This window comes from Osmerus mordax, chromosome 28, assembly GCF_038355195.1.
Source record: "Osmerus mordax isolate fOsmMor3 chromosome 28, fOsmMor3.pri, whole genome shotgun sequence".
Taxonomy (NCBI): Eukaryota; Metazoa; Chordata; class Actinopteri; order Osmeriformes; family Osmeridae; genus Osmerus; species Osmerus mordax.
In genome coordinates this window covers 6,722,513-6,865,422 of record NC_090077.1, presented here as the reverse complement: position 1 = coordinate 6,865,422, position 142,910 = coordinate 6,722,513, and the positions used below count along the sequence as shown (strand labels likewise).

Here is a 142,910-nt window from a genome sequence, read left to right as displayed (position 1 = left end):
ACACAGTTGTGTGTGTGCCGGTGTGTGGGAACTTTATGAGGTCATACCGCTGGGTGTCAGGGTCATACAGCTGTGCTGTGACACCCCGGCGTCATGGTGATGGATGTCCCAACCATACCCTTCCCTCAGTCTCAGCCGGACCCTGTCCCTGGTTGACATGAGCCAACACAGCACTGCATTAAACCATCATGAAAGATTCAGCAGGTCCATTAAGTGTTTGCGCATTGGCTCTTAATTTGAGCATCCGTCTCCCTATTAGAATAACAAATAGCATGATGAATTATGGAAACTGTGGCCCCCTCAATGGTGGGGTTTTTGTTCGATGGGCTTTTGTTCCTTCCCCCAAATCACCCCCTCGAGATCAAGGCTTTTAGTGGCAGGCTCTGAGCTGGCCTTGGGCTCTCACTGGTGAGTATGTATTATGCTTCTTCGTGGTGTTAACATGGGCAATTACATTGTGTGATTACCCACTGCACTGGAACACGGTGCTCCTTCTGTACGGTTGGCATCAACGCTGCTAAAACTTTCCATTTAAGAAGTGCATCGTGCCTCCCTTTTTATGCTATTCATAGATTAGTGTTCTATGCGGAACATGCCATATGCTTTGGTTTTCCTGGAAGTCTCACAAAGTCAAAGTGGTGTTAGGATGGATTGAGTAACTGAGTTACATTACTGAGAACAAGCATTGACAAAAGTTGTCCAGTAGATGGCAGTGAGTTCTAAACATAAAACAGTCCATTCAATCCATGCCTCCAGCATCCCCCTCCATAACACTGTAATTGGAAAGAGTCATACCTAAGCACTATCTAGGGGCCCATTGCAATTACCAATACCAGTTGATTTTATACATTATCAGCTTAATAGTTGCATACAAAGAAACCTCAACACACGGAAGGCTTTATTCAATTATTGTCTAGATCAACATGCCTTCTTCTGCTTCACAGCATCAGCTGTAACCCAATGTGGGATCATAATTATGTCATTTTGTGTTTTGCAGAAGTGGCCCTCTGTGATGTAGCTAGGACTGGGTTAGGTCAGCACAGCTACCTAACGTTTTCACAGCACAAGCCCAGGCAGGTTTGCTGGGTTGAATAATTAAGATAATTCCAAGCAGTAGCTCCCTCAGATTTGCTGAACACAAAGGAGACTGGAGCCATGAGCAGCACCCATTGTGTATGTGTTATAGTTAGGTAAGAACACAGCTTGATTCTCAAGCCTTGTTATTAGGCTTACCCAGCAACGTGATTAAGACAAACTGTGCAGATGAACTGTAATGACTTGCTGGGCTTCTGGGTAAGACTACGGAGATCTATCTTCCACCAGACAGCCTACACTCACTGAACCAATACAAGAGTTATGTCAATGATTTAACTGTGTGTGTGTATGTGTGTGTGTGCGTGTGTGTGTGTGTGAATGTGTTACATGCGTGTGAAAGAGAACATTGGAGCATTGCAATGTAGAACCTTTATATGAGAGGCCGTATAGGCCTTAATTGGGTGTGCTCAAGCCTTCGGCGAGAGCACAACCTTTGTTCTCTCACATATATATTATTGGGTGTGCTTTGCCTTCGGCAAGGGCACAACCTTTGTTCTCTCACATATATATTATTATTTTTATTATTATTCTTTTTATTCTTTTTGCCCCCCTAAAACTCAGTCAATATTTGGCCTACATAGACAACGTAGGTGTCAAAAGTTTCGTCTTGGTAGTGATTGAGTTGCTTCTATTGGAATTTACGTTCCGTTGCATGGTTTGGGCGTAGGTTAAGTTTTTGTGGCGAAAAGTGAAGCTAACGGTGGCTAATTTGCTAGCCACAGTCACTGACGTTACTAACGTCACTACGTCACTAACGTCACGAAAACACGCGTGACTACCTTTGCCAGAACATTCGTTTCGCATCTGTTAACTTGGGGGATAGCTAGGCTAACTATAGCTTTACTGCAAGGCAGCTGCAGAAACGCCACAAGCAAAGAGGCCAGGGTGATACATATTTACTCATTTTACTTTGTGATATGACACACAATTGTGATGTGTAATGTACAATATAAGCTGATATTATTAAGGAAGTACATCTACTTTCGGAAACAGTAGTCTACTATTTCACTGAAGTATTAGCATCATGACATTAGCCTGTGTTGCCCGGGCAACACATACTACAGTGGTCTATGATGTATCTGTTTTCAATCGTTAAAATAAACATTCCTCACATATACATTTTCGTTGTAGGATTTATTCTGACATTAGTAAACGATTTGTTGGTGAAATTACCATTACCTGTGGTTTCAAACCAGTGTAGCTCACTGCAACGCTGTAGCTTACGCGAGACACAATACAAAAACATCTACAGTAGCTACAGTACACAGCTGTTTAGGAAGTCAAACGGCGACAGAAAATGTTCGGCACTCCCCTTACTTAAATCAAAAGTCTATCTAAGTAATAACCTGAACTTCATTGCCACAGCCTAAACGTTGTCAATCTGTTCATGAAAATAATTAATTTCAGCCTAAACCGTACAACGGAACGTTAAATCCAATTCAACCAACGCAATCGCTACCAAGACGAACACAGCAGTAGTCTAGTACTGTACCGTAGTAGTACAATTTACCGGGGCAGCTTCTCCACACAGGGCTATATCGCATTTTGCGTTGTTACTGACAATGATCGCTACCAGTGAGCTTTTTATGAATGAGCAATTTTCCACTAAATAAATGTCAAGCTTATTTACGTTTTGGGGGGCATATTTTCAGTTAGCAGATGGTACCGTTTGAATCGCGATTCCATCTTCTACTGCCGGGTAACGTCGTAGAATAATCTTCAAAGGGGTTGTTTATTCATGAATGAATGCAATATGAGTAGGCTAAATGCCTGAAAATATCATGAAAAGAGAAAAACTTAAAATGACGTTTAAATCATAGAGATTAGGTCAATTTTTACACCGGTCTGCAATAATGTCACGAAAACACGCGTGACTACCTTTGGCAGAACATTCGTTTCGCATCTGTTAACTTGGGGGATAGCTAGGCTAACTATAGCTTTACTGCAAGGCAGCTGCAGAAACGCCACAAGAAAAGAGGCCAGGGTGATAACTATTTACTCATTTTACTTTGTGATATGACACACAATTGTGATGTGTAATGTACAATATAAGCTGATATTATTAAGGAAGTACATCTACTTTCGGAAACGGTAGTCTACTATTTCACTGAAGTATTAGCATCATGACATTAGCCTGTGTTGCCCGGGCAACACATACTACAGTGGTCTATGATGTATCTGTTTTCAATCGTTAAAATAAACATTCCTCACATATACATTTTCGTTATATGATTTATTCTGACATTAGTAAACGATTTGTTGGTGAAATTACCATTACCTGTGGTTTCAAACCAGTGTAGCTCACTGCAACGCTGTAGCCTACCCGAGACACTAGTGTGAGTAGCTAACAAAAACTCCTCAGCTGTTCAAGTCAAACGGTGACAGAACATGTTCGGCACTCCCCTTACTCAAAAGTCTTTCAATAGTTGAAACAATCTGACTACTAACCTGAACTTCATTGCCACAGCCTAAACTTTGTCAATCTGTTCATGAAAATAATTAATTTCAGCCTAAACCGTACAACGGAACGTTAAATCCAATTCAACCAACGCAATCGCTACCAAGACGAACACAGCAGTAGTCTAGTACTGTACCGTAGTAGTACAATTTACCGGGGCAGCTTCTCCACACAGGGCTATATCGCATTTTGCGTTGTTACTGACAATGATCGCTACCAGTGAGCTTTTTATGAATGAGCGATTTTCCACTAAATAAATGTCAAGCTTATTTACTTTTTTGGGGGCATATTTTCAGTTAGCAGATGGTACTGTTTGAATCGCGATTCTATCTTCTGCCGGTAAAGTCGTAGAATAATCTTCAAAGGGGGTTCTTTATTAATGAATGAATGCAATATGAGTAGGCTAAATGCCTGAAAATATCACGAGAAGGGACAACTTAAAAGGACGTTTAAGTCATAGAGATTAGGTCAATTTTTACACCGGTCTGCCAAATGTATTCGTTTTGATTCAGCCTGTCAGCTGCCTCTTGCAGGGGAAATGAGAAGACATCATATTTCATTCTACACTTCACTCGTATTTTGAGTTGTAAATGAGCAGCAAAAAAAAGATGCTTTTAAATCTATGTAATCTTTATAAATAATAAGTAGGCCCGATGCATTTTTATATAAAACATACAGACCCCTGTGCAACCGACGCAAGCAAGCACACCCTACAATTTCCCCAGAAATTGTATCCTCTCTAGTTGGGTGTGCTCAAGCCTTCGGCGAGAGCACAACCTTTGTTCTCTCACATATATATTATTATTATTATTATTTTTTTTTTTTTTTTTTTTTTGCCCCCCTAAAACTCAGTAAATACTTGGCCTACATAGACAACGTAGGTGTCAAAAGTTTCGTCTTGGTAGCGATTGAGTTGCTTCTATTGGAATTTACGTTCCGTTGCATGGTTTAAGCTTAAATTAAGTTTTTGTGGCGAAAAGTGAAGCTAACGGTGGCTAATTTGCTAGCCACAGTCACTGACGTTACTAACGTCACTGCGTCACTAACGTCACGAAAACACGCGTGACTACCTTTGCCAGAACATTCGTTTAGCATCTGTTAACTTGGGGGATAGCTAGGCTAACTATAGCTTTACTGCAAGGCAGCTGCAGAAACGCCACAAGAAAAGAGGCCAGGGTGATAAATATTTACTCATTTTACTTTGTGATATGACACACAATTGTGATGTGTAATGTACAATATAAGCTGATATTATTAAGGAAGTACATCTACTTTCGGAAACAGTAGTCTACTATTTCACTGAAGTATTTGCATCATGACATTAGCCTGTGTTTCCCGGGCAACACATACTACAGTGGTCTATGATGTAGCGTTATCTGTTTTCAATCGTTAAAATAAACATTCCTCACATATACATTTTCGTTGTAGGATTTATTCTGACATTAGAAAACGATTTGTTGGTGAAATTACCATTACCTGTGGTTTCAAACCAGTGTAGCTCACTGCAACGCTGTAGCTTACGCGAGACACACTACAAAAACATCTAGCTACAGTACACAGCTGTTTAGGAAGTCAAACGGCGACATTAATTTGCCCGGGCAACACATACTACAGTGGTCTATGATGTATCTGTTTTCAATCGTTAAAATAAACATTCCTCACATATACATTTTCGTTGTAGGATTTATTCTGACATTAGTAAACGATTTGTTGGTGAAATTACCATTACCTGTGGTTTCAAACCAGTGTAGCTCACTGCAACGCTGTAGCCTACTGTACCCGAGACACTAGTGTGAGTAGCTAACAACAACTCCTCAGCTGTTTAAGTCAAACGGCAACAGAACATGTTCGGCACTCCCCTTACTCAAAAGTCTTTCAGTAGGGAAACTATCTGACTACTAACCTGAACTTCATTGCCACAGCCTAAACTTTGTCAATCTGTTCATGAAAATAATTAATTTCGGCCTAAACCGTACAACGGAACGTTTAATCGAATTCAACCAACGCAATCGCTATCAATACGAACACAGCAGTAGTCTAGTACTGTACTGTAGTAGTAGAATTTACCGGGGCAGCTTCTCCACACAGGGCTATATCGCATTTTGAGTTGTTACTGACAATGATCGCTACCAGTGAGCTTTTTATGAATGAGCTATTTTCCACTAAATAAATGTCAAGCTTATTTATTTTTGGGGGCATATTTTCAGTTAGCAGATGGTACTGTTTGAATCGCGATTCTATCTTCTGCCGGTAAAGTCGTAGAATAATCTTCAAAGGGGGTTCTTTGTTAATGAATGAATGCAATATGAGTAGTCTAAATGCCTGAAAATATCACGAGAAGGGACAACTTAAAAGGACGTTTAAGTCATAGAGATTAGGTCCATTTGTACACCGGTCTGCCAAATGTATTCGTTTTGATTCAGCCTGTCAGCTGCCTCTTGCAGGGGAAATGAGAAGACATCATATTTCATTCTACACTTCACTCGTATTTTGAGTTGTAAATGAGCAGCAAAAAAAAGATGCTTTTAAATCTATGTAATCTTTATAAATAATAAGTAGGCCCGATGCATTTTTATATAAAATATACAGACCCCTGTGCAACCGACGCAAGCAAGCACCCCCTACAATTTCCCCAGAAATTGTATCCTCTCTAGTTGGGTGTGCTTTGCCTTCGGCAAGGGCACAACCTTTGTTCTCTCACATATATATTATTATTATTTTTATTATTCTTTTTGCCCCCCCTAAAACTCAGTCAATATTTGGCCTACATAGACAACGTAGGTGTCAAAAGTTTCGTCTTGGTAGCGATTGAGTTGCTTCTATTGGAATTTACGTTCCGTTGCATGGTTTAAGTGGAAATTAAGTGTTTGTGGCGAAAAGTGAAGCTAACGGTGGCTAATTTGCTAGCCACAGTCAATGACGCTACTTACGTCACTAACGTCACGAAAACACGCGTGACTACCTTTGCCAGAACATTCGTTTCACATCTGTTAACTTGGGGGATAGCTAGGCTAACTATAGCTTTACTGCAAGGCAGCTGCAGAAACGCCACAAGAAAAGAGGCCAGGGTGATAACTATTTACTCATTTTACTTTGTGATATGACACACAATTGTGATGTGTAATGTACAATATAAGCTGATATTATTAAGGAAGTACATCTACTTTCGGAAACGGTAGTCTACTATTTCACTGAAGTATTAGCATCATGACATTAGCCTGTGTTGCCCGGGCAACACATACTACAGTGGTCTATGATGTATCTGTTTTCAATCGTTAAAATAAACATTCCTCACATATACATTTTCGTTATATGATTTATTCTGACATTAGTAAACGATTTGTTGGTGAAATTACCATTACCTGTGGTTTCAAACCAGTGTAGCTCACTGCAACGCTGTAGCCTACCCGAGACACTAGTGTGAGTAGCTAACAAAAACTCCTCAGCTGTTCAAGTCAAACGGTGACAGAACATGTTCGGCACTCCCCTTACTCAAAAGTCTTTCAATAGTTGAAACAATCTGACTACTAACCTGAACTTCATTGCCACAGCCTAAACTTTGTCAATCTGTTCATGAAAATAATTAATTTCAGCCTTAACCGTACAACGGAACGTTAAATCGAATTCAACCAACGCAATCGCTACCAAGACCAACACAGCAGTAGTCTAGTACTGTACTGTAGTAGTATAATTTACCGGGGCAGCTTCTCCACACAGGGCTATATCGCATTTTGCGTTGTTACTGACAATGATCGCTACCAGTGAGCTTTTTATGAATGAGCGATTTTCTACTAAATAAATGTCAAGCTTATTTACGTTTTTGGGGGCATATTTTCAGTTAGCAGATGGTACTGTTTGAATCGCGATTCTATCTTCTGCCGGTAACGTCGTAGAATAATCTTCAAAGGGGGTTCTTTATTAATGAATGAATGCAATATGAGTAGGCTAAATGCCTGAAAATATCACGAGAAGGGACAACTTAAAAGGACGTTTAAGTCATAGAGATTAGGTCAATTTTTACACCGGTCTGCCAAATGTATTCGTTTTGATTCAGCCTGTTAGCTGCCTCTTGCAGGGGAAATGAGAAGACATCATATTTCATTCGACACTTCACTCGTATTTTGAGTTGTAAATGAGCAGCAAAAAAAAGATGCTTTTAAATCTATGTAATCTTTATAAATAATAAGTAGGCCCGATGCATTTTTATATAAAATATACAGACCCCTGTGCAACCGACGCAAGCAAGCACACCCTACAATTCCCCCAGAAATTGTACCCTCTCTAGTTATTATTATTTTTTTTTTTTTTTTTTTTTGCACCCCTAAAACTCAGTAAATACTTGGCCTACATAGACAACGTAGGTGTCAAAAGTTTCGTCTTGGTAGCGATTGAGTTGCTTCTATTGGAATTTACGTTCCGTTGCATGGTTTAAGCTTAAATTAAGTTTTTGTGGCGAAAAGTGAAGCTAACGGTGGCTAATTTGCTAGCCACAGTCACTGACGTTACTAACGTCACTGCGTCACTAACGTCACGAAAACACGCGTGACTACCTTTGCCAGAACATTCGTTTAGCATCTGTTAACTTGGGGGATAGCTAGGCTAACTATAGCTTTACTGCAAGGCAGCTGCAGTAACGCCACAAGAAAAGAGGCCAGGGTGATAACTATTTACTCATTTTACTTTGTGATATGACACACAATTGTGATGTGTAATGTACAATATAAGCTGATATTATTAAGGAAGTACATCTACTTTCGGAAACAGTAGTCTACTATTTCACTGAAGTATTAGCATCATGACATTAGCCTGTGTTTCCCGGGCAACACATACTACAGTGGTCTATGATGTAGCGTTATCTGTTTTCAATCGTTAAAATAAACATTCCTCACATATACATTTTCGTTGTAGGATTTATTCTGACATTAGAAACCGATTTGTTGGTGAAATTACCATTACCTGTGGTTTCAAACCAGTGTAGCTCACTGCAACGCTGTAGCTTACGCGAGACACACTACAAAAACATCTAGCTACAGTACACAGCTGTTTAGGAAGTCAAACGGCGACTGAAAATGTTCGGCACTCCCCTTACTTAAATCAAAAGTCTATCTAACTACTAACCTGAACTTCATTGCCACAGCCTAAACGTTGTCAATCTGTTCATGAAAATAATTAATTTCAGCCTAAACCGTACAACGGAACGTTAAATCCAATTCAACCAACGCAATCGCTACCAAGACGAACACAGCAGTAGCCTAGTACTGTACCGTAGTAGTACAATTTACCGGGGCAGCTTCTCAACACAGGGCTATATCGCATTTTGCGTTGTTACTGACAATGATCGCTACCAGTGAGCTTTTTATGAATGAGCAATTTTCCACTAAATAAATGTCAAGCTTATTTACGTTTTGGGGGGCATATTTTCAGTTAGCAGATGGTACCGTTTGAATTGCGATTCCATCTTCTACTGCCGGGTAACGTCGTAGAATAATCTTCAAAGGGGTTGTTTATTCATGAATGAATGCAATATGAGTAGGCTAAATGCCTGAAAATATCATGAGAAGAGAAAAACTTAAAATGACGTTTAAATCATAGAGATTAGGTCAATTTTTACACCGGTCTGCAATAATGTCACGAAAACACGCGTGACTACCTTTGGCAGAACATTCGTTTCGCATCTGTTAACTTGGGGGATAGCTAGGCTAACTATAGCTTTACTGCAAGGCAGCTGCAGAAACGCCACAAACAAAGAGGCCAGGGTGATAAATATTTACTCATTTTACTTTGTGATATGACACACAATTGTGATGTGTAATGTAAAATATAAGCTGATATTATTAAGGAAGTACATCTACTTTCGGAAACAGTAGTCTACTATTTCACTGACATATTAGCATCATGACATTAGCCTGTGTTGCCCGGGCAACACATACTACAGTGGTCTATGATGTATCTGTTTTCAATCGTTAAAATAAACATTCCTCACATATACATTTTCGTTGTAGGATTTATTCTGACATTAGTAAACGATTTGTTTGTGAAATTACCATTACCTGTGGTTTCAAACCAGTGTAGCTCACTGCAACGCTGTAGCCTACTGTACCCGAGACACTAGTGTGAGTAGCTAACAAAAACTCCTCAGCTGTTTAAGTGAAACGGCAACAGAACATGTTCGGCACTCCCCTTACTCAAAAGTCTTTCAGTAGGGAAACTATCTGACTACTAACCTGAACTTCATTGCCACAGCCTAAACTTTGTCAATCTGTTCATTAAAATAATTAATTTCAGCCTAAACCGTACAACGGAACGTTTAATCGAATTCAACCAACACAATCGCTATCAAGACGAACACAGCAGTAGTCTAGTACTGTACTGTAGTAGTAGAATTTACCGGGGCAGCTTCTCCACACAGGGCTATATCGCATTTTGAGTTGTTACTGACAATGATCGCTACCAGTGAGCTTTTTATGAATGAGCTATTTTCCACTAAATAAATGTCAAGTTTATTTACGTTTTTGGGGGCATATTTTCAGTTAGCAGATGGTACTGTTTGAATCGCGATTCTATCTTCTGCCGGTAAAGTCGTAGAATAATCTTCAAAGGGGGTTCTTTATTAATGAATGAATGCAATATGAGTAGGCTAAATGCCTGAAAATATCACGAGAAGGGACAACTTAAAAGGACGTTTAAGTCATAGAGATTAGGTCCATTTGTACACCGGTCTCCCAAATGTATTCGTTTTGATTCAGCCTGTCAGCTGCCTCTTGCAGGGGAAATGAGAAGACATCATATTTCATTCTACACTTCACTCGTATTTTGAGTTGTAAATGAGCAGCAAAAAAAAGATGCTTTTAAATCTATGTAATCTTTATAAATAATAAGTAGGCCCGATGCATTTTTATATAAAATATACAGACCCCTGTGCAACCGACGCAAGCAAGCACACCCTACAATTTCCCCAGAAATTGTATCCTCTCTAGTTCATACTTGATCTCACATACACGCCATGACCTCACATATACACCATTAAACTCTCACATATATACCATTATACTCTCACATATATACCATTATACTCTCACGTATATACCATTATACTCTCACATATACACCATTATACTCTCACATACACGCCATGACCTCACATATATACCATTATACTCTCACATATACACCATTATACTCTCACATATACACTATTATACTCTCACATATACACTATTATACTCTCACATATACACTATTATACTCTCACATATACACCATTATACTCTCACATATACACTATTATACTCTCACATATACACCATTATACTCTTGCACATAAACTGGCATACTCTCTTACACACACAAAAATACCGTCTTATATGCACCATCATACTAAAGTATGACAATATATGTAAGAGACAAATAGTATGTGTGAAACAGAATGTTACTATATGTAAGAGAATAACAGGATGTGTAAGAGAGAATACTTATCTATGTAAGAGAGAATACTTGTCTATGTGAGAGAGAATACTTGTCTATGTGAGAGAGAATATTTGTCTATGTGAGAGAGAATACTTGTCTATGTGAGGGAGAATACTTGTATATGTGAGAGAGTATACTTGTCTATGTGAGAGAGTTTGATTGAAACGGAAGGCAGTTTGATTGAAAAGGAAGTAGTAATTCTCAGTTTCTGATTGGCTTACACATGAAGAAGAAGGATTTGGGGTAGATGTAGCTAACACGCACCTTCCCTATCAAGACGAGACTGAGTGACATGAAAAGATGGCAGAGAGTGGGCGGCTTAATGAAGACGACTCATTAATAACATTTTTAATACTCTAAATGCTGCGGCGTTATTGTAGGGAGGACAGACCCGTTCCTAAAATACGTTTTTAAAGTTATTCCTGGGGAAATTATGGAATTAAATTACATATTAACTATACAAAAATACTTGTGCACAATAATATTTGCTAAATGTAGACGTTTTTAAAGGTTTTGAATTTTACCTCGAAGCTTTTTGTGAAAATGAGGCTAGTTTCACGACAGCGACTTTAGATGTAGACTAACATGTTGATTAGCCAGTATGATTGATATATGTATACAGTCACATTAACAAACCTCTTCTTTGTAAACTATTTCGTCTTAAATACGATGGTAACACATCACATTAACAATTCCAAAACGCACCACACGCCAAACAATTTTTTTTGTCAAGCGTCTCTAAGCTCAGATTCCGAGTCGGATCCATGAAGCTATTTTGTTGCAGTGAATTGGTGCGGGCACTCATCGGGCATAGGTGCCTACACTCAAATAGGATCTTAAAAGTCCCAACTGGAAAATGTTGTGACCAGATTGACATCAAGTTCAGGTTGTGGCATTAAAGTTTAGGTTAGTAGCCAAGGGTGTAAAGACCACTCGGCTACTTAAAGACGTCAACGGTTAAAATAGGCTTTAATTTAAATGACAGCTAGTTTGTTTCATCAATTGAAAAACTGATCTAGGACTTTTGACTCAAGTAGTGGGGGTCGGTAAAGCTTCCTAAACAACTATGGAATTCTACATTTGAGTTTTTTAGTGGATTTGCTTGAATCGTTGTCAGAAATGTTGGAATCAAAGACGACAGCCATCCACAGTGGCTATTTCTAACGCTAACGATGAAATGCGCCGGCTCTTCAGACCTGGATCAGGTGCATCACGGAGCGGCAGCAGCACTCTGTCAGGAGTTAGTCTTAACCGAAATACTGCGGAGTTTGATATTGGGATTGCGCCATCACTTGGCTGGCATTAAGACTAGCTCCTGACAGAGGGCTGCTGCCGCTCCTTGATGCACCTGATCCAGGTCTGAAGAGCCGGCGCATTTCATTGTCAACGTTAGCGTTAGAAACAGCCCCCGTGTATGGCTGTCGTCTTTGATACAACATTTCTGACAATGATGCCGCAGGATTTGGAGTATGCAAAATGTTATTAATGAATCCATCTTGTCATGTCACTCAGTCTCGTCTTGATAGGGAAGGTGGGCGTTAGCTACATCTACCCCAAATCCTTCTTCATGTGTAAGCCAATCAGGAACTGAGAATTCAGTACTACTTCCTTTTCAATCAAACTGCCTTCCGTTTCAATCAAACTCTCTCACATAGACAAGTATACTCTCTCACATAGACAAGTATTCTCTCTCACATAGACAAGTATTCTCTCTCACATAGACAAGTATACTCTCTCACATAGACAAGTATTCTCTCTCACATAGACAAGTATACTCTCTCACATAGACAAGTATTCTCTCTCACATAGACAAGTATACTCTCTCACATAGACAAGTATTCTCTCTCACATAGACAAGTATACTCTCTCACATAGACAAGTATTCTCTCTCACATAGACAAGTATACTCTCTCACATAGACAAGTATTCTCTCTCACATAGACAAGTATTCTCTCTCACATAGACAAGTATTCTCTCTCACATAGACAAGTATTCTCTCTCACATAGACAAGTATTGTCTCTCACATAGACAAGTATTCTCTCTTACATTGACAAGTATTCTCTCTTACACAGACAAGTATTCTCTCTTACACATCCTGTTATTCTCGTACATATACTAACATTCTGTTTCACACATACTATTTGTCTCTTACATATATTGTCATACTTAAGTAAGATGGTGCATATAAGAGGGTATTTTTGTGTGTGTAAGAGAGTATGCCAGTTTAAGTGCAAGAGTATAATGGTGTATATGTGAGAGTATAATGGTGTATATGTGAGACCAAGTAGTTTATGTGCAAGAGTATAATGGTATATATGTGAGAGTATAATGGTGTATATTTGAGACCAAGTAGTTTATGTGCAAGAGTATAATGGTATATATGTGAGAGTATAATGGTACATATGTGAGAGTATAATGGTATATATGTGAGAGTATAATGGTATATATGTGAGGTTATGGTGTTGTATGTGAGACCAAGTAGTTTATGTGCAAGAGTATAATGGTATATATGTGAGAGTATAATGGTATATATGTGAGAGTATAATGGTATATATGTGAGGTCATGGTGTGTATGTGAGATCAAGTATGAATTATGGCCTATACGGCCTCTCATACCTTTACCTGATGCTTTACACATTTATTTTTCATTCCGCAAACCATTGCTGATCATCGGTCTTTCCTTTAGTTGCAGGTGTCAATAAGTTTAATGTTGTGTGTAGAGTGTAAAATGGTTCACGTTGATTTCATCCCTGGCTGCATATGCGGTGTTCAGGCTGACCTTCAGTTGTGCTCCCCCACCCCCTCCACACACACACACACCATCCATTCCCCTGTGCCTAGCCAAGGTACTGGATACTGGGTTCCAGTATGGACTAGGCTTGGCTGCTCCACATGCCAGCACATGAAACCAAGTGATTGATGAAAAAGATTGCAAATGTCAATCCCCAGGCATGGAAACGCCTGACCAGCCTCAAGACAAAGGTTCAGTCTTCATGGCCTCAATTCACATTTAGAGCTCCCTATGGACTTGAATGACCTGTGTGGTTCAGACCAGAAAGATGATAGTGAAATAGTGCGTCAAAGTGTTATGGAAGCTTCCACCATTAAAGATCAATATAACAAGGGTACCAGGAGTGGTTGGTATTTTAGGTTCAAGGTACATGCCAGTGTGTGCTGGAAACAAGACATTTCAGTTATCTCAGTCGATGAGTGTGTGAGTGTCTGTGAGTGAATACTGTGTATGTGTGGTGTAATACTGAAATAGGACAAGCAGGGACACGGCTGAGGGAGATTGGTTGAGTCAAGGTGACCTGACATCTGGACCAAGAATCAATCCTTGAGGATAGCTGATATGGGGATGAACAGAAATATCTGTCCCAGTTAAAAGCCATCTATTCATTTACCCTCCATGTGATGTGATTTTGAACGTATTTACATTAAAAACGAGTCCTTCCAAGTCTAGGAGTCCACCTTCACGCAATCAACGTAAATGGATAGTTTCCAAATAGGTTAACAACCTAAAACAACGTTTTCAGAGAACTGGGAATCACTAGGGAATGTTTTATTGAGCCCCTCAGCAGGTCAGTCATTCAATTAATGGCAACTGGGCCCCCAGACAACCACTGCCATTCATTTGTCTCCCACAGACAACCCCCTGGAGGGGGGAGAGGGGATGAATGCAGTGTCTGTCTGAGATGGAGCTATGGTGATGGTTGCAGGCAGATCCATAAAAATCTTCAGAGTGCAGGGAGGCAGATTCCGGCCTGGTGCATCCCAGCATGCCCCAGCCTAGACCCTGTGGTGCTGGAGGTCAAGCTGTGTGTGTGGGGGTGGAGGGGTGGGCTGAGGGGGGTTGAGGGGTTGGATGGTCTCCACCCCCCTCCCCAGCCTCGTCCTTGCCCGGCCCATCTCGCTTTATGTAGGTGTAAATGAGGTTGTACATTATCGTTGTTTTCGGTAATTGAAGTGGACTGCTGACAGGGGATTTACTGCGGTGCCAATAGCGAGCATTTGGAGATAGATCAGAGCTGGCGTGGCTCCGGAAGCTTGTGCTGGCGTCGCTGACAGAGCCGTTTGTTATCGGATGACCAGTGGCGAAATCCATTCAGACTCAAGCAGAGGGAGTTGGATGTAAAACGTGAGCAAACAGTGATAAACAACCACCAGGGAAGTATTTTGGGTCACTGCATAGGGGACGTGTGTGTGCGTGTGTGAGAGAGAGAGAGAGAGAGAGAGAGAGAGAGAGAGAGAGAGAGAGAGAGAGAGAGAGAGAGAGAGATCAAGTGTGAAGGGGGGAAGAGAGACAAAGAGAAAGACAAGGGAAAAGGGAGTAAAGTTGAGACAGATGGAGAATAAAGACGTTGTACATATTCACAAAGTCTACTTCGCTCAGCTTGACATCATTGTGATGGTCATTATTCTCTTATCAACATCATCTCCATCTGCATGGGGAGGATGAATTGTTATTGTTTTGGTGCAAGGTGATGTGTTCCAGCTCATTGAAGAGAGCATCGTTGCTCTAGGAAGGAGGGAGGAGATGGTAATGGCAGTAATTACTGCTCTGGTTTAAGGAAAGTGTGTCAGGTCCCATTCAGGTAAGGTCGGGAAAAGGACACAGAAGTGGATCAGAAGTCAGAAACCAAAATACTAAGTGTACAGAGCACACACACTCCTCTATTTTCAGTGAAGGGGAATATCAAATGAACCTTTTAGATTTGAGAAAGGGTTAGGACAGGATGTAAAACAGCTGGAGATCATGTTTGAGTCAAAGCCAAAGCACAATAATCATGGGCCAATTTTTTTACGCTCCACGGCTCATTCGACAATGATCCACAGCAATTATCGCAAATGTGAAATTGCTTTCAATTAACCCTCACCCTAACTCTAAATCTGTTTTTAAATTAGACCAGATACAGTTTTCATTCTTGTCATCATTATTTGATATTTGTACATATTACAGTTAATCCATACTGAGTTCAATCCAAACTTTATCACAACCAATGGAGTGGACACAGAGCCTTAACTGGTGGACTGAAGGGTTAACACAGACAAACAGAAGTAAACACCGTCACAGTAAATAAAGATGGGGTGCCAGGGTGTTGAAAATTGATGACATCGAAGATTCAGCCAGATGAAAAAAAAGAGTAATACGAAACCAGGGCTATGAAAGTGTAATGAGAGTATGGAGGGGTGGTGGGAGTTGAGGGAAGAGGGAAAGAGAACAATGCATGGATGATAGATGCTGGTCGGGCAGAACAGAGGCGTATGTTCTTAGAGAGAGCAAGGTAGGGGAGGGGGTTGGGAGGGTGAAGACCGAGAAGGAGGGAAATTAATGGCAGTAAAGTTTGAAATAATGTGTGTGTGTGTTTTTGTGCAGTGGTGTAATGTAGGTCAGACAGTTCTTCTTTGCCTTAGTGGATTTTAATCATTATTGAATAATGAATATACAGTAAACAGCGAATCTTAGCCCCGTTGTTATGCTGAACATAATTTTTTTCCAGACAGCAGCCTTGAGACTTTGTAATGTCTCATTGTGAAGCGTGTCACTGGCAGCACTGGTATACGTTCTTGTACTCATCTGTTAGCCAGACAAATGTGCAAATACGAGTTCTTCTGAAACTTCTCAATCATTTCCTTTTTGATTTCCAATGGGCATAAACAGTTGCTATTTGATTGGGATGTTCCACAGCCATAAAACACGAGTTTGAAGTTTCTGGGCTACTCAGCTTCACCAGATCACTAGTTAATTATTGCTTGTTGTATGTTACTTGCCATTCTGTGCATGACTTAGGGTCTTATTAGACTAAGGTATAATTTGTACTTGGCATGTTTCATTGATGCATTGCTGTATATAATTTGTGTATAACTGTAATTTGTGTAAAACAGATTTTGATAACCCGGGCGTGGGAGGAGTTCGGCGAGGCCATGGAGAATGACTTCCGAACGGCTTCGAAAAGGTTCTGGACCACCATCCGGCGACTCAGGAGGGGGAAGCAGTGCACTGTCAACGCTGTCTATGGTGGGGATGGTGCGCTGCTGACCTCGATGGGGGACGTCCTGGATCGGTGGAAGGAATACTTTGAAGACCTCCTTAATCCCACCAACACGCGTTGGTGGGACAACAGGCAGAGTCTGGGGACATTGGGGGGGCCTTCTATCTCTGGGGCTGAGGTCGCCGAGGTGGTTGAAAAGCTCCGTGGTGGCAAGGCCCCTGGGGTGGATGAGGTCCGCCCGGAGTTCCTTAAGGCTCTGGATGTTGTAGGGCTGTCTTGGTTGACACGACTCTGCAACATTGCGTGGACATTGGGGACAGTGCCTCTGGACTGGCAGACCGGGGTGGTGGTTCCCCTCTTTAAAAAGGGGGACCGGAGGGTGTGCTCCAACTTTAGGGGGATCACACTCCTCAGCCTCCCTGGGAAAGTCTATTCAGGGGTGCTGGAGAGGAGGGTCCGTCAGATTGTCGAACCTCGGATTCAGGAGGAGCAATGTGGTTTTCGTCCTGGCCGTGGAACTGTGGACCAGCTCTATACCCTCGGCAGGGTTCTGGAGGGTGCATGGGAGTTCGCCCAACCACAAACACATGTTTTGTGGATTTGGAAAAGTTCGACCGTGTTCCTCGGGGGCTCATGTGGGGGGTGCTCCGGGAGTACGGGGTACCGGACTCCCTGATCGGGGATGTTCGGTCCCTGTACGACCGGTGCCAGAGTTTGGTCCGCATTTCCGGTAGTAAGTCGAACTTGTTCCCGGTGAGGGTTGGACTCCGCCAGGGCTGCCCTTTGTCACCGATTCTGTTCATAACTTATATGGACAGAATTTCTAGGCGCAGCCAGGGCGTTGAGGGGGTCCGGTTTGGTGACCTCAGGATCGGGTCGCTGCTTTTTGCGGATGATGTGGTCCTGTTGGCTTCATCGGGCCGTGACCTCCAGCTCTCACTGGAGCGCTTCGCAACCGAATGCGGAGCGGCTGGGATGGGAATCAGGACCTCAAAATCTGAGGCCATGGTTATTGACCGGAAAAAGGTGGAGTGCAATCTCCGGGTCGGGGAGGAGATCTTGTCCCAAGCGGAGGAGTTCAAGTATCTCGGGGTCTTGTTCACGAGTGAGGGAAGGATGGAGCGCGAGATCGACAGGCGGATCGGTGCGGCGTCCGCAGTGATGCGGGCTCTGCATCGGTCCGTTGTGGTGAAGAAGGAGCTGAGTCGAAAGGCGAAGCTCTCTATTTACCAGTCGATCTACGTTCCTACCCTCACCTATGGTCACTAACTGTGGGTAGTGACCGAAAGAACGAGATCGCGATTACAAGCGGCCGAAATGAGTTTTCTCCGCAGGGTGTCCGGGCTCTCCCTTAGAGATAGGGTGAGAAGCTCGGTCATCCGGGAGGGGCTCAGAGTAGAACCGCTGCTCCTCCGCGTCGAGAAGGGCCAGTTGAGGTGGCTCGGGCATCTGATAAGGATGCCTCCTGGATGCCTCCCTGGTGAGGTGTTCTGGGCACGTCCCACTGGGAAGAGGCCCCGGGGAAGACCCAGGACACGCTGGAGGGACTATGTCTCTCGGCTGGCCTGGGAACGCCTCGGGGTCCCCCAGGAAGAGCTGGTGGAAGTGGCCGGGGAGAGGAAAGTCTGGGCCTCCCTGCTTAGGTTGCCTGAACTTTTCAACTTTGTGATTCTCAAGGAGATCATTGTAACTTTTAATCCTTGTGTTATCTTCGGGTCATTCTGACCCATCAGTCATTGTGACCCACCGTCGTATTGCGACAACTTTACTGGGTGTACTGGGTGTGTACTGGGTGGGTGTACAGGATTGATGCTTGTTGGGTGTACTGGGTGTGTGTGCAGTGAGTCCGGTGTAAAAGGGTTGCTCTGTTACTCTGCAGCTCAATCTTGCACAGTTCTGCACCGTAATCAGAAGAGACAGCCAACACCAGCAGACTGGCGCTCAAGCGGCAATGAAAATAAACCTGAGAGCTGAGAGAAATGACATGGTGTTCTAGCACGCACACACGCACACACACAATCATACACTGCCCAGACCACCTCTGTCATATCCTGTGCAGGCAGCTGTTGTAGGAACAACAAAGAAGGAGAGGGGCGGGTGGAGAAGATGGGGCCAGGGAAGAAGGGGTTGAGAACAGAAATACAGAGACAACAGGAAAGACAGAGGGAACAAGAAGAGAAAGATGGAGCCGGGTACAAAGATACGAGGGCAGGGGGAGAGAGAGAAGCTGGTAAAGAGAGAGACACACATGAGGAGAAGCCCCATGGCGAGCCACTCAGCGCTCACCAAGTTGCTCAGGGTTGGAGTTACAGACGAAGACAGGAGGAAAACAAACAGCACTCACTCAACTCAGCCAGGTGGCATTTCAGCCCAAATAATCCTTACATAACACAACCCTTTGACCTTTTTGTTCAGGCACTCAGGAACAAGTGACTCATGTGTTTGACAAATCCACTTGCCCATTGTATTCTGTGACTCATCCAGTCTGGCTGCGAGTCTGGGGATACATTTTTTGAACCTGACAGGCATGAAATACACGTGGAATACCAAATTCACAACTGCAATTTACACAGCTCCGTGGATTGTGAACAACGAATGCTGTTTGCAAATGTGGCCACTTGACATTTAGCTTGATTTGTTCATTAAAGTGAGGGTTAGATGTGTGTAGAGGCATCCTCCCTCTGCTGTCTCTCCACACTCCCCGGCCTCTCCGTGTGAGCGCCTCGCTCCCCAGCTGGTGGTGGGGAAGCCGACGCGAGGTTACCCACCTCACACAGCTCTGCCTTCGCCAGCCACCTCAGCACGCCTTCCTCTCCTCCTCTCATCCCACTGAGCTTGTTCTCTCGTCTCTCTCTCTCTCTCTCTATTCACTGTCTTTCACGTTCCATCTCTGCTTGCTCTCTCCTCCCAAGGCAATTAAAAACACTTTGAGGAAGTGGATGCAATGTGTAAACGAAGGTGTGAAACAGTGAATGAGCTCAGCTAGAACAACCAGGGGTTGAAGAGGTTTCGCTTCCATGGACTACACACTACAGATGAATGGACAACTCATTCTAGATGACAAAAACAGTTCTGTCATTTAATTATTAGAGTTATAAGGATACAAATAAATACATTGTATACAATACCCGGCTCCAACCACAAACCCTCGAAGCTCTAGATTTAAATGTAGTCAGTCGACAGCCTAGAGCCGAACCTAGCCCTAAAATAAATGTAACTATTCTTTGTTTCAGTAGTATCCAATGTGTTGCATCAGCCATGGGCAGATGTCAAGGACACGCTAAGGTAGGAGAGAGCATCCAGCAGAGTTTACTTGACATTGTGAGAAAAGAAACCACAAGTCAACGCAACTCAAAGTTAAAACGTTACATTCAGCACAAAGGGATGCAGGAAGGTGTGTTGGCTCCGCTGTCTGTCCCCTCTCCTCCGACTTACCATATCCCCTGTTTTCCTCTCCTCCCTTGGACCTGTTGGTAGGGTGACCAGAAGAATGACCCTGAAAAGGAGGACACTTGGGTCCAAAAAGGAGGACAAAGGTTCAAAAAGGAGGACAATCCCAAAAAGTTGTTGCCCGGGAGGGATTGGGCCATTAGTATGAAATTAAGAAAATAACATTAATCATTTTAGTAAGTCAACAGTCTAAACTGCAGTCTGAACTCCTGTAAGAGTGGTGATGTTTCACAGCATGTAATAATTTGGTCAGCTCAGCAGCGGTTGTTGTGTTCGTAGCAAAAAATGATGTTAAAGATCCTGTAAAGTGGAATTGAAAATTAGTTTTAAGTTCCTCACACCACAGAAGAATGTGTTGTTAACTACCCATCCAAATTCGAATGAAAAAACCCCACCGACAAGTATGTTTAATTAGGCTTTGAAATTGTGAGAAAATCAGAAGTCTTCTCTGCTTGAGAATGGGGGGGCGTGTCACCTGAAAGAGCTGAATCTCCGCCCCCTCGAATTTAATGAATTTAGCAACAACAGCAACACTAGCTAAATCAATTGCAGATATCAGAACAGACCTACATGCAGTGTCTGAGTGTTTTATGTATTAATTACTTACCAGCTGAGTAACAGAATGCAACCGTCTGTGATCTGACATAGATAGGTCAGTGATCGGTCATTTTTTGGCTCCGCTATATCAATGCAACAGAGCTTACAGAAGGCATGATATTGATCTTTGCTCCACTTAGTAGCAGTGGAGTTCTGAACTCCAGGTAGGTTTGAAAGGGATCTTTCGTTTTGGCATCTGAAAGCCTACTAAACATTGCAACTGAAGCCAACGCGAGTGGTAATTTGCGACAGTGGGCAGGAAGGGTCAAAAAGGAGGACAAAAGGGTGAAAAGGAGGACACGCAACAGCGGTCCAGACAAAGGGCTGGAAAACCGGACTGTCTACGAAATATGGACGTCTGGTCACCCTACCTGTTGGTCCGGAAACTGACATTACTGTATTTTTCGGAAATAAAGCCGCGGTCTATACCCCGATTTTACATTTTTCTTGTGGTGGTGAGGGTTATATTTCGAAGCGGCTTTTAGAACGGTTTTATAACAAAACAGGCTTCAAAATGTACTAATGAGAAGGCTAACAAGTAACACTAGCATGGTAGTAGCATTGCTACGAGTATTATGCTAGCTAACTGTTTCGGTATGCTAGCGTTCTGTTTTGGTATACCAAAACAGGGTTGCATCAGAGAAGATGTTGTAGGTTATCAACACTGCATAAACACTATGGGTAATCAGCATTAGGCATAATTCCTCACAGCAATTAATGCCTAATAGGGCCATGCCAGTCAGACAGAGGGTTCGTACTGAACAGAGTACCTCTCAGTACAGGCTGGTATTAGTCCAGTCCTATTGCTCTGAGTCAGTCTCCTCTCTCAGGTCACAGTTACATTAGCCTGTCTACTGTGCCACCATGGAGTTATTAGCATGCTAATGTCTGTAGAGGTGGGCAAGAGTAGGGCTCCCATCTCCTGGGTAATCAAGATGGATGCCCAGATGAGCATGGAAATAGAACTTGTTAGTGGGCAGCCCGTTGAGCTTGTGAGTGTGTATTCAAATGTGTGCATGTGTCACATCACATGAGCTCTATTTGGTAACATGTTTTAAAATTGTGTTTATAGATATATATAATCCAGTCACTGTTGATCGTGCTGTCACTCCAATCAGGAGAGGAGAGCAGACTGATGCAGTGTTACTGATGGAGGAGAGAGCATCACAGTGTGAGGCTGAAGGAAAGCTGGTGCCAGCAATGCAGCCAACGAAAAGCTCTCCGGTTTGCCTGTGCGCTGTTGGCACCTTAGGACCACACCCACCCTCCCACCTTAGGCTTACCCCCAGCCCCGCCCTGCACACTCCCCCTGGCCCATCAGGACCCCACCCTCCCACCAGCCATGCCCCAATCCCTCCCCCAGTCCCTCTCCGCACCTCCATCTTTCACTCCCTCCGTCCCTCTCTCTAGCCCGACCCCCTCCCAGTCCAGACTGCTACACAGTGTCTGTTGATTGATCCCACTGTATGTTGACGCATGTCTGGGGTTCATCCCAATTAACCTTCTCATGTCAGGTGAAGGAGGGGCAGGCTGGGGGAGGGGAACGGAGGGGAGGGGGATGGTGGGTCTGCTGACAAGTCCAACAGCCCTTCCTCAGCATGTCGGGAGGGTGACCTTCTGACGAAGCCCAAGAAAGACGGCCGAACTGACGCACTAGCCCTGAAGAAAGGTCAATTCAGCCAACATGATTCTGTACTGATCTTGTTTGGGTGAAAGGCTACAGAGGAGCATTAACATTGTACAACATGTGGGATTGGAGGGAAGCATGCATTTTGAAGAACTGCTTTCACAAGCCCTGATGTGAGCCTGTGTGATGGATGCAGAGGAATGCCAGGGTAGTGGATGAGTCTCAGTTTTAACCTTCAGATGCACTTTATTCAAATCAATGACAAGAACCTTGGCAAAGCATCAATGCCAGTGCATACTTTTTAATGTACCTATTCCTGTGAAGATTACTTCCCAAGGAAACAGCTGAACAAGCAGTAAACATGTAAAGAATTTCTAAATGCTGTGAATAACATCTGTAATTTGTAACTACACATATGAGTTGGTATATCTGGTGATGGGTACTATCAGTACAGTAATAAAACTATTCAAACTGTTATGACGGTAGTTTATCCAACCATGCACAGTGCATTTTTTTTTATTTAACAGAGGCTTTTATCCAAAGCAACATACAGGGTGTGCTGTCCCAAAAACAGGCCCTGTACTGTACGCATTGGCAGGAACGATATAGTGAGCACAGGACTATAATGTACAGGAATAACACCTTGTCACAGCGAGCCACTCCTGAGCCCAACTGCAGTGGTTCTCAAACTTTGGGGTAAAACTAACCCACAGGGGAGGGGTGCGGGAGATAAAGAAAGAGTTAAATTGCTAGAGAATGCAGTGTGGGTTATAATAGGAAAGGGGTCGGGGGGCTGACATGCTTTTCCATTTTCAAAGTGGTGCCTGACTTTATGAAGCACTGATGCGACGGTAGCTGTGCATGGATCAGAAAAAAAGTTAACAACAACAAAAAAGTCTAAATAAAACACGAGAGAAGAATTCTGAGGCTATAGGTTCAAGAATGATAGCTGGGTCTTAACAGGAAACTTGAAGTCTCCTCTGGCCTTGGAAAAGGGCTGTCCGGTGTGACGTGAGGGGTCATGATGACCCCAGTAAAGTGGGAGAGAGGTTCTGCGGTGCCCTTGGTGGCAGGCAAGCTGTGCAGGCAGCAGCGGGGTTGCGGAGTGCACGATCTGTCTCTCAAAGGTGTGTCAGCCTGTCAGATGGGGTTGGGTCCCAGATTGATCACCTAGGCTCAAGTACTTTCATACCAACGTGTAAATGTCTGGACGGACCCACCTCGTAAAGGTTCCCGTAAAATATCTCCTGCCCACCACTCTGAGAAATGTCATGGCTGATGGGAATACTGCAGCATCCTCATGCTAATGATGTTTCTTTGACTCAATATTTGTTTTATCAAAAAAATCTCTGTGGACCTTTACATCATGTCCCCAAAAAGCCACAACACCAATTAAACACACAAGCTCTGAGGGATTTGTCACGTAGATCAACCCAGTGGCCTTTGGGGAATGTTAACTTTGGGGCCAAAGACAGGGGAAAGAGTGGCCCAGATTCACTGGTCACGTGTAATAGCCTTCTCTCTGTCTTTGTCTCTCTCCCTCCCAAACCTCCTTCCCTCCTCCCCCCTCTCTTTTTCTTTCCCTTTCTTTGCTAATGAAACATTCAGCAACCAGTCCTACAGGGCTAAGCACCACTTTGTTCTTGTTTTTCAAGTGAGGTCTCAGCACTTCCATATCCCTTCAATTACTCTCAGCATGATGTTAACTGTCACGCTACCGATAGCAACCACTGAGAACATGCCCTGAGCTGACGACCTATATTGTGAGCATTGCCTAAATAACTTGTATTTGTGCCTGTGAGAAAATGTGTGTTGTCTGTGTTTGCGTAGGTGTGTGGCAAGGAGGTTACAACCATTGCGCATGGAAGCAGAAAGCAGAGAGAAACAGACTGGGACACTCTACTGTAGCAGAGTAAATGATGGGTGCATTTATTTATGGAGCCACTATGCTCCGACTTAACAGACAAAACCACTACCTTTATAACTCACCAGTATCCTGTTCTCATTGTAAACTATCATTCCAACTCTGGGAATTGGACAATAAAGAGACACAGTCACCGATGGATACATTTTTACTAAAAAAACGCTTTAAAAACATTTTTACCGACTACCACCATTATAGGACAGTGTAAAACATCCTGCACTGTTGGTATAAGAATGAACATAAAGTTTCCACCTGGAATTCAAAGTCTCATACATAGTACATTGCTATTCTAAGTAAAGGAACATCACCTGTTTTTATGTCCTGTATCAAAATCGCAGGAAGGACATTATAATCATCTCTATCATAATTATAATATTCAACTAATACTTTGATTAAGACATTTGGAGATTTACAGTAACCTCACTAAAGGTTTATAATAACACCATTTTCGTTTTGTTTTCATTTGTAGTATGCAATGGAAAATCAAATTCTCTGTAAATAACTTTTCAGTAAAAGTAAGATCATGGCTACACAATATAAGTCTCCCTTCTTCCAAAAATACAATCATCACCCGACAAGGCGTCAGTGCAATCAAAGCAGCGTCAATCAATCATCATCAAACTCAATCATCCTCACCAGAGAGCACAAGGCAATCTCTTTAGATACACTGATGGAGCCACAGGGGACAGACACATTTTTTTCACTCACAGGAAGTGGATGTAAATGTCTTATTTGCTCATTGCTGACTAAAACATTTTGTATTGATCGAAATCAGGATGTCAATTTTTTATTTGTGTAATTATAGAAATTGGAAATATCCGCTTCACTGGCCTAGGATTATAAGTCAAACTCAGAGCAGAGTGCTTGGCTTGTTTGGCCAGGTCTAGTGTAATTCAATTCTAAGGATTCTAAGGATTCAATGTTATCTGTGTGTATGGCGAGGACAGGCTACTTATTAGCCGAATGTCGTCCTCCACAGACTCTATCAGCTCTATCAGGGCCAGAGAGACCCAGCAGAGATGCCTTAGACAGCTGAAGATGTTGTTAATGTGTTGGCTATTATCCCTGGTGTCCTCAAATAATACATTTTCTGTCCTCTGCTTCTTCCTCCGTTAACACCACAGTAAGTGGATTTTAAAATACATTTTTTAAATACATCAACATAATGCCAAGGAGTGAGGGAGAGGTTAATGACATCTGGTGAATTCACTGTACATATACAGTATTAACCCTCTGTAGCCAAACACCATTAATCTATGATGAAGTGAAAAGCTTTTCAGTTACTATCTAATTCTATAATAAAACAAAATAAGCACATAATTTACTATATATAAAATAATGTATGTTGTTTATTTGCTAGCTACTGTATTAATGACTTGACACGTTAACTGTTAATTAGTCTGTGTTTTTCCTTCAGACAGAGATGACTAAAAGACAGCTGTGTGCAGAAGAGGAAGCAGGAATTACATTTAGACTACACAGAGATTGTGTTCTTTGTTGTGAGAGTTGCGAAGATGCACTCCCATCTTCAGTACTTCACCTCAAATGTTCCATTCCCAAGTATGGAGGACACAAGAACTGTCTTGTTAGGATCAAAACAAGGCAAAGTAAAAGAGGGTTTCTAAAACTGTACAAGAAACATTACACTGTATATTGCCACAGGGTATAAATTGGGAGATAACGAGTCTAACAGACACACACACATATATATATAGTAGCATAAAGAACCACAGCCTTGTCTAAAACAAGTACATAGTTAATGTAGCTAGCCTGCAAACATTTGAACAGTGCTGTGTGGACTGTGCAGGTGGTCTTCTGACCCTATCACACAAATATTGTCAGCGTGTTGAAAATGTCAATTAAAAAAGTGCTACATTACTGGCTTACTGAAAACACTTATAATTGAACAATTATTAAAGAAAGCTTGTTTGACAATACAGAGTAGGAAAGAAACACAAACTTCAAATCTCAAATGGACACCTCGGTAAAGACTGGGAGAAAGTAGATATTTTTTAGATCAGTTGTGTGAAATCGTATGCGATAACTGCTTCTTAATAATATTTTTTTTTTGTTATTAAATTTAAATTAAATTGGTTGAAAAAAAAATTGAGAGAGTTTATGTTCCCTCTGTTCTCTGCTTCTCTATCATTTTCCATAGCAACATTGGTGCATGAAGACAAGCTCAACACAAGATGTCTTTCTCTGATCCCCTCAGATGAGAATAAACACAGACACACAACCCTCATAGTTCAGTGCCCTTGCAACAGCTACATTACACTGACTGATACACTCACAGCACACACACTGGACCACACACACTCACAGCACACACACTGGACCACACACACACACACACACTGGCACACACATACACACTGGCACACACAAGCACAGGCAGGCACAAGCAAATGAAGAATTGTTGTACTCTTATTTGTTTTAGTGGAACACTTTAGAGGGGAAATGAAAAATATCACTCTCAATTGTGTTAGTCTAACCCTTAAGCAAACTCTCACAGCAATCAAGCTTCCATGAGAGCCCCTCCTATCCATGGTACATATAAGTGCATCACACCCACTCCATCCCCAACTGAAACACTAGCATCAGTTGGGACTCAACAGTTACATATAAACAACGCAATTACAGTATCAGGAGATAAGAGATCTGGGGTGTGGGTTTCATGAGGATGTGTTTAGGCAAAGTAGGACAGTAGGTATAGAACAGAAGAAAAGAAAACTCTCTTCTCTCTCTACAGTTTGTTGTTGTTTCAAAGGGGTACATTAATATTGTTTTATATCTGTTATCTTTGATGTTGAGTTTGATGTTAAGTCTGTCAGACACTGTGCATATGGTATTCCAAAAAGGAAGCAAAGACATCAGGCTAGACTGAAGTATGAAGTAGTAATAGGAATAATTTAGGATTATGAACAACGTATAGAAGAATAGCTATAATTACAGTACCGACGCAGTGAGAGACTATATTAGTCGCCTATTACAGCTGCTGTCTCCTTGTTCTAGCCTGGTTATAGTATAAAGGGTTGCACTGTCATATATATTAAGTCTTACTATTTATTAGTATAGTACAACATTCTGAAAGGGATTACAACCAATCCCTCAGAGCTCAAGATATCTATTAAATATCTGTATCTCCTTGCAAAGGACATAAGATTAAAATTGCTAATGAGAAAAAAGGCTACAGTTGACCTAGTCTATGGAAAATCTAAGAAACTCACACAGATGTACTGTATGTAGTGATACACATGTTTGATTTTCCCGACCCCCATCCTGAGATCCCCAATGAGTTGGAGACACCCAGAAACAAATTATCTTGTGTTCCATTACAATGGTGTGGTGGAAGGCTCAGTAACAAATATGGGATAACGTTAACCTGAGTTATTCCAACAGTCCAAATACAAAACATATACAGTTAGTGAAAAATAAAAGTGTTTCTATAATAGATATTCTGTAAATTATTTGAATATTAAATACCAACCTTTCATGTGAAATGTTGAAAATCTATTTCCTAATGCTCTGTCAAGCATGTTAAATACATATCTAGTTTCTAGGAGTGACCTAGTTCTAGACCTTGGAAATCACTCTTCATTCAATTGCTTCCTTCCTCAAACTGTAGACAGGTAAGCTATGGGGAATCACCCCCATCTTTTTTTCCTCAGAAGAATCTCTTCCATCTTTGTACAGGAAGCTCTCGCCTCCCTCTCTTCCGCCTCAACTCAAAGCAAATGCAAAACCTAACTCTATTTAGCGTCTCCTGACACATGTAGGCTAAATGACGAGTCTCTCCACGTCTCTCTCCCTTCCCTCCCTCCGTCTCCGCTATCTGCCGAGGAGATCAGTGAAGGTTGAAAAATAATGGGGAAATGTACACCTTGCCACAGTCGCAAACACAATCACCCACTTGGCTTCACACCCGAAAAGTCGAGTGCCCCAAATAACCTGAACAAAGCTACAGTGGCTGAACCCTGTTAGGAAGGTTGAGCTGAGTACAAAACACCTCTGCTCAGGCCATCTCAAGCAACGCCCCAAACGTAGGCTTTTAAAGGATGAGATAGAAGCTAACCGCCGATTGGCTCAAATAGGGTCAGACGTGTCACAGAAGGTCGTCGTAGTCAAGGAGCTTGGAGTGTTGGCGAGTTTTCCACAGGCGGAAGAGACGGAAGTCAAAGTACATCTCGATCATCTCCTTACCTGGGGAGAGAGGGACAAAGAGAGGGAGAGGAGACGGACAAGGTGAGGAGGAGTGCTAAATCAAGAGAGAGAGAGAGATAGAGAGAGAGAGAGAGAGAGAGAGAGAGAGAGAGAGAGAGAGAGAGAGGTGGAAAAGGCCAATGGGAGTGGGGAACTGTGTAAATAATTAGAATTTAATTGGCAAATAATTTGCATGACATCAATAACTGTCAAGGAGATAAATGATGAAGGCTGTGTCCAGAGCTGTAGTGGATTTGCACATAAACATTATATTTGTCTACTCCCTACTGTCTTTTTACCTTTGTCAGGACAGCTAGACAGGCATGATTAATGCTGACTATTACCATTCCGGATGCATGCTGCACAGCAGTTAGCATGTGGGAAACACAGACAGACAAAATGTGCGTGCAGTACGTGTGCCTGTGTGTTTGTGTGTGTGTGTGTGTGCATGCGTGTGTTTTTCTCCATGCCCTGTATGTGTATGTGTGTGAGTGACTAGGACTAAACCCTCACCCTGTGCAGACAGTTCCAGTGGGGACTTGAACTCAATGGAGTACGGCCTCATCATCTTCTTCAGATTTTGAATAAGCTGGAGGGAGAGAAAGAGGTTTTCAGGATTTTTCATGTAAAAATGCCTTCACACAAAGCACACAAATTGCTAGCAATTAATCCATGGGGTGTTGTCTGCATTGAATAAGAAGAATCTTGAGGGAAATTCGATAATTTATAACTCCCAATACAACTTGACAGAGATAAAGATAAAGGTCAACAGACCATTAAACCACTGCAAACATTCTAGAATTCTCACGGCAGAGTACCGGTAAGTCTAGGGGCCAGATGAGAGGACACTAAAATGTAATATATGTGTGTTTTATTGACTGAATTCTATGACCACGAAGAATGGCGGTTTATTTTTGTGCATGCAAGCAAGTACATTTCATGTGTGTGTGTGTGTGTGCATGCATGTGTGTACAGTACAGTATGTGTACATGTTTTGTATTAATCAGTAAGATTCTGTAGGTTTCTGTATGATTCTCCTCTCCTCTTTTATCCCCTGCCCTCTCCTTCACTTGCTCCCTGCGGTCCACACCAGCCACCGCCCCATGGGGCACTTCACAGCCAACCAGCATGCCTGTCTTGGAAGCGTTTCCTCTCAGCTAACGTCACTGAGGCAGTGATGTGAAGAGGGACTAGATCAATGCCTTGGACTTCTGGAGAAGTGGTAAGATGGGAAATCTAGATCTATATGAGAGGTCAAAGGTGAAAGGCCCCAAAGGGATGTGGCGTAAATCTCATCCCAATCCACCATGACTGTGTCAACAACAAGCAGGCTCACAATTATAAAATGACCTCTACAAGCTAGGTCACTGTCCTCAGGACTAAGGCCACTATACAGCAGCAGGAAATCCTGGGATTCTTTTGACACCCTGAGAATACCCTGAGAAACAGGTTCCTCTCAGGAAGAGTTTGAGGGACAAAAAATATAAGAAGACAAAAAACAGCCGAGACAAGAGCCATGACAACAGACAAGGTAGGATCTATGAGAGGGGCTCAGATAGGTTGGGTGGGCCTCCTCTGAAGCAACGGGTCTATTAATAGAGCGATGACTAAAGCTGGCAGGCTCCCCAGAGGCACGCAGGTAGCCGAGGAGAAGAATTGTTAAATGCAGCAAAGACAAGCCCACTGTGTCTCTCTCCTCCTGCAACTCGTACAGCCCAAAGACTACCGAGCCCCTTGGAATGTCAGGGGGAGGGACGACAGTTTCTGCCGGCAGGGATGCGTTTTTGTGCATGTAGCGGAGAGTGTGTGCACGTGTGGCTGTGTTTGCTTGAGTAAACACGCCGACTGGAACACGTGCATACACTTGCATTCACAGGTGTGACTTCATTAATATTTTAGCATGTGGGGCTTGTATGACTGTGTTTGTGATGAAGGGATGGAGAAAGAAATTGGATGTGTGTGTGTGTTTGGGTCCACATCATGTATTTGTGTGCCCTATGTTGTGTTATTTTGACTCAGTCTTTGACCAGATGAGAGGCAAGGGTCACAAAATACATGCGTGCTTGTGTATGTGTGTAAAATTCTCACGTATGTGTATGTGTGCGTATGTGTGTGAGTGTGTCAAATGTCAGCAAGAGGTGAAAGAGACTGCTGTCTATCACTCTGACAGCGCTACCGGCTGTTATGCTGTCAGTCTATGTTTCGCCACTCCCTCAGTGTGTGTGAATGTGATTTTGTGTGTGTGTATATGGTATATGACAGTGTGTGTGATGGCTCTGTCCTGCTGCTCTTCCTGATCCTCACGGCCCTCGAGCTGGCTCCAGAACTCAGGCTGCCTATCACATGTGACAGGCTGACAGCAGGCTCAGTAGAGAAGCAGGAGACAGGGTGACACAGGAGTCCCTTATGCATCCTAATGCACGCTGTAGGGTGTCAATTATAGTGGTCGGCATTACAGACACACAGATATACACAATTACACACACGCACACACACATACATACACACATATGTACATGCACACATACACAGACATACACACAAACACCCACACACAATTACACACACACACACACACACACACACACACACACACACACACACACACACACACAAACCATAAACTGCACCTTTTCTCCATTGGCGCTCCCAAGGACATAGCAGCCCATGATGTGGATGAGGTTGGGTTCAGGGTTCAGCTTGCTCATCAGCCTGCTGAGTCTCTTCCAAAACCTGCCCACAGGAGCCAAGGTCAACACTTCACTTCCTGTACATCTTACACAAACAATGACAACAATGGGCATGAGAGGTAAGAGCTCTTACTGAGTCATGTCTTCCTCCTTTTCCACCTTGGCGAAGGTGGCAACTTTGTTCTTGAGCAGGTATAAGTGTCCAGGCCCGCCCTGAAACAGTGCTTCTTTTATTTAGGTGACTCACTCAGATCTGTGGCACTGTGTAAACTCATCAAGCAGTCCTCCATCTCACCTGACAGAAGATGAGCATGTTCCATATTTTACAGCCTTTCCTATAGGCAGCCAGCTTCTTCTCTATCTCCTCTGTAATTGGATAGAAAGGGGAAAGGGAGAGAGAGTAAAAGAGTGAAAAACAGAGAGGGTGGGAGATGGGAGTGAGATAAGAGAAACAGAAAGAGTGAGTGAGAGAGAGAGAGAGAGAGAGAGAGAGAGAGAGAGAGAGAGAGAGAGAGAGGGGGGGGGGGAAGGTAGAGAGAGAGAGATGCAATTTATTCTGCAGACATTATGCGTTTGTGTAAGTGTCCCAGGAGTAGAGGTCACACATACAGAGGAAAACAATGACTCATAATACAATGTTAGAACTAGTTGATTCAGAGGCAGTTTCACAGTTTGTTACTCACCAATAATATCATCAAATGTAGCGTGTTCGTGATCCTAGAGACAGGAATAGAACCAAGAAATCACACTCTGAAACATCACTCAGCATCTCACTGCATAATATATACATTCAGATTTCATGTAGAATTCTTTGAGAAAGAAAATTACATTCTGGATAAATGTGATTTGCTGATAATGTGATATACAGACACTTGTATCAAGGGTATATCGCTGATTACAGTAAATGAGGATGAGAGCTACTCACATAGAGGATTGGGATGATGGAGGGGTCATCCCTTCGGATTATATTGGGAACGTACTCTGCCTTGGGCACTTTGGAAGATATCAGCTGTGACAGACAAGGCATGGACACGTCAGCTAACTTGCTAAGTGGCTTTACAATAGCATGGAGTTACAGGTGTATGAAATATTCATACTCAGCCAGCCCACTGATTCTTTGATGTGTGGGTTTTGAGTAGAACTGTCTCACCATGATTTTGGGAGGGATGAAGTCGTCTCCTTGGCACGCTGCTTGCTCCGCCTCTCTCTCCTCTTCCCAGTCGGCGTCCTCGCACAGCTCTTCATCTAACGCCCCCGAGGAGACCTGCAGGTCCCCACCTGGCTCACACACACACATACACACACACACACACACACATAGAAGAACACACCCCACACACAAAGACATAACACACACACGCATGGAAGAACTCACCCATACATGGGACACATGCACAAGCACACACATACACAAGAACACCCCCATGCACACACACGCGCGCATTCAAATATACAACACACACACGGACATGATGAAAGGAGAGTACACCAACAAGATTAGTGGAGCAAGCCGGATCAAAAGCATTGTGCACCTGCTCCTCAGAGAGAAACATCAAGTACAAAAGACGACGACAACAAACAAAATACACAGCTCTCCCTGAAAACACTACTGGCACAAAAACAGGATGGAGACAGAGATGATGATGAGAATGTAGATGAGACCAGACAGGCACAGGCAGACCGAGACAGATCAAGGACACAGGAAGAGGAGACGGATGGTGGAGAGGTTGTACAAAAGGGACAGAGGGTCACAACGACTGGCCAAGAGACATGGGATGATGTGTGTGTGTATTGTGTGTGTACGCATTTGACTGGCTTGTGTGAGTGCCTGAGGTTTTTGTGTGTCTGTGTGTGCATGGGTGTGTGCTTGTGTGTGTGCTTGTGTATGGACTCACTGTCTCTGGAGTCATGGAGAGAGTCAGGCTTGATGGGGGTGGGGTCACTCCAGGAACGGCTGAAACTCTTGGCACGGCGTTCGGCGAATGCTGACGAGCGAGCGAGGGGGAGAGAGAGTCACACACACCACACGGCAGGGACCCCATTTATACATGCATACACAATCCACACCAATCACCATCCCACACAAGCCCATACACCATCATTGATCAAGAAAATCTTATCCCACAACCCTTATCTGGGAGCCTTTGCTTAGACAAGGAGATCATTGACATTATGATCTTTTTGAGTTGAATGAAAACCCAGAACCACAACACCATAAGCCATGCCACACTCATGGGACCAGAGGACGACACACACACCAATGTGCTGTAACAGATGTCAGGTGCTCACACTGTAGCAGTTACACACTAATGAAGTCGATCACACATGCTATGATGGTGCAGGTGATGACGCACACACTCAAGCAGACTTACTCTGAACCTTGATCCTGCGACTGCCCACCATTCTGAGGTGCTTCCGGAAGTTTCTGTCATTAGGAAGTAGAGAAAGCAGGAAGAGAGGGACAGGAACGGAATACGAGGGTCAGGCCGGGTTAAGACATGGAGATAGAGTGAGGAAGGGAGAAAAATAATCACCGGTTAGTATTTTCACATACTGTAATTCTGTAATACTGTAAGACATACAAATTCACATAAAGTAATTCAAGTGTTTTAAACAGCTTTATTGCTGTTTACAGGCCTTAAAAGGGATGAGTGTTGGAAGTTATTCAAATTGTACCCGTCATCCAATTCAATCACTTGAACATCAAATCATGATATTTCTCCTTTTTCAGAGATTACCTGTGTTAATCCAGGGCAATAAATGAAAAAAAAGAAGTTAAAAAATCTAGTTCCAACCCACACTCTTAGCCCTTCTTACACCTCTTTCTCCTCTGCTCATTCTCCACCTCCCACTATCCTCTGCTCATTCTCTTACTCCCTCTTTTTTTCTCCCGCTCTGTTCCTCCCTTAAAAATCCTCCTCTCTCTTCCTCTCTCTCCCTCCACCATCTTCCTTCCTCTCTCTTCTTCCCTGTTCTTCTCTCTCTCCCTCCACCCTCCTGCTCCCTCTCTCCTCCTCTCCCACTTTGCCTTTCCCACTCTCATCACAGCTGGAGGTTCTGTATTATATATCAAAAGTTACGATTCATGTCCAGGATCAAAAATATAATTTCAGTATTTGTGTGTGTGTGTGCGTACTGGCAGCTATATATAACTGTCATTGGGCCTCCATCAACACTGCCTGCCTTAAAGGGAAGACAAAAGGAGAGGAGGGGAGGAGAGAAGGAGAGAGGGGAGAGCATAGAGGGTATGATAGGGAGAGGAGGAGAAGGGATAAGAAGAGAGGGAAAGACGGGAAGGAAAGAAAGAAAGACAGAGGACATAAAGGATTGAAACAGCCCTAACTGAAAACAACTGGGAGAAGTGATCCCCTCTGAAAGGTGTTTTTTGCCATTATCAATACCTGCTTGTTTGACTGGTATCAGAATAATTCTCAGAGTTATGGACCTAGCACTGGGTGTTCCTAATACACAAAGTGCAGCATTGAATATCTGTCTCAACATTCTACTTAGTGGAAAGTGTTGCTTCAATAATCTCATTACAATTTTACAGTTTCATAGTTTATTTTCTCAATATGCGTTATGTGATATGCCTGTGTTTTTCTATTTGTCTTTCATATAAACATTCAGAAAATTATATTTATATTTTTTATGGGTTACAGAAACAGCTGGTTTCCAAATGAGATATTATCGTGTCACAGGGCATCAAAGACATGGAGCGCTGATTAGACTGGCTGTATGAGAGGACACGATGCAGTGCCGGAAATAGAGTCATGACTCACTGAGTTCTGACATGTTCAGGGTGTGTTGCTAAAGGCGGACTTGAAGTATTTAAAATAACCCCCTCTCTTCAATCACGACTATCAAAATAATTTATTTTTCTTGAGTATAGGTTAAGATATACCTCTCTCAGTTGAATCGCCAGTATAAGACGTTGTGCAGTCAAAGATTCATCCACATAGACCTATCTGTTTGATGGTCTAAACTGTATATATCCTTATGTGAAACTGGTCCTTGTAACAAAACCTCATGTTGACGTACAGTGTAGGACACTGTGGACTTTACAAATGGTGTTTTATATTCAAACCAATGTCTCAGACATCGCTGGTACTCTGACGTGACATTGTGTATGGAGTACATCAACCTTGGAAGAACTGTGCTGCACTGCCAAATATTGATTCACACACTCCTTGCCCACATTGGAGAGCATTGAGCTAACTTGTGGTATTGATGCACTGTATATGGTTACACATCACTGCACTCCAATGTTTAAAACTGATTAAAACTGTCACAGCCAGCAGTAAATTGTCACAAGCTGATTCATAAAGACACACCGCTGGCTATATTGCTGTGCCCTCATACCCCACCAATGATTGGGTGCAATCATTAGATACTTCCATGCCTCCATACACACACCAAATCGATGTCAAAACACACACACACACATACATACACACAAACACACACACACATGCACACAGAATCACAATTGACAAAAGCAACAGTTATGCTAAGATAACCCATAAACCATTTATAAAAAGACTAAACAATCAACAACCAACAAAATAAAAGAAAGATCCATGAAGATCAAGATCGACTGGTCACTTTGGCATGGTCCTTGGATGGAGCAAGTGTGTATGTGGGGATTGTTTATGTGTGTGGGGGTGAGAGAGGTTGTCATTAGGGGGAGGGTCAAGGTGGGGACACACAGGACAGGACAGCCAGGGTCACGATACCTCTCCATGGAGGCAGTTGCCTCCTGTTCCCTTTTCCTCCTCTTTTTCTCGGCAATGCCCCGGAAAGCCCTGGTGGGACGTGTCATAGTGTTAACGGCATTGGAGGACTGGGGGGTGGGGAATTTGGGGGTGGGGAATCTGAGGGTGTCAGGTTGGGGGGGGTTCGAGCGAAGGGGTTAGTAGAAGGGGAATTCACCAAAGGGGAGTGGGGTGGGGGGTGAGCCCGGAATAGCACAACAAGACTAGTGGGTTAGAGTCAACGGCACAGGTGCATGTTATCCGACCAGACAAAGATGGTACACACACACAAGTTAAAAAAAACAGGCACCATGACCACACCATTGACTTGAGACCAAGGGGTACATTCCAGACAGACAAGGAGCCACAAGGGTGGATAAGACATAAAACTGCCCATGTCATTGATCACATGTGTGTTTGTTATGTTTGACAGGGTGTGTGTGAGGACACGTCAATCTCAGAAGGAGATAGGCTTTGAAAAGATGCCAAGAGAAGTAACCGTCATCTGTGACAGCACATGTCAGGGTACAATCCATGTCCTACGAGCTTGGGTTAATGACTGACAGAGAGACAGTTGATGAGAGCTCTGCGTACCTGTGTGTGTGTGTGTATGTGTGTACAGTGTGTGTGTCTGTGTGTGTAAGAAAAAAAGAAAAAGAGAGAAAGACAGCAAGAGAAACTAGAGAGGGTACAATTTCTGGGGAAATACAAAAATACAAAAATGAACGTTATTTAATAAACACTGCAGCGTTTTTTCGAAGAAATACGGTGTTGCCGACCAGCATGGAGCTGGAGAGAAGAAAGGTTGTGCTCGCCGAAGGCAAGCACACCCAACAAGAATAAAAGAGTGGGCGAAAAGAAAGAGAGAGAGAGAGAAGAGCAAGACAGGAAATACTTTCTAAAGATTCCCATGTTATGCATGGTCTTCAGTATACTGAATGATGCAGACTACCAATAACCCATTCAAGGCACTGTACCAATCATTACTATTCATGTTACTGTTTACTTCTGGGTGAACACCCGTGACATAACTGCATTTCCAGAACCCTCCTCCAATCCTACAACATATCTTCTCCCTGTCCTTCTGTACTCTACACCATTGTGTAACTGTGTCGCCATGAGCAGTTCTCTTTTTCCTTGAGAATCCTGACAGTCATTTTTGTATTGCAATGCAAACATTCATTAGTGTCTGGGTTCAGGATGGCGTTACGGTCTGACCTTGAGTCTGTTACAGTAAAGAAACAGTACACCATGTCCTGACCTATGGCCTGCCATGCCCTACCTTGTCTGATCAAGTAGAAGTAGACTGATACCTGGTAAACGTCTTTCAATGAATACAATTCAACCTGTTAATCACACGGTGCATGGTTCTGTTGTTCACGTCCTCAGTGTTTGTTGCTTCAGTGGTATTTTTTGGACATTGAGCAATTCTATCTGTTCCTCCATAACTTCAAACACTCAGCCCACTCAGCCCGACAGAGAGGGAGGTTAGGGTGAGGACCACAACGAGACGAGCAGCACACAGGGGGATAGACAAGGGTTAAACATAGGTTACTGTAACCATCTGAGGGTAGTAAGGGAAGAAGAAGAGAGAAAGAGAGAGAGAGAGAGAGAGAGAGAGAGAGAGAGAGAGAGAGAGAGAGAGAGAGAGAGAGAGAGAGAGAGAGAGAGAGAAGAGAGAGGGAGGAAGATGCAGAGCTACTCACGATATTCTACAGGAGCAGGAGTTGTCCATGTGGAAAGTAAAGAAAGAAAGAAGAAATAAAAGTTAGATGCTTCAGTAAAAAAAGCAGATAGATAGAAAACTGTGTTCAATATAAACAGCGGGGTACAACCAAGCTGTCCATCCATGGAGAGATATTTCAGTAAAGCCAGATAAGAACACTATGAAGATAAACTGCAGTGGGTGTAACTCCTTACTCTGTGAACAGTTCTGCCAGCAATTAAGTGTTTGTTGGCATTATGCATTAAAAGGTTAAAGACTTCAAACGCCATGGATGTCCATTAAACGCAAGCAAATAACTAAAACATGACTTGATACATGTACTTACAAAAACAACTCAAATACATTCTTCTACAGAGAGAGAGTGTGGGTGGGCAAGTAAGTGAGTGAATGAGCCAGCCAGCCAGCCACCAGCCAGACAGCCAGCCAGCAGGTCAGCAAGTTATTAAGTGAAAAAGAAGGCCAAAAGATTGAGAGACAGAGAAAGATGGACAGAAAGGGTAACAAAGACGTTGGAGAGATGCAGTGGAGATATGGAGTTTGGGATCCAAGAAGACAGGGAAGAAGAGGAGAGGAGAGAGAAGACAATTGCACTGGGAGGGCCTTGTGCGTTTGTGGGTCATAATTATTAGCTCTCAAGACAGGTGATAATTAAGCAGTCAGTGGAGTTGAAACTGGGGAGAGTGTGTGTGTGTAAAATAATTAACCCACTGGGGCGCCTCACGCACTCTGGGACCTTTCAAGACTGTATGCATCATAAAAAACTCCTGTCTTCACCAACCTTCTGTGTCCAAGACTGAGCCATATAGTAGACATCAGCTGTGGCCCATGTCCCCATATTCAACTGGAGTGTGTGTGCCTTTGATTGTGTATGCATCTGTGTGTGTGTGTGTGTTTGTGTGTGTGTGTTATATCCCGTACTCACGCCTGCATGGTGGTGGTTGCTGTCTGGAAGCTGAACATGTTCTCTTTCGGAAACCAGCTATTAGGATTGTCTTCTGCACAAAGTAGAAAAGAAAGGAGGGGATCAGCAAACACAAAGTGTTTCCCCTTGTGGGTGGCAACCCTTCACATCTTTGGACACCAAGGGATTAACTGAGGACTAGAGGCACTTGGGGTAGAACAAGTTATGTAAAGCCCCCCCCCCCCCTCTCTCTCTCTCTCTCTCTCTCTCTCTCTCTCTCTCTCTCTCTCTCTCTCTACCCCTCCCTCCCTCTCTCCCTCCCTCCATCCCTCGCTCCCTCCCTCACCCCTGTCGTCGGTGGAGCACCGGTCCTCGCTGTACATCCTCTCCAGCTTCTTGCGTTGCTTCCCTCCATCCCGAGGAGAGGTGTCCAGGTCCAGGGACCGCTGGCTCTGACACGGAGCCCGGATGCATGTCACACAATCCGGGCTGCAGTCCTCCCGGGAACCCCCTCTCCTTACCCCCCAGTCCCGGATGTTGTGTGCGCTGCCTGAGCTCTGGAGTGGCTGAGACTGGGATGACCCGTAGTGGGCTCCGTGGTGATGGTTACCGCGGGAGTTGGTTCCCCGATGGTGGTTGCGGGGCTGTTGATTGGCCGTGGTTTGAGATAAAGGCCCCTCCCTGGAGCCCTTCAGCACCTCCAGCTCCAGGCTGTCGGCGCTGCCCTGGCCCCCCAGCATGCCTCCTTCCCTGGTGATGGTGTAGACCCGCGCTGGCTTCACGCTGACCTCTGGGCACCTGGGAACAGGCTGCTCCTCAGAGGAGAAGCTGCGCTCCACGGAGAGCCGGCGCTTGGAGGGGGCAGAAGCCTGGAGACCGCTGGACAGTGGAGGGAGTTGGGGCTGGGGATGGAGCCGAGCCTGGGTCTGGGCCTGGGCCTGGGCTTGGGCCTGGGCCTGGGACTGGAGCTGGGACTGGAGCTGGGACTGGAGCTGGGACTGGGGCTGAGTCTGTGGTTGGACTTGTGCCTGGGGCTGGATGGTCTTGGCTACTGGCTCAAAGCGACTCTGGGGAGACAGGCTATTGTTGTGGAGGCGGCTGATGTCAGGGGACTCTGTGTCCTGGGTGATGAAAGTGTCGGACAACAGATGATCTGGAAATAGACAGAGATGGTGTGAGGGGAGGAGAGAGAGAGAGACAGAGAGAGAGAGACAGAGAGAACGAGAGAGTGACAGAGAGAGAGCAATTGACAACAGGAGAAGGCTGTTTATCTTATGCACTCATGGCCTTGGCAACATGTGAGTAAACACTAGCAAGCCAATAAAGCTTTAGGGGAATGAGACTGCAGATAAAATGGGAAGAGATAGATGACGGAGGAGGAACACAGGGGAGACAAAAAGAATAAAAAGGGATTTAGGAAGGATGAGCTGGTGGGCAGACTGGATAAACAGTCTCAGAGTCTCAGTTGAGCATGCACGTCGCCAAGAAGCCACAAGAAACAACTTCAGAATAAAGTGAACACATTGTAGTAAACTGCGGTGTTAAAGTACTTCCAGGACTGTTTGTACAGTACAGAACGTTACCTACCTGACCCGTTGCGGTTCTCTGGATGTGTGTGAGACAGGTACTCTCCGAAAGCTCTGGCTGCTCTGCAACGACAAGCACACAGTGCACTGATTATAAACAGGGTCACTGTTAAAAGCAGAATTGTGTCAACTGTCAAGTGACTTATCTTCACCCATTCTCTGAGTGTTCACCTGAAAATCGGTTCATTTGGCAAACAAAACACTGCCCTATGCAACTGTGCTATACATCACCACACACTCGAACAGATTAGGCTATTACAACCAAAAATAAACTGCCTACCATTGGCAGTGATGTTGACAACTCCTACATGAAGTGGGGCCATATGCGGTTATTGCAGTTTTGATTGGTTGCTACTCTCTGCGGCTGCCAGTAGGCCACACAGGGGAGTAGAGGTATGGAATTATCCACTCCCACCTTTGCTCATACCACCAGTACAGTGTGGAAACACACACAAATGCTCAACATCAGCATTTAAACACATAATAACACAATGGTTTCATATTCCACAATTCTCCCCTGTGGTGACATTCATGGGATTTTTATGGCTGAATAAACAGAACTGTGTTACTATAAATGGTTCTCATTTCATCCTACAACGGTCGACTTCTGGTCCATGTATGCTGCTATGCAATGTACATTTACAGAATGTGTGGTTTACACAGAAACATCACATTCCTTTTGGTTGGCTTTACAGACTGACCAGAAACTGCTACCAGAGGCTGCAGGCTTGCCCCCTGATTGAAACAACTGACTTCTCCCAGTTACAATCAACAACGTTGTGTTCAAATGCTGGGCTTGACAAAAAACACATATTGTTGTTCTTTGGACATTCCTACAGTTGATCGAAACTGGTTTCCAATTGAGAAACATTCATAATCAAAATCAAATACTACCGGTACTGGTTTTTGACTCAACACCCAGACCACCTGTATAGTTAAGTTTTGCTAATTGTCAAGAGAAACAAAAAAACAAACAAAAATGTGCATGTTGTTTGATTAAAAACAGATTACAGGTAAACGCTCCCAATCAAGCAATCCTCCTACTGTTCTAGCACTCCCATAGAGATTGGCTGCAAAAACGTACAGTTATACTGTACACACACACTCATACACACACACTGTGAAAGAAACCCGTGCAGATAATCATTCCTGTACCCTCCTTAGATTGTGCACGCTCCCCATCCCCATATCTCGGGGGGGGTGTTGGGAATAAGGATTGCTGTGTTGCTGGGGTAGCAATGCCTCCCTGCTACGATATTTTGAGTAATTAAATATGAGGCATGTATGGCACTTTACCACTTGACAGAAACTCCAGCAAGCACTGAGGAGAGGGATGAGGAGAGGGGAGGATAGGAGAATGCAATCATCCCTTATCTGTCAACCCCTCCTCTGCCCTGCTAGAACGAATCCCAAAGAGCTGTGTAGAGAGTAATGGAATGACAAAATATATTTCAGACTTACAAGGAGGACAAACTACTGTACTCTCTGGGAATTCTGGACAGTGTCCTAGCAGGGCCAAAGCTAGTATTGAAAAACAACCACTGATGTCTCTGTTACTGCTTCTGCAGACTGTTCCACACCTCAGCCGAGATCACTCTACTCAGCACTACTCTGATATTACTTTCCCTAAAAGGTACACCTGTGAGCCTTTTCCTTTTGCTGACCCTTCTATTTTTCTCTCTCCTCCCTTTCTCTAAAGGGTTAGGGTTAGAAATCCAAACAGTTACAAGAAAGGGTCTATTCATTGAAGTGAAAACAATTGACCAGCAAGGGAATGAATCTGTCCCTATTCTCATCACTCCGAATGCTGATTAAAGAACAACTCAAAACGTTGCTTTTTCGCTGGCTATTCAAACATGAATTATACATTAAGGGAAGTAGCATAATAGAGTAAGTCGGCATGCCACTGCCTCTTTCTCTCATCTCATCATTTCATCTCATCTTGCAGTCTTTCACCCTCTCCTTCTCTGTCTCTCTCTCTCTCTCTCTCTCTCTCTCTCTCTCTCTCTCTCTCTCTCTCTCTCTCTCTCTCTCTCTCTCTCTCTCTCTCTCTCTCTGTCCCTCTGCCATAGCTCAGTGGTAAAGCATTCGACCACAGATCAAGAGGTTGTGTGTTCATATCCCGTATGTGTAAGTTGCTTTGGCTAAAATTGTCTGCTAAATGAATTCATCATCTTTCTTTCCACCTCTCTCTTTTTGATGTGTTTTGTTCCCCTGCTCCTGCCTGCCATGACCTGGTGCTGGCAGTTTTTTGGCAGGTCTGTATTGTGCTCTTCTGCATGTTTGCCACCATGTGACGAGTTGAAAACAAGAGGAGTGGGATATTGGAGCAAGTGGAGGAGTGGGCAGAAGAAGAATCATGATGATGGTGACAAGGGGAGATGTGTTTTAAAGACCGAAATAGAAAGTAATGAGAGGAGAGGAGGCACTTCACATAAAAGAATAACTGAAAAGAGGGATTCTAGAAGAAAGGAGATGCCTATAGCTGGATGTTCTGTATCAGCTGACCACATGCAGTTTATTTTTCAATAGTTCTTTCCAAGAGAGTATGCACACTAATGTATACAGTAGAATGACATCAATAGTGTGGCCTGTAGACCAGTATATTGTGCTCGGAGGACAAGTAAAACTGAGCTTCAAAGACATGGAGGTACAGGGAGTATGAAGGTCTGTGTGGTCTAATACATTCAGGTCTATTAGACAAGCTCTATAGGGGCCTTTACTGTCAATCCAAGTGTGAATGTGTCTTCTCCACCGGTGTTCTGAGTGCCTCAGCGACACTGTGCTCTTCTCTGGGCTGCAGTCATTTGGGCTGGGATGGGGGTGTGGGGGTTGGGCCGGGAGTGTGTGTGTGCGTGTGTGTGTGGTTTGGGTGCTCCTCTCTGTTGTGCCACATCCACAGATCGCCACCGTGCCTTCCATTTCCCATTTAGTCTATGTCTTGATTGTGGTTAATGTTTGGTGCAAATAGTCTCTGTGTCTTACTTTGTGTTCTTTGCGCTTTTAAAATTGTTATCCCCTATGATTCCCTATGTCCTGCTTTGTTTAACCTTCTTGTTTTTGTAGCTTATTTTTCTGTATGTTGTACTGCTGTGGTTGTGTGCCGTTGTGCTTTTTAACATGATTTTCATTTCATAGCCCCCTTCCCCTCTCCCTCAAAAAGCTTTTGCTTTTTGCCAGGCCATCACTGAAAATAAGAATTTGTTCTAAATGATTCTGCCTGGTTAAATAAAGGTTAAATAAAAAATAAAAATAAATCAATAAGATCACCTCTTTCGGAAAGCACCCCACACCCCCACCACCCACCCTCTAAAACAAAAACAATCCAAACTGTTGACACAACAAACATTGAGCTGGTCATTTAGTGTCACTTAGTCTCTCTACCGGGGAAGTCGGATGGAAGATGGCTGATTTGGCAGGCAGACGATAGACCTCCATACTCAAGAATGATCACAAAAACTGATATTAGATTAGTAAAAAAAAAAAAAAGATTCAAACTTATAAGAAAAAAAAACACAAAAGCACAACACATTTTGCCTGGACGAACGAATGAGGCCAGACATCTCAAGTCAATTTCCACTTAGCCTTTGACCGTCTGTGCTCATCAGCGTTGGCACGCACGCTAGGCGGTTGATGAGTATGTATTGTTACTTGTTGACCTGCTGTATCCTTCTCTCCATCCAGCATCTGCTGATCCACAGTGACATTGACGGGCATACTGTAATTACACAGATCAATGAGACCCAGGCGCCCCACTATCTCTCCCTGTACAGTGTCATTACAGTCCAGGCCAGGCAGTAATCAGGGCAATTACAGCAGGTCGACACTCCCCACGGCCCTGCTCTGCAATCCCCAGCCATGGAAAACAGCCCCCACTCTACTCTCTCTCCTCTATTGCTGCAATCTTTAAAGCTTTTTTTGCCCTGCTAATTTCTACAGTCCGTTCGACTGCAAGGAAACACACACATACAAGCTGTGTTCTGGGATATCTTCTTGTTTCAGTGGGTCTGCAAGGAGTGAGAGCATGCCTGAACACATACACACATGCACGCGCAAACACACAGTGTAGATGCACAAACATACACACACTTTTAGCATATACACACATACAGAGGTAAGGTTGGGTGGAAAGGGGGACAACTTCATTTTGCGGTGCTTGCTGCCAACAAAGACTATGCAATTATCCTCCTCTTGTGTGCTGGCATGGTTGTGGAAAGGTCTGATGAAATGTACGGTATGTGAGGATTTGATCCCAACCCACAAGTGGCTGGCATTTTCTTGTATGTTGATGTATACAACAGCAGCTGTGTATCCAGATCCAGCATGGTGTTAGGATGTCTAATAATTTAGAGAAGAGGCCAGCTTTTCAGTATTGCTCACCCAAGATCATAACTGGAGTTAATCTGCTCCGCGAGGCCAGCACTGATAGTGGTCACACAGGCTGGAGTGAATGTGCATGTGAGTGTGTGTACGAGAATGCCATGAAATCCCCCTTTCACCACCGATATAACAATTATGGCAAAATTGTTCTGTGCCAAAACAACCCCTGGAAAAGATTCAAACAAGTAATTTGATGAAGAGACTAAAACTAGCTTCAATTTTTTTGGTCAAACCAGTCATGTGGAGGCAATATTCTGAAAGGCATTTTGGGTTTAAAAATGAAACACAATTGCCTCACCTTGTTCTTTTGGCCTCCCCACATCTAAATTTGAAAATATCCAGTGACACCATTTTATAACGACCTACTATAATAGCTCTCTTTCTCAACAAGGACCTGGAAAAAGGTTATGAGGAGGCAGTAGCCTTTCACGGAAAACTTTGAGACGGCCCTTAACTGAAATCGGTCTCTCCTTTGCTCACTCAGCTCTGTATTAGACCGGCAATACACATGACGAAGATTGTGCAGTTTGACAGAGAGGGTCCCTCGTATTGTTTCACATGAAAAGAGTGTTGCTGAGAATGTACTTCCAGTGCCTCTCACTGATATCCCCATTCACATGCATCTCCAGTTCTCCATTTTAAAAGACAATCAACTTCATCTTGGCTCAACTCATACTCCAAATAATCTCAACCCAGCTGAAAAAATGAATACAGTAAATAATACACTATATAGCCAAAAGTATTCGCTCGTATGCCTTCACACGCATATGAACGTGAGTGACATCCCATTCTTAAACCATAGGATTTCATATGATGTCGGCCCACCCTTTGCAGCTATAACAGCTTCAACTCTTCTAGGAAGGTTTTCCACAAAGTTTACGAGTGTGTTTATGGGAATTTCTGACCATTCTTCCAGTGCATTTGTGAGGTCAGACAGATGTTGGACGAGAAGGCCTGGCTCGCTGTCTCCGCTCGAATTCATCCCAAAGGTGTTCTATCGGGTTGAGGCCAGTCAAGTTCTTCCACACCAAACTCGCTCGTCCATGTCTTTATGGCCCTTGCTTTGTGCACCTGAATTCAATGATTTGGATAGCTGAGTGAATACTTTTGGCAATATAGTGTAGAATGCTCCAGAATACATTAATGAACTTGTCTGTTTCCACCAGGATGTTTTGTACCTGTGCGGTGCCTGGCTAGGAGATGTACAGTCTGCAAACACAGGGTCATGCTCAGAACAAGTTGTTCTGTGTGCCTATGCTTAAGCAGAAGTGACTTTCCAGACCAGGCATCTCAGGCTCACTGCTCCACCTGGAAAACTCAAGAGTTTGACAATGAATGTGACTCACCACTGTCTTGTCCGACGGCAGTGGCACAAACTCGTCACAATAAGCATTGCGTTACCAAAATGATTTGCCCTGTAAAGCCATCTGAATGGTTTTGAACCATTTAGAGCCCAGTAATTGCGTTCTCTGGCCTGCTTCTGAAACAGAAGAGGATCTCAATGTTGATTCCATTCAACAACCGCAAAGATAAAAAAGAGGATAAATAATTTGAACAGATGCAAGGCTGAAACCGCCTTACACCCCATTAGGTACACAAGTCCAGATAATATGACATCTCCAATCAACAGACCATAGTCAGAGAGAGGGCTGAAGTGATGTGTGTCCGAAATGCTATATCAAGTTATAGATCGGTGAGTAGGGGGTCTACAACATGGGGAGTTTTATTGTTTAAAATGAGTAAATTGTGAGCGATTATAGAATACTGAGACATAGCTGTCTGTGAAGCTACCGTGCAAGCTTTCAGAGGAAGAGCAATAAACAGTGTTCTTGGGCTGCAGTCCAGTACGTGTCTCCTTAATACTGTGATTCCTTCGATTTATGGCACGTTGGTGTGAGGGTGTGAGTGTGAGGGAGTGAGAGAGTAAGAGAGAGAGAGAGGGAGATAAAGAGAGCAAGTATTAGAAAAAGAGAGACAGAGAGGGAGAGAGAGTAAAACACAAGTAAAAACAAATGCATGCACTACTATGTGATTTGTATTTTAACAGCAGAAACTGTTAAATTCCTTCAGGATAATCAAATCAAATCTTAAAACTGAGAGAGCGAAAGAGTCTTCTTGTGAGTGAGTGGACAAAAGAAAGGGAAGGACAGCAAGCATACCAGTCCAAACGGATGAAAAGGTCACCGTATTTTTCATTGACATGTGTCTGGTGAGGTCATCGAGTAGGGGACAAAGTACTCTGCATTCCACTGCCATGTTCCATGAGTCAGTGTAGGTCTTAGAAACCATTCTGTGTGGTTTGACACACTAGTCAGAGGTGTCAGGTCATGAATCACAGGCCATCAACACGATCAAGGGGGTTGTAGTCATTACTACAGGTTTAAAGAACACTGGTCAAGTAACATCACACTCTACACACCATGTACTCATTGCAGTTACTAGTAAATGAGGCCGTCAGGGTCATTTTTTGTTTATTTGTTTATGGATGTCAATCTTTTTTTGTGTCATGTACATGACTGACACACAAGCATTATAAATCCTACTTATTACTGTTCCATAGAGTCTGCTCAATCACCCCCTTGCATAAAGCAGCTGTGTAGTAAAGTAAATCAAAGATAGACTGCAGTATTGATAGTAAAAGAACATTAAAAAAATAAAAAAAATAAGGGAAGAATTGTTGGATCTGATCAGACTGGAGATGAAGGATTTTCGTATAGGATTTATACAGTAGGCTACACTACTTTGAGGGCTTATGATTGTATTTATGATCTAGGTGAGGCATATTGAAAATACAACATTTTTTAACGCTGTATATATATTATTAGGCTACCATATTATCAAATAGCCACATTGATTAACAAAATGTCCACACTGACCCGCAATAATAAAACCATACAATTCATTAAACTTCTGAATAATCTGGATATACATTTTCAAAATAAAGTGGAGGAATGTATAAAATACTTTCCGCATCTATAGCCTGCGGCTCCGTTGGACACTTGAATACGCCGCCGCACCTGCCGCTTCAGCATCCTATCAACACTGTCATGTTCTGCTATACAGGTACTCACCTAACTTTTGCGGCCACAGAAGATATCGCATCGTTCCTTAAATTCTTCCTTTTGGACACTGCAGTTCCCATGCTGAAGTGGAAACAACACAAGAGAAAAAGCAGATCATTCCATCCACGGGTTGGCAGGGAATAAAAAAGAAGAAAGACACGTACGCCTACAACATAAATTTAAAAAAAACTTTTTCCCAGAGTCGTATTTATAGGAATTATTTCACTAATTATTCAGATCATAGATCTAGATTGTAGACCAGTGTTTGGCTGTTCGCGCAGTGGTAGAGCTGAAAAACATGCTTCACTGGCAGCATCTGCCCGCTCCTCTCGCTCTCCTCTCCACTCCTCGTTGACTCATGTGGCGACGAGGGGACAGGAAGGAACCTACAACCATAAAAGGACTACCTTCTTAACATATAATTCTGCAGGGCAGGTGTGGGTTAGTCTAAAGCACGGTCCACAGGTCAATATAGCTTGAACAGCTAAATGTTTTTCAAATGGAATAGTCATTGTGCTTTTATTTCCACCCAAACATCGTAAATTAGTCTCGCCATGGACATTTGCACATCAATCTTTATCGGACTGCAATGCTCCCAATAACACCTCTACCGCAGCAATTTCAGACCCACAGAAGCTCCCACCCACACATTGACAGTTTGTTCAGCACCATGGGTCAGGGTTAAAGTTGGACAGCGAACCTAACTTGTGGAAGCTACTGGTAAAACCTCCGGCGATCTCTCGCATAATAGATTTGTAGAGAATATTGACAATCCATTCCTATTCATTGGCGTATGACCCAGACGTCACATTTAAGGGTTGTTTACTTGGATGAGACCGTTCAGTAGCTAATAGCTTCCATCGATTATAGGCTAGTAGCCTAAATGCAATGAATATTGGAGAAATATTATTATTTTCTTCAGTCTGCATAAAAGCAGAAATATGGATAATATTCCGAGATTAAAGTTGTAAACCTACTAAATTTGCCAGGAGAAAAGTTTATAGAGTCACACATTTGGGACAAAAAAAGTCAGAATTATACTTTTCAATAGGATTCAGCAATAAGTAAATATACTAGGCTACTCCTGATTTTAGCCAAGAATCACCAGGGCTGCGTTTCCCGATAACGATGGATCGTAGCACCGATCGAGCAAAATAACGAAACCATTGATATTTCTTAAGGCTGATATATGCTTCTCCGTTTTCCAAAAAACGGACAAATGGGAACGCCCTGCTCTACGGGAAACGCCCTCTCCAAGCTCTCCGAGAGCCCTCGGAGAGCCCCGGAGAGCTCGACGTGCACCTCCTGAATTTTCTGAACTATCCGTCGTAATTTCGGATAGTAAAGGCCGATATATGCTTCTGCGTTTTTTCGAAAAACGGACACACGGGAATGCCCTCGTCTCCGTGGAACGCCCTCTACGAGCTCTCCGTCAGCCCTCGGAGAGCCCCGGAGCGCTCGACGTGCACCTCCTGAATTTTTACTATCAGTGGTAATTTCGGAGAGAGACGGAGACCCCCTTGGCTGTGATTGGTCAGTCTTAAGAACCGCTTGCGTCAGGGGCGGGGGCGGGGTTGCCGTGATAAACAGGACGAACAGAATCCTTTGACCGCCATTGCTGTAAGTTTTAGAATTCATATTTCAGCTAAACAGTACATGTAATTCAGCATCTGAATTAAAATGTGACGAGAAATGGGCAGTGTAGTTGCTGAAAATTTGCTTATTTTATTGACGAAACAGCTAATTTGTACATTTGCTCCGACTTTTCGATACGTTCTACGTTCAATTTAGGCTTACGACGCTTTCTGGAAACGCAGCCCAGGTAATCCATTACTGCAGGCTTTATACATGGCAAGTGCTTCACTTTGCATGGTCAACCTCATCACAGCACAGGCCGCGTCTGTGCTGTGATGAGGTTGACCATGCAAAGTGAAGCAAGTTCCTTGAAAAAATCCCAAACCAATGCATAATTTCGACTTTATGTCGGAGAATCTTCGGGAAAAAAAATCTCGCTAATTTACGACTTAAATCTCGGAATATTACCCCCCCTCCTCCGGCGCCGATTTTTTTTTAACCTACACTGGCCCTAATATGCCTACATAACCCCTGGATAAGATACAGAAAAAAAGGTTGCAGTGATCAGGAGTCAGGTGGCTGAGCGGTGAGGGAGTCGGGCTAGTAATCATAAGGTTGCCAGTTCGATTCCCGGCTGTGCAAATGACATTGTGTCCTTGGGCAAGGCACTTCACCCTACTTGCCTCGGGGGAATGTCCCTGTACTTACTGTAAGTCGCTCTGGATAAGAGCGTCTGCTAAATGACTAAATGTAAATGTAATGTAAACGTGATCAGATACTGTGAACTTGCCCCCCTAAGAATCCGTTAATATTTGGACTACATAGACAACGTCGGTGTCAAAAGTTTCTTCTTGGTAGCGATTGAGTTGCTTGTATTTTTACTTACGTTCCGTTGCACGGTTTAGACTGAAATTCAGTTTTTGTGGCAAAAGTGCCTTGTGTCAACGAAGGGAACTCAGTGCTAGCCTACGTCAGCACACGTTAGCAACGACGCATGGATACAACGTGCATTGCCGTTGCACAGCAAGTATCGTATCGTGCCATGGTGTACTAGCAGCATTATACATTTAAGCAATTCAAGACTTGCATGTACAGTAAGTAATGTCACATTAAATAATGTATTTAAACTCAAGCTTGTGTGGTGCGTCGCTGTCTTCAATGCCACAGCCTTAACTTTATGTCAAAAGAAACGTTTTTAATTTCCGGCGCATTCAAACAATCCCCTCAGTGTAGTTTGGCTAGCAACAGCAGCTAGGCTAGCTTGCTCGTATCACAATTCAGCTTCTCCACGCAGGGCTCTAAACTGAGACCAAAAAATCGCGTTTGGTGGCATATTTTCAGTTAGCAGATGGTACTGTTTGAATCGCGTTTCCATCTGAAAAATACTGCAGGTGACAACGTTGTTAGAATAGCTTGTCTCAAAGGGGGTTCAGCTTGTTTCATATTAAATGGACTCAACTGCAACCGAAGCAAGCAAGCACACCCTACAATTTCCCCAGAAATTGTAGCCTCTCTAGTTTTTGTTAAATTTTGTTAAATTTTGTTTAGATAAGTGGAGGGGGGGGGCCTCCCTCAACCTCCACATCCATCACCAGATGCCAGTGTAGAGTATAATGACACTGCGAATACGGACGTTTATCGTCATTATTATTTTGTATTATTATTAAGAGGCCCCTTATTGGTCGAGGCCCTGGGCTTAAGCCCAGGTAAGCCTGTGCATTAAGGCACCACTGCAGATCAGCACGTACACACATGGACATGGGACACGCCCACATACAAACGTGCTCTCAGTCTCTTGAGAAAACATCTTGAAAACTGTTTTTAATGCTGGCATACTAAACATTTGGTGTTACTTTGTAGATATTACAATACATTTGGCAAAGATAGCAATGCTGTTGGACTTTAAAAGCAGTGTATTTGGTAGGGGCATATTTTGAGTTCTGATATTGGGCTGGTTTTTGGGCTGGTTTTATTGGCCATTGGGCTGGTTTTGGGCTGGTTTTGTCACACAGACCTGGCAACCCTGGAAGGGAGGGACACCAAAAGAAGCATGCATGTGACCGACTGGACGGAAGGGTAGAGGTTTTAGACCTTTATGAATCATTCAAACGGTTACTAGAGAGGGGATTAAACCCCCATGGTTTCATTTGAAAGGTACCACAGCATACCAAAGTTAAAGGAATTTGAACTTTAACCTCTTCAGAATCCTGTTAAATTTGCCTGAAAACGCCTAAACAGCATACCCAAAGTAAATTGGAAGCTGTTCTTGAACCATTTGGAGTACATGCATGTAAATGATCTCTTTTGAAAGCTGACACTCTGAAGTTATGTCCCCTGTTGTCAGGACCCCTGTCAGTCCTACTAGTGTTGAGTAATAGAAGCTTGAACACAAGGAAAGTGAAAATTTCTATTTCCGTCTAGATTTTGTTTTGAAAACAGAGGCCTGAAGAGGCCTAGAGGTGGTAGGTATTAGCTGGAAGACTAAATTGGACCACAGGGCAGGACGCACAGACCTAATTGGCTTTAGAGGGCTGTCAACGGGGCATGGAAGCTCCTATTGGGTCAAACAAGGTGTCAATCAAAAGGGGAGGGTTCAACGGACATTTTGATCCCTCCATATCGTATTTTCTCCGTTTCTAACCGGAGGAATGTGCACTTTTATTTGAACAAGTTGTTTCTTCCGTCGGCTAACTTGCATAATGAAACAAAGGATAATGGCTATTCATGAACGTAAAACATTGTATTTGGAGAATTACTTTACATGGTTAGATACTTTGAACCCTTGGGAATGTACGCAGATCAAGTTTTGATGTGTTGTTTGCATACCTGGACGACACAGAACCTTTGAGGGTAAGTAGAGACGTTTGGCTTTGTAAACATCACCAAAGTGGTGACTGGACAAAGACGTTGACTAAACTTGTTGTTGTGACTCGATCTTGAAATGGTTTACATATCTACAAGCACAAGAATCGTAGCTTTCCAATGATGTATAACATGTGTAGCGTCTAAAAAATATATTTGTTAGAATTTAGTGCGTCGTAACTGAGGAAGGGGGGGGGCAGCATTTTTGTAACGCGGGCGATACAGGAACGTCAACAGGTATGACATGCTCTCACTTAAATCCGCCTCCTCCCTCAACAGAAACGGAGCGGGGTAGCTCGTTGCCTGAGCAGCACGGTCAGGGTATCCTATATTGTGGCCAATCGTTTTTCCATCACATTTTGCAATCGTCAAAGCAAATACCAATGGATGCTTGGCAATTCGCGAGACGCACCTGCAAGTTATGTAGGTATTCGGTAAAACTGACATAATCACTTCCGGATCTGTGCGCTCTATGCTGACATGGTGCTGTTTTACACAAGATTTTCCCGCATCTGGTACTTAAACGGTTCGGATAAATACATGGTCTTCACAGTTAAATAATTTAAAACTCCCAAAATGCTCATAATAATAATATTATTGTTGATTGTGTGAACTAGCTGGGTTTGCCCTTGGGTTAGCACAGCAGCGGAAATTATTACATCTGTTTTCCGGTTCGTTACGGCGCTCCGCATAACCCCTATTCCCATTTCCAACAACTGCTGAAAATAAATCTACATATCTGACACCTATAGGCTATACAGCTCTTACTTTGAAATATGTTTAATGGTGGCCCCTCCTTTCACACCCCTCACGTATCATAGGTCTCCCCTTTGCCGATTTGGAGATGGGTATTGGGGAACGAAAACACTTGTAGGTGTGTCTCGCGAATTACCAAGCGTCAATTGGTAGCGCACGGCTCAAATATATGCCTTGCCAATTGCGAAAGGTGATGGAAAAACGATTGGCCACAATATACCCTGACCCAGCACACCCACTGGAACAACGGTCCATTTCCCTTTTTTTCATTCTTTTTTTTCTTCTCCTACACGTGAGGCCAGTCAGGCGGCAACGACGAACAAACACGCTAACAAATCGAAGGTATCAATATTTAAGGAGCCATCTGTGTGGTCCCGGTTGGTTTAGCTTGCGTGCCCATCCACAGTGACGGTTCTCGTAGTGCATGCTCATGTGCACCAGCGTCACTGCCACACAAGGAGCATACACGCTGTTACTATGAATGACGCTAGCTGGAGAGAAGCTGAAAGGAAACATAGGGGTCTGTGATAGGAAGGAGCAGCTAAGAGCTCCCCAGTCAGCCATACTGCATCCTCCACACAGTGCATAATACATCAGCCTCCAGCAGGCTCGGCACATTGGCTTCGCAAGGCACATTCACGTGACTTCACCCAGAGAATAATCACAAGATTATTGAACAGTGTGAATAGAAACTGGCTGATGAAAATCACTGTATTATTGAGACACATTGATATCGCTGTCAAAGTCTCACTCTACTGGAGTGTGTCCTGCAGAATGTCAGATCATACTGTACTAATGAGGGGGATTTTGCTGGGAAGTGCACTTTTTAGGACAGAGTGGATGTACTGTGTGTGATACTGCTGGTCAGCTCTTAGTGATACAGGCTGTGACACTTACCTAGCACCAGGTAGATAGTAATGAGGAGGGAAGATTGATTGAGACAGATGCTGGGGAACAGCTACAGAAACCGAGTGTCACCAAATTTTTCACAAAGGTGGGTGTAGTCCGTGAGTGGTGGAAGTAGCCTATTATTTTAGTCCATAGCGAAATACGCTACTTCTGCTCCCCTCACATTAGTTACAGTACTTCATCTTCACAGAGAAGTCTAAGTGTTTACATTTCTCTCCTCTTATAGCCGACATAATCAATGCAGGCAAATGTTTAGCTAGTTATTCATACTAAATCAGTTGTCCTTCCTCCTTCCTGGTATCAGGCCAAACAGATGCAGCTTCAGGCTCAGCTGGCCTGACTCCCCACACCTCAATGAACCAGCCCTACTCCCAACCGAACAAGCAGATGAATAGCATTGTGTTAAATTACATGTCAGTTGGCATAATTGCGGGGGGTCCGTGGGAATTTATTTTTAAAATACTTAAAAACAAAGAAAAACTGTCAAATAATTTTCAATGATAAGAATTCAAACACTGCAATTATTATTTTCAAACAATGCTAATTTTATGAAACAAAAACAGCTTATTGTCTGTGTTGGATAATGGTCAGTTTGAAGCATTGAGGGAGTCTGTCTGTAAAAGTGACAGCCAATCTTAAAACTACAGAATAGAATTACATCTAAACTGTAAAAGATAGAACGTTTCTCATAGAGGGGTACCGGTCTTGCATGAAATAGTGAATTCTGCTGTTTGCAGACTGCAGAATGTTGCATGCATGTCAGCATAGTGTTTGATTTTCATAGCTCATTGTCCGTTAAGATAGTACAGTAAGTATTGGACTAAGAGAGTTGCAAGCCTGTAAAGGTAAAGTTATTTAAAGCTTTGAATTGATCTATTGGCTTCTGAAAGTGTTGTAACAGCAATTGTGTGTGAGTTTGGGTGGCCTGTGGTGGAGGGGTGGAGGACCCAGTGATATATTTTTGCAGGGCCCTAAATCTGTGGCAGCGCGCCTGTGTGTGGATACCAGATAAGCTTCTCCAGTACAGCTTTCCCCTAGATGTTTAGCATGCACCTGGCGTGTGTCTACTGTACACGAGGTGCGGTCATTCATCATACTAACATCCACTGGAAGCACGGTGACCATCAAATGTCCGTTCTCAGCGCTCCAGAGATCCATTCTCCTCCAGTATTCCAACATCCCCCTTTGGTCATAACGGCCAGGCATATTTATCACTGCCGGGGTGGTAGCAAAAATTATTTGACACATGCAAACATTGACAGAGAAAAAGAGAAAGAAGTCACTATGACCGTGAGTCCCTTCTCGCTTCCTCCCCTCAGCCCTCCATAAAACAGACTAGTGATGAGAAAGCCTATATAGTCTTACAGCCATGACAACAATAAAAAACTGGGCCATAATATAAAACAGGCATGGGAAAGAAAAGATGGAACGAATGCTTGGGAATCTTCAGGAGCAGGTTTGTTTACACACAGGCACATGTGGAGGGCAGTTTATGAAAACAAGACAAGGTTTCATGCAAGACTATTTGTGACTCCATGTCTAGGCAATCACGTTTGAGATGTGAGACAATGTGGAGAGTGGCCGTTAATAAGAGAAGAATTGTTTGTCGATATCATTGAGTGTCATTAGCTCAGCTTGATGTGAGGTCTGGTATACACTATTGTTGGGAGTTTAGTCACACACACACACTTACACAAATAAACACCAATCACCAGCCCACCAAGGCTGGACAAATGGCTGAACCATTACAAAAGCAGACAAAAACAGGTAAGTAGAATACAAGGCTACTATTAATATAAACTAAGCCACCACGGCTCTAGACTAACCATTGTCAAAGTAAAAGAGTACATGCATATTACTGTATTGATGACCTTGATGACATTGTTAGGCCCGTTCTACAATAATTTATCATCATACAGTTATCGTTCAGTCTACACATTACTGCAGGTTTTCATGGAACTTATTACTATTCTGACCTTCTTCAAGGATACAGAGCTATCCTGTAATTCTCCAGCGAGGAATAGCATGAAGGTTTCCATTTAAATATAACCTTTGTAGTCTAACAATAAGGACATACAAAATCTGACAAATGGATCTGCCTGCATTCCTGGTGCGAAAGTTAGTTGCCGTTTAATGATCACGGGGAGCGATTGGATGGTATGGAGGTGGGAAAAGAAGAGTAGGATGAAGTAGGATGGGCAAGGAGGAAGGAAGATAAATGAAGTTCAGCACGTGCTCTGAAGGAGACAGCGGCAGATGGAGTCAAGACACAGGGGCGTGAGAGGTAAGGAGAGTAGAAAACGATTAGATAGTGTTTTGTCTGTGTTTGGGGGGATGGGGGGGGGGGTCCGTGAGTGGGTTTCTCGGATCAAGTGTAGGCAGATAATAGTATTGGTGGAATGTTTAATTAGATCAGCCTTCTGTCATGCTGCCGAATCACCGAGCCATCAATGTCAACACTGCCACCTCCCAACTCTAGCTGACTCTCTCCTCCTAACAAGCCTCGGGCATGCTTTTCCAACGCTCCCAACTGGCAGCATACTTTCCACATTGTCAACGACTTGGATTCTATACCTAAATATGAAATAGGTCAAACCTCTTGCATATATTAACTTTTTTTATACCACAAATCTGAAAGACTGAAAGACTAAAATGTTAGCCATCTCTATCTTGCTCTACTTTTTGCTGGGGTTTGACAGGAGCATCAAGCAGTGTTCCCATTAGTGAATGTTGAATTCCTTTTCTCCTGGGGCAGCCAAGAAAAAGTGCACCATCTTAACCAAAAAATCTTGGCAAGACTGACCGACAGACATACAGTACTGGCGGGCAGAGTGAGGGACAGAAGGTTCTGGCAGGAAAAGCAAGCTTGATTAGATGGGAGCAGGCTGGAACCGCCGCGACCCAAATGGCCACTTCTACACCCATGTATGCTAAGTAGACAGGACAGGGGCACAGGTTGTGCAATAAAGAAATAGAGGAAGTAAGGAGAGAGAGAGGGTGATTTTTCAATCACCCTCTCACAGGGAGAACGGTTGGGTGGGATGGGAGGATTCAGGACAGAAGATGATCCCTTAAGTCGATGCCTACGTTCTGTATTGAGACAATCAATACTGGAATGAGTGTGCACTCATGTGTTCTGACATATGGTCCTATGGGTCTATCACATCCTGGGGAGATCATGTCCTCATTGCTGTTTCCTCCTCGTGTCTAAGATGGTAAACAGAATCCATCGCAAAAGCCTCTGACAACCATCCATCACTTCAGGTTTAGACTAGAGTCACTAGAAGTCCCATTTCCATCAAGAATCAATCTCCTGAGATTTGCTCTTGGTTTAGTGTGAATACTGGGGGTTTTAGCTTAGGTGTTTCATCTTAATTAGCAAAACCGTAATACTGGAAACATGCTTGTACAGCGAGAGGGTGTGAAAGTGGATGGTTGTCTGTGTCTGGGAGGGTATCCACGTGTTTTCACAATTGTTTATGGAATCCTCACTGGTTGCTGAAGACACATCAAGAGACACAAAGTCATCCTCCTTCGCACTAAGACAACACCAACGGTAGACAGAAATAGCTCTCTGAACTTTTGTTTTTTGTTGTTAGATACATTACAGGTGCTTTGTCTGATGCCATGCAGTTCTACCGGGTCTTTCAGGATCTATCCCTCAGTGCCAGCGTCATCATGGATAACAGGAGGGCTCTGCCAAGTCCTGCTCTAATTATAGCATACCTCATTATAGCTAACCCTCCCCATACAAATGAATTTATAGGTCACCTCTAACTGTTCCATAGACATATACAGAATGCATAACCCCTGATAGATACTTATATTATTTATTGGGAGAAATAGAGTTATGTATTTGAACAGTTAAAGGCTGAATCACATGGATTCTGTCTGATGGTTCTATAAATGGAGGATGCTGCATCCAAACGGATTAGTGGGTGGGCGGGCAATTCCCAAGCCAAGAGTAATCAAATATACTTGTTTTGATGTGCGTAGATCTTAAAATATACTGACGACAACTTATAGAGGACACTGTTAAACTAAAATACAAATAAATAGACTAAAAATAAGAGAATACACTGTAGTACTTTGTAAAGGTCACTCCTGTTGCTGCATCTCTGGATGTCTCCCAAAATCAGTTTGAGAAGATAGTAACATAAAAGTGCACTTGCGAAGAAATATTCTCTTATATGACTACATTTCAACCCAAGTTGTTGTTGATGCGTTAAATTACAAAGTCTAAAAGATTAAAGTAATTTGGGTCACAAAAACATAGACCGGTAATCAACCGATTCCAAATGTGCCAAATTACTCTACACATAAATGAACCTTATGCATGCAGATATTTCATAAAATGTTGAACAGGTCCTCATCACAATTTCACAGTTCTTGAGAAACCATCATCTCTTTATGTTATTTTTTGCTATGTGTCATTTCAACTTCAATATACAGTACCAGTCAAAAGTTTGGACACATGTAACTCACTAAGAGCACACAATAGTATCAACTATTAATAAACACACCTCCTCAAGGTTTTCCAACCACTGTTTACATCACTGTTACATCACCTGACAGTGACAGAGAAGTCCCAGGTCTAATAAGTGTTTGAATCATCACTATGTAAACCCCCTCAAATATCATGCATTACTTTCCAAAGCAAAACGACAGGCATCAACAAGACCTCAGATGACACAATACTGGAAGCTAAATCTAAAGGCAAATGCATTTAGCCGAAGGCTGCCCAAACTTGTTCCTAGCGAGCTATTGTCATGTAGGGTTTCATTCCAACCCAAAGCAAGCACATCGGATAAAAGTATTTAGCTAAATTACTGGGATTTGAGCAATAAATTACAATAACTACAGGGTTATGTAGTTCTGATTCCAACCCATGTATTGCCTTTGCATGGTTATGTTTATACTTCACTCTTTGTGAACTTGTTTGTTCTTTGTTCCACAGGGAAACGTGTAGATGCTTCAAATGTCAACAAGCAATTTATGGTCAGTTTTTGTTCAATCCAAGACTTTACAGTGACTATCCACCATTTGGTCACCAGATAACTAGAAACAGAAGAGGATTTCAAAGGCCTCTGAAAGCATAAACAGTTCTCAAAGGGGAGCACCCTTGTCAAGTCAGGGACTTGTGTCTGGCCGAGGGATTCACAGAGTGAACACATTCAGCAGCTCTCTCCACACCAGGGAGCACCAGCATCCATAAAGGAAACTCGATTTAGCTTCTCATTTTCACTGATCCATCACACCACCTGATGTCACATCTGTGCGTCACCGTGTGGGTGGTGCGCTCGGCTGCCTCCCACCCCCCTCCCTCCCTTGCCAGTCAGCAGGTGACCCCTTCGTCACGAGGGTTTAATTACTGTCCCTGACGCCTGGGGACACGAGAGCCACCGCAGGTGCATGTAATTAGTCAGACACACCTAGTCTTCCAGGGTTTCTCATATTTACTCGCTGACTTGAGGACCGCTAGAACTAAAGCAGGGAGGGTAACGCTTAACACCAGAGAGTTTCAACTTGCCTTTTGAGTCAGATCTAACATGGTTAATGAACATCGTGTGCCCCGTCATTGCATTCCTCTGTGTGGAGAGGCGTGACTGCCTAAGTGAGAAAGTCTGCTCTATCATCATGTGAGGCTGGGTGAGCTCACTGACTCAGTGACAGGATCTATAACATCATCCTTCACTGTTCATTTTAAAGATCGCGTTGAAGAGACGTTGACATGAATAAGATAAATCAAAAGAAACATGTCAAGGTTGTTCACTTCCCAGATGGATGGAGGAAGGAAGGCGGGGTGGGGGGGGGTAAAGAGATTGAAAGAAATTATAACTAATGTCTAGAATATTGATCTGCATATCATCATCATTTATTTATTTGTCATTCTTAACATATGTACTCAGGACCAGCAAAATACTATTTAGAAAATAAATAATATACAAAAATACAATGAATAAAAAAGAATTAACAGGCAACTAAACTAGAACCTATTAATAAATAAGAAACAAGTTTAAAAGCAGTGCATCATATTTGCATATTAGACCAGAACATAATAAACCAGAGGAACTTCACGACAAAGCAGCACAGCACAATGAGAATCGAGATATACATTTATATCCAACGGAGTGCAGTGCCGCAATTGACAATGTTTGGATAAGCATTTCGACATCAAATAATGAAAAGAGAAGAACTGTCATCACCAGCTGCATCACGGGCACTGCACTATCTACCTACAATTCCAGAAATCTGTGTGTCACCGACATCATCGGGGGCACTGTGCACTATCTATAATTCCAGGAATCTCTATTTGTATGTTCACTGACATCTAAATTACCGACTCCATCAAGGGCACTGTGCACTAGTTTTTCTAAATTCCAGGAATCTCTGTGTGTGTCTCTTGTCAGCGCATTTTTAGAATGGGATTTAGGGCAGCGAGTTTCCCACGATTATCTCGTGAATCAGGCACTCTCCAAATTTCGTATTTTGCAGGTGTCCTTTTTATAATCCAACGGAGAGACAGTGCGATATACGTTGTTAGAATAAGCATTTCGACATTTCCCAAAAATAATTAGCTGCCAGTTTTGCTCTCAACTCTCTATGTTGAGTTGACTGAGCTGCACTAAGCTAGAGCTCGCGAGCTGAAACGATAGGGATATATAGGCGGCTGCATATATGAAAAAACAAACTCCTAACCCCCCAAAAATTATAAAAAAGGTTTCTCAGCTGTTTTTTGTAGTATTAGGTGTCCTTAATAACATATTAAAAGTTTACCAAAGTTTGACCACTAGAAAGGTGTAATTTTCAAGATGGCGTCCAAGATGGGCAGGAAGCCCTTAAAATATACTAACTCCTTCATTATTTGTCCTAGCTAAGTAATCAGAATCAGAATGGGATTTATTCGCCATGAAAGTTTGCACAGACAAGGAATTTGCTTTGGCAGGAAGGTGCATACAATAAACATATACCTAAAATTTGGACTATCTATACTAAGGGTACATAAACTAGCAGTACTAAGTGGGATTAGAATAGAATTAAATATACAATAAAATAAAATATAAGTTGCCGTAAATTACAATATAAAAATACAACAATACAAATATTACAAAAAATACAAATGTACAAGATACCATTATTGTAATGCAGTGCAAAAAGCAGTGTGTTTTAAGCAAGAAGTCATTAGAGTCAGTGTGGTCCCTTGGCCTTGTTGAAGAGGCCAACAGCGGAAGGGAAGAAACTGTTTTTGTGGCGTGAGGTATTGGTCCTGATGGACCGCAGCCTTCTGCCGGAGGGGAGTGACTGAAACAGGGAGTGTCCAGGGTGGGAGGAGTCGGCCACAATCTTCCTCGCTCGCCTCAGGGTCCTCGAGGTGTGCAGGTCCTCGAGGGTAGGCAGATTGCAGCCAATCACCTTCTCAGCAGTGCGGATGATACGCTGCAGTCTGCTCTTGTCCTTGGCAGTGGCAGCAGCGTACCAGACGGTGATGGAGGAGGTGAGGATGGACTCAATGATGGCTGAGTAGAAGTGCGCCATCATTGTCTTTGGCAGGTTGAACTTCTTCAGCTGCCGAAGGAAGTACATCCTCTGTTGTGCTTTCTTGATGAGGGAGCTGATGTTCAGTTCCCACTTGAGGTCCTGGGAGAGGATAGTGCCCAGGAAGTGGAAGGACTCCACAGTGTTGACTGGGGAGTCACACAGGGTGATGGGGGTGAGTGGGGCTGTGTTCCTCCTGAAGTCCACAACCATCTCCACTGTCTTAAGAGCATTGAGCTCTAAGTTGTTCTGGCTGCACCAGGTCACCAGGTTGGCCGCTTCCCACCTATAATCAGACTCGTCTCCACCAGAGATGAGCCCAATAAGGGTGGTGTCGTCCGCAAACTTCAGGAGTTTGACGGACGGATGACTGGAGGTGCAACTGTTGGTGTACAGGGAGAAGAGCAGAGGAGAAAGGACGCAGCCCTGAGGTGATCCAGTGCTGATGGACCGGGAGTCAGAGACTTGTGTTCCCAGCTTAACGCACTGCTTCCTGTCAAACAGGAAGTCTGTGATCCACCTGCAGGTGCAATCAGGCACGTTCAGCTGGGAGAGCTTGTCCTGAAGCAGGGCGGTGATGATGGTATTGAAGGCAGAGCTGAAGTCCACAAACAGGATCCTGGCATAGGATGCTGGGGAGTCCAGGTGCTGTAGGGTGAAGTGGAGGGCCATGTTAACTGCATCATCCACAGACCTGTTGGCTCTGTAGGCAAACTGCAGGGGGTCCAGTAGAGGGTCAGTGATGGATTTAAGGTGTGCCAGCACCAGGCGCTCGAAAGACTTCATTACCACAGAGGTCAGGGCGACGGGTCTGTAGTCATTATGTCCTGTTGGCCTTGGCTTTTTGGGCACAGGGATGATGGTGGAGGACTTGAGACAGGCTGGCACATGGCATGTCTCAAGGGAGGTGTTAAAGATGTAGGTAAACACCGGAGACAGCTGGTCAGCGCAGTGCTTGAGGGTGGCTGGAGAGACAAAGTCCGGCCCAGCTGCTTTGCGGGGATTCTGCCTCTTGAAAAGTCTGTTAACTTCACCCTCCTGAATGGAGAGAGTTGTCACTGTAGAGGGGGGGAGGTGGGAGGCCTCCTGGGTGGGAAGGGGTAGTTCAGGACTGTCCAATTGTCTTTCAAATCTGCAGTAGAACTCATTCAGGTCGTTGGCCAGGCGGGAGTCGTTAGTGGAGTCGTTAGTGGAGTGGGGGGCTCTGGGCTTGTAGTTGGTAATCTGGCTGAGCCCTGATTTTAAAACACCAATTCTCGTTTGCAGAGAATTGGTGTTTTAGTCTCTCTGAGTACAGTCGCTTAGCCTCCCTCACCGCCTTGCTAAACCTGTTCTTCGACTACTTGAAACTGTCTTTGTCCCCACTCCTAAACGCTGCCTCTTTCTCTGACCTCAACCTTCTGAGTTTAGCTGTAAACCAGGGTTTGTCGTTGTTGTAGCTTACCCTAGTGCGTGTTGGTATACAGCAGTCCTCACAGAAGCTGATGTATGATGTCACAGCCTCTGTGAGCTCATCCAGACTATTGGTAGCAGTCGTGAACATGTCCCAGTCAGTGCAGTCCAAGCACGCCCGCAGATCCTCCATAGCTTCACTGGTCCACTGTTTTGATGTCCTCACAGCAGGCTTACAGCGCTTTAGCTTCTGCCTGTATGCAGGAATCAGGTGGACCATGGCGTGGTCAGAGTGACCCAGTGCTGCTCGGGGGACCGCATGGTATGCTTTGCTGATTGTAGAGTAGCAGTGATCCAAGGTGTTTCCTTCTCTGGTAGGGCATTTGATGAATTGTCTATATTTTGGGAGTTCTTGAGTGAGATTGCCTTTGTTAAAGTCGCCTTGCACAATAACCAAGGATTCCGGATTTTCATGCTCCACACTCAGTATCTGGCTGGCGAGCACATGTTGAGCCTCGTTGATGCTAGCCTGCGGAGGCATGTAGACGCCAACCAGAATGAATGATGCAAACTCTCGTGGCGAGTAAAAAGATCTACAGTTAATAAAAAATGATTCCAGATCAGGAGAACAGTGCTGCAGAATCACTGTCACATCTTCACACCAGCCACTGTTAATGTAAAAACAAATACCACCGCCTTTCGTTTTGCCAGAGAGCACAGGGTCACGATCCGCTCTCAGCAGTTTGAAACCTGCCAGCTGTAGCGCAGAGTCTGGGATCAGTTCACTCAGCCATGTCTCCGTAAAGCACAAAACGGAAGATGAATGAAAGTCTCTGTTTTTCCACACCAGTAGCTGAAGTTCATCCAGTTTGTTGCTCAGTGAACGCACGTTGGAGAGAAATATCCCGGTAACGCTGTGCGTGCCCCACGCCGACGGAGTCGCACCAGAGCACCGGCTCGTTTGCCTCTCCTACGGCGCTTCGCTGCTAGGACAAAGCCGAGGGTGGCTTTAACTATAATTCCCACTAATTCTGCCGCTGGAAGCAGAAAAGTGGGAAATAAATCCACAGGAGTTGTAGTCCTGATGTTTAGAAGTACTTCTCTAGTTAGAGAACCCCGAAAATCTTGGCAGAACACTGAATTAACAGACAAAACAAGACAAAAAAGAGCGCACCTAACGACCGAGGCAGCCATCATCGGCGCCATCTTGGATCTAATCTTGGTGTCTAACCCCATGTTTCTGGGTCTATGAATCCATTGGACTTGTCTAAATTGCACTGACATGATTACATTACAAAACATGATTTTGTGAGATTACTGTAAGGTTTTATCTTTGTTTGGGGTGAACCAGAGATGTAAACGATTTAGCCTATGTCATGTAACTCCTACTCAGTACGTGTTTTTGGACACATACCCTTTTTATGCTACAACACAGACTTGACATTCAATGTAAAAGTTAACTCTGAATTAGCCCGAACAGAGGCCTGTGTGTGAACCCTCTAAAATGGTCACTCATTTCAATTTGAATAAAGTAATACTTATGTAATGCATCCTCTATAGATGTTTTTGAGTATAAAGCCAACAAAACTAAATTCACAATTTTCAGCAATCCAGAAGATGGTGGAAAAAAATACTGACATTTGATATTGCTTGCCTCATTGAAAAGATTATTTGAAAACCCGTTTTTGGAATATCCTTCAAACGGAAAGACCGGGCAAAAACATTGCAGATGATTCCCCCATCAAAGTTGCCCAAGACTGAATCTTTGATCCTGCTTTGCTGTTCCAACGGTTCCTGATCATTTCGAAAACTGTTTTCACTGGAAGATGTAATGAGCTATGAGTTCAACAAATTTCCTGCCGCCCTGTTCGAAGGCAAGGAAATCTGGGCCAACAAGCCCCAACTAGCGCAGGCAGTCACTGAGTTCTCAAGCAAGAAATCAAACAAAACTGTCCTGGCTTCCATCCCACCAACTGAGAATTATGTCCTTGACGGTGGCTCCCTGGTTGACCGCTGGGCATGGAAAAAGGGTAACAGTTACGGTGCCATTGCAGTCATATGCAGACTTTACCATACGCCATGGCCCTGCTTAATTACACACATCTTCAGTTTGACCTGGGATAGCATAGCTGTCGTGACTGGACGTAAAGGGCATCATATCTAAGGATATCTCTGCTTCACACACAAATTGAAGTATGGCAGAAAGGTGAAGGTTTCTTTGGTTCTGTGAAACACCGGAGAGGACTGAGACTTTGTCGAACGGCATGTCCAAATCCTCCCCATTGTGAGGGACAATGATGGGGCGCGGAGCCGTGGTGACGGTTGGGTCTTTCTGGAGCGTGGTATTGTGGTGGTACGATACTAACTCGTTGCTGATGTCAACAGCCTCGACCGTAGACATAGAACAATATCTATTACAACCCAGAATCGTCAAAAACGCTTTCCTGAAATCAGCATTGAATGCGTAAATGACTTAGCCTGGTCCTAACCAGACCCTCGTACATTTCATTTGTACAGTGTCTGAGTTTGCTCCATTGACAAGCATTAACTTCTGTTGAAGTTTAAAACTATTGGATCTGCTCAGAGTCACTCTGATCTGCCATAACCAATCGCTAGCGTTCGCCTTAGCCAGTTCCTTCACCACTACTGTAACGGAGCTAGCTGCCATAGCTGGAAAATCAAACTTTTCCCGAACCCCGTGGGGAGGAGGGGCCACAACATCATGGCCACCAACAAAACTCAGCAAGGATTGTTCTTGCTCCGTGTTGAAGCCATTTCTGTGGAAATAATAGTTTTGAATAATAATTGTAAATTGAGAATGTAAGATTGAATAGTGTTTGAGAACTATAAGAAATTGTGTTGCATGTGTAATGTAGAAATGAAAAATATTGATAGTTTATCAGTGACGCTAAGAATAATGTAATTTGATTGGCTGTTTGATTTGATATGAAATAACAAGAAACACCGCGAAGCAGTCAGAAGCTATTGGACCTTGGAGCAACACAGTCTTTTTACCTACACTAATGCCAGTTAACTTGTTAGAAAAGTATTATCCTGAATTTTATACTGCATTACTTAAATCATTTTAAGTAAACTTTCAAAAGAAAAATTTCGGATTACAGACTTTTGTTTCTGAACTTTGGTGTCGAGTAAGAAAGAACTTTGAGGTCCTAAGCTAATGGGCTAAGCTAGGCTGCACCCACACTCCGGCTTTAACTTATGGATATTCGGCAGCGTTGCCACAACAGACCGAATAGCTTTGTTCGCATCTTTCTCCGCCGCCATTACTGAACTACAACTCAAACTAATGCACAACATCAACGTCATCGTTCTCCGCCACTCCCTCTGTTCGCTGATTGGACCTACAAAAAATGTGTTTCTGAAAACAGACTAATACACCAAAATCCCAGACCTAGTACAGAAGCAAAATCAAAATTGAGCGCAAGTACGTAGGAGGGCAGAGCCAGGCTATAAATAATAAGTAAGTAAGACTTTATTTATATAGCACTTTTCATACAAGAATTGCAGCTCAAAGTGCTTTACATAAAATCAACAAAAACAATAATACAAGTGTTGATCTAAAACGTTTAACAAACCAAACTAGCCGCACTCTATCTGCGGTCTCTCGAATCCATCTTAGATCCGAGCTGCCACTTGCAGTTTCTAATAGTCAGTTTCTAACCCAGTCACTAATTGGCCCACCTGAACCAGACGAAAATGTTAAAGGTGGTGTTGCTAACGCACGGGGTCCCCAAGTTTGTTAATATCACGGTGGCGGTGTGCACATCTGCATTGCATTACATTGTAAATGAGCCGGGAAATTGATTGAATTGCCGGGTCAGAAAAAGACAATAATATTAAAGTGGATGGTTTATTTCAGTATGTATAGGGTATACACATACGGTGTACCAACCTCTGAGGAGAAGGATTTACCCGTATACCTACCTTGCAAGAGACGAAGAGACTGTACACCCCTACAAATCATGAGAAACAAGTCTGTATCCATCAATCTAATGGGAGCCAGAGCCATAGAGCTGGGAGCTAAGCCGCAGCCAATTAAATCTAGAAATTGGCCGGGTTTCCCAGATTCGTTAAGAAGCTCTTAACGCTAACGCTCCTAACTCTTACGGTGCGTTTACACTGCAGCGACGCGAATCGCTTGCCATCGCTCGCCTTCCCACAGTTCACCACGCTCGGGGGCGTTTCAAACAGATTAATGTAAAATGTAGTTCTATAAAGTCACTGTTGTAGTTGTCATGGCCAAGTGTGCAGACTTGGGTTTACGTACTCGCAACATCGATCAAAATACAACTTGTATACAAAATACAAAACTGTTTAATAGACATAAACGTTGACATGTGTAAAAAACGTTTTATTATATTACTCAAAGTCTGCTAATCTGTCGATACGATCGGGAGTTCCAGCTGGGCTAGCTAGCTACTGTAGTTACCACAGAACGAAGTTACGTAATGTGACTAGACTGAATTTGAAAGTACAAGCACCAACAACTTCGGCAACCTTATTGCGCCATGCATCGTTTTTTATTAACATCTCTGTACGAATACAGCTATGTATCGTACAGGACTGGGTAAGCAGCCACACAAACGATTAGTTTCTCCTCCACCTTGAAACCTAGAAAGCTAGAAATGTTCACCATGGTTGCTACGTTACGAGAAACAAGAAAACACTCCGATTGGCCATCACTAGCGAAAATCGCTCCTCATTTGCATACAGTTGAGAAAATCTCAACTCGGTCGCGTCGCTACCCACAATGCACCACGCAAGCGATTCGCCTGGCTCCATTGAAAATGAATGGAAAAAATGTTGACGCTCGCATCGCGTCGCTGCAGTGGTCACGCACTGTTAAGAAGCTCTTAGCGTTAAGAGCTTAAGAGCTTCTTAACGAATCTGGGAAACCCGGCCATTGTGTGTAGGCTACTTGACTTTGATTTGACAATGAGTGGAATGACATTCGTCCAATCATGAAAGATTTAATAAGCGCACTCTTTCCCGCGTTCTTTCTTGCGCCTTCTACGGTAGTTTGCTCTATCGGGTAGTGGTGTGTATGTGGGCCATACAGTCTATGGTGTGGGCATGTGTGTTCTTGTGTGCGGATCAAGGTGTGTATGGGGGATCTATAAATTCACAGTATACGCACCTATCCAAACACCACTGGCTGCAATTATTTCCAGTGCTGACTGCACCACCTGCATCACGGGCACTGTGCACTAGTATTAGGCTACTATAATTCTGATGAGCATTCATTATGAGTAGGCTAGAATAGCTATGAATTTTCAAGTTAATCTGATAAAATGATCCACCAATTTATTCCAGTTATTCAATTGTATTTGCGTACACTTACCGGCTCATTGATTACATTGAGCCGAAGTAACGTGCCACTTCGCACACATGCATGTTTCAGGAGGCGCAATTATGTGAGCGAGCTTGTGTCGTAGCAAGCAGAGGGCTCGACTTGAACTGTGCGGTGACCCACTTACCTGGACAACTGTCCGTTTTTCATTTATAATGGATGAGACAAGACACAGGGACCAGGAGGATATGGAAGAGGAACTGAGAAAAAAAGAAATAAAATACCACAAGATTTGTATCATTGGTATAATTTCCAAATGAAAGGGTCTGATACTAAAACAGATTCAATCAATAAAGTCCGAGGGGTGTTTCAGATTTATTGTTATCACATCTTTGTTTTCAGCTCATTCTGTCGGTGGCTGGGGGCTCTCTTTGTCTTGTGTAGATAAAAAGTGTTGTTTTCCCATAGAAATACCAGTCCCTAGAAAGGTCATCCAGCTCTAGACCAAGAGGTACCAGGGACTCCCAGTCACGTGCTTCATTGATTTCACTTGCCCAAATAAGCCCGTCTCGCATCGCTCAATCCAGTCACTCAAGTTTCTCCTTCCCTGACCCAATTTCCCCTGACTTTGTGGAGGAGCTGGACATGCTCCTCAGCGTCCTCCCGGATGATGGAACCCCCCTGATGGTCCTTGGGGACTTCAACATCCACCTCCAAGGAACGCAGGCCGTTGACTTCTTGTCTCTCCTGACCTCCTTCGACCTGACGCTGCTGAGCACCCACAAGGCAGGCAAACAGCTAGACCTCATCCTGACACGTAACTGTATCACTGACTTAACCTCTGTAACCCCACTGCATATTTCTGATCACTACTTTATCCAATTCTCTATCTCTCTCCCTCCAACTCCTTCTACCTCCCCTACCCTTGTAACTTTCCGGCGCAACCTCCGCTCCCTATCCCCCTCCCATTTCTCCTCTATTGTAACATCCTCCCTCCCCCCCATTGACGAGTTCTCATCCCACCCGACTAACACTGCCACAGACACCTTGTTAACCACTTTAACTGCATCACTTGACACTCTCTGTCCCCTGTCAACCAGGCCTGCACGATCTTCTCCCTCCTGCCCGTGGCTTACGGATGTTATTCGTGAAGAACGGTCCACCCTTCGGGCAGCTGAGAGGAGATGGCGCAAGTCCAAAGGCGGTCTGGACCTTGATAAGTATCACTCCCTCCTCAAATCCTTCTCTTCTCACATAACTGGTGCTAAAACCCTCTACTTTCTGAACAAAATTAACTCCGCTTCAAACCCCCACAAACTTTTTTCTACCTTCTCCACCCTTCTTAACCCACCTCCCCCACCCCCTCCCTCCACCCTGACAGCAGACGACTTCTCCTCCTTCTTTGAGAAAAAAGTCGCCGACATTAGCGGTCGGTTCCCTAAACCCACCTTTCCTACCCTCTCACCCTCCATGACTGACCCAACTAAATGTCTAAACTCTTTTTCTCCCCTGTCTGAGGCAGAGATCTCTGACCTCATTCTCTCTCATCGCCCCACCTGCTGTCCCCTTGATCCGGTCAGGACCTCGCCAGCTCTCCACTGGTGTCCCACAGGGCTCCGTCCTTGGACCCCTCCTCTTCTCTCTGTACACCACCTCACTTGGACCAATCATCACCTCCCATGGCTTCTCCTACCACTGCTACGCTGACGACACGCAGCTGTACCTGTCGTTCCCCCCGACCGATCCGGGGATCTCAGCTAGGATTGAGGCCTGCCTCACAGACATCTCCGCCTGGATGACCGAGCACCACCTCCAGCTGAACCTCGCCAAAACAGAACTTCTCATCATCCCGGCTAAACCCTCCATCTCCCACGATCTCTCAATCACCCTGGGATCTGCGACGGTGACCCCTTCATCCTCTGCCAGGAACCTTGGGGTTACCATGGACGACGAGCTCTCCCTCACGGCCCACATTGCTGCGGTCTCCCGGTCGTGTAGATTCACCCTCTACAACATCCGGAAGATCAGGAGATACCTGTCTGAGCACTCCAACCAGGTGCTAGTCCAAGCACTTGTCCTCTCCAAGTTGGACTATTGCTGCTCGCTGGTCTCCCAGCATGTGCAACCCGCCCTCTTCAGAGGATTCAGAACGCAGCGGCCCGCCTGGTCTACAATCTACCCAGACGCTCCCATGTTACCCCGCTCCTCATCTCTCTCCACTGGCTACCTATCATGGCCCGTATCAGATTCAAGACCCTGGTATTGACCTTCCGAGCAGTGAACGGGACTGCACCCGTCTACATCAAGTCTCTCCTGCAGCCTTACACCCCCACCCGTCACCTACGGTCTTCTTCAGACAACCGCCTGGTGGTCCCACCGCTCAAGACCGCCCGGTCCCAACACAAGCTCTTCTCCTGTCTGGCCCCCCAGTGGTGGAATCAACTCCCCACCTCCATCAGAGACACTGACTGTCTCTCCACCTTCAAGAAAAGGCTCAAGACGCACTTGTTCCGGGAGTACAACGGTACTTAGGAATGGTTCGCTTGACCCGATGTAAGTTTCCTCAAGGATCACAATGACTCTTGCTCAGAGACTTGTTGCTCTTGTGGTTAGTGGTAACTGATTTTAAATTGTTTGTACTCGCTGTGATATAGTTTTTTATTATTGCTTTTTTTTTCACAGGCACACTTGCACTTATAGCAGTTTATGTTGTTTAATTGTAACTTGTTTAACTACATGGTCTTATGGTTCTTCCCTTTGGCACTTACTTTGGTTTTTCACAATGTGTGCTTCATGTTTTGGCTACTCGCGATGTTTTTTGGCTATCTTGTTGTTATGATCAGTGACCTATGCACTTTGTAAAGCTCTCTCTTGGAAGTCGCTTTGGATAAAAGCGTCTGCTAAATGAATAAATGTAAATCTAATAAGATGACTAATCAAAGAGTAGTGCACCTATTTCTGAGAGGGGGGGGGGTTGTTGATCACATATTATGATTTAATCATCTAACTGAGGAAGGAAATGTCAAACCATGTCATTATGCATTATGCACTCCCCTTCCCCCTTCCCACAGCTCCTTGTCCACTCATATTAGTTGTTTCACGCTCCATACTACATCCGCTACGCATCTACTGCTAAATGTTTTGCACAATGCTTCCACCCCATGGTAAACAAAAAATGTGCAGGGTGAAATCAACTTATTAGTCTAGTTGGCATTTCATAATATATAGCTGCTGAATAAGAGATGTCTCTATAGTTTTAAGGGTTAGGGTTAGGTATTGGTTTGGACAACCCAACCCAAATACAAATATTTCTTAGCTGAGGACACAATTGATCCAGGCAGAACATGCAGTATGTCTATAATCATAGATTTCAATTTCACCTTTCATTTAACCTACCAGTCCCTTGATTGTAACAATATCACAGACAGACAAACAGTAAACAAAGATTTAAAATCCTATGTATACTGCTACTCTTTATTTTCTCAGACATAATTCCTGTGGGCTGTGAGGAGATTCCAGCTGTGTTGCTGCCTGGTCCTTATTGGTGTGCTATAGTGTTTAAGTCTTCTTCGAGCTCTTCTGGACTTTCTTCTTGTGTTGCTGGGACTCAATTAGCTGGATGCTGCGGCGCTTGACCTCCTCACGGGACAGAGAGCAGTCTTCTTCCTGACTGCGGAACTGGAAAGTGTCTGAGAGCAGAAACCAGGAGACCAGACGAGAGGAGAAGAGAGAAAAAGGAGCAAGTGCATGAAGATATGGGAAGAGAGATGGAGAGAAATGGAAAGAAGAAGACAGGAGAGTGAGCCACAACGATTTAGGCTAAAAACATCTAAAAGCCTGTGGTACCTTCAGAGGTGCTGTTGTACACTGGACTGCTGGCCCTCTTGAAGTTCCTGGGCTCCTGCAGGGTGCTCTGCTCCAGGAAATGCCACGCCTGTGAGAAAAGGACAAAAGGTGCAGTTGGATTTAATTCTATCAGATGCTGCCTAGGCAGACCTTGAGGAAATCCTCAATCGCAATATTTCTTTGTCCATTAGCAGTTACACTTGCAGTTTCATGAGAAAGATTTGCTACAATAGGGCAAATGCAGGCCCGGTTCTAGCCCACTTAAGTGTGTGTGGGGGGGGGGGAGCGTTTTAGCTGATGTCGTTTCGCCTGAGACTGACGACTTTTAGTCCAAGGCCGTTTTTTCCGAGCCTGGTCCTAACCAGACTCTCGTACATTTCATTTGTACAGAGTCTGGGATCGCTCTATAGACAAGCGTTAAAGATCCTGTAAAGTGGAATTGAAAATTAGTTTTAAGTTCATCACACCACAGAAGAATGTGTTGTTTACTACCCATCCAAATTCGAATGAAAAAACCCCACTGACAAGTATGTTAAATTAGGCTTTGAAATCGTGAGAAAATCAGCAGTCTTCTCTGCTTGAGACTGGGGGGGCGTGTTGCCAGAAGCAGCTGAAGCTCCACCCCCTCGAATTTATTGAATTTAGCAACAACAGCAACACTAGCTAAATCAATTGCAGATATCAGAACAGCCATACCTGCACTCTCTGAGTGTTTTCTGTGTTAATTACTTTTTCTTTGCATCGTACCAGCTGAGTAACAGAATGCAACCGTCTGTGATCTGACGTAGATCGGTCGCTGTGACGTAGATCGGTCGGTTTTTGGCTCCGCCTACAGAAAACCTGAGCTGAAAATGGTAGTGATGGGCAATCCGTTTTTTTTTTTTGTGAGCCGGCTCGTTTGGCTCAGCTCACTGAAAAGAGCCGGCTCTTTTGGCTCTCGAACAGCTCTTTAAAAAATACATGTTTTAACTATGAATTTGACTATGATAGGTGTGAAAACGATTTGAATTAAATAATTAAATGAAATCATCCGAGTTTCGACTACTCGTCTAACTGTGTGTGTGTGAGTTGGCTTGGCCCTCCCTCATTCAGTATAATTGGTTGACACTGCGTGTATGATTGACAGGAACAGAATGTGAGGATCAGTGTTGCCAGGTCCGCGGTTTTCCCGCGGAATTGGGCTTCTTTTGAAGTGTTGCCGTGGGTTGAATTTTGTGTCCGCTGGTTCGGGTAGACCTATTTGGAATGCAAATTACATGAATATCTTAAAAAAAATATCCATATTTTAAATGAAATACTTTATTTATACCCAAATCCTACCAAACTGACACCCTTACTAAGGGTGGGGCTGAAGAGACAAAAATAAATGAAAAACGGCTGTTTATTTTACACAAAGCTCCAAAAATATTTTGCGCTCAAATAAAGGCAACATTTTTCGCATTAACTATCAAACTCCCGAACTAGCATCACATCAAACTCAGAATGTGCATGCATTAGCAGGTTAGGTATGGTGTCGTGGCCGGTTCTGGTGGGCCGGTCTGGATCAAAGTCCAGGGCCTATTTTTACTTCCAGGTATACATAAACCACCTCCGGGATGCGGGGGTCGCGAGTCACTGGCACCATTATTTTAGGGGTCGTGGGCTGAAAAGTTTGAGAACCTCTGGACTAATGTACCGAAAGTCCAGACCTAGTACAGAAGCAAAATTTAAATTGAGCGGAAGTACGTAGGAGGGCAGAGCCAGGCTAGTTTTTTCAGAGACCTAATGCTGTTTTGTCTGAGGATGACAAAGATTTTTCTGCGACTGACTGACTTTTAGGGTACTCCGATGCCATTTTGCCTGAGTCTGACGACTTTTGGTCCAAGACCTGATGCCTTTTCGTATGAGTCTGACACTTAAGTCTGAGATCTGAAGATGTCCTAAAATGAACACCGTACACGAGTGCTGCTGCAGCTGTGTGCGTTAGCCAGATGTGAAACGGATGTGAATAGCTGCTCACGTGCAACAGCCTACAGTCCAACAACACTAACCGCCCCCTCTCCCAAATATCAAAACATTTAAAAAAAATGTCAAACGCAATAACACTTGTTCCTTGTTTAATCCTCGTTTTTTTCCCTCAAAGACTCAAAACACAATTTAGATAGCTAATCACCAGATTTGATAAAAGGCTGTCAACTGTCCAGAAACTTCTCAGTAAAATTATTATTTTTGACAAGACATTTTTATGATTGGCTGAGCCAAAATAGCCAAAATACAGTGGAAAAACGAAACGAAGGAAACATAAGATTTGTTCCCTTCATTTTGGTAGGGGGGAATGTTTCAACCGTAACAATAGCACCTTAAAATACACAGTATTATTTATATATACCGGTATATATATATATATATATTATATGTATTGGCAGCACCTACTCTCCCTAGGGTCTGCACAAATCATAAACGCATTCCAAAAAAGATGTTCAGAGGCAATGAGGTGACACCAGGGACAATCCAGTGAGACTATGGGTCATGAGGACAATGTGGAGACTAGATGAGTCAAGACAGGATAGATGACATTTCAATGAAGTCCTGTGGCTACTGAGGAGCGAGGTGGGAACACAACTAGAATTCACAGAATTTGACAGCCGTGAGAACAATTGAGTGTGATAAAAAAGGTGTTACCTTCTCCTGGTCGGGGCTGCTATCTTCGGCTGAGCGCAAGGCCTCTTCATGCAAGATGGGTAGAAGGGCATTGATTTCCTGCAGTTTTTCCATGGTGCTCATATTTGTCTCTCTGGAAAACTCCTGTGGTGAAACCCACACAATAAAGAGTCTTATCTAGCTGTTGAATAACATAAGACAACTTTTTACGTAGGCCTACTAACACATTTTTGACCAGACAAACTATTATGTGGTGAATAAGTAAACAACTGGATGACAAATGTACAGATAATGAGGGTGGGTGTGGGGGTGACAGGGCTGGACTGGGACCGAAAATCGGCCCTGGCATTTTTGGGATAAGCCCCCCCCCCCCCCCCCCCCCCCCTCCTGGGCCGAAGTTCAGCCATACACTTCGATAAATAATTAATTAATTCATAGAGTGATGATTTGTATATTTATGGTATTTTATTGCATTTTTCTTTTTATGGATATATTGTATTGCCATTACTGTTATTAGTACTATTTTGCTTAATATTTGCTTAGCAACTATCAAAGACTGTTTGCTGTTTATACTACAGGTGATGATGTTGAAGCCCCCCCAAACATGCTGGAAAATTCTTTACATTTTGCGGCATCCGCCTGTAGATTTTTGGGCATTTTTCTCTCTAAGCTTTTCTGTGCCTCCCTTGCGCTTTCGTTTCTCCATTTTTATCGATGCTAAACTTTAACGATGACAAACCATGTTAGGCATTAGCCAACAGCTTGTGTCTTCTTGGATTTGATTGGGTCAGGCGAGTGCCAATTAAGGACATTAACCAATGGGCCGCTGTCAGTTCTCTATGGACCGGCCCGACCAAAAAAAACAAAAAATACAATGGGCCGTTGTCAGTTCTTTATGGGCCGGCTCGACCCCAAAAAAACAAAAAACATACATTATATCGGCGAGTCGGCCCAAAAGTGCGTCGGCCCACCGGGCAAATGCCCGGTATGCCAGATGGCCAGTCCAGCCCTGGGGAGTGATATGGTACCTTGTCTGTTGGCACACAGATGATTCGGAAGTATAGGTTGTTGATTCCCTGCTCCATCACATGCAGTACTGCCTGGGCCTTACTCAGCTGGGCCTCCCATTGGCCACAGCGCTCCTCTTCCTGCTGAATCCCCGCCTTCAACCCTTCAATCAACCGCTCGTGCCTTCAGACAATTTCAAGAAGCACACGTTTTCTCCAGTATACATTAGAAAAGCGCACCCCCCCCCCCCCCCCCCCCCGCAAATGAACTATCTCAATGACCTGTATCTGCACTTTTAATGGCTCCAATGTGAAGCTGTTCTGTAATCATCTGTCATCATCCTATTTCCCATAATATTTTAATATTTTATTCCTCACCAGCGCGGACCTAAAAGCAATGAGAAAATCTCCCTGTCCTAGATGTCACAAGAGATTACGGTATTAAGGCAGAGAAGTAAAACCTGATATTGAAAATGTCACCATGCAATACTTCTTTCTTGGCTGTGTCTTGAGGTGTGGTGGAAAGGGGTATAGAAACGTCTCAAGGTTAATCAGTCCAGACATCAATCAGCGCTGCATTTGCAGTTAGAATGGTTATCAGTGCCAGCCAGGGCTATCAAAACCACATGCCGATAGGTAGCTGGTTTTGATAGCCCTTGTGTATATGGAAATGTTGCTGGTGAAATGATACAGATTCATTTGTCCTCAAATCCAGTGCTTGAATTGACAAGGGACTGGGAGGGTTCCAGCCCTCCATAAAAATGTAGGGACCATAGGCACGATAACGTAGAAACCTTCCACCTTGGAATATATACATTCTACATATAATCATTCATGTGAATATCCAACAAAGTAATGCCTTTGCTTTAGGTTTAAGTTTTGGTTCTGTGTTGTCGGGTGGTTCTCTACCTCTCAGAGCCGGGGCCCACACTGAACTTGAGCTGGGCGTACTGCAGCTCCAGGGCAGCTAGGGTGTCCATCCTCTGCTTGACCACATCCTCATACTGCATCATCTGGCTGTAGAGCTGCTCTTTGGTGGCGTTTTGGGAGACCAGGCGGTTCTCCAGCTCCTATAGGTAACCAAGACAGGCAGACATCATCATTAGAGTCCATGGGGAGGTTGTGTGGCATGTGGGATCCCATATTGGCTGTATACTTTGATCAAATGTGTACGTACATGCAACATTATATGCATGTCCAACCAACACCATTTATATCTGGAATAGGTTTGAGATACCCCAAGGTTTCTGCAAATGATTGCAAATATTTTCTAATTACTTCAAAACGGCTCCAGGACCGTAACATCACCAACATAATGAGAAAGGCATGGCCAGGGAAATAAATAAATAAACCTCTGTTTGCAAAGGTAGTTCACTGGATATTAAAAATTTGATTAATGTTAGACTGTACTGGTGGTTGGATATTCCACCAGGGTCTAACTACTAACATACAGTATTCCTTACTTGGAGATCAGTGCAGCTTAGAGCCTCTCTCAAAGCATCTGTGTCCTCCACCAGTTTGACTATGAACTGGGGAGTGCTGGGGCTGGGAGTAGACTGCTGAGCTGTTGGAACACACACAACCCTGATCTGACCTTGAAAGCACTGTTTTTTTTATTATTTATTTCCATTATGAAACATAAAAAAAAGAAAAAACATCTGCAGCATTGAAAATCAATCTCATATTTCAGTTAGCCTTTAGTTTTCGTGGTAAAAAGGAATACCTACTGTATGATATGATTGTCACTACTTTTACCACGTCAACCCCCCCATGTGCCAAATGTAAAATGACTTTGTTTGACCTGTGGGAAGATTTTATAAGATGTTTCTTATGTAATGTCCTGGTCTGCAGTACCTCTGAGAGGAGCTGAATCAGTCACTTCAGTCAGTGCCTCTTTCCCAGACTTCCGGCCCTGGAAAACAACAACACTCACTACGAGAGACGTTGATGTATCCCTCTGGACTCAAATGTTCCCTTCCTTTCAACATACTGCTGTCTGAGAAGTTCTTTCCCCCACTTGCAGACCCCCTCACCTGCTCTTTCAACTTATGTGGCCCTCTGCTGCCCCTCCGTTCTCCCTCCTTCTCTCGTTCTATCCTTCCCTCCAGCTCCCTTGCTTTCTCAAGCCTCCTGCCAGTCAGCTCTGCCTCCATCAGCCTGCGCTCAACCGTCAGCTGTCTCTCCATCTGAAGGAGCTGTCCCTGGTGGGCAAACACACAGACGCACACAAACCCTGGATCCATTCCTAACACAAAACCTTATTTTCCATGGTTCAACAGTGAAAAATACTTTTACTGCATGCATCCCAACCAGTTTTCTCAATGTTCTGTACTTCTATGAAATATACATGAAAGTTTAAACATTGTTGAAAGTAAAGTGTGTGTGTGTGTGTGTGTCTGCTGGAGGAGGAGGGGGAGATTGGGAAAACAAACAAGGCATTATTCATACATGACCTACAGTACCTTGGTGCTGTCCACAGCAGTCACGGCCACCTGGGACATTCGGGCCACCCTGGTCAGTTCCGTCTCTCCCAGCACCACTGACGTCTGAAGCTGATCCAGAATCTTGGGCATCTCACGTGTTTCCTGACCGAGCACAGCAAATAAAGTTGAAAATAACTTGTGTGCCTCCGTGTTAATTTTGTATTCGTATTTGTTCTATTTTCGGAATTTGGTGGATTCACTTTGAGCATTTGTTTTGTGTTACCAACCCCACTGAGGTGCTCGCTGAGTTTTATGTAGGTGTTCTGGATTTTCTCTGCTTCGGTTATCTTGACAGTCATCTTCGCTAGACTGTTTTCCAGCTGCCTCAACCTCTGACAAATCACAACAGAATATTTATGGTTACAGTAGAGCCAAATAAAATGCATTTAGAGAATTGGAGAAGTGAGACAAACCAAAAAATTAAATTAAATGCTTTAGTTCTTCTACAATATTGGCAATGACCATGTATTTCGTGAAGTAAGTGTGTTTTGAGCAGACAGCTAGAATGTTATCACCTGTTCATATTGGTGCTCACTGTCAGCAGGTGTGGACTCCAGCTTCAGAGCCTTCCTTTCCTGCTCCAACTCCAGTAGCTGAGACTCTTTGTCCTTCACAGCAAACTTCAGCCCATTAAACTGCTTTATCAGAGTACACAGTCGTCGCTGTTCCTTCTCCAGTAAGCTCTAATGTCACAAACATAGGTATGCAGCCTTACAGTCCAACTACGACTTTCCATATAAAAACAAATACGAAATATAAAAAACATGAAAATTAATATTATATTCGTTGAGAATTAATATAGGCATAACGTTTCTGTCAGTTTGGCCTTAGAATTAACCCTAACCCTTCCAAGTAGACTAGTACCTCCAGTGGTAGTCCAGGTTTGGGCAATGACCGGCTAACTGGTTTACCGTCTCGAGAGGATTTCTGGTCATTCTCAAGGATCTCTTTTGCTGCAGTGCATTCTGCCTGGATCTGTCGCTCTGACAACAAATTATGTGCATATGGCTAGATGGCTAAAGTTAATTTTAAATGGGCAATGTTTATTGAGGCAACTTCTAACATATTACAAACAAAGCATTTAACAATGCTTGAGTGGTAATCTGAGGCGAAAAGATATTGCTTTCCATTTAAGCAATGACATGACATTTAAGTTTGTTATCGTTTGAAAAATTAACATTTTACTTTTTCATCTTAAACCTTTGCCCAGTTATTTCACGTCTCCTGTTACCTAGTTGCTGTATACGGATTCGCTGTTCTTGCAACGACAGAATCCTCGGCTGCTCTACCTCAGTTGACTTCATATCTTGGCCGTCTGAATGAGAAACCATTTTAATTGTCGCCGATTTGATCAGACTTCTGGCACGACCTGAATTGTCATTGAAAAACAACAGTTCTAATGACGTAAAACAACAAAAAGCACGCAATATATCGACTTTGAAGGCTGAGTGAACCGTCATGATTTTCCTAACATTTTGATAGTTTTATTTAACTTTTGTACTTGTGGTGTTCCCGGTCAAAACATACTGGTCATTAAAAATTAAGGGGGACACTACAATTAATGTATTTTAATATAATCGCAACATAGTTTCAATAATATAGCCAGTAGAACTTTTCTCGCAGCTCTGGTAGGTCTATATAAAACCTTTTTGAAGCCTTGCTCACAATTAATTCTGTGGCAGCACAATCACCATGTGAGGCTTTTGGTCATATTTTTTTTATCATGACACTGGAGAAGAGAGGCCAGGAAGCTGACAGTGAAGACACATTAGGAGAATGTATCAGAAGTTGAAGACAACATAGAATATGACCCAGACCAAGAGGCTACTGATGTGGAACAATCCAGTGATGAGGAAGAGGGCCATGCCGATGTAGTTGTTACATTCATGTCAAAGAATAGGAGTTTGTCCTGGTCTTCATCCCCACTTGAGAGGACAGGTCGGCTGTTGGCTGAAAATGTTATCAGGATGACCCCAGGGCCAATGATGCTGATTTTGTGCTATCTTAAATGTGTAATGGTTTTAAAACTGATGTCCTTGTTAAACTTTGACATAAAGTAGGCCTAGTCTGTAATAAGTAGCACAAGATGCTTCATTTGAGTATTTGTTATAGTCAAAATAATCCATACATTAGCCTATGCTTTTTTCTTTAGTTTATTTTTATTTTTTTACTAAAGAATGAGTTGGAGTTGGTCTACTTTTTTCTTTCTTTAATGTGGGGCTGGGTCGTTCTGTAACAGAAAATTACATTGGCCGGAGTGACTGCCAGTAAGCTATTATTGTGGAGATGTTATTATGATTTCAAATGTATTTATCATACTAGATTAGTTTATTATTTTGTTATGCACCGTAAATATCTAGGGATATATAGCCTATTAAAAGAGCATTATTACAATCATAATTACTTTTTTTGTTTTTTTATCAAAACATTTACTTACTTATGCATATTAATCAGTGTAAACGTAAAATTAAATAATGTGTATAGACATTTTTTTTTTTTAAGTCTGGCATTGCTCAGAGGGAGGGTCCAAATGTGTTGGTGGGCTGTATTCAGCGCCCGCCATTTTGGAGACCCCTGGCTTACACACAAAATCCTTGCTTGTCACACAATTTCTGAAACCTGTCACTCAAACACCAGAACTACACATCAAATCTGCAAAACCATACGCACATTTTTGGCCTTTGACTCAGTTTTCAATTTCATAAAACACTTTTTGCAAAACACAACACAAAATTCTCCACATAACACACAAAATTCCACACTAATTCATCAGTGCCTCACACTAACTCCTCACATGTGCAAACTCTCATTGCTTTATGCAACACCAACCAATCATGGCTTTAGAATAGGCCTATAAATAGCCTCGATTCTGTAGTGGTAGGTATAATTTGAACCTTTACTGTAGAAATGATAACAGGTATGTAACAATCTACTGTAATGCACACATAATAGCTGTTTCATCGCAACACACGGTATACTATACACATACATATATTTTAGCACCCATGCATCCATTGACTGCTGCACTGCATGATTGGTCATTTGGTCACGGTCTGGTGGATTACTGTATCATACTGTGCAACAGTACAGTGACTGTAAGAAGACATTCTGACAATATTGTAGAAAATAGTATATATTACTGTATGCTACAGTTCATGGCACACACACACACACCAATCCGTAATCACCTTTTTCAAAATTAGGTATGGTTTCTGTTCCACTACACTCTTTCTTTCGTACTGTGTAATACTGTATTCACAACCACAAATGCTCACAGTAAAAAAAAAAGTTTGGTTTCAATCTTGTTTTCGTGTTTACCATGAATTTTTCAACATCTCTGCCATTACAGAAATGTACATAGGAGCTCATGAAAGATGAGTTTTAGGTTTTGAATAACTGTGTGTATATGATATATCCAAATGTAATATTATGGCAAAGGTGTTTGCAACCTAAGAGAAATGTTTGCTTTTGAAACGTGTTTGTGATATTTTGAATGCAGTGCTTCATTTTGCAAGAGATGCAAGGCATTTTTCATTTTGTGTGTGCAATAGGGGTTATGCGCAACATTCTTCCGGGTTCTACAAAACAGATGTAACTACTTCCGGCCGTCCGCTACTGAGGTAAACACAGCGTAGTAATGGCCACCTTCGGTGTTTACAGGAGCTACCATTAAATACAATTTCCGATGTACACCGTATTGCCAAACGGACGTCCAGAGCCCCGAGTAGATCCCAGAATGGGATTTATTCGCCATGAAAGTTTGTACAGACAAGGAATTTGCTTTGGCAGGAAGGTGCATACAATAAACATACACCTAAAATTTAAATATGTGGACTAACTATACTAAGGGTACATAAACTAGCAGTACTAAGTGGGATTAGAATATAATTAAATATACAATAAAATAAAATATAAGTTGCCAATTACAATATAAAAATACAAAAATACAAATATTACAAAAAATACAAATGTACAAGATACCATGTTGTAATGCAATGCAAAAAGCAGTGTGTTTTAAGCAAGAAGTCATTAGAGTCAGTGTGGTCCCTTGGCCTTGTTGAAGAGGCCAACAGCGGAAGGGAAGAAACTGTTTTTGTGGCGTGAGGTATTGGTCCTGATAGACCGCAGCCTTCTGCCGGAGGGGAGTGACTGAAACAGGGAGTGTCCAGGGTGGGAGGAGTCGGCCACAATCTTCCTCGCTCGCCTCAGGGTCCTCGAGGTGTGCAGGTCCTCGAGGGTAGGCAGATTGCAGCCAATCACCTTCTCAGCAGTACGGATGATACGCTGCAGTCTGCTCTTGTCCTTGGCAGTGGCAGCAGCGTACCAGACGGTGATGGAGGAGGTGAGGATGGACTCAATGATGGCTGAGTAGAAGTGCACCATCATTGTCTTTGGCAGGTTGAACTTCTTCAGCTGCCGAAGGAAGTACATCCTCTGTTGTGCTTTCTTGATGAGGGAGCTGATGTTCAGTTCCCACTTGAGGTCCTGGGAGAGGATAGTGCCCAGGAAGCGGAAGGACTCCACAGTGTTGACTGGGGAGTCACACAGGGTGATGGGGGTGAGTGGGGCTGTGTTCCTCCTGAAGTCCACAACCACCGTCTTAAGAGCATTGAGCTCTAAGTTGTTCTGGCTGCACCAGGTCACCAGGTTGGCCGCTTCCCACCTATAATCAGACTCGTCTCCAGCAGAGATGAGCCCAATAAGGGTGGTGTCGTCCGCAAACTTCAGGAGTTTGACGGACGGATGACTGGAAGTGCAACTGTTGGTGTACAGGGAGAAGAGCAGAGCTCAATATCCAGGTTGTCCCCCCTGTTCATGCCTGCACAGAAACTGAACAACAATAGCACAAGCCCAGAACTACAGTAAGGGTTGAGGCAAATGTACTGTAGATGTATGTAAGAGTTAGGCTATGTATGCAGCAATAAAAATTGTAAATTGCTAAAAGAAAGTATTGTGATCTAAGGTCAGAAGCATTTTGAGGTGCAGCGTAATATAGTGGAGACTCAGTTTATTTTCCGAGCGGTAAATGGGACTGCACCCGACTACATCAAGTCTCTCCTCCAGCCTTACACCCCCACCCGCCAACTACGGTCTTCTTCTGACAACTGTCTGGTGGTCCCACCGCTCAAGAGTGCCCGGTCCCAACATAAGCTCTTCACCTGTCTGGCCCCCCAATGGTGGAATCAATTCCCCACCTCCATCAGAGACACTGACTGTCTCCCCACATTCAAGAAAAGGCTCAAGACGCACTTGTTCCGGTACTTAGGAATGATTGGCTGGACCTGATGTTAGTTTCCTCCAGGATCACAATGACTCTTATTGAGAGACTTGTTGCTCTTGTTGGTTAGTTGTAACTGACTTAAAGTTATTGTACTCGCTGTGAATTATATTATTGTTGCTTGCTTTTTATACAGGTACACTCTTGCACTTCTGAAGTTCATGTTGTTTAATTGTAACTTGTCTAAACATGCTCTTATGGTTCTTCCCTTTGGGACTTATTTGTTTTTTCACAATGTATGCTTCATGTTTTGGCTATCCGCAATGTTTGTATCTCGTTGTTATGATCAGTGACCTATGCACTTTTGTAAAGCTCTCTCTTGGAAGTCGCTTTGGATAAAAGTGTCTGCTAAATGCATAAATGTAACCATCCCTCCAACGTCAACAGCTGCAAAGTTCCATAGTCTTTGGGTCTTTTACCAAATGATGGAGTGGAAAGGGGGAAGTGAACGTATGGACCAAAAGACTGGGGGTGGCATGTTTTGGATGGGTGATTTATGCCAATAATGACCATCAGGTCATTGGCAGAAGGATGATTGGATGAAGATTGGGCCAATGTATTTGTCATATGAATGGTGTTTCTGCCTATTCAAATTAGAGCATATTCAATAAGTGTGTAGCTCATGTGCATATTCAAATTAATTTCAAAAGAAACTTGTAATACAAAAAAAGTTACTTTTCATGTATACTTTTACTATGTTAACCCTAGTGCTGCCTTCGGGTCACATGACCCAAAGGTTCATAACAAACCATCGTTGTGTTTACCTAATTTTACCCAATACAAAAACAAATAAAAATAATTTTATTTTAACCATTCCAATGTGGGGGGTCTGAGACAGCCCGACAGTTAAAAGAAAATGCTTCACTTTGTTTTTGTATGAGGTAAATTTGTCGCAATACGAAGGTGGGTCACAATGACTAATGGGTCAGAATGACCCGAAGATAACACAAGGGTTAAGTTTTATCGTGGTAGGAGTAAAGGAAAAAATTAAGCCTATTTGGGTGTATTTTGGGCATATTCGATTCGTGTATAGCTCATTTGCATATTAACATTCATTTATAAAGAACTTGTAATACAAAAAAAAATTACTTGTCATGGGTAGTTTCAGTTTGTAAAGTTTCATTTTGATAGGAGTAAAGGAAAAAAATAGCCCCATTGGGGTGTAATGTTGCCTGGCCTTATTGGCACACATCTCGAATTGATGAGAATTTAACATATTTTCTCAACTAGGATTTCTTAGGACTTTTAGTATGTTGTTCTGGACACCTCATAGAAATGATCTAAGCTGCAAAAAAAAAGAATTTAGTCTGTCGTAAAACGCTACTTTGCCTGGACTAATAGTAACAAAGTTACATACTAGCTAGTTATAACAGTTAAACAGAAAGAGACACAATATGACAACGAAGTCCAAGTGGACTCAAAGAACGCAGTGTTCGGCAATCAACTGCAACAACTACCAATGTGACAGTATTTATGCCTTTCATCGCTTTCCCAAAGACCCTGACAGGTAAATTTTCTCGGTAGCGTAATCTTATGCACCTGCTAACTTTAACGTTTTTTTTGTCTAGTAGTAGGCTAGTAAACTTAATTCCTTCTAGGAACTGCAGGTCCTAGCCATAGAAACCAGAATAATGATTTATATGGATATGTAAATTAAAATAAAAACCCATTTCTGTCACCGTATGCCACACACATGGTTCATAAAATTGGACTCTGTTTGAATCAGTTACACACTGTAGTGAAAAATTGTAGTGAAAAAACACTTTTACACTAACTATTCTTTTCTAATGATATAACCTGCTTGATTTTGTCAGAGATATTGTTCCAGTAGAGTACGTACAAGTACATGAATATGTTGACCAAACACAACACACAAGACTAGTACTGCACACTGCTGAAAATATTTACTGTATTTCTCCACATTGTCTACGTAAAGGTTGCGTTTTGCGCAGAAAATCAGAACATATTTCAAATTGAAAACTGCATAGTAGGCTACATACTGTAAACACAGCAAATACATTTGTGGAGACAAATGAAAGTATTCAGCAAATGAAATACAGTACATTGTTTCAATCATGGACTGCTGTGAATGTGTACAAAGTACTGATGTAGTGCATATAGTACTCTCCCTCGTCCTCTTCCTGCAACATTGCCTTCCATTTTTGATGAGGACAGGTACACTGACCTGTTGCCTTTTTATAGTGCTTACACCTGATTGGTATGTTTACAGTTTAGCACTTTAGTGCTTGTACACCTGACACCTGTGTTTGATCCATTCGTTCAGGTGTGGCATTTTACAAGGCAGTGTCTAAAAAAGGCAATGAAGTGACATAATCTTAAATTTATGTGTCTAATGTAGAAAAGTGTGTTTAGTGATTTGCAAAACACTGTGTGTAGTATTTCGCAAATAGTGTGAGGATGAGAATGTGCTTATTGTTGTGCAGGTCTGGGCTTCTGTTTTGCTCCTTGAGTGTCAGGTTTCACTAACTGTGTGTTATTTGACATTTTTGTGTCTAAGCAATCGGAAAAAAGTGTAGCACCCATGCATCCATTGACTGCAGTGCACTGCATGATTGGTCACAGTCTGGTGGATTGCTGTATCATACAGTGCAACAGTACAACAACAATTGCAAAGAGCAAAGCAGAGTAGTAATTTCTGATCAATTTTGAGCTACTATGATAGAACATGTTTTTGTTCATCAAAAGACAATGACGGATAAATCTGAAATTTGTTTTGAGATTACGTAAAAACTAGAACGTAGAACTATGTTTTGAACAATGTGTTTTCTATTTTTTGGTGTATTGTTTACTGACTGCTCGATAGTGTATATAATTTTGATCATTTTGTTTATGATTTGAGAGTAGTGTTTGATTTTGAGCACAGGTAAATCTGTTTTGAGGCGAAAGTTTCATTTTGCAAGAGTGGTTTTGTAAATAGTGCTTGAAGATGAGGTTTTGTGTTTACAGTTTTGAGAAAATGGGTGACTGTTTCAAGAAATGTGTTTTAGCAATTGTGAAAAACTGTAATAAATAGCAACCAGAAAAGACACCACCTTCAACTGTTTAATTCTTTTTTTTATCATAGGCCTACTGCAAATTCTGCAAGTGCTTTCACCATTGGCTTTAAAACAGATGCAGTTATTATTTTACAAGGCACCAACTAAAAGTTCAACATATCTAAATGAACATGAACACAACATAAAATGTCAACATTATTAGACATAACATGATTAATTTAACACAAATCCCTGATAAAATGGCACAAGGAAAAGAACACAAAAGAAACTCTCAAATCTATATCAATATTACTAAATTATTTTAGATGTATGTAAAACAGTCTAACTAAATTGCTCAGTCCCTTTTTCATCATTACACATATAGGTCATATATGTTACATTTGAATCAAAAGTAAAAGACCACCATGATTGTTAAAGACACATGGCAGCATAAAAGAGAGTAGAAAATTGCATTGATATGTTTGCATGATAATGATAATGCCTGTACACATAAGTACAATGTAACTATGAATGAATGAATACTGCAACATTGATCGACATATAGCAGCTAAGTAAGGGAGTTGTGGGTTTTAAACACAATTTTCAAAATATTCGGTATGTATAGCAGACAGGTAAGTGAAATACTCATTATCTTATGCAGTTCCAGACCAAAGACAGAGTAATTGTTGATCTTGTTCATTGTTGCACCCTATGACGAGTGTAGCTTATCATGGTTTGCGCCCAGCTTTGAGCCTATAATTCACATTACATTTGTGTGTGTGATAAGAAACCTTTGATCAATCCCTTCTCTGAATGGGAGAAAATCCCTTCAATGTACTAAGTAAACACTAAAACTAAAATAAAAAGGAAGTTGTTCTAATTGGCCTTCAAATGAATGGACAATAGGTGGATGTCAAGCATTCTCTCCCCCAAGTAATGCAAAATACTGCTTTTTGCACTGTCTGGAATAACTATAAGCAGAACTGTGACCCAGGCTGTATGTCAAGTATATGATGGATGTCACAGGCCGACATTGTTGGAGTGGTTCGGTGTCCGATGTCGAACACCAATCTGAATTTCTTCATCCTGAGAGAGGAAGAGAGCCAGAGAAACAGAGAGGGAGAGAGAGAAAACAGAAATAAAATTGAGTAGTTGCCAAGCCAGGTCACACCTGTTCTTGTTGGGATGATGTATTATTGATTAAACCTGAACTGGGCCAGTGGAAATCAAAACAAGCCAATGATAATTTATATATTTTTTGCTCCATATTTGATACACTTTGGATATCACTGTTGTGTTTGTTGCAAAGTTTTTTAAGGGCATCTTAAACTGATTATTTAGGGTAGAATTGTTTATTGCTTTGCTGGATTTTTACTTTCATGGTTTCCCTTAGTGCAGTACGTACTGTGTCAGCAGTCTCCTCCCCTTGCTCACTGTTGTAACAAGACATATCCAGATCAGACAGGGCACTCTCCACCGCCTCCTCATCATAGTCTGTCTGGTACTCCTCCGAAAACTCCTCTGGGATCGGGACAGCGATCGAGTGAAGAAAAAAGTGACATGGAAGCCTCAGCAAAATCTCTCAAGCATTTAAAATAGTTCTTTGTGGATTGAAAACGTTGCAAAAATCATGAATAGTTCATGAACGCAATGAAGCTTTTTACAAATATTTAAATAATTAGTTTTTCTTGTCCTCTTACCGTCCATCAGGGCCGGTTTAACTGTCTCAATTCTAGACACAATCTCTGCCAGGTCAGTAAAGGAGGCATTGGGACACGTCACCTAAAAGTCAAGAAGTGGTTCAGTAAAGAAGCCCAAACAAGCTCCAGTTTAAAGAGCTACACTACCGTATCCAAAAAGTACATAAAGTCATCATACACAATATGAACAAACCAATGAGATAGGCGTAGGTAGAGGGATAAGCAGCAAAAACAAAACTGAACAGTACATTTAGGACAGGGTGAAACTCACGTTGCCACTCTTAGTTTTATGAAACTCCTCTTGGTGTCTGTCCTTTAGCATCTTGTCCACAACCCCGCTGCGTAGCCACACGTCAAACAGTGTTTTCCCATGCTGGTATCCCACTTCCTGAGACGGATAGGGGGGGAGAGAGAGGGGTTGAGCGATGGTGGGATTAGCTGAGATTAGAGGAAGCATATGGAGAGCCTTTGGGACAATGAGGAGGAACAGAGGGACACTCACAGCGATTTCGTCAAATTTGCCAAAGTCCAGCGTGCCGTAGCGATCGATGGGGGGGCGTATATACTCGCAGTAATCACTGTCTTTCACGGACTCCAGCTGCCTCACACAGCACACATAGGCCAGCCTGGTCTGGATCTCTGCCATGTTCAACACCTGAAGAGAAGGGGGAGGGGGGGGGAACCATGTCAAACTCAGATCAGACCATGCTGAAATAGAACAACTATATTGTGAAACTGACAGCTTGGTACAATGGAGGCAGGTCACACCTTGACTTTCTCTGCCAGGGGGTTGAAGCGTTTCCATAGCAACCACCAGCCGTTGAGCGAGTCGCCGTAGTTGGTGAGGTCGGTCTCGTCCTGGCTGCCCACGTCAACGGCTATCACAACCTTGGCTCCCATGGATCGCGCAACGTCAGCTGAGAAGACAGAAGCCAAATTGTGTCACCCTATGATGCTGGAGGATTAAGGTTAATGTCATGGTCAATCTAATATGGCACATACTCACTTGTTATAATTTACCTAATAACAAAAAAATTATACCTTGGAGGTCCTTTGGATAGAATCCACTTCTTACCAGGCAGGTTGTTGATGTAACCTCCATCCATGAGAAGGTGTCCATCCTTAGGGTCACAGAGAGGGGGAAGGTAGCCCGACAGAGACATGCTGGCACGGACATACCTCCACAGTGATCCTAGACAAGCACCAAACACACTTTGTTGTTTAGGAACAAAAGCTGAGGGGACTCAGCAACAAGGAGGTAGAATGAGGAGACAGGCTGAGGAGATGGGATGGGTAGGTGAGGAGGAGGTAGGATGGGTAGGATGAGGAGGAGATGGTATGGGTAGGATGAGGAGGTAGGATGAGGAGGCAGGATGAGGAAGGAGCTAGGATGAGATAGGGGTAGAATGAAGAGGAGGTAGGATGGGTAGGAAGTACAATGAGGAAGAGGTAGGATATGGAGGAGGTAGGATATGGAGGAGGTAGGATGAGGTGGTAGGATGAGAAGGTAGGATAAGGAAGAGGTAGGATGAGGAGGTAGGTGGGTAGGATGAGGAAGGATGAGAAGGAGGTAGATGGGTAAGAGGTGGTATATGGGTAGGATGAGCAGCAGGCAGGATGTGGGGGAGGTAGAACAAGGAGGAGGTAGTGAAGAACACACCATCAGTGTGGACCCTCATGGAGGAAGCTGTGATGTCTGTAGTGATGTTGAAGTAGGGGATCCACAGATCCTGTGAGAAGAGAACAAAAATGTGTGTAATATTTATTGTGTATTTAATAAAACAACTTTTCCATTCAATTTTCAGAAGATTTTCAATCAAATGTAACCTAGTCCCACCTCTATCTGTTTGCCCTTAAGGGCCGAGCTAACGCTGGAGTTGAAGGAAGCTCCGGAGAACATCGAGGTGACAGGATAAGTGAGGTCAAGGACCTTCTTGAAGATGGAGGTCATGTCCTGGGGGATTGAGGAGACAGAATAACGACACAGAGGGTGAAAACCACCAGCTCAGCTGTCCAATGGACAGCTGACCCCCCCCCCCCCCCCCCCCCCCCCCCCCCCCCATCAACCCATCGGAACACTAGCGCTCACCATCGCCCATTCCCGAGCTCGGACTCTCAAGCGACTGTTGCTCTTTTCCTCTGCGTATAACGCCCCAATCAGAGAGCCGATAGAGGTTCCACCCACCAAGTCCACAGGGATGCCTGATTCACTCAGGGCCTTGAGGATGCCGACTTGAGAGCAACCCCTGAGAAGAATCGTGAAGGATTTCAAATCAGTGAACACATGGACGACAAACTCAGTGGTGAGTCAGGAAGAAGAGGGTGTTTAGTCTAAGCAGGGATCACCCATGGCTATGTGTGGGGGAGAGAACCCACCTTAGCTCTGCTCCACGACATGCCAGAGTAAAGCAGAGCGAGAAACAGCAGACAAAGAAGCCATCAGAGAAGATATCAGCACAACCACAAACTGGGCCACCAGGAAATAGACAGGGAGAATGCCAACACACATGGCCAAACTGTTGCTTAAATGTCATAGGATTTCTTTTAGATGACGAAGGACAAACAAATATCTAAGTTGAATGGGTTTAAGAAATGCAAGGTTAGAAAAGAATGGAAGGTTAAACAGCCCAGAGTTGCTATCCAGGTCCAGTGTTTTGTGTTGTCAGTTGCAGTACCTGGCTCCCCCTCCCCCCAGCACCAGTGCGATGGTGTTGCCTGTCAACACCCTGGCCAGGCGGGAGAAGTCCGAGTGACGGTCTGGAGGCTTCTGGAACACACGCTGGTACATCTCTATCTGAAGGTTATACACACACAAAAGGAGTAAGAAAGTGAAGCAAAACTACACCAAAGCTCTACTGTCTACTCCAATACCCAGTAGCTTTAGACGACTGTTGCAATTGAAAGTGTGAGCAGTGAAGCAAGACAGACTAGCTGGAGGTAGAGTTAACAGATTGATTCCCAAGCGGTGGCCACATTCTGTCTATTGGCTTATTCTGAACGACACCCAACTGAGGCAGGAGGCTAGTGTGTGTGTGTGTGCGTGCGAACAAGATCGGAAACGGGTGTGAGAGAAAACGTGACAGAGAGAAAGAGCCGGACAGAGAGAGTGTGAGAGTGTGTGTGTGTATGTGTGTGTGTACCAGCTTTGGCAGGCTCCTCTTGGAGAAGACCCTGCGCGGGCAGGACAGGTGGAGGTGTCTGGAGATCCAGCTCCTCATGTTGAGCCACTCCACGGTGCCTCTCGGGGGGGGTCCATCCTCACGGTGCAACAGCACCAGCTGTTTCTGGGCTCGCACCGCGCTGCCCTCCAGCATGCGCTCCAGCTGAGGGCGCGGGCAGGGCAGAGTCAAACACAACACACGGGTGGTCACGCTCAAATTTCTGTTTTCTATTTTTTTAAGTACGTGTGATGTCTGTTAAAAAGCGGAACAGGATTTGAAATGACTCTGAAGTCAGTCAGACACCAAGAGGGTTTGTCTCAGCAGGTTACTAGCATATTAGCAACCCTAGCTTTAATATAACTACATTTACATTTTACATTTACATGTAATCATTTAGCAGACGCTCTTATCCAGAGCGACTTACAGTAAGTACAGGGACATTCAAGGACACAACGTCAGTTGGCATGACCGGGAATCGAACTGGCAACCTTCGGATTACTAGCCCGATTCCCTCACTGCTCAGCCACCTGACTCCCCAGGTGGCTAATAGGCTTAAAGCGTAATAAGCCCTATAAAGAAGACATTTAGATGTCACTAATCCGTGTGCACTCATTACACTGCATCCCAACTCAAACAAGTAAGCCTACTTTCCATTGTACTAAACAGTTAGCCACTAGTTAGCTACTGTGGATCACAAGGTTTACCCAGACAGACAGAGCTGGGGTCAGTTTGGCCTCACCTCCCCCACAGCCGGGTCCTGCTCGCCCAGTCCCACGATAATGATGCAGTCGGCCTGGCGAATGCAGCGCTGGGTCCAGGGGGTGAGGCTGGGGTCGGACTGGTAGAGGACGATGCGGTGGATGTCTTCCTGTTGACCCAGCCAGCTGGACAGGCGGTACTCATGAACACTGACGGACGGGGCAGATGAGGAAACATAAAAGGAGGCAGATAAGGTGGCAGAAGAGTGCATTCATGCTGTTTGTTTCAAAGCCCGCTCAAGCTTACCTCAAACAAGGAATATACTCTCACCAATAAAAAAGAGAGAAGGAAATGTATTATACGAATATATCTACCTGTCCAGTGCTGCAGAGCCCAGTCGCTGCTTGATGATGTCACTTGTCAAGAGTAAAGTTGGACCTAGAGAAGCAATAACAACCTATTAGTTTGCAATGAGTGAAGAGAAACAAAAATGCTGGCGGTGAGAAGATTGTCTGTGTGTACCGATGGCAGTCAGTGCGTGGTGCAGCTCCAGGGTGAAGGCAGTGAGGGGAACCTCGTCTGACACGGGCAGGATGGTGACTGTGGAGAGGTTGGAGGCCGGGTTCCCCACATCCCACTTACTGCCCGGGGTGTGGAGGGCCAGACTACGAACTGGGGGGGAGAGAAAACCCACCAACAAATATTAACAGATAACTAGGGGTGCTCCAAGCAAGATTTTTGGGTCCGATCACAGATTTCCGATCGCTAGAAGGAGTATCGGCCGATACCAGTACTGATCACCAATCTTTTTTTTCTTCTTTTTTTTGCCCCTTAGTATTAGTTAGACCTTGTACCGTTAGTAGTTTGTATAGTTACACTTGTACACCACTATTCAAGACTTATGATCCCTATGTTGAATGTATGCACCTTCCTGCCAAAGTAAATTCCTTGTCTGTGCAAACTTTCATGGCGATTAAACCCCATTCTGATTCTGGGGTCTATTTGAAGCTAGCTAAATAGGGGTCTATTTATCATGTAGCATTATCTATTTAAATATTCTTAACAACAATGTATATTAAGTATAACAAAGAATAGATGATAAAATATTATGAATTACCAACAACTGTTTATTTAGTGGCAGGAAACATGTTTAACATATTCCTAATTTTTTTTCTCTAGGTAGGAGATAAAGAACCATGGGCAATAAAGTGCACAGCAAAAAGAAATCTGTGTATTTAAAATGATTATCGGCCGATAATGATCGGCGACCGATCGATCGGAGCACCCTTACAGATAACAAACTAATATCATACCAAATACAACAAATATTATCATTGTTGATACACCAGTGTTGGAGGACACACGCACGCAAATTTTGTTTATGGAGGATACACAACACACAGACAGTACACGTGTGCACGTATGCACAGTGCACACACACCTGCCAGGGGTCCATTGACCTGCTGCATGTTCCCCAGGATTTTCTGCCCCAGCAGGTGGATGAGCCGGGTGACGACCTGGGGGTACTTCCTCTTGATGGAGTTGAGCGCCCCCTCTGGCAGCTTGGCTAACTCCGAGTCCCTGACAGCGTGCACCGTTGTTGCCCGGTTCATGTGGGTCAGGGCTTCCACCACGCCGATCAGGTCACCGCGGCCATACTCGCCTGTCAGCTCCTTCTTCCCATCATCCTTTGCTATGACCGACCGTAAGCGGCCGCTGAGGACTATAAAGGTACTGTCTGACTTGTCTCCTTGTCTGCAAGCAAGCACACAAGGAGGGAAGGAAGTTGGGGAAAGTTTAAGGAAATGGAGGAACCTGTTTGAGGCTATACTGTAGATTTACAGCTATACCTGTAGACAGCACGGCCTGCCTCCACTGCCATCCAGTCCAATGCAAAGTCAATCTGTCTGACAAAGGAAGACACCCTCTTCACCACCTGGTGAGCTACGTTCAGCACCACCCTGGGGTCCTCACGCATGATCCTGCATGGAGACAGAAACACACACACACACACACACACAATTAGACAGGACAGCAAAAACACGGTATCAAGTGTGTGCGTGTACATCATGGCACGTGCACGTGTAATTATCTGCACGTTCACACGGGCATTCTGGCGGACGCCTACTCATAGAAGTGGGCCTTGGAGATGGATAGGAAGCTGCAGTCGCGGTGGGCGCGTACACTGAAGATGAGGGGTTCTCCTGTGAGCACGGCCAGGTGACCCACCATCTCCCCAGGGTGTGTGTGGAACAGCAGCGTGTCCTCCTCGCGGTCTATCATGCGCTGATACACGTGCAGCACACCCGAGATGACAAACTGCACACTCACGTCCTGGCACGAACACAGAGGACAAACGGAAAAACAGTAAGAACCCTAATAAGGTACCTGGCAGCTCATTGGGTATGGGTGCCAAAAAACAAATGTTTTAGTGGCTTGCTAATGACAGAGCTGAGATGAAGGTGTTGAAGCCAGGCCCTTGCCTCAGGGCGTGGCAGCAGCAGTGATGTGAGTTGGCATGCAGGCTGACCTGGTCCCCCTGGCTGGCCACCACACATCCGGCCTTGACCTGACGTAGAGTCACCCTGCCCTCCAGCAGACTCAGGTCCTGACACACACAGGGCGCACGAGGGGGTCAGAACACACACAAAAACACAAGGAGCCTCCTCTGGGAATCTTTTCTTGATGATTTTCTTGATATCAGAATTGGCTTCACATACACCCATAGAACTGCACCTAAACCAACCTAAACCCTCAAGAAAGACAAAAAAAACCTCCCACATCTGACATCTACTTCTGGTAGAATTACTGGATTGCTCACTTTGACCAATCCAATCAGAAAAGATGAGCCACACCTGCAGTTGGAAGACTTTGAGGAGGTCCTTCTTGGCAGCCTGGAAGATGGCGTTGACCTTGCTGTGGTGAACATGGCCTGTAGAGGGGCCCCCTGCCTCGGTGTAGTGGTGCACAGCCGAGGGGGTGTGGACCATGGTCACACACTTCTTCAGGATAGACTAGGGGGGAGGGGGACAGATGCATGGACGACAAGGACGGATTGGTTTTTAGCATGTCTTTATGACTTAGACGTGAGTAGGTAATGCACATTAGGAGTCCTTCACATACCTTATATACAGAAGGGCTTGGCGGGTTCTCTTCCTGTGATGTCGGTTTCTCCTGCTCCTTTATCTTGGCTCTCTCGTACGCAGCGTTGAGGTCTGCGGTGGCGTTGTCTATGGAGGGAGACAAATAGTCATGGTTATAGTACATACAGTAAATCACAGTGTACTAGTTTGAGAGGGCATTGTGGCTGCTGTGCTTGACCGCTGTACCTGTGACCGCCATAGGAGTGGAGTGAGAACGAGACTTCTTGAATTTAATGGTGGGGCTCTCTGAGAGGTGGGACTTTTCTCTCTCTAGAACAGAACATTGTACTACTTTGTTGAGATAGATTACATTGCTCCCAGAGACTTTTGTACTATTTATATATACAATTTTGTCCTACATTTGCTGTAGTATTTATGTATTTTTATTACAATTTGAAATGACAGTCATAGTGATCCTTGTGTAATTGACCTGTGTTTTCTGCTCCCGGATCCTCAGACCCAGAGTGCTGTCTCCGTAGACCTCTGCCTGGGTTGCCCTCCCCCAGCACACTAGCCACCGACACCAGGGGTATGGCCTGGCTCTCCTGAAACAGAGCCAGACATGGAACCATCAGACATGAGTGTGTTTCCCTTTCCTAAGAAACAATGACATGCAGCCATGTCTATCCCTCATGTCATGCAGGAGTGTACTTTATGAGCAACCAGTACCGGGTTGAAGAGCTCCGTGGTAAGGCCCAGGTAGTTGTGTAGGGCCAGAAAGGTTACTCTCTGCAGGCGAACCATAATGATCTACATCGAAGAGGAAGTGGACATGAATATAGATCCCGCCAAAAAGGCTGCACTGTATTTAAGAATTAAATCACACACAGAGCATAGCCACAATGTCCTTGACAGTACAAAATTCTCAGCATGGCGACTTTGCATTATCATGGAGTTTGGCGCTGAAAGGGCTTTTTGTCTGATCGATTGATCTCTCTCCCCTTGAGTTTAAAAGGTCACCCTGTCATTGGATGTTATACCTGAATAACGCGGACCAGAGTCTCTGGGTATTTTTCAAACACAGACTGAAAGGCCGCCGCTGGAAGGCGCAGGATGGTGGTGGGGGTGGCAGCCCTCGCAGACACCGTCTTGTAAGGCGCCGGGTAACCCTGGGATATGTAGAGACATCAGGCAGGGCTTGATATTGTACAGGAATTACTCAAAGCGATGTGTAAAGTCAGCAGCTAAGTACAAAAATCTGGGACAAAGGCTTGACTTACGGTGATGACATCCAGAATACTGAGCAGGCTGTGGACACTGTCTCCAGGTAACACCTCCTTAACTACTGCATCTGTGCCATCCTATAACAAGAAAAGTAAAAGGTTATCCTGTCATTTTCTTGCCTCGAAGATAATAGGATGAGATCATGAGATAATCTGCGAAAGGCATATGAAGAAAGAGGAGTGTGGTGGACTCACACTTTCACGGATGCAGAGCTCCAGGCGGCCATCTTGCACCACGTAGATGCTGTCGTCGGTGTCACCGGGGCGGAACAGGCTTTCCCCCTCGTGCAGCTGCACAAACACCATGTGTCGACAAAGCTCCAGGAACAGAGGCTTCTCAAAGTGTCCCAACACCCTGGACAAACACACACATGGACACACACACAAAACACATTGGAAGTATTTTACAGTCAATGGTGTATGCTTGTTGAGACCTCCTGATGTGCCTGACTTTTGGCTTGTGCCTAGGCCCATGTGTTGTTTTGTTGTATGCCTAGGTGTTGGTCGGTGTTTCCTGTATTCATGATTTTTTTATTTTGTCTGTACCGGACTTCAACGTGACTTGCTTTATAAATAAACATGTCAGTGTTGCGTACGTGTGTGTGTTTCCTCACCTGACGTTCTTCAGCATGTACAGCACCTCAGAGGGAAGATGAGAGTTCTGCACGTCAAACTCCGTGAGGTCAGCCTCCAGCAAAGAGGGAGGGGGCTCCTTTGGCTGCAGGGTCGGAGATGGCTCTTTACGAATACGCAGGATCCTACAGTGGCACACATCGGGACAGTGTCAGTATTGCGTTCAGATAAGGTTGGAACACCTTGTAATACACTGTCATAATGCCTTACTTGCGTGCTATTGATAACACTTTCGTTCTCTTCCTGGTTCGCTGCCGGGGCGCTGAGTTGGAGGTGGGGGTCGCAGCAGAAGACAAAGTCTGCACCTACAAGAGAGAGTCGTCTCACTTTATGGTTTAAGATAACTATGTACTATACTGATAAAGTGTGAAACAAAGATATCCCTTTGCAAAAAATATTACTGTGTTATGCACTATAGCATTCAATGGACCCCACCCAACTCCTTCAGAGTTCACAATGACCTATATAAATTCCTGGACCTGATGTTCCAGTCAAGACATCAGTGCCAATAGGCCATGAAATGACTGACCTTTCTCATTATCTTTCTGCCATAGAACATGACCTTGTCTCTTTTCCTAAAACGATACTGAGGAACTCCAGCCTGATCCTCTTCTAAAAAAGAACACACGTATTCACATTCAGGAACATGGTGAATTTAAATGTTACTTTAGGTTTAGTGGGTTACTTGGTCAAACTAGTTGCTACATGAAGTGATCTTTGAGAACAGTCAGGCTATTATACTGACTGGTCATCTTGTATCTTCTGTAGAGCAGAAACACCACAATGCCGATGAGAGAGACAGATACAACAGCCCCGATAAGCACACCAGTCCACTGTGGAGAGATAGGCTGACAGCAGTTAGGCTTAGAATACAGTAGGAAGGAAGCTATCTTAAAGCAGTAACAAAGGTACTGAAAGTGTTGGCTACCACAGAGGTCTCTGTTCTGTCCTCCATCAACTGCTGCATCCTTGCTGTGATCTCAGTGCTGAGTGGAACCAGACTCTGGGGAAAAAAACAGCAAATACAGTGAAGAGAAAAGGTAGGCCTAATTTAACAACATGGGGGATTCGTGAAATGTGGAGGTAAATACACATTATAATAAACATCTGAAGGAAGGGTGAAGATGTGCAAGAGCAAAGCATTAGCACAAGGCTGTAATAAGGGAATTACAATGGACAGCATAGCAAACAACATACCGGGTAAACACTGCAGCTTTCCTCATTTTTGTCATCCATTCCTTAGGACAGAGAGAACCCTTAGAGAAGAAGAAGACATAATTATTTTCATGCAAAGATATTAGCTATGCTACACAAATCTGTAAAGCAATCAAGGCAAAGTGTCAGGTGCTTGGACCTGTGTCCAAGCGACTGTCAGAGAATGCAGACTGAGAAATGCAGGTCACAGGTTCACTATAGGTTTAAAAACAACTGCTGACAGATCGCATGGCATTGGGTTGACAGAGTAGTTGTAACCAGACACCAACATACTGAAATGGATTCGCCCACAGGGCCACAAGCAAGGAGAAAGTCATGGGACCTCGTAAACAAGAGCATAATTATTCATTCATCACTGTGGAGTTCTTGGTGAAACCAAATGCGTTTGTGATTCTGCACAGATTTTCTTCATAACTGGCCAACTGAGATGTCGTTATCAGCATTTGGACTTTGGCCAGGTCAGATGATAAACAAACTCAACTGATAAACAAATACGATCAAATAACATGCCCACCTTTAACTACACAGCTAAAGGGCAAAACATACTAAGTAGAGCTTGTTAAATGTTTGTACACGTATGAGTTATTAATACTAAATTATAAGTATTTCTGTCCACTGTTGAGGAAAACAGTTCTTGCTCACAACTTTGAAGTGACAGCCACTCCAGAGTGCAGCGGGGCTTCACAGTGCTCTGTAATCACCCACTAGGCGAATTACTACAATTCCAAAGGTAGTCGAGGATAATAATATTTGTGAATGATCTATTAATTTATAAAGAAACACTTACTTCAACGTATTCAACTGCATTCGTTACTGCATGCCCCCTTTTGTGTCCAAGTTTCTTGGCTTCCCACGCTTGCTTGTCAATCCCCACCATTCACTATGAGCATCGAGGATTTCTATTGGCTAGTTTAGACTCGCTTAGGCCAATCAACAGCGATTTCATTCGTAGGCGAGATCATTCTACTGGCTCTAAAGAACTGAAGCATTGTTGTCAAGGTTAGTGATCCCCATAATAATAGTGAAAATTGTCATATTAACGTATTAGTCATCTATTTAGGAATTATTAGCAAACGATTTTCAGTAATATAATATTCAGTGGCCATGCTGCTGAAACTGTCAAGCATGATGTGTTTTCAAGGGAAAATGTATTGGACAAGGTAGCTCTAACAAGTAGTCTAACTAGAGCTACCCAATGTGTGCTTGAAGTTACTGTAAAATTGGTTTAACGCCGGTAGGCTAGTAAATTGTACCAAAGCCAAGGGTCAGAGTGTACATCAGAAGTTGGCAACTTTAGCTTATCTAGCTAGCTAGCCTGGAATGCAAAGCTAAAATTTCGCTACAGCTTGTTGTAGCTAGCTCTATTTTAGCAAGCTAATACATTCGCAAATAATCTTGCTCAAAAGCACACTAAACAATCCACAGTCACGCTACAGTAGGCTACCCCCCACGTTGCTTTCCAGACACACGGTGAATTAGACTACAGTAGCTAGGATTCCGTTTTTTTACGCCACTAACGAGCTAGCTAAATTGCATAGAAGATCATAGGATCACAATACGATATTATACTCGATCCTCGCTAACACCCAATAGTGTTTGGCAAGGACGTAGAATTGGATCATGATGAAGGTTCCTGATTCTAAATTGTAAACTTACAATTGTTTTAATAGTAATTATTATAATAGCATTGTGCAGTCATTGCCTCAGCAGTGTTTGGTATATTTGTCTGACTTTTTATTTTGAATTACTGCAAAAACAGGTGGAGTAACACTTGAATGCAATGGGTGTGCTCTCAGCGATTACTCGGGGCATTGTGAGAGGAGCAGATCGTATGGCTGAGTTTACCAGCAAGCGTGGTTCAAGGACTCATTACAAAGGCAGAGGAGCACAGCCAACAGGACGACTGACGTCCAGTCGAAAATTCATCCAAGTGCGGGAAATGATTCCACAGTTTGTGGTGCCTAATTTGGAGGGGTTCAAGCTTAAACCCTACGTATCGTATCGCACCCCGGCTGGAACAGAACCCCCGGTCACTCCTGAGAGCCTGTTTACTGAAGCAGTTGCCCCAAAGATCAAGAAGGACTTTGAGGAGGGGACATTCAATAAGGAACAACTAGAGAAATACGGATTTGAACCCAGACAGGAAGGAAAGCTTTTTAAGCTCTATCCAAAGAACTTTGTGCGATAAACAGACCAAAGGTCGGAGTTATTTGTTTGTGTAATTGAAGAGGTTGGAAATTGTTATAGCCAATATTGTGAAGCTGACAGTGTTGTTGAATTTCATTGAATAAAACTTAAAACTGTATATCACGTAGGCTACTTATTCATCAATTTCAATGTTGTGGTGTATGTTCTCTTCATCAACGAACCGCTTGTCATCCTAATAATCCTCTCAACACAGATTAGGAAAAAATAATTGACACGCAAAACTCAAGAATGAAAACGTGTTTATCACATCTTTACAATCATTATTAAATACCAACCAGTGAATGATATGGTGTTGACTTGATATGATTGGATAACCATGATGGTGTTAAGTGATATTCCTGATCCAACATATGTGGAAGAAAAAAAAGAAAAGCTGAAGGTGTAGAAAGGGCACAAATGACACTGAGGGATTTGTACATTTTTTATCCAAGTATCAAAAAAAACTCCACAAAGATGTGCCAAATGCCTGACACATTGAGGCAGCACAGTGAGACAGGTACCATGATGTTTACAGTGAAGGACATCCTGCCACTGTATGACATTTTAAATTTGACTGAAGCTTTCATAGCAGATATGTTGAATTGGTATTGGTGCTGGTAAGTTGGTGTGTTTCAACATTCAAGTGAGGTTAATCAATCACCCCGACGACCCATACGGAAATTATATAATCTATTGCTCCCTTTTCATTATGTACGCATTCTGTGTGAGTCCTTTGATAAAACGGTTTCAGTACAAGTCTTAAAGACCTCTGTGCGTCTCCTATTTCAGTGCACTGGCCTGGCTCCTGGCTCTCTCGTCTTCTGCTCCTGTCCCTCCCTGCCCCTCCGTGGTGCTGTCCTCTTCGGGAGTCCAGTCCCAGCGCCACACATGCAGCATATGGTCATAGAAGGAGCAGCTGGCCAGTAGGCAGGACATAGAGGGGCTGTCAGCAGCCGGGCGGGGAGGCACACCTGCCCCAGAGCGGGTGGGCAAAGAGGTGACACATTCAGGGATGTATCGTCCTGCATCGTCCTCAAGCGAGGTGTCAAAGCTGGCAGTGGGAGACTCATACTGGATCCTCAGGTGTCCTCCGCTCTCTGCCAGGCACTCCCTGGGCTCCGCGGCCTCATGTGGGGAGCCAGGAAGAGGCCCGTCCAGAGACATGTGGGACCAGTCAGCACCATAGGCCAACGAGTTGTGGAGGATGTATGAGGCGAGGATAGGACAAGATTCTCCGCTGCCCTCTAGAGGAACACATGAGAAAAATAATATCCTTCTGAGACCCAGGAAAAAAAGCTTTGGAAATCTTTACATTTACATAACATAGGTGTTTGGGCTTGGCTAATGAACATATTTGACACAAAATAAATGTCATAACAGTCTTCTTATTTGATAAAGTTCTGGATCTATAACTTTTATTAACTAACTAGAATTACACAGCAATTCCTTAGGTTATTAACATTTGTGACCTCATTAGAAAGCACACAATGTCCTCAGTTGGACTAAAGAGATAGATACAAAGGGCAGTATGACTGCTAAGTCATTGCCCCAACACATTTCTTTTGCTGGGTTTCAGGCTGAAACACCTGAAACTGATGAACAGGCTGCAGGCAAATGTTGATTTGACAGTTTCTTTGATTCCCATGATTTAGAAATATTTTGTTGTCAGTGAATGTTCCTGAGACTAACCAAGGGCTTGCTGGCAGTGCAGGATGTGGAAGTCATTATGCATGCAGGCAGCCAGCAGAAGGTGCTCATGGGTTGGATGCCACTTCAGTCTCCAGACTCCACCACCAAGAGAGCTCTCACAGAGGGGCTGACGCATGCTTCTGCCGTCCCACAGCAACACCTGCTCATCATAGCTTTAGAAGGGAAGTTTGGACATTGACACAGTTATGTTTGTTGATAAGATCACCATCTCTGTTAAGTCGTGGTCGTGTGGATATGCACTTACAATTTGAGGCCTCAGCCTATGTTTTCTTTTTACAAATCAACTCAAATAGCAACTGCAGTCATTTACCTGCCTGTGGCAACAATGTGCTCCCTGTGTGGGTTACTGTGGATACTGCATACACCCATGGAGTGCCTAGTAAGAGGGAAAGTTCTGCTTACATTTGGCCCTTGTGAAGTTTTGGTGCACCCACTTACTTTACCAATAGGCCGCAAGGTGAACCACGAAAAGTATTTTAGAAAATGATTCCCGCTCCACAGTCGGGCATCTACACAATATTTAGCCCATAAAAAAAGAACGAGTCGTGCTTAGCTACCAAAAAAAGTTTGTCGCTAAAATTCCAGTCGATTGTCGATGCATCTATGTTTTATGCAGAACTAGTTTCTTCAGAGCCAGGGCTCGACAATAACGATGGCCCGATGGCCCGGGGCCAGTAAAAAGTAACGTCTGGACAGATAAACTAGCGACTCAATGGCCCGATCGGGCCACTGCAAATTATTGATTGAAAAAAAAAATTGCATTGTAAAAGTTAACATCCTTCATATGTTTTGCAATCTGCTAAATGCATAAATAACTTTGCAGATCGTGGGGGCGCACAGTTGGCAAATCAAGAGTTGAGGAGTGACGAGTGGTTGTCAAATTGTAATTCTCTAATTTCGATAAATTGTTTAACAACTGGCGCGAAACTGGCGCGAGACAATAAAGTGAAGATGGCAGCAAAGTAGAGCTACGAGCTCAAACGGAAGCAACATTTTTATGGAACGAAGATGCACTGCGTTTGTCGTATGTTCCCGTCTAAAGCAGACAAAAGTGGATATTTTTACATTTTACAGAGGCACCGACAATTTTCGAAAACAGTACCTGACCAGCCATGCTAGCAGTAGCAGACAGCACCTGGTTTGCGTGACAGCTAAGCGGATGGTTGACAATCCATCTTCCAGGCCGTTGACTATGCTGGTCAGGAATGTAGATGCCCATCGTGTTATTGCACGATTTATAACAACGGCATATCACGTAATTAAGACGGGCCAGCCGTTCGCCTCCTTCCCCCAGGCTATTGAACTGCAGCAGAAGAATGGTGTCGACTTGGGTACTTAGTATCATACTGATGAAATGCTATGGAAGCTTTTATATATAGCATTGAGGGACCAGAGGTTTCAGTTGTGCAGAGAGATGGCTGTCAGCAGGGAAGATAACACGTCACGTTTGAGGTTAAAAGTCAATTGTTTTGCTGACTATTACCTTTTTATTTTTTATCACTAGAAATGTGATTTCATTTTTGTTCTTTTTATATCCAGGATGAGTTTAATAAATGGTTAAACATGTTAACAGAATAACACAACTTATAAGTCTTTGGTTTTGTTGTAACAATGATAAATTACAACTTTTGGAGGGGGGGCCAGTAAAAATTGTCTTGGGGCCAGTAAGTTTCAAACCCACTGGCCCGGTGGGGCCAGTGCCAAAAAATGTTAATGTTGAGCCCTGAGAGCGTAATATGATTTTGGTGGCACGGTTCGAGACGTGATTGTTCTACACCAATAAGGTAGCTGCTTTTTGTCCACATGGATGGATATGGTTGGCAAATAGAGGATGGGACCTTGCACGTCACCTGGATGATCAGAAATTCGGCCCCTGACAGTGTTTTGCATGTTACACACTGCGGCTGCAAAAGTGCCTGTGAGACAGGCAGATGTTCCTGTTTTTCGCTAGGACTGTGTTGCACAGACTTATGTCATTGTTGTAATTGTGCCAACACAAAAGAAACTGAGGAACTGGAAGATAACTGTCCTGACACTGACAGTGAGGACTGTGTGTCCTTAATCTGTTATTCCTTATTCTGTTTTGTACAGTTTTATATATTAGGGATGCTCCGATCTGATCGGCGCCGATCCATATCGGCCGATATTCCCATTATCGGTTTTGATCGGCGTTCTCAAAACGGCCGATCAAACATGACCGATCAGATGACATAAAATCTGCGAGATCAGAGACGTTTCAATAAAACGTTAGATAGGCATTTCAGGCCGCCAATGGTAAGAAATGATTCTTTAACCTTTAGATGCGTGAGTTCTAAATATTTCCGACGCTTCCACCAGTTTGTTTTCCAAAACGGAAGCTAGCTAGCTTTAGTTAGCTTCCGTTACCTAGCAAGCTAGCATAATACTCGTAGCAATGCTACTACCTGCTAGTGTTACTTGTTAGCCTCTAATTGTACATTTTGAAGCCATACTATAGCGTTTGCCATAGTTTTTTCCTATCGGAAAATAGTCGGTTGGAATTTTCAGAATCGCGCATGTGCGACGTTACTCTGTGAGACACGCATTCGAACGAAAACAGTCAAGGACAGCCACTGCTTTTTGGAAGGCCAATAAAGACCGCAGCACGAGTCTTCCTCTCTGCACCTTGTACAAGTGTAGATAGCGAGCGACTTTTCAGCACAGCAGGACATATTTTACATTTACATTTAGTCATTTAGCAGACGCTCTTATCCAGAGCGACTTACAGTAAATACAGGGACATTCCCCCAAGGCAAGTAGGGTGAAGTGCCTTGCCCAAGGACACAACGTCAGTTGGCATGATCGGGAATCGAACTGGCAACCTTCGGATTACTAGTCCGACTCCCTCACCGCTCAGCCACCTGACTCACCTGACTTAGGAGTCAACCTGAGAGGAACAGGTTGACTCCTAAAAATGCTGATATGCTTATATTTATCAAGGCAAATCTTCCAGTGATGCTGCTTAATCAGAAGTAAGGTTTTAATACTCTAGTATGCCCCCTCTCCGAGTGAGTGCGTGAAGTGAGAGAGTGAGTAAAGGATGTGAGAGTGAGTGAGACAGATAGATATACATGTTTGTTTTTTTTGTTTAATTGCTGACTTCCTGTGCACCTTTTATCTTTATTCTGTCTGTTATCTCCTCCTAAATGCAGACAAATTGACTTGAAACTGACTGACTTGAAACATATTGGATATAGCCTGTTTATGTTGCAGTTAAGTTTGTATTATTTTTCCACAGGAAAGCTACTGTATAAGCTCCAAGTTCTCTTGATAGCCTCTAGAGAGTGGAATGTTGCACATGTGATTCTATTGTTGTGATTTTTATTTAAAGATTTATATTTTTATTATTATTTTAATATTTATTATTATTTACACATTTTATAGTAAGCGAGAGAGCTTCTACACTGGAATGTTGCACGTTCCTGCAATAGAACGGATGGTTGTCAATTCATGATACTCTCTCGTCTCGTAATTTGAATACTTAAAATACAATACCAATGTTGTTAAGAATAATTAATTTCATAAATAATGCTACACAATAAATAGAATGCTTCATCGACACCGTGATCGGTGATCGGTATTATCGGATCGGCAGATACTGATTTCAGTGATCGGCACCAAAAAACCTGATGGGAGCATCTCTATTATATATCATATTTCATACTTATCATAAAGATTGTTTTTATGGTTGATCGGTGATATGGTGTTGTTTTCATTCGTGGAAGAATTAATGAATTACATTTATGCATTTAGCAGACGCTTTTATCCAAAGCGACTTCCAAGAGAGAGTTTTACAAAAGTGCATAGGTCACTGATCATAACAACGAGATAGCCCCAAACATTGCGGGTAGCAAAACATGAAGCATACATTGTGAAACCAAATAAGTCCCAAAGGGAAGAACAATAAGAGCATGTAGTTAGACAAGTTACAATTGAGGAGCAAGAACCTCAAAAGTGCAAGAGTGTACCTGTGGAAAAAGCAAGCAACAATAATATATTTCAGAGCGAGTACAATAATTTTAAGACAGTTAAAACAAACCAACAAGAGCAACAAGTCTCTCAATAAGAGTCATTGTGATCCTGGAGGAAACTAAAAGCAGCTACCTTATTGGTGTAGAACGATCATGTGTCGAACCGTCCATCCATCCATCATCTTCCGCTTGTCCGGGGGTCGGGTCGCGGGGGCAGCAACCTAAGCAGGGAGGCCCAGACTTTCCTCTCCCCGGCCACTTCCACCAGCTCTTCCTGGGGGACCCCGAGGCGTTCCCAGGCCAGCCGAGAGACATAGTCCCTCCAGCGTGTCCTGGGTCTTCCCCGGGGCCTCTTCCCAGTGGGACGTGCCCAGAACACCTCACCAGGGAGGCGTCCAGGAGGCATCCTTATCAGATGCCCGAGCCACCTCAACTGGCCCCTCTCGACGCGGAGGAGCAGCGGTTCTACTCTGAGCCCCTCCCGGATGACCGAGCTTCTCACCCTATCTCTAAGGGAGAGCCCGGACACCCTGCGGAGAAAACTCATTTCGGCCGCTTGTATTCGCGATCTCGTTCTTTCGGTCACTACCCACAGTTCGTGACCATAGGTGAGGGTAGGAACGTAGATCGACTGGTAAATACAGAGCTTCGCCTTTCGACTCAGCTCCTTCTTCACCACAACGGACCGATGCAGAGCCCGCATCACTGCGGACGCCGCACCGATCCGCCTGTCGATCTCGCGCTCCATCCTTCCCTCACTCGTGAACAAGACCCTGAGATACTTGAACTCCTCCGCTTGGGACAAGATCTCCTCCCCGACCCGGAGATTGCACTCCACCTTTTTCCGGTCGATAACCATGGCCTCAGATTTGGAGGTGCTGATTCCCATCCCAGCCGCTTCGCATTCGGTTGCGAACCGCTCCAGTGAGAGCTGGAGGTCACGGCCCGATGAAAAGCAGCGACCCGATCCTGAGGTCCCCAAACCGGACCCCCGCAACGCCCTGGCTGCGCCTAGAAATTCTGTCCATATAAGTTATGAACAGAATCGGTGACAAAGGGCAGCCCTGGCGGAGTCCAACCCTCACCGGGAACAAGTTCGACTTACTACCGGCAATGCGGACCAAACTCTGGCACCGGTCGTACAGGGACCGAACAGCCCCGATCAGGGAGTCCGGTACCCCGTACTCCCGGAGCACCCCCCACATGAGCCCCCGAGGGACACGGTCGTGTCGAACCGTGCCACCAAAATCCTATTATGCTCTGAGGAAACTAGTTCTGCATAAAACATAGACGCATCGACAATCGACTGGAATTTTAGCGGCAAACTTTTTTTTTGGTAGCCAAGCACGACTCGTTCTTTTTTATGAGCTAAAGATTGTGTAGATGCCAGACTGTGGAGCGGGATGAAACGATAACAGGGTTCACCTTATGGCCTACAAGATGGATATGAGGAATGGACGTTGCACCACTAACAGCATCTCTCACCTCTTGCTGGTGAAAGTGGGAGAAGAGGGACCCATCCTAAGATCCCAGCCCTTAAGTTTGCAGTCATCCCCACCTAGTGCATTCCATTAAGATGACGACACAGACAAGCATGCAGACAACAAACACAAGGTCAACCATTTGCAATGGAAGATAAAGAACAGGATGTATATGCCACTTGTCACAGAACCAAAACATGACTCACAAATCAATGATGTAAATGCATAATCCTGACATTGTCTGGGCCAAAGTCAACATGCACACATCGCAGACAGACATTGAGGCAGTTAAACAGGGACACAAGGTCTGACTTGGGATAGACTATACACTTCAGAGGGTGTGTGTGCATCCAATGTTGGCGTGGTACCAGAGTAGATGAGTTGAGTGTCCCAGTAAGAGAAGGCAGAGATCCAGGCCTCAAACTGATGAGCCTTCCACTGTGAGATGATCGACACACTGGCAGACTCCCCCAGAGACAGAACACTGAGACAGCCAGCAGAGTCACTGGCCACCACACGGACATCACTACAGAAGACATCGGAAAAACTGTTAGGAGGACAACTACTAGAGTTCAATGACCTGGATAACACTTACTGTAAGTCGCTCTGGATAAATGACTAAATGTAAATGTAATGTAATAACAAAACACTGTGTAGGACTAAACTTCACATTATCTGTACATTGACAGGATGGAAACCATACCCATAGTATTTCACAAGCACTCTGTTTTAGTCACCTGTCACCTCTCCCAGTGGACCAGTCCAATGACAGAGCCAACCTGTCCTCTCCTACGTCTGCACTTGCCACAGGTTTCAGATCACAGCGGCCTTCCTACTGGAGACACAGATCCATAAGAGCAGGGGCCAAGCTATACTGAAATCTAGACCATGCGCATTATACGGTATTAAAGTATTACTATCTAGAGTTGAGCATCTATAGTTTGTGTGCTAGATTGATTAACATCGGAATTAAAGGCAATGTGGGTACCTCACCTTATTGGCTGTGAGTGTGTGCAGTTGTAGTTCCCCATTGGCTGTAGCCATTCCAAGTAACGGCTGTTCTGAGACTGGCACATGACACCTGTGAGCAAATTCATCAACACAAGGTTAGCTGAAGACAAATCTTCCAGCTATAGAGCAACTTAAATGTGTAGCCGTGGACCTAATGGTTTTTTACCATTTTAAATCCAGAATAGCTGGCGTGTCAATGCGCTGCAGTTCAGTGAGGGGTGGGCACATAGGTCCTTCTTGTCTAAACTGAAATAGGTAGAGTCTGCCAATCCGATTGGGTGCTGCAGTCCCTTCCACAGCCTTTGGGATAAGATTAGTAGTTAGTTAGTAGTAGTAGTGGATGGATATCCACCCCAGCATCATTCCTTTGTACCAGGTCACAAACATACCGGTAAGTGTATGAGTCAGATATACATCATATTTTAATACACTGCTGTGCACTCACCCCATCTTGGCCTTTCTGCAGTTGGTATGTTCCACATGTCAGAATATTGTGCCATTGTGGGATTGGACACCACTCCACTGTGTCTGCACTCAGTTCAGTGTCAAACACCTGAAGACTGCGAGTCCTTGACTTCCAAGCCATATCCAAATATTCTGCATACTGTGCCGCAGCAATATGATTTCTGAAAATATGTCCCCCAAAAAATTACCACCCTGTTGGATGACATTTTACTGTATGACCAGCAGCTAAGACACACGTACCATATATAGTGGTAGAACTGATCGGTCCAAATGTATTCATTGCAATGTTGTAGTTTGTTAATTCGGTAAAAGTTGTGCTGGTATGCTGTGTACCTTGCTAACGTTAGCTTGCTAACTTTCCTCGCTGTTACAGGAAAATGATCTAAATACCATAGGCCATTGCCCGTCAAATATATATATATATTGTTATCTGCATCTGACTGTGTCAATAATATGCACACTGTTATGTAAATGTAATAAGCATAACTAATTACTGTACTGAAAAAGAAGAAACATAAACATACACGTGAAGCAGCCACTGCACAGCGCACACTGGACAACTTCCTCAACCCCAATACGTCACAAAAATGTCGGCATTTAAAATCCAAACCTTTTCCATGTTGCAAAATCAATCCGCAACCGTGACGTTTTTAAGTTAATTGATTTGTATAAATATACCTAAAACAATATATACGTTTAACGTAATACATCCTTTCTAACACATGGTGTGTTTGTGGATACTTGATAACAGGATGTGCGTCAAAGCTAAAATCCACCTCCTCCGCTGTCTGTCTTCAACACACGTGTGTGGCCAACAATTCTCTCCTCTGGATTCTGGATTACGTTACTGTATATGTCAAATTTTCTTTTGGAGAGATCACACACGTTTAAACATGCCGAAGGTTCGAGCAGAGAAGAAAACTAGGCAGCATCAAGAGGTCAAAAACCAAGGTTTGTTTGAAACGCTAGCTGGCATCGCCTTAAAGTTTAGGAATGTGTCTAGATAATAGCTATCTAGCTAATCGTTAGCATGTTTCTTAGCGTTTGTATTATTTAATGTTTGCATTGCTTGCATATTATATTTGAAACATTTGGATTGCCTTTAGGGATCATGTTCAATACGGGCATTGGTCAGCACATCTTGAAAAACCCCTTGGTAGTCAATGGAATCATCGAAAAGGTAAAGCGTTACCCTTTCCATTGTAACACAAATATGTTACTGCCGAATGACCATGGCTTTAACAATGCTAACATGGTATCCACCAGAAGTTAATTGCTTTCCTATATGCTTGCAGTTTATTTTAGTCCTGTGCACACCTCTGAACCTAGAATTGAATTAGATGTCCAGTCACCATGCACGGACAATGCAATAGTGTCAAGTTTTACTCTGCTGATCTGAGTTTTGGCTTGTTTATTGTAGTAAAATTATTTACACCGGTCTGTTTTATATTTGTGTCTAAAGGCAGCTCTTAGGCCGACAGATGTGGTGTTGGAGGTAGGGCCTGGAACTGGAAACATGACAGTTAAACTACTAGAGAAAGCTAAAAAGGTGAGATTCTGTCCATCCAGCAGATATGAAGTTGTCGTTTGAGGACCTAGAAGCTGATGTTGCTGTATTTTGTCTGTTTTCCAAGGTGGTAGCTTGTGAGTTGGATGGCCGGCTGGTGGCAGAGCTTCAGAAGAGGGTACAGTGCACGTACGTTTGTAACAAATACACATGAATCCCCAAAGATAATAGGTTTAATAACAATTGTTGAAAATATTCATGACTAGTTTTGTGACATGTTGTCATCCATAATAGACCTATGCAAACCAAACTACAGATATTGGTGGGCGACGTCCTAAAAACAGAGCTTCCTTTCTTTGATGTATGTGTGGCCAACTTGCCTTATCAGGTAAGAATTGACACTATTGTAAGTCATAATCCCATAACTATAGATATCTGTAGACCTATTTTGCAGTTTCACACCTGCATCTAACATTTTCTTTTTGTCTCTATTGGTCAGATTTCGTCGCCTTTCGTTTTCAAGCTGTTGCTGCATAGGCCATTTTTCAGGTAAATATGGTCTGATGCCCGGTAATTGCTCTAGTTTGTTCCCTGATTGGCTGGTTGGACGCACCACCACACCTATCCACATGTTGACCTTGTGCCATGGCAGGTGTGCAGTGCTGATGTTCCAGAGGGAGTTTGCCATGCGTCTGGTTGCCAAACCAGGAGACAAGCTTTACTGCAGACTGTCCATCAACACCCAGCTTCTGGCACGTGTTGATCACTTAATGAAGGTCAGTGTGGTTTACATTTTCTGGCAACCTAGCAAAACATTACTGCTTTCACATGTACCTAACCACTGAAAGTGGGTTCTTAAAAATGTGTGTGACTTGCCCCATAGATATAAAGGAATATGCCAGAAAATGAAAATGTCCTTGATTCTTTTTTTCAGGTGGGGAAGAATAATTTTAGACCCCCTCCAAAAGTGGAATCAAGTGTTGTTCGAATAGAGCCCAAGAACCCCCCACCTCCTGTCAACTTCCAGGTGAGTCCTGCTGCAAGGTCAATCGGTCGGTAACAGCTTATAGCATAGAGGACTACTTGGTGTTAAATGCAGTTGTTGTGCAGTACATATTTCAGTGAAATTAGTTTTTATTTTGTTTTTGTACTCCCAATAGGAATGGGATGGCCTTGTCAGAATTGCATTTGTGAGGAAAAACAAAACACTCAATGCAGCTTTCAAGTGAGTACCAGGCCCAGACCAAAGACCAGGGCCAAATAAACTTCCTGATCCCTACAGATGGCATTTATCATCATCATGATGAAACTGAAATGAACCCATATGTCAATGTTAATTGTAGGTCCACAGCAGTTGAGCAGCTGCTTGAGAAGAACTACAAGATCCATTGTTCTGTCCACAACGTGGTGAGTACAAGCTTACCATTCCCTGGACTCGAAACATATTTTATTATTAACTGGTGTTTTATACCAGTTACAGTCAACCAACAGTTAAATATTTTGTCGTCAGGGACAGCAGTCAGCTAAAATGTTGTTTAGCTGTACTGTATTTAATATGCAGTAGATTTTTTGATCAGTGTTCTGTTCCTCCTGCTCATTGGAACAGGAAATCCCAGCCGACTTCAGCATCACTAAGAAGATTGAGAGTGTCCTGCAGGTGGCAGAGTTCAGTGAGAAGAGAGCCAGGTCCATGGATATAGACGACTTCATGGTGTAAGTAGATAGTTGTAGCTCACTAAACCATTTTTTGTTGTTGTGTTCCATCGTTTCTCAGTTGTTCATTGATGTACTGCCCACAGACTTCTCCACGCTTTCAACTCAGCTGGAATTCATTTCTCATAACCGGCTGAAGATGCAAGACCACACAACAAAGCCATCCTGAGTCAAATGGAACAATTCTTTTTCTTATTGGACAGATGAGATTGAGATAGAATGACCCACCTGCCTTAGAACCCTTACCTTATGTAAAAGAAGCTGTCAATGAATTAACAGAAGTGATCTATGCGTAGATTAAGTGTACATATGTAATAGATAAGAGGCAATGTGTACAGCTGTGCTATGAAGTGATACAGGTATATGGTCAGTGTGATGACAGTTACAGATTGAATATCCCTTCCTGCTGTCTGGGTCAGAGAACCTGAGTCTGAATAGCTTTTGGGGACTGTGACTCAGGCAGTGAATGCTGAGTCTCAAATGGCATTTTTACATGCAGTGATTTGTGACGCATGTAATTGCTTAACCTGTATCAGAGACACATGTTTATTAAAAGACCCTGGGTTGATTCATGTAATCCATTTTTATAAAATGTAACGTTAATTAAATCAACCTTTAACTGGTGCAGATAGCAAAAGAAGACAAACATTAAGCCAGGGTCTTCTCTCTTATACTTTAATAACCTATCTACTGCTGTCTCTGTCGTTACGCTAGTGACGTCATTCTGTTTTATTGACTGCCCTCCAGCGCAAGACCCTGGTCCTGCCTCTAGGTGGTGCTGTTGACTGGGTTCACATGAGGCCACTAGTGGCTTTGTCTGCTGTTCTTGCAGGGCTGCTTCTCCACACTTCGCCTTCCTGGCCGTCTCGGGGCCCTACAGACACAGGAAATCTAACAGCTCAGTGCTTGTTGGCCACAGTATGAATGTAACAATGTCAACCGCAAAAGCCGACTCAAACAGGAGATTTTTTTTATTACTTCAGCCAGCGTAACATCTGGTGCAAACACTGAGCAACAAACCCAGCAGTTATCAGTGGTATTAACTATACATGTTAAGTTGTTTCAATTTTTCAAAATAAAAGTTAAATGGTGCAGACAAAACAATGTATTTTACAGTAAGTTAACAGGTAAAATGGGAAACGAGTGAACTGGGTGGCCACAAAACATGATATGGCACAAAACTCAACCAGACTACAAGTACGGTAGAACATCGTCATGTTGGAGGGTATGAAGGAGGAAACAAAACACACTGATTACACTTCCCAACTGCTAAACTCAAGATGGAGAGGAAATAAAAAAAGGGGAAGAGTATGTTTACAGCTACGTATCATACACAGCCAACTGAGGGAGGGGGGGACACCAAATCAAGCGTGGCGTTGGAGAAAGGTGGCATACGGATTTACGTTATCACAGTGAACACATGCATGTGTCCGTAGCGCCATAGTCCACGCACCGGTGTAACATTGACCTACGTCGGTCAGCGGGCAAGCCTGTGAACACTCGTTCAACAGAGGAAGTACAAAGAAGTACAAAAGTAAATAAATAAAATGGAACAGGGTCAAAAAAACTAAAGGCTTTAAAAATGTTTCAAGCAACCATCTAAAGAAATGGGGGGAAGGGGGGGGGGGTTCAGATAAAAAATAAAGCTTCATCCTCTTGTGTCTGATGCCATTTTTTGGAAAACAACCTTGGTTTGTGAGAACTGGGAAATAAAGTGAAAACTTTGAGTGTGATTGTAAAAAGTCCTTTTAGCTTTGCAGCCAGCATATCAGAGAGCCACCTGGAGCCTCTAGTGGTCATGTTCCGGTACGTGCCGCTCTCTGCTGGCTTGCTCAAAACAAACACAGACCCTGCCACTCGGTCTTACAGGGCCCGCGGTCTCTTGGGATTAATCTGCTTACTGGCATGTTCCTCCTCCTGCAGCGCAGACCGGAATGACTTCACTTTATCTGGAGAGGGAGAGAGTAATGTGAGTTAATAAAATGTTCTAATTTGACCTGAATTTCTAACCCATAATGACAACTGGAGTGTTTACTTCAATAACTGTCTAGGGAGTGTCTAGAGACTATCTTCTTGGACTGAAGAAGAACTGAGAAGTCCAGGATAGCATTTCTCCCCAAAGATATCCTACGGTGGGATTACATTTAGTCATTTAGCAGACGCCCTTATCCAGAGCGACTTACAGTAAGTACAGGGACATTCCCCCCGAGGCAAGTAGGGTGAAGTGCCTTGCCCAAGGACACAACGTCATTTGGCACGGCCGGGAATCGAACTGGCAACCTTCAGATCACTAGCCCGATTCCCTAACCGCTCAGCCACCTGACTCCCACTGATTAGCTTATGCCTCTGCTCCCTCCCACCTCGGAGCTCAGTGAGGATGTCTATCTTCTGGTCCAGGATGTGTTCCAGCTGGGTGGCGTAGGTGTCCACGTCGTAGTCCACCTCCTCCGTCATCTCCAGCAGGACCTTCTCATCCTCCAGCCAGCGGATAGACTCCTGCAGCCACAGCAGGGAAATACGGAACCGCTTCACTACATGCCTGTGTTAAAGCGATACACCACGACAGGGTGTGGTATGTTGCCAAATAAGCCATGGCAATATGGCAATGCTGCGGTCATATAGGCATGAGGTGCAGCCGTGGAAGAAAAACAAAACAAAACATGAATATATGTTTCTGGTTTGAGTGTGAACAAACTGCTGTGAGTTGCGAGGCGTGCAAGGCTGGGGTGAGAAGGGTCTGACCTGGAAGACAGCGCGGTGGTCCTCCAGCACCTGCTCCTCCATCTCCACCATCTGGGACACGGCCTCATGGAAGGTGAAGAGCTGCGGGGACACCTCCTCCTCCTGGGAAGAGACAAACCCAGCACACCCCAGAGAAGAGTCAGGGAAGAACACTTACTGAAAACAATAAAAGGCTTTGAGGGTTCATAACTAAGCTTGTCAATGTACATCTCGTCAAAAGGTAAACAGAAAACCTCCTTAGTCCGTCCACACTTTCACACACACGTTGTAATGTCTGTAGCCGGTATCGAGAGGGAAAAGTGTTTCTTACATTCTGCTCACAGAGCAGTTTGAGGTCATCTCTCTGAGGGGAACTCCCCAGCCAGTCCTCATCGTCCAGCAGGTCTATCTGGTTGACGGTGTGGTTGTTTGCTCGACCGCCCTCCACCAGCTGGTTGGTGTCCACGGTCAGCTCCTTCACCCTGCCGTCCCGGGGAGAGCTTGTTACGATGGGAGTCTGCTCGCAAGTCACACACACGAGCAGATATGCACACGTTTAGACAGACACACACACATACGGGGTCTCCTTCACTGGGGTCAAAACATTGCGGATGTCACAATAACATCTTGTGGAGCTTGGGAGGGTGATGAAGTCCTTGGAAATGTTTCATCCCACTGAATAGTCATGAGGTGCAGTGTTTCCCCTAGGTTTACAGGGGGGGGGGGGGGGGGGGGGGCGACCATGTAGAGACAGAAATGACACGCCATCGTGTAAATAACATACACAAAGGGGGTGCCCCCTAATATAATGGTAGGGGAAACACTGAGGTGACTGTAGTGACCGCACCAAGCCAATATGGTCCCACGTCCATGGAACAATCTCTACAGCTCGGGGAGGCTCCCGGGTGATTGAACATCACTTGATTCGTTTTTTCTTTAAAAAAAGCCAAATATCACAAAAAGTACCATTATCACTTGAGCTTGGTTTAAATCGAGGGTCGCAGCACAACAAAGAACCTTCCTAGCTCCAATCAGAGCAGAGGGCCTGGACAATGCTGTATTTAAACACGGGTATCTGTGTGGCTGGGGCTTGTGTTTAATGAAGGCTGACTGAGCTGATAAGGTAATACTGACCTGGTCCTGACCCAGCAGGTAGAGAGCTCATCCATTAAGACTGGGGATGGGAGGGGGGGGATTATCACTGTGTGGTAGCACAAGCCAAGTCTAATGCCTTTGTGTTTGGGAACACCACCAGCACCACAGGCATGGCCTCCTCTCATTAAAGAGCCACTGACTAGAGTCAAACACTGCCGAGAAACCACCTATGTCGAACGTTCGGCTTATTAGCAGTCGGATTTAGTGATGAGTCGCTGTGTGGAGGACTCTGCAACAGTGACACATCCCGTGTCACCTGGGATAAACAGGGCAGGGCTGTTTATGGTGTCATGTAGCGTCAACAATATATGGAAAATGGAATGAAGCGTTGGGCCAGGAAATGATTCAAATGCACGTTGCACGCGCACAAAACGCACACACACCCGCACACACACACATGCTGAAACACAAGTGGCATTTTTGTTGTTATGCAGGGATGAAAAGTCATAGCATATCACAGGATGAAAAGAAATGCCGCATGCCCAGGCTGTAGAGGCAGGGGAGGAGTAAGAGGAGGTGGATGATTAGAGGCATCTGCAGGTGGAGAGATGGGCTGGAAGGGTGGGATATGATGAAAGGGGGCATTATGCACCAGCCATTCAACAGTTCAAGGCCACAGAATGTTCTTTAGTAGTGTGAATGCCTTTAATACATCGAGTGAGCGTGGAGTACTTGTAAGTAGTACATGCAGCCATGGTAAGGGTGTTGAAATGATGTGTGTACTTGTGCATGAAGAAGTGTTCGTGTGTCTGCCTGTGTGTCAGTGTGTGTTTATCTGTGTGTGTGTGTTTGTGTATCTGCCCGTATATGTGTGCGTGTCTGCCTCTGTGTGTTTGTCTGCCTGTGTGTCAGTGTGTGTATCTGCCTGTGTGTCAGTGTGTGTATCTGCCTGTGTGTCTGTGTGTCAGTGTGTGTATTTGCCAGTGTGTGTGTGTGTGTGTTTGCCATGACAACCTGCTGGGAGAGGTGGCAGCAAAGTCATCAAACTCAAAGGTGTGTGTGGGCGAGAGTTCGGGGCGACCTCCCTGGGAGAAAGGGATGTCTGAGGGACTGATCCCAAACTCCTTTACCCTGCTCAACGACCACCACCCAGCACACAAAGGGACAGGGACAACAGCAGAAGAGAGAGAGAGAGAGAGAAGGTGAGAGGGTTAGACAGAACTACTGAGAAGGACAGACAGGTAATTTTTTATTTAAAACCCTCACGTCATTCATTACACCATTGAAGAAATGATTTGAAGTAATTCCATTTCAATATTGTTAAAGCAAACCTGTCCTTATATAACTGGGTCAACCCCCCCCCCAAAAAAACTGTTTTCTTATTCTCAAGTGACACATTAGCCAAAGATCAGGTATTACTGAGGAGTGTTCCATTCATTCCCAGTATCACAGTGTCCTACCTGTTAGCGTAGCGTAGCGTGTTGAGGGTGTTTTCGCAGGAAGTCATGCCGGGAGAGATGGTGGCAATCTGACCAGGATGAGAGGAGGCAGGGGGTCAGGACAGGGATGTCTCGAGACAGAGAGGGTGGAGAGGGGGAGAGCCAGGAGAGATGAGGCTCACCATGCATGTGCGGGAGTTCTCCCCGATGAAGGAGTCTCGGAGGACCTGGGTGAGCTTGCTGGCCCTGAACGGTGTGTGGGGCTTGTTGAGGCCCAGTGCCCTGATACATTCCTGAAAGGAAGAGAGAGAGTGATTGAAAAATAAATAAGCTAGTAGCCAGTCTGCTCCAAGACCAGTGTTTCCCCTACCATTATATTAGGGGGGCGCCCCACCCCCCCAACGGCCCCCCCCCGCCCCCCCCCCTTGAAGGTCAAGTTAATTTTGTAATTGAATTTTTTTACATTTTTAATATAGCGCCAGATCACAAAATAAGTAATTGAAGGTTACCTTTCCTACAAAACAGCTATAGTTTGCTCTTTTATTAAACAAACTAAATGGCCTTATGCTAAATGCCCCCCCCCAAAGCTGTAAACCTAGGGGAAACACTGCAGACCCAGTAATTAGAAGGTTTCAACACCTTCTTAAACAACAATGACTATTCAAGGAAAGCCCAATTCAAAGACACAGCATTGTTTGAGTCACGGATCAAGGTTAATGACTGGTTAAGGTAATTCTTATCATGAGAACTATCAGGCTTACAGAACACACCACGGTTACTTCAATTTCTATTCTGTACCACACATAACAATTCAAGCACTTTCAATGACCCATGTCCATTTATGTCTATTTTCACAAACTATCAAGGTCTTAAGAAAATCCTTGTCTTCCATTCAAACTTTCAAGGACCAAGGAACCCTGAGTGAGTGCAGCAGTCCCATCCCGTAACGACCCTGCGCTACCAACAGAGACAGCTGCTACTGCTAAAGGCCGATTTATACTTCTCCGTTTTTACGGAGACGGACACAGGGAACGCCCTCTCCGACGAGGAATTCCCTCTCCGTGCCCTCTCCGTGCCCCTCGGAGAGCTTTACGTGCACCTCCTGATTTTCCTGACTCTCCGTCTGTCCGTCCGTCATTTTACGGATAGCCCTTGGCTGTGATTGGTCCGTATTAAGAACCGCTTGCGTCAGGGGCGGGGTTGTCGTGATAAACAGGACAAACAGAATCCTTTGACTGCCATTGCTGAAAGTTTTTACAATTCATATTTCAGCTAAACAGTACATGTAAATCAGCATCTGAATTAAAATGTGACGAGAAATGGGCAGTGTAGTTTCTGAAAATGTGCGTATTTTATTGATGAAACGGCTAATTTGTACATTTGCTCCGACTTCTCGATAACCTAGGTAAATAAACACTCAATGACGACTTAAAAAAAACGTTGCGCCACCTACTCTTCTGGCGGTGAATTGTTTTCAGCACCCACAGCCTTCGGAGTACTATAAATTCAACCAATCCGTCCGACTCCGTCCGTCCGTAACAGAGTCGGAGAAGTATAATTCGGCCTTAAGACTCTCCCCGGTGCCGACCTCTGCCCTCTGACCTTGAGAGCCAGCAAGCTCTTGTTGATCTCGGCGCCCTCCAAGCGCGTCTGGCGGTCGGCGCTGGACGTGTCGGCGCCCCGCTCGTTGCCCGCCAGGTCGATCAGGGAGAACTTGCCATGCATCTTGCCCTTCCGGCGCAGGATGATCTGGAACACGGCGTGGCTACGCGACGAGTGGGCGTTGGCCGAAGTCTGGCCCGACGTCCTGGTGGAGGAAGATATGTCGATGAAAGTGTGCAGAGAGAGAAAGAAAGGAAGAGAGAAAGAGAAAGAAAGGAAGAGTGAAAGCGAGAGAAATATAGAAAGAAAAAAAGAAAGAAATAGACAGAAAGAGGGTAGATATGAGACGAGGAGAGTGTGAGAGAACACGTTCAGACATGACAAACGGATGCTCTGTCCTGAGGTGGCCATGTTGCAGTAGGCGGTTTGTGCCTGCCTCCTCTCGCCTGCTCCGCTCACCTGCAGCTGTTGCCCACTTCTATGAGCTTGAGGACGTCCTCGGTACAGCGGACATCCTTCTCCTGGAGCCCCACCACCTGCACTTGCTGCCTGCCGTCCTCCAGCACGCGCAGCTTGGCCTTGCGGTTCAGCAGGTCGAACACCTGCAACCGCAACCCAGAAGCTTGTACGGGCAGCGCAGACATTACACTCCCAGCAGCATGACAGTCTAAACCTTTGCAACGCTGCAATTTGTAGGCCGTGGAGACAATACAGTCCGACAGAACCTCAAGTTCACAGAGTTGAACTTTTCATTTCTTTATAAAAAGAAATCTAGAGTCAAATGATTTTTTGTGAAATGCTTACCTTTCCACTGTAGATCTCAAAGAAGGTGGCATACACCTGAAGGTCCAGCTTCTTGTAGTTGGGTTTCTTCAACATGAGAAATACGTCCCTAGCTGCAGGAGAGGTCGAGGGATTACGGTGTTTCAATAATAATACGATCAGGGTGCTTTAAACTGTCCAAAACAAAACTCACAATCCACTAAGAATTACTTACCAGCTAATGCATAAATTCCTTTAGAACAATCCTGGTTCTTTCCAGAAAAATCCCCACCCATAGTCTGAAACGCAAACACATGCATGAGAAACCAAAATCCAAATTTGTGTACTAAAAGTAAATGTCCAGAAACTAATTTGTTTATGTGGATCAGGGGTGGCACCAGATCATTTTTTATGCAGATGCTGAGTGGGTGCTAGATCATTGACAAGGAGAGCTGCAAAATTATATATATATTATATATAAATACTATTAATAAATGAGCAAAACTTGTCCCCTCGTGATGCTAATTTGAATGGAACTGCAGTTGTGCTACCTGCCATCTCTGCATCCGTGGCAAACGTATCAGCGGACTGCTCCGTGTCAGGTTCCGTACAATTAACATCCGATTCTCCGATCGGATTTTCCAGAAATTATTTTTGGGGGTGCTATCAAGGTGCTTTGGTATTTCTTGGGGGTGCTTCAGCACCTGCTAGCCCCTCCCTAGCTCCGCCCATGATGTGGATATTAAATACGGTTATAGGCATTTTCTATAGAAGGAGACGTGATGAGATGTGTGTGGCTCACGTGTGTTTTGCCACTTCCTGTCTGTCCGTAGGCGAAGCAGGTGGCCATGCCGCGCTCAAAGATGGTCTCTACCAGGGGCCTGGCGGTGAACCTGCAGGGGACACAGAACACACCTGTCACTGGCTACATACACACACACACACACACAACACCTCTCATTATACACATAGAACACACCTGTCACCGAGTATACACAACTGTCACAAATTATATACACACACACAGAACACGCATGTCACAGAGTATACACACACACTCTACACCCCTCAACAAGGTCTCTGGCAGTCAATCTACATCACAAATAACTGGACTTTCAAAGCGAATAAAATGAAGGCATTAGAAGCGGTGTCTTTCCACCAGAGAGGCCACTGTCCCAGTGTGGTAAGCTGCTGTCTCACCTGTACACCATCTCGTTGGTGGTGCTGTCGTCGAAGGCGTAGTCGAAGCGGAACGTCTGGTTCTCCAGGTAGCGCGTCAGGTCCACCTTCTGCTTGGGCTCGTGGACCATCACCACGTCCTTGCTGGGGATGGTGATCACGTCCAGGTCCTTCACCGTCAACTCTGAGCACGCGCACACACACACCCCTTATTTTAAGATGACCCTCTCGATGCATTCTTTCATTGTCCATATTTTTGTTTTCACATTACGTTTACGCATTTAGCAGACGCTTTTATTCAAAGCGACTTCCAAGAGAGAGCTTTACAAAAGTGCATAGGTCACTGATCATACCAACGAGATGGCCCCGAACATTGCGAGCAGCCAAAACATGAAGCATACATTGTGAAAACCAAATAAGTGCCAAAGGGAAGAACCATAAGAGCATGTAGTTAGACAAGTTACAATTAAACAACATTAAACTCAAAAGTGCAAGTGTACCTGTAGAAAAACAATCAACAGTAAAAAATATTTCACAGCGAGTACAAGAATTTAAATCCGTTACAACCAACCAACAAGAGCAACAAGTCTCTCAATAAGAGTCATTGTGATCCTGGAGGAAACTAACATCAGGTCCAGCCATTCATTCCTAAGTGCCGTTGTACTCCCGGAACAAGTGTGTCTACACTATCATGATAAACGCAATGAGTCATCAGTCTTTAGTTGGAAAGCAAAGATACCCATAATAACACACGCCCTAAAGTAATATCATACACCCTCAAGTAATATAATTCACTCTCCATAAATATAATTCACCCTCGTAATATAATTCACCCTCCAGTAATATTATACACCCTACAGTAATGTAATTGGCCCTAGTGTTGTGAGAAAGGTACCACTTGCCTTTCTTGTTGAGCGGCCGTTTCCTCACACAGACACATATTCTGTGCTCTTCGATCTGAAAACACACAAAGATTTAGATATCCTGATTACATCTGAGCTGCGCCGAGTGTTTAGGGGCTTGGGTTAAACAGGACCGGTCTCACGCTCACCAGGTCTGCGGTGGTCAGCGGCCGGTAGTCCAGACTGGCGCGGAAGTCTCGGATCATGTACAAGATCTCGTAGTTGGGGATGGTGGTGTCCACTTCCTGTTAAGAGACAGACGGGGCACAGGCACATATTCACTCGCCCCGTTGTAAGTCATCAAGCTCTTGGATGAGTTGTCATGGCAAAAGAAGATGTCGACTCAAAACACCTCTGTTTTTAATGCACGTAAAAGAATGGAGTGGTTGGGATGTGAGATCCAGAAGAGGAGTGTTACCTGTGCTCTCTTCTCCCTCAGCTCCTGCTGCTGTAGCCTCCGCCTCTCCCTCTTCTCCTGCAGCTTCTCCACCTCCTTCACACAGTTAGACTTCCTCCGTGCTGGAGACAAAGAGAACCCCCCCCCCCACAGAGCAGGAGATCACAAACCCTGGTTCCCCTCGCAAGACACACACACAGCATTCCTCTCAAAGGAGATCCCCTCTTCCTATTTTGGTTCAGTTTCTCCCTTTCTGTGTCCGTGAGTCTTTCTCACAACATTATTTTCCCCCCAATATCTGGCAACGCCCTCATCCTAGTCTAGGAGGAGGCTGACAAGACAGGAAATGGCAGCTCTAAACAAGCTCTATACGACAGCTCTTTTAAGATATGTCCCAGCCTCCCCAGTCTCAGTCAAACGGCCCTTCACGTCTGGCCGGTTCCCAATAACACTCGGACACTGCTTCATGAGGTGGGGCTCAGAAAAGATGACGTCACGGACACAGTTCACACTATTAGGCTCATTGCATGATTTTAGGCATTTTGTGACTTAGGACTGAATCAGGGTCAATATCACAAATGTAGCATGAAACTGGGATCAAAGTATGTGTTTTGTACACATTTAGACATGCGCAAAATAGCCAAAATCCCCAAGAAACTCCAGCTGATTAGTGCAATTTCAGCCAAATTCACCATTGTACCACATAATTTAAGATGAACCAAATTTCAGTAGTATCCACCGTCAGGTTTCAGAAGAGAATTTAACACCAGAAAGAGAATCTGTAAGCACCACCCCTCCTCCTCCTCTCCTCCTCCAGAGCAGAGACCAGCTGCAGCCCAGCGGTGCAGGCCAAACACCCCCTCCATGTCACAACAGAGGGAGGACTAATCTGTTGTAATCTGGGGGAGGCAAATCAGGTCAGAACCAGGTCAGAACCATCCAGGCAAGTGGGTGAGGGAGATTTGTTTGAGGGGACTGTGGGGGTGAGGGAGGAGAGGAGGAGGGGTTGAATCCTGACTAAATCCAGACAGGGGACAGGTCATTTAGTTGGGCTGAAAGCAGCGCTATCAGTCTCTGTGTGAAGCCAGAAGGCCCGTCTGCTGGCTGGATTGCCTTAGTGCTCTGCTCCCCCAACTCTAGCTCGGGAGACTTTCAGGCAGGAAGGCTTTCAGTAGAGCAGCACAATCACAAGCCTAGAGGTTGCTCAACGGATAGCTGTAGAAGTCAGACAGCTAGAGGAGGGGGGGGGGGGGGGGGGGGGGGGGGGGGGGGAGGGAGATACATACAAAGCTGTCCAAACTCCTTTCTGGGTAGCTGATGCATGGAAGAGTCTGCGATAAACACGTGATCAACAAAGACAACATAAGCATTTCCATCAGCTTTCCAAGGACGCCATATTCAAATCGAACTGTGGCGGCAACTGAACAAAACATTACTGTGTCAGATGACAGGCAAGTCTGAAATCTTTCAGATTTCCCCGTCTTCCCTATCTCTACGCCAGCAGGCGTGGGAAACTTTCAGGGTGTGTGTGTTACCGTTCTGCAGCTGCTGCTGGGTCTGGGCCTGGCTGGGTTGGGCTGGAGGCTGGGCCGGGGGAGGGGGGGCAGGCTCCGGCTGGGGGGGTGGGGCTGGTCTGGCTCGTGTGGACACCACTGGAACATGAAGGGTGGTTATTATTGGAAAATAATAAAATGACAAAGTAGGTTTGTTACATTTCAGAATTGACCCAAGAGGGCCTTTGGAGACAGAAACACAATTCAGAATGGAGGCGTGTGTGGGAACACACCTCTGTTTTCCTTGGATGGAGTTTCATTCTTAGTGGGGGCTATTGTCCGCCGATTCTGCAAAAGAAACTGGTTTGTGAATGGATCCCAAAATGCAATGCGAGTACTTGGTTTTTCTTGGATCTACAGTCAGAATAGGAACCCGCTTTCCCTTCTTGTCATTCAGATATCAAGACAGCCTCCCAATGCTGACTCCTGTACCATCTGACTCGCGACTATTACAGAACCAAGGGTCGCAAAAATAGACAAGGCCCAAAGTATCCGATTACTGCGTATTACTGAAGATCTCTTTGTTCTCTACAGCCGTTGCTGGTGTCCTGAGGCGTCTGTGAATGCGAAGGCTTGCTTCACAACACACTTGCTGCTCTTATGCTGATCCGTTAAATAGAAACAAAGTGCCCCATTGTTGGATCTGGGGAGGGGGGAGTTATGGGGCACTGCTAGGAGAGGACACGGGGCTCACCTTGGCGATCTTGCTGACCTTCACGGAGCTGGGCGTGGGTGGGGGCGGAGTCTCTGGGCTTGGGGCGATCTCTTCGTCGGGGCCCAAATCGGGGTTTAGTGCAAATATGCTCTCCAAGTCGATCTGTGGACACGGTAGGGGGTTATATATCACGCTCACCAAGTCAATTCATGTAAGAGCAATAGAAATGTGCAGAATAAACGATCCACCCTGCTGTTCAATATCTGTGTAAATGAGTAGGCAGGTGACACGTTCAAAAGACCAGACATATCGATGAGCATGCCTTGGATCAATGCCTGGACAGAGGGATGGGGGGGAAGAGCGAGAGCGAGAGTAGAGGGAGAGAGAGGAGAGCGAAAGAGAGAGAAGAGAGGGAGAAGAGAGAGAGAGAATACAACAGGAGGATTTTGCATTCAGCTGCTAACCAAAGATCACATACTAGTCTAGTATCTAGTCCAAGTCTACTGTACAGGCTTTCTGAGCTCATTCATATTTAGAGCTACAAGATAAAACCAGGAAAGGGGCTTTGTCGAGCGGAACTGTAGAACATGCCGGATGATTGTGTCATCTCTCCGGCTCTAGAATGTCTTGGGATCCATTATTCATGGGTCTGGGAGAGTGGAGCGGATGTTTCCGGAAGCTGCAGAGGCTTGCAGTACAACTCCTGTACCTCTTTCCCCTTGGTGTCTCCGTTCTCGATCCACTCCACGGTGACACTCTCGTTGTCCTCATTCAGAGAGGTGACCATCGCCTGGTGTATTCGGCCTGTAGAGAGGAGAGAGCACGTTTTCAGATAACAGCTGTAGATGAGGATGTGAGGATTCCGACTTGAGGGGCTGGAGGAAATTGCATTGTATCCTGGGACAGACAGGTCCTCCTGACTGAGCTGACACACACACACACGTGGGCGCAGTGCAAATTTAACTTTTTTGTCGACCTGCCAAAATGGCTAGTAAATGTTCAAATTTGACCAACCACTCAATAGATTACCATAGTTTTTTGGCTGGTGACTGAGCATACTGATGATGGTGGCATGGCGTAACACCGACAGCCATTAGCAATCTGTATCGCACATGCCTTTAATATGGCCCTGAGGTTTCCCCGAGGAATAAGCAGGGGCGCAAGGACAGTGTGACCTAACCCAGACAAACCCAGATTCCAAGAACAAACACGTTTCCTCATAGTCCCTCGTGAAAATGATTTCACGATTGTGTCAACGCTGGACAAACTTGTTTCTGAAAACCCCTCCGCCCTCTTGCTATTAAAATATTTGAACATGCAACGAACAACCAATGCAGGAACAGTAGTGTCTATTGTCAATTAGGCTACACATCCCTCTTAGCCAATTGCAGCAGCACATCGCTTCACTTAAGTGCTTTCGAGAAACACGTGTCCTATCACAGTTGCTGTCGGTGGTCTCAAACTACCCAGCTGCCTCCCACCATAATCACTGGTTCCTTCACCTCTCATTGTCTTGTCTTTCGCAGGGCCTTGGCCTGAAAGCACTGCAAACTGCCGGCTCACAGTTGAAGGGACGCGCCGTGTCCTGCCATCCATTATTTAGAGCTCCTGCCTGGCTTGAACGCTGCTTTTAGTGTTCTCTGACTGTCATCAGCAAATAGACCTGCTTCTCTTGTGAGGTGGGAAGGAGGGGGGGGGAGCGAGAGAGACGAGAAAAGGCGGTGGGAAAGGCTCCAACAGACTCCCAAATGTCCACGCACAGACCCACATGGGTCTACTCCCTTACGCTAACAGAGAACCAAAACACAAGGATGACAATGGCTGTGTCTACTACCGCGCACTTGTGCACTTCGAGCACTGACTTTCAGTGCTTAGGGCGCATACACTGACATAACCAGCAGAATTCAGTGCACTGAAAGTACCCGGATGACGCACTGCAAACGGTCAAAAAATGCAGTGTACAACGATGGACACTACTCGCCCTAAACGGGCGCCATATTGGCTACGTAGCGGAAGAGGAGGAGCCCTTTCGGCAGATTTTCATTTCATTTCTAAAATAATGGCGGACGAAATGACTCGCGAGCAGATTCGCCTTAGATTCGCGGGTGTCACAATCAGATTTGCGTCCGTCACTTCCCGCCAAGTGGTTAACTTAAGTGTTCCATTTGAGACAGCACTACTCAGCGTCGGAGTGCACTACAGATGTAAGTGCACTGTATTGCAGTGCACTGTATTGCAGTGTACTTAGTAAAGTGCGCGGTAGTAGACACAGACAATGTTTGGTCAAGGGTTAGTTCATAATTTACTCAGTGGAGTCTAAGAGGTAGGGGTGAAACACAACAGCGGGGTGAGAAAGGGACAGGTTGGCCTTGATACACAGAACTGCACAAGGCCCTGCTCTGCTCGACAGTGAACATGACTTAATCATGGGGACAGCCTCTGGTGCCGTGATAGAGAACCTTTTGTGCTCTTCACTTCGGCACACCAAAAAACAAATACAAGCTTTTTCTAATGAAGAGTGACTAGATTCAACAACATGCTTCAGCTTAAGTGTATACTTTCGTCAAAAAAGCACCCAAAATTTTTTGGGGTTCACCTCCAGATGTTTTTTAAAATCTTATTTCTGCTAGCTATGGAACATGCCACCGTCTGTTCCTCAGGGCTGGCTGTAAGATGTAGGCCTGGGCGTTTAAATCCAATGTCGGTTGGTTAGGTAGGTTACAGAGCCGCACTGGCAACGGCAGTACTAGAGTTGAAAACCACGCGAGACACGACACCGCTACTTAGGAACAGGAGGGCCCTGAGCTGGCTAAGAGACACTGGACTGTTCTGAAGAAGGATTAAATTGGACACGCATGCACACAGGCTCCCTGACCCACACAGACCTAATAGGAAAATCCACAGGCCTAAAACATGCAAGACATACACCCACCACTTTTTACCAAGTGGATAAGGAAGGAGGGTAAGTCTTCCAGTCACATGTGTTAGGCAACAACTTTGGGTGCTAGGAAAAGTGACACTTCCTGAGCTGATAAGTGTCATATAATGCAGTGACTACTGCCATGTCTAGGTATAAGTAGGCTTTATGTTCAAAGGTCACCAACAGAAAGCAACGAAGAGGAGGGGAGGCCGCCTCTCAAATACAAATGGAGACAGGACAACATACCTGCAACCTTGACTGCTTGGGTCATGATACACTGTAGAGCATGCTGACATGCTGCATTAGACACTAGTCTAACCTGTTCATGTTATTACCCATGCTGTTAAATTGTCGAAGTAACTCAATTTACTTCAAGAAGCTGTTAGCCTAATAGCTGTTCATTCACAGCCCAATCAAGACGTACTGGAGGGAAATCTCCACCTGCAGCTGACTTGATACCTACAGATATACTGCACACTGTTCACTACAACAACAAAGACGCCCAGGCGGATATCTGTGTCACCATTACATCAATGAAGAAGAATTCTACCATCTTTAACGGCCAAAATGGTTGAGCTTCAAATATGTTTATATCATGACATGGGCATCATTTCAATGCAGAAATTGATGCAATACAGTAGATAATCCACATTTAAGATTAAGTATTTCTGATCCCATTCAGAGACAGCGAAAACATTGGACTGTTCTGGTCTAAGCTTTAGTGTTCGTGATGCCAGCTATAAAACTCAGTCAAAGAGGAGGTCATGATAACCTGGGTTTTGAACAGAGGCTGCTCATACATTATCTTTGCCTACTTTCCCTATTATGCACTATTACTAGTCAGCTAGCTAACATTTATTCAGTTCATGTGAGAAGACACCACTGCCCGGCCAAAGCCAGGATCTGGAGAGCTGCAACAGATGGGGTGGTTGGTGGTTTGGTGGATCACCATCTCCCACCCCCCAATGCGTGGAAGCAAATTCGGTCTACTCTGACACGCTCACTCAATTTCAGATCCAGTCATTCATACCCTACAGACAAGTTATAGTATCTAGCTATAGTGGTTAAAAATGATGGTATCACAAGTAGTCATCATGCCCATGACCAGACAGTATCGTAACATGTCGTGGTAATTTCTCATCTACGCTTACTGCTATGTTGCTGAAATAAAATGTAGCTAGCTAGCTAGTCACCTAAAGATTTACAAAAGGGGGCTGCGTAGTCAGCTAGTAAGAGAGATAGCTTAGCTAGATTGTTTATGGCTATTACATAAATTATATTTCTATATTAGCAACAAGCCTCAGGGATGATAAGTAATACTAGCTAGCTAGGCTAGCTACAGTAAGTGGCAGTGTTTCATGTGGGACGGAGCCAATGTTAGCCAACAAGTTATTGTCGGGCAGGCTAACTATCCAGCTAGACTCTTGACTACCAAGATGGGACAGGTTTGCGTAGGCTGGATAAACTAGCATTAATGTTTAGAGTTGGCCAGAAAAACCAACGTAAATCCGTCTAGCTACTACTAGTACCAGAGCTAGTTAGCTCGTCAGGCTAGATACGTTAGCGTCTTGAATTTGTTACCTAGCTTAGCTAAATTAACATTAGCAAGCGAGTACTTTGTTGATTGTGTATCTAGTAATGCAACAAAGCCCGTATGTAATGCTACCTGACGTTATTATGTTGTGTTTGCGTTAGGTGTTACTTGGCCGACTCGGTGATTGCTAAGCCAGCAACTTACACCGGTTTGCAGCAGCTAGCTAGAGCTAGCGTTCAGTCCCAGCGTCAACAGTTGTTGTGCGACCAGTAACTACATCACCACAGCAACAATGCAAGGAAGCTAGCTAGCTAGCTTGCTAGTGGATTGGTAGCTATCAGCTGAAGGCTAAAACTAGCAAGTATCTAGCAACAGTAGCTAGCTCTAGCTAAGTAACTCAAATAACTTGCAGCGAGGGAAAAATCTATAGGGACTGGAAAATGACCGGTCACTGTAAGAAACTTACCATCGCTTCGTTTTATTTCCACAAAAACGCCAACGATGATCTTCCCAAAACTAGCTGCCATTCTTCATTAGTTAACCTAAATGTCTTAAATGTTTAACAATATGTTTGTTTCCGAAATATATATAAATGTAGTATGCAGAACTGAAATTTGATCGGAGGATGCAGGGAGGGACAGAAACAGGATTGAAAAGAATGAATCAAGTCATGCACGCAGTGAACAAATCTTTGTAGTGAACCCGATGCTATGAATCATTTCCCCCAAACGATTCATGTGTAACGTTATATGTACTTCATGGTAAAGTGAGTCATTTTAGAAGATCTGATTCAAATGATTTGAAATATGGACTGCGTCTGAACAGAGGTTGCCAAGTTTGTCATATCCCCCTATAGAGGTATTTTAAACAAGAATCTAGAGCTTTTTATTTTTATCTTTATTTAGGCAAAAAGAATAAGGTTGTAGTCGAATGTGCCTAATGTTTTGGACAATTGATTTTGTTCATCTGTTTTATTGATACTTTCACTGATGTTTAGGGACATGTATTTTTCAGAATTTACTGTCACCCTTGAACTCATGAAACAATTGTAAAACGTCATGATTAGTGAGTTCAAAACAGAGTTAGTAAATAAAACAAAATCTGTAGCAACTTTGCATTTAGGCCCACATGTGTTAAAGTAAAGTTAGACACATTTTGCGAAACTAGCAATTTTAGAAAGGATTCAAACCAAAATATCCCACCCCCTCCCTTCAAAGCGACTCCTCCAAAACACATGAATTACTGTGCCTGATTACTGTGGAGAGGTAGGTAGGTAGACAGACAAGTACCCTGTCCAATCGTTGCATTCAATCCGAATGCCGTCAGACATCATTAGTGGCGGTCCGACCTTGATTGGTCGTGTTGATGTTCCAGACGTGACCACGCCACTGTCGGAAGTACACATGGCCGATGTTCGCCGCACCTGAGTTTGAACCAACCACCTCCAATTCCAGGAAGTGACCATTACCAGCAACCACTACCAGCTACGCCAATGAAAAGCTAGCGCGGGTGGCCTGCATATACCTGAGGAGTGAGTTTAACCAACCTACACTACACTTATTACAGTCCTGCGACGCCCCGATATCGAATTGATTTCATTTTACTGTCAAACATTTAGATTTATTGGCCGTTATCAGGATATGAAGTTTATTTCAGCAAAGATGACAAAAGTGCTTCTCAACCACATTTCCTACCCTTCTATGTAAGCAAATCGTTACCAAAATTCAAATGCAAATGCATTTTAAGAATGTGGCTGCATTATTTGACTCATAAATGAAATTAGTGGTCACGATTTTGCAGCCACGTTCTTAAAATGAAATGCATTTCTGGAAATGCATTTGAATTTGAATTGTGGCCACGATTTTGCAGCCACGTTCTTAAAATGAAAATGCATTTCTGGAAATACATTTTAATTTTCAAATTTTACATTTCAAATTGAATTTTGGTATCTATTTGCTGGGGCATGTTTTGAAAATTTCTTTTTCATTTTAATTAAGTGAAAGATTGAGCACTCTTGAAGAAGAAAATTAAAATGCAAATAGGATGATTGATTACTAATTTCATTTATGAGTCAAATAATGCAGCCACATTCTTAAAATGCAAATGCATTTCTGGAAATGCATTTTCATTTGAATTTTGGTAACAATTTGCTTCCATACCCTTCCTTTAAGTGTGAGTATTTTGTTGTGTGTAGCACCCCCTGCAGGTCAGTATTCTATTCTTCATTCTGATGAGCACATTTGTCTTTTTCCTTTCTCCATGTAGACATTTATTAAACAGGGTTTTATAAACAGTGGAGTTATATTGTTTCGAGTATCCGGCAAATTGACTCATCTCATAACAAATCTTGTGTTTTTGATTACTCACACATTCAATAGTAAAAAAAAACTTTGCTGTGATGTGTTCACACTGAGACTAAAGATTCTGAATTATAATCAAAGCCCACTGATGTTTATTTTTTAGGATGCATTTATGGGTTTATCACAATCACTGAGCAGTGTACTTCAGTACTTGGAAAGCTTTGGGTCCCAACAAGTACAAACATGTGTGTCAGTAAAAGGATGGCCAGGCAGGCTGCGTGGGTTTATTTAGGAGGATTGCACAAACACTTATCTGACTCACTTAGCAGCTGGTCTCATGGCAACACACATCCATCTTACACTGTCTTAAAAACAGAGGGGACGTACAACTAAGATCCACAAAATGCGATGAGACCTGCACAGTTCAGCATAAAACTTTAAGATGACTTCTAGACAAATAATTATGAAGAAATGGTCATCAATCTAAAATGGCAGGATTTCCGGATTTGTTAATTACATTTAGCAGACGCTCTTATGCAGAGCGACTTACAGTAAGTACAGGGACATTCACCCTGAGGCAAGTAGGGGGAAGTGCCTTGCCCAAGGACACAACATCATTTTGCACAGCCGGGAATCGAACCGCAACCTTCTGATTACTAGCCCAATTCCCTAACCGCTCAGCCACCACTCCCTCAGGCCCTCCCTCATATTTCAGCATCTTCATCATTCCTCTCTTTCAAATCCTCTTGCTCCTCTTCATCTTTATGAAGCTTGTATTTTCATTCATGGGCTGAGAGTACAGTACATGTTGTACTCAGAAAGATGTAACCTAACCTCTAGATTTGCAAACAGAGGTCATGTTTCTGGCGTACTGATGACGTAGGCTAGTAATAGAGGAGGGACAGAGTAGGAATCCATTGTTGCACTACAAAGCAGACGTTTGTCATTCACCCCCTCCCCATGCCCACACAGATGATACAAGTAGTTTAGTGAACAGTGAAGACAATATATTACCATGTTTATAACTTCCGGATATTTAAAACCGATTTTTATTTCAAAGCTAGTCTGCAGAGAGCATCAGTTTTGGAAATGCATTGACATAATTGCTGAAACTTTATTCAAAGTACATACGTCATAGATCTACATGAATTCTGAAAGCATGAAAGCTTGCAATTAAATTGCAAAGTGTTTACAGAAACTATTGTATGTTGAGTGAGAAAATCGTGATGTGATCATGTTAGTGCTTAGCCATACCAAACAATCAAAGTAGTAATTACTCCAAAATGTTAAATCTCTGACGATGATCGGGATGTTGTTCATTTAAAGACCCTTAAACAGATGTATGAGACAGGTTCTTTATGAACAAACCCATTTTAGCCTGGAGCAAATTCTAATATTTCCGGAGATGCTCTTTAAAGGGGATGCATTTATAAGAGACACCTATAAATATGGATGCAGTTTCATAGCAGTTTCATGTATAAGCAAGCATCCATTCTCGGCTGGTGTACATGCTATCCCCTTGAATTTAACACTAAGTTGAGGGAAGCTGACCATAAAAGGCTCTTCTTAAGATGAGTATAAACGTGCTAAACACATCTGTTTGTTTAGCTTTCAAGTTACAGGAAAATGTGTTATACATGCAGTACACTGGTTACCGTATGTTATTATACTATAAACACTGTCCTTGGATTACAGCCTCTCATCACTCATCACAATAATGAAGGGCTAGTAAGAAATAGTCCAGAGTTAGAGAAACAATGTGTGAGACACCTTTGGAAGATAAATGCCAAAGACATAGATGTTACTGCCTTCTTCTTGAGAGGGTTAGTGATTCTTTGTTTAGAAGTCTCCACCCCCGCTTCAAGCTGCAAATATAAACAAGAACTTTAGCTTGAGCTCTGTGTTATAGTGTCGATCTTGCCAGAGGCCATTAGTTTATCCCTTATGACAAACACAACACTCAGTTTTTCGTGAAAACACAAGCTTACTTCACAGTGTTTGATGTTCATGCAAACTTTCTAACCACCAGGGGGCAATATGTGTTTGTCATTCAGTCCACAGATGTGTACTCTGTTGAGGGCTGACCCACAGTAAGTAATAGAATGAGCCCCCTGCAGGGTTTATATGGCTGTTTCAGCTGATGACATAGACCAGTGTCTGTTTACATTTTGATGATGTATGTGAAGAAAGACAGTGTAAACAGTGAAGGGGCAGCAGCTGCAGCCAAGCAACCAAGTTGCTTTGAAAGTAACTATTATTTTATAACAATTATCATTAGTAATTACTTGGTTTTTGATGGCATTGACTAGGTCACATTTGGACTAAATGTCCTACATTACTGTTTAAATGAATTCAGGCTTTGCTCAAATGTACAAATGTACTAGGCCTGGTTGCTGACGGACAACGGTTGTTATGTGGCAAGGAATGGCCTGATGGTTGAGAACAGGAAAGCAACGTTTGTGTGTCATGTCAGATCAAAGCCACTCTGACCAGGTTTGACCCTGACCTGCATGATGCATTCTAACTGCACCCTCGGTTTTGAACACATACCCTTCACCTATAAGAGAGCAAGTTACTGAACTGTACTTTGGAGCAGTATTTTTATTTTTTTGAATGATTTTTTAGCAGTAGAATTATATTTACCACTTGTTTTTACCCATTGTTCTTTCCTTTCTACCCAAGTAGTACTAGTAGTACCCAAACATTTTATGTTTGTTATATTTTAACTTAATGCCTTTTTTTAGGTTGTATAGCCTTTATCACTCTGGCATTTACATTTTAATGTTCATTAATGTGCACTGTCCCTCTTAATAAAATAAATTGAATTGAAATTGAAAGTGAGTGTAGGAGTTAGCTAGGGTCTCCGCTTGCAAACGTTGTTGTTTCCTGGTTCTACCTTTGTCTGACTTCAACAAGTGTAGAAAAAACATTAACAAGAAACAAACAAACAGTAACAAGAAAATAGCAAAAACAATGTATACAACATCTGTGAGCATAACACTATATCCATCAGGAAAATCCAGGGTTCTTTATGTTGTTCGCTGCACAGACATTGTTAATTTCATAGTTGGTACATTTCAGATCTCTGAAAACGATTTACAATTTTGACCACTGCATTCAGCACTATACATACATAATGTGACTGGACAGACAGCACTCTGGCAGGAGACCAACATGTTTCAAGTCAAATAATATTGTGACATATATTGCAAGTTGCAGATGATAGATGTGTGATGTATTATATAAAAATCAGCGTTGAATCTCCCCCCCACACACGCAACACCGCTTACTCAGCTTATGACAGGCCCTTTAAATTTGCATAATTATTAGATTTTACTGCAACCCAGACACGGAACAGCGCGTAGAGCAGATAAAGGACAGGCGCTCCTTCCTCTCCTGTGACTGATGTATGGTCTCGACATGGATTTGAAGCACACAGTATGAATGGTCAAAGTTTTCTCAAACACATGCTTTACATGGAGAAGTTACTACATGTTGATGCGTGCTGAGGGAAACATCACGCAACCTCAGTCCCTGTGTAGCTTTGATCCGAGAGACCTAAATATGTCCCAGGTCAGGGTCATCATTTCATGATTCTCTAGAAGACAGGATACACACTCAGGGAAAGAGAACATCTGAAACCATTGATTACATTTTCGGTACAAAAAAAGCGTATATGCTGTATTAACATCAGTGTTTATTGGCAAAGAGCTATAGAAGATAAGAGCACACTCACTGACTGTGTTACTGACTGCATAAACTACGAGGACAATCATGTGCCCACTTGGAAAGTTTGCTATTTTACCAACAACATGCACTTGATTACCAGTGATCTGAAGGCTCTGCTCGAGAAGAAGAGTGCATTTGAAGTCGGTGATGAGGACGAGGTGAAGAGTGTCCAGAAGGGGCTGAAGGTGCAAATCCGGGAGGGAAAGAGAGCAAAAAGATGACCAAGATGGAGGACCAGGATGCAGAACAGGCTAAGGGACATGTGGCAGGGGATGAAAACCATGACAGCCCTTCCTGCTCTCCCCCCACTTTCTGTCTGCTCTCCCTCCAAATTGGCCCCCACCATCCCCCCACTACCTCCCTCCACAACCAATGACCCATCATCATCATCTCCCACCACAACCGCACCCCTGTTATTCACCACTGCCCAGTTGAGGAGAGTGCTGGAGAAGCTTCACAGGAGCAAGGCCTCCGGCCATGATGGCATCAGTCCATGTTGGCCCAGGGTGCTGAGGAGCTGCGCCGGCCAGCTGTGTCGAGTGCTCCAGCATTTATTCAACCTGAGCCTAAGCATTGAGTGGGTTCCTGTGATGTGGAAGACTTCCTACCTGGTCCTGGTGCCCAAGAAGGGGCACCCCACTGTTGTTGACGACTACAGACGGTAGTGCTTCCATCCCACGTCATAAAGAGACTGGAGAGGCTTGTTCTCTCAGGTGCCTGGTCAGTGCCTTCAGGGAACCCCTGCAGTTCTCCTACCAGTATCTCATCAGAGTGGATGACATCGTCCTCCATCTGCTCCAGAGGGCCTACCCCCCACCTCAATGGAGCTGGGTGCATGGTGAGAATCATTCCGTTTTGATTTCTCCTGTCCTTTACACCATACAACCTCAGCTGCTGGGGTAGAAGATGAGGCAGATGGAGGTGGTTGCCCTCTTGGATCTCCTGGGTCATGCTCCTTATTCCTGCAGAGCTGTGTGTCTGACGGTGTGGTGAGCAGCTGCTCCGGTTGCACTGTTGAGTTCCAGTTCTATACATCTCACAGTTCTTGGTACACCTCGCATAATATTAGGGATTCCGGATTTATATACTCCAATCATCTGTACAGTTTGCTAGTACATGCTGTTTATTGATTCATGCTATTCACCTGCTATTCTTCGCTTTGCACTGTCAGTATTACCTTTGTCACCTGTCACCTGCATATTTTTTTTTATACTTGTTTGTATATATGTGTGTTACCCTGTGATGTAACCCTTTGTTTAACCCGTGGACAGCGCTGTGTAGTATAAGTATTTTTTGTATTTTGTAATTTTTTTTACCAGTGTTTTATTTTTATTTCCTACACCTATTCCTATTTCGTTTTATCTTTCCTCCTGCAATGCTGCAATTTTCCCTTGGGGATCAATAAAGGGGCCTGCTCCTTCTACTACTGCTAGTGACTTTTGTGCGGGTGTCATCTGCTTACTTTCACATACGGCACGAAGGGAGTTAGATTCCAAGCCACCGCATTTCCCAAATGTTCCTACAACTTCATGTGACAACTTCATCGAACTGTAGAATACAAAAAGAGAAACATTGTGCCATATCAATTTGATCTCCTGACACAACTTTGCATTTGGTTACAGGTATTGAGCATGGGCCTAGACCATTGTGGTGTGCCCGAACTGTTCTCCCACCTTCTCAGGTGAAGCCAGGTGAGTGAATTCATGTTCGTGTCTAGTCAGGGAGTCTGTCAGTTTGCAGATCGGGCTGTGTGCCCCCCATACTGGGGCCATCAGGGTAGCACAGCAGGCCATGCTTACCTCTCAACATTGTGCTGCCTAACCATAATTAAACACATGTTCCAAACCCCTCCATTGGTTATTTGTAAGAGGGAGAAAGTGAGTGATGGACGGAAAGAGAGAGAGAGAGACCCTCTGTTGGTGACTCTGCACCTCTTCAGTGGATTAGAGAAGAGAGCTCCTTGACCCATAACCAGCAAAGCAAGGATTGTGAGTGGGCGCATTCATTTCCTCTCCTTTCCTATGAAACTGTTTGCTACTGTGGGCTCCTGTTGATAGGTGTGGAGGTGTGTGGATGGTACTTGCGTCACACAGTAGACATTTGTCTTTCATGTCCACACATTTTCTAACCAAATTACATATCCAAGTTGTGTAAATGACCATGTAAGGCTCACTCCAACACCTGTGTTTGATTCTGCCTTCTTTAATCGGAATCCCCTTAATTGCTCCCCCACAGACTTAAAAGCTACACGTGAAGCAACAATCTTGCACAGAGGGGGTGAAAATGGATGACTCATCCAGAGTTTCCATGTACCAACACTGTTTGAAATGCATTGCCATATAGGAAAATACAGTGGCATGAGGTAAAGAGGATAGGGACGAAGGGAAGTCAGTCAGAAACTCTCTTGTATAGACAACATCTGACTAAGTACCAACTCTTTATGACGTGTTGTGAGGGGGACGCTATCGCTATAGCAACCTACGGAACAGTAAATCTAAAACAGGAACAGTACACAGAGTCTCGACATCTGTTCAATACAAGCACAAAAAAAAACGGAAGGGCAAGTCAACTCCCAATCGCCCAAACGCTCCATGTTGCTCACAGAAGAGCACCTCCACTTGACATCTCACCAACACGATCACTGCTGAAGCCAAAAGACACCTGGGTGGGAAAGAGAATGCCACTTTTGTGCGTTGCACATGACAAATTATGTAACCGTTATACAGCCTCCTACGTTGTTTGATGCCAGGTTTTTTGCCGTATTGTGTGTACTGTGAGATCCACTCTGTGGTACAACACCTGGCTGTCAAACACTGATGAAACAGTGAGATGTACAGACATACTCTAAAGTACGGACAGGCTGTACAGACCTTTGGTTTACCTCAAGCTCTATTTCCTTGGTGTCTTCTTCAGCCAAGGTTGTGTCTGGTAGGTTTACTACACAGCGCTGGGAATGTGATCTACATGGACAAGTGCATCCGCATCTTAGAGGTACTTAAATGCCAACTCTTGTGGCAACATTTAGACATGTTCAACATGTTTTTTCTTTAGGCCACAAACAGCACTCGTGCCCCTTTGAAAAATACATGAAAACCATGGTTTTAAAAAACTGACATCAGTGTTGACTTACATGGTCTCTGTTTACAGTTTTTTTACTGAATATTGTCTTCACAGTTGGAACTAAAACCGCTTCCTATTTGTTCAACCTTTGTCTCCTGCCTGCTTGTGCTCATGTGAGCCTGCCCACACAGTCAATCATGCATCTTCAGTCATTACTGTGCCAGCCTTTCCGCCTTCCTGCCTGCCTACTTGTCTGTCTGTTTGATAGTCTTTTTGTCTCCCCTCTGGCCCACTGTACCACCCTATATCACTCTGTGTTCCCACTCCCTGCTGTGGAGGACACTCACTGCTTATGAAGTAGCTGGTTGTGTGTACGTGTGCGTGCACCTGTATGTGTGTGTATCAGGGCAGCAGTGACAGTACATGGGAAGTGTAAGGAGTGGGAAGCAAGGAGGAAGCATTGGGTGGAAAACACAACCACCCACTCCCTATTTCCTACTGTTTCATACTATGCCGCTAAAAATTATAACCATGAAGAATCCTTCTTCCAAAAGGCTTTTCTTTAAAACATCCTCTCCGTTATAGATTTAGACTTTTCATCTGAATCCTACGGGAAAACTGCCTTGTGAGATTGTCGCTTGAAGTGGTCTTTGGAGGTATTTACAGTACTGCTACAGAGGGGCTGTAGGATGGTGTTGTCCAACACAGCATGCACAGTGGGCTCAAACCAGGCCTGTGTTGTTCTCTCACAGAAGGACTGGTTTACAGGGTGGTGGGCAGAAGGACAGTGAGCAGATGTATTGTTTGGTTGCCAGTCAGTGTACAGCAACTGCGCTCAGAGGACAAATAACTTAGTGTTCAGCATCCGTATTCTTTCAAAGATCCCCCACAAAACTTCTGTAGATGGAGATTATGCCCTCCCCTACAATTGATAGTGTGAAGACGTGAGACCGTACATTCTAATCTAATATCTTATTTAATTTTAACGCACTTTGTAGTGAAAATATTCTCACAGAATGTTGTCAAGGGAATATCGTGCTTGATGATGTCAAACAAAGCTATAGATGCCATCCGACAGGAGATGTAATGCTGGCATGTGGTGGGTGGGCAGATCAGTTGGCATGGCAGTATTAAGACGGAAAAAACTATTCCCTAGCAGGACGGGGGATCCTCTCTCCATGGAGTCAGCTGACCGTTGCACGTGATTGTCTCCACAGGGATTCCATAGTCCATATGTGACCCCCTGAACCAGCACTCTGCACAGAGAGCCTTGACTCGTTTACTGAGTGTGTGATTGAGTTTGTGATATTTATTTGCATTACAGTCTGCACACATTGTTTGATGATAGGTATTTTTACCCACTCGTATGGCCGCTCAGTTGGAAGAGCTTGATAGTGGTCAGTGATGGTATGAATAACTGTTAAATACAATATGATCGAATGAAGCTTAGGATAATGCCACCAATGAATAATGCAACGACAAAGATAATATTGTTTGTTTTTGCTATCCTGTCAGTAGCTTACACCTCTAGAATAGGCTGGTATAAACCACCTTAAGTCATTTGAAAACAACTGCACCTCACTATTTCAATGTTGCTATTTTCAATACCATAATGACAGGGATTTATTCAGTCTGGTCTAGACAGAGAGAGTTACAGAGAGAGAGAGTGTGTGTGCATCTGTGTCTGAGTGTCTGTTTGTGTAAGGCAGCCAACCTGTGTGGTAAGATAAGGACAGCAGAGACGTCCAGGTCGGTTTGATTCCGAGAATGTCTTCCCAGAGGGTCTAGCCCAGGGAGAATCTCTGTGTCAGTCTGTGTCCATTTTCTCCCCTCCAGTCATGTCTGCTGGAGCAGGTTTTCTCACAGCCTTCAATCACACAGAGACAGAGAGATATAAAGAAACAGAGAGAGAGAGAGAGAGAGAGAGAGAGAGAGAGAGAGCAAGAGAGAAATTGTTTCTCATATTACATATACTCTCTCACACAAGCTTTTCAAGTTTCCTCAGGTAAGAAGTAGGAGAGATATCCACTTCTTGTTTTATTGACCTTTCCATATAACAGTTCACTGTGAATCAGGGAAGTCATGCAGTCATTCTGTATTTCCCTCCAATCAATCAATCAACTTATATGTGCTTTTAAATGTGCTTATATAGCACATTTAAAAGACCACTGAGGAAGCCAAAGTGCTCCAGCCATTTCACTAAACAGCTTTACATTTTTAACATGGGAGGATCTTATGGAAACATCAGCTATTTTCACAAGAATGGATTTAGGTTTTTGTAAGGTTGAACAAGGTTGAAAAAAAACAGTCATGGCACACATGCTTTTTTGTTTTACGATTGATTGCCTTTTATAAGCTCCCTACGCCCTTTGCTCAGGGTCCATCAAAAATGTACTGTACAGGAAAGCAGGCTAACCAAGCAACATTTCAGCAGGCCTGCAAGGTTTGAAAGGCTTGAGGTTTGAAGTTATTTCAAGGAGAGTTCTGTGTGGTGAGGTATTACAGGAGGGGAGCACCAACACAGGTACCCTGCTTTCATTCCTCTTGATCCTCCCCGGTTTTCCAGCCCTGCCCTGTTCTACAGCACACCCCCATCAGCAGACGGTGAGTGGGCAGTTCAGAGCTGGAAAAGGATATCGCTGGGGAGCAGTGTTGCATAATGGTTTAGTTTCTTTGGTGGGTTGTTTCCATTGGCTGGGTTTCCTCTCTGCCCCCAGAATAGTGTTCCAAAGGGACAGTGGTGATAGGAGAACATGTTATATCAATGCTCTTAATTGTACTGAAACAGTGATGAAACAGTGCTAAACAGAGCATCGTCCAAGTCCTACCTACTGTGTGGCTCTGAGTACCAAAGGTTTCTTTTTTTTTTAAGTGGATCTTGTCTGCATGTGCGAGTGTGTTGAAGTCGGTCAGTATCACATCTTTGCTTCATCCCAGAAGGCCCTGGAGGACACTTTCCCCAGTCTGCAGGTCATGGGGACCCCAGTCTCCTATTGTTGTTCAGTAGGGTCAAATGTAACATCTGTACAATAGGGAAGTGGTTTTGTATGAGAGGCCGTATAGGCCATAATTCATACTTGGTCTCACATACACGCCATACTCTCACATATATACCATTATACTCTCACATATATACCATCATACTCTCACATATATACCATCATACTCTCACATATATACCATTATACTCTCACATATATACCATTATACTCTCACATATATACCATTATACTCTTGCACATAAACTACTTGGTCTCACATACAACACCATAACCTCACATATATACCATTATACTCTCACATATATACCATTATATTCTCACATATGTACCATTATACTCTCACATATATGCCATTATACTCTTACATATATACCATTATACTCTTGCACATAAACTACTTGGTCTCATATATACACCATTATACTCTCACATATATACCATCATACTCTCACATATACACCATTATACTCTTGCACATAAACTGGCATACTCTCTTACACACACAAAAATACCCTCTTATATGCACCATCATACTAAAGTATGACAATATATGCAAGAGACAAATAGTATGTGTGAAACAGAATGTTAGTATATGTACGAGAATAACAGGATGTGTAAGAGAGAATACTTGTCTATGTAAGAGAGAATACTTGTCTATGTGAGAGAGAATACTTGTCTATGTGAGAGAGAATAATTGTCTTTGTGAGAGAGAATACTTGTCTTTGTGAGACAGAATACTTGTCTATATGAGAGAGAATACTTATCTATGTGAGAGAGTTTGATTGAAACGGAAGGCAGTTTGATTGAAAAGGAAGTAGTACTGAATTCTCAGTTCCTGATTGGCTTACACATGAAGAAGGATTTGGGGTAGATGTAGCTAACGCCCACCTTCCCTATCAAGACGAGACTGAGTGACATGACAAGATGGATTCATTAATAACATTTTGCATACTCCAAATCCTGCAGCGTCATTGTCAGAAATGTTGTATCAAAGACGACAGCCATACACGGGGGCTGTTTCTAACGCTAACGTTGACAATGAAATGCGCCGGCTCTTCAGACCTTGATCAGGTGCATCAAGGAGCGGCAGCAGCACTCTGTCAGGAGCTAGTCTTAATGCCAGCCAAGTGATGGCGCAATCCCAATATCAAACTCCGCAGTATTTCGGTTAAGACTAACTCCTGACAGAGTGCTGCTGCCGCTCTGTGATGCACCTGATCTAGGTCTGAAGAGCAGGCGCATTTCATCGTTAGCGTCAGAAATAGCCACTGTGGATGGCTGTCGTCTTTGATTCCAACATTTCTGACAACGATTCAAGCAAATCCACAAAAAAACTCAAATGTAGAATTACATAGTTGTTTAGGAAGCTATACCGACCCCCACTACTTGAGTCAAAAGTCCTAGATCAGTTTTTCAATTGATGAAACAAACTATCATTTAAATTAAATGCCTGTGTGACTACCGTCCCGTGGCACTGGGGTTTTAACCGTTGACGTCTTTAATTAGCCGAGTGGTCTTTACACCCTTGGCTTCAATGCCACAACCTGAATTTGATGTAAATCTGTTCACAACATTTTCCAGTTGGGACTTTTACGATCCTATTTGAGTGTAGGCCCCTATGCACGATGAGTGCCCGCACCCATTCACTGCAACGAAATAGTTTCATGGATCCGACTCGGAATCTGAGCTTAGAGACGCTTGACAAAAAATTTGTTTGGCGT

General features: G+C 43.8%; 7 protein-coding genes across 14 annotated transcripts; 2 read left to right on the top strand and 5 right to left on the bottom strand.

Moving 5' to 3' along the window:
• Positions 1-28,717: 28,717 nt before the first annotated feature.
• nsmfb (NMDA receptor synaptonuclear signaling and neuronal migration factor b) lies at positions 28,718-47,991 on the bottom strand. Its single transcript, XM_067231486.1, has 17 exons — positions 47,921-47,991; positions 40,471-40,532; positions 39,883-40,036; positions 39,230-39,762; positions 38,905-38,977; positions 37,963-37,968; positions 36,239-36,307; positions 33,878-33,930; positions 33,401-33,490; positions 32,656-32,783; positions 32,431-32,514; positions 32,189-32,222; positions 31,801-31,871; positions 31,639-31,718; positions 31,446-31,548; positions 29,329-29,404; positions 28,718-28,815 (listed from the first exon to the last, which is right to left on the bottom strand). Exons 1-17 carry the CDS (start codon positions 47,989-47,991, stop codon positions 28,718-28,720), a joined length of 1,785 nt encoding a protein of 594 aa, XP_067087587.1.
• Positions 47,992-71,810: 23,819 nt separating this feature from the next.
• On the bottom strand, positions 71,811-79,532 carry LOC136938307 (coiled-coil domain-containing protein 183-like). The gene is made up of 13 exons (XM_067231631.1): positions 79,460-79,532; positions 79,093-79,211; positions 78,744-78,911; positions 78,456-78,560; positions 78,208-78,330; positions 77,779-77,946; positions 77,600-77,657; positions 77,209-77,309; positions 76,655-76,815; positions 75,767-75,929; positions 74,760-74,882; positions 72,099-72,186; positions 71,811-71,941 (listed from the first exon to the last, which is right to left on the bottom strand). Exons 1-13 carry the CDS (start codon positions 79,530-79,532, stop codon positions 71,811-71,813), a joined length of 1,581 nt encoding a protein of 526 aa, XP_067087732.1.
• A 7,024-nt stretch (positions 79,533-86,556) lies between these two features.
• Positions 86,557-99,141, bottom strand: pnpla7b (patatin-like phospholipase domain containing 7b). Of its 2 annotated transcripts, XM_067231622.1 has the most exons (34): positions 99,064-99,141; positions 98,259-98,317; positions 97,990-98,064; positions 97,807-97,894; positions 97,591-97,673; positions 97,272-97,366; positions 97,043-97,186; positions 96,624-96,783; positions 96,426-96,506; positions 96,186-96,314; positions 95,875-95,955; positions 95,636-95,750; positions 95,392-95,475; positions 95,186-95,292; positions 94,918-95,076; positions 94,593-94,670; positions 94,191-94,396; positions 93,913-94,044; positions 93,504-93,817; positions 92,585-92,734; positions 92,437-92,500; positions 92,103-92,271; positions 91,343-91,525; positions 90,878-90,996; positions 90,292-90,448; positions 90,040-90,156; positions 89,863-89,932; positions 89,278-89,394; positions 88,971-89,119; positions 88,705-88,857; positions 88,474-88,590; positions 88,203-88,284; positions 87,908-88,023; positions 86,557-87,588 (listed from the first exon to the last, which is right to left on the bottom strand). In XM_067231622.1, the coding sequence occupies exons 2-34, from the start codon at positions 98,295-98,297 to the stop codon at positions 87,523-87,525; spliced, it is 3,999 nt and encodes a 1,332-aa protein (XP_067087723.1). In that variant the 5' UTR covers positions 98,298-98,317; positions 99,064-99,141; the 3' UTR covers positions 86,557-87,522. The 2 variants fall into 2 exon arrangements, with proteins under 2 accessions (XP_067087723.1, XP_067087724.1); XM_067231623.1 differs by lacking the exons at positions 86,557-87,588; positions 87,908-88,023; positions 88,203-88,284; positions 88,474-88,590; positions 88,705-88,857 and having other exon boundaries at positions 88,991-89,119; positions 89,244-89,394.
• On the top strand, positions 98,620-100,586 carry mrpl41 (mitochondrial ribosomal protein L41). 3 transcript variants are annotated; one of them, XM_067231628.1, is made up of 3 exons: positions 98,620-98,734; positions 98,908-99,006; positions 100,036-100,586. In XM_067231628.1, exon 3 carries the CDS (start codon positions 100,057-100,059, stop codon positions 100,462-100,464), a length of 408 nt encoding a protein of 135 aa, XP_067087729.1. In that variant the 5' UTR covers positions 98,620-98,734; positions 98,908-99,006; positions 100,036-100,056; the 3' UTR covers positions 100,465-100,586. The 3 variants fall into 3 exon arrangements, with proteins under 3 accessions (XP_067087729.1, XP_067087730.1, XP_067087728.1); XM_067231629.1 differs by lacking the exon at positions 98,908-99,006; XM_067231627.1 differs by lacking the exons at positions 98,620-98,734; positions 98,908-99,006 and adding an exon at positions 99,037-99,275.
• Positions 100,587-100,891: 305 nt separating this feature from the next.
• Positions 100,892-109,753, bottom strand: dph7 (diphthamide biosynthesis 7). 3 transcript variants are annotated; one of them, XM_067231624.1, is made up of 10 exons: positions 109,644-109,753; positions 109,100-109,280; positions 108,821-108,954; positions 108,637-108,724; positions 108,381-108,475; positions 108,012-108,169; positions 107,648-107,720; positions 102,484-102,549; positions 102,153-102,325; positions 100,892-101,707 (listed from the first exon to the last, which is right to left on the bottom strand). In XM_067231624.1, exons 2-10 carry the CDS (start codon positions 109,238-109,240, stop codon positions 101,244-101,246), a joined length of 1,392 nt encoding a protein of 463 aa, XP_067087725.1. In that variant the 5' UTR covers positions 109,241-109,280; positions 109,644-109,753; the 3' UTR covers positions 100,892-101,243. The 3 variants fall into 3 exon arrangements, with proteins under 3 accessions (XP_067087725.1, XP_067087727.1, XP_067087726.1); XM_067231626.1 differs by having other exon boundaries at positions 109,730-109,742; XM_067231625.1 differs by lacking the exon at positions 109,644-109,753 and adding an exon at positions 109,360-109,547.
• Positions 109,754-109,917: 164 nt separating this feature from the next.
• On the top strand, positions 109,918-112,907 carry dimt1l (DIM1 dimethyladenosine transferase 1-like (S. cerevisiae)). Its single transcript, XM_067231084.1, has 12 exons — positions 109,918-110,070; positions 110,226-110,299; positions 110,582-110,668; positions 110,754-110,815; positions 110,921-111,014; positions 111,126-111,175; positions 111,279-111,402; positions 111,561-111,653; positions 111,787-111,851; positions 111,970-112,033; positions 112,233-112,339; positions 112,426-112,907. The coding sequence occupies exons 1-12, from the start codon at positions 110,013-110,015 to the stop codon at positions 112,466-112,468; spliced, it is 921 nt and encodes a 306-aa protein (XP_067087185.1). The 5' UTR covers positions 109,918-110,012; the 3' UTR covers positions 112,469-112,907.
• A 385-nt stretch (positions 112,908-113,292) lies between these two features.
• LOC136937927 (kinesin-like protein KIF2A) lies at positions 113,293-129,716 on the bottom strand. 3 transcript variants are annotated; one of them, XM_067231083.1, is made up of 22 exons: positions 129,565-129,716; positions 125,354-125,448; positions 124,684-124,806; positions 124,223-124,277; positions 123,972-124,088; positions 123,723-123,767; positions 122,458-122,558; positions 122,189-122,284; positions 122,040-122,094; positions 121,159-121,321; positions 120,761-120,851; positions 120,194-120,257; positions 120,001-120,092; positions 119,656-119,798; positions 119,197-119,401; positions 117,777-117,887; positions 117,616-117,683; positions 117,170-117,286; positions 115,392-115,542; positions 115,082-115,183; positions 114,700-114,835; positions 113,293-114,288 (listed from the first exon to the last, which is right to left on the bottom strand). In XM_067231083.1, the coding sequence occupies exons 1-22, from the start codon at positions 129,623-129,625 to the stop codon at positions 114,203-114,205; spliced, it is 2,277 nt and encodes a 758-aa protein (XP_067087184.1). In that variant the 5' UTR covers positions 129,626-129,716; the 3' UTR covers positions 113,293-114,202. The 3 variants fall into 3 exon arrangements, with proteins under 3 accessions (XP_067087184.1, XP_067087182.1, XP_067087183.1); XM_067231081.1 differs by lacking the exon at positions 123,723-123,767; XM_067231082.1 differs by lacking the exons at positions 117,170-117,286; positions 123,723-123,767.
• Positions 129,717-142,910: the final 13,194 nt, after the last annotated feature.

Coding starts and splice junctions, on each gene's coding strand:
- pnpla7b (XM_067231622.1), bottom strand. CDS start 98,297: ATGGATGACAAAAATGAGGAAAGCTGCAGTGTTTACCCG. Junction 94,045..94,190: donor TCCAAGGCCCACTTCTATGA/GTAGGCGTCCGC, acceptor GTCTCCATGCAG/GATCATGCGTGAGGACCCCA. Junction 93,818..93,912: donor GCAGGCCGTGCTGTCTACAG/GTATAGCTGTAA, acceptor GCTTGCTTGCAG/ACAAGGAGACAAGTCAGACA.
- nsmfb (XM_067231486.1), bottom strand. CDS start 47,991: ATGGGAACTGCAGTGTCCAAAAGGAAGAATTTAAGGAACGATGCGATA. Junction 32,784..33,400: donor TCTCCATGACTCCAGAGACA/GTGAGTCCATAC, acceptor TGTGTGAGCCAG/GTGGGGACCTGCAGGTCTCC. Junction 32,515..32,655: donor TCATCCCTCCCAAAATCATG/GTGAGACAGTTC, acceptor TGTCTGTCACAG/CTGATATCTTCCAAAGTGCC.
- LOC136938307 (XM_067231631.1), bottom strand. CDS start 79,532: ATGAAGTCAACTGAGGTAGAGCAGCCGAGGATTCTGTCGTTGCAAGAA. Junction 76,816..77,208: donor TAAGCTGCACTGATCTCCAA/GTAAGGAATACT, acceptor GGTTACCTATAG/GAGCTGGAGAACCGCCTGGT. Junction 74,883..75,766: donor TCTGTGTGCCAACAGACAAG/GTACCATATCAC, acceptor GTTTCACCACAG/GAGTTTTCCAGAGAGACAAA.
- dph7 (XM_067231624.1), bottom strand. CDS start 109,240: ATGGCTTGGAAGTCAAGGACTCGCAGTCTTCAGGTGTTTGACACTGAA. Junction 107,721..108,011: donor CACTCAACTCATCTACTCTG/GTACCACGCCAA, acceptor GGAATGCACTAG/GTGGGGATGACTGCAAACTT. Junction 102,326..102,483: donor CACATTGTTGCCACAGGCAG/GTAAATGACTGC, acceptor TCCCTTCTAAAG/CTATGATGAGCAGGTGTTGC.
- LOC136937927 (XM_067231083.1), bottom strand. CDS start 129,625: ATGGCAGCTAGTTTTGGGAAGATCATCGTTGGCGTTTTTGTGGAAATA. Junction 120,258..120,760: donor CAGGAAGTGGCAAAACACAC/GTGAGCCACACA, acceptor TTTGCGTTTCAG/ACTATGGGTGGGGATTTTTC. Junction 115,543..117,169: donor GCTGCCACCTCTCCCAGCAG/GTTGTCATGGCA, acceptor CCGGGACGGCAG/GGTGAAGGAGCTGACCGTGG.
- dimt1l (XM_067231084.1), top strand. CDS start 110,013: ATGCCGAAGGTTCGAGCAGAGAAGAAAACTAGGCAGCATCAAGAGGTC. Junction 110,669..110,753: donor TACTAGAGAAAGCTAAAAAG/GTGAGATTCTGT, acceptor CTGTTTTCCAAG/GTGGTAGCTTGTGAGTTGGA. Junction 110,816..110,920: donor CAGAAGAGGGTACAGTGCAC/GTACGTTTGTAA, acceptor CATCCATAATAG/ACCTATGCAAACCAAACTAC.
- mrpl41 (XM_067231629.1), top strand. CDS start 100,057: ATGGGTGTGCTCTCAGCGATTACTCGGGGCATTGTGAGAGGAGCAGAT.